The 142,984-nt window shown below is 40.8% G+C and overlaps 7 protein-coding genes, 10 non-coding genes and 5 pseudogenes across 17 annotated transcripts; 6 read left to right on the plus strand and 16 right to left on the minus strand.

The window, feature by feature from the left end:
• The first annotated feature begins 1,844 nt into the window (after positions 1 to 1,844).
• LOC125790237 (uncharacterized) lies at positions 1,845 to 8,023 on the plus strand. The gene is made up of 9 exons (XM_049473232.1): positions 1,845 to 2,107; positions 4,700 to 4,855; positions 5,228 to 5,541; positions 5,686 to 5,884; positions 6,500 to 6,545; positions 6,681 to 6,772; positions 6,885 to 6,995; positions 7,237 to 7,513; positions 7,617 to 8,023. The coding sequence occupies exons 3-9, from the start codon at positions 5,304 to 5,306 to the stop codon at positions 7,818 to 7,820; spliced, it is 1,167 nt and encodes a 388-aa protein (XP_049329189.1). The 5' UTR covers positions 1,845 to 2,107; positions 4,700 to 4,855; positions 5,228 to 5,303; the 3' UTR covers positions 7,821 to 8,023.
• Positions 8,024 to 8,716: 693 nt separating this feature from the next.
• On the minus strand, positions 8,717 to 11,416 carry LOC125790238 (G2/M phase-specific E3 ubiquitin-protein ligase-like). The gene is made up of 6 exons (XM_049473233.1): positions 11,075 to 11,416; positions 10,727 to 10,980; positions 10,156 to 10,284; positions 9,906 to 10,046; positions 9,545 to 9,656; positions 8,717 to 9,340 (listed from the first exon to the last, which is right to left on the minus strand). Exons 1-6 carry the CDS (start codon positions 11,109 to 11,111, stop codon positions 9,123 to 9,125), a joined length of 891 nt encoding a protein of 296 aa, XP_049329190.1. The 5' UTR covers positions 11,112 to 11,416; the 3' UTR covers positions 8,717 to 9,122.
• Positions 11,417 to 23,493: 12,077 nt separating this feature from the next.
• On the minus strand, positions 23,494 to 103,684 carry LOC125790235 (uncharacterized). The gene is made up of 2 exons (XM_049473229.1): positions 98,859 to 103,684; positions 23,494 to 24,246 (listed from the first exon to the last, which is right to left on the minus strand). Exon 1 carries the CDS (start codon positions 102,766 to 102,768, stop codon positions 99,244 to 99,246), a length of 3,525 nt encoding a protein of 1,174 aa, XP_049329186.1. The 5' UTR covers positions 102,769 to 103,684; the 3' UTR covers positions 23,494 to 24,246; positions 98,859 to 99,243.
• On the plus strand, positions 39,620 to 41,685 carry LOC111192581 (uncharacterized). Its single transcript, XM_049473222.1, has 6 exons — positions 39,620 to 39,885; positions 39,988 to 40,211; positions 40,310 to 40,381; positions 40,487 to 40,623; positions 40,744 to 40,995; positions 41,089 to 41,685. The coding sequence occupies exons 1-6, from the start codon at positions 39,716 to 39,718 to the stop codon at positions 41,683 to 41,685; spliced, it is 1,452 nt and encodes a 483-aa protein (XP_049329179.1). The 5' UTR covers positions 39,620 to 39,715.
• LOC125790229 (uncharacterized) lies at positions 51,958 to 54,001 on the plus strand. Its single transcript, XM_049473223.1, has 7 exons — positions 51,958 to 52,462; positions 52,552 to 52,726; positions 52,827 to 53,050; positions 53,153 to 53,224; positions 53,306 to 53,469; positions 53,554 to 53,804; positions 53,911 to 54,001. Exons 1-7 carry the CDS (start codon positions 51,958 to 51,960, stop codon positions 53,999 to 54,001), a joined length of 1,482 nt encoding a protein of 493 aa, XP_049329180.1.
• A 3,896-nt stretch (positions 103,685 to 107,580) lies between the features above and the next one.
• On the plus strand, positions 107,581 to 107,652 carry trnae-uuc (transfer RNA glutamic acid (anticodon UUC)). The gene has a single exon. It is a non-coding gene; the product is annotated as a tRNA-Glu (tRNA).
• A 10,646-nt stretch (positions 107,653 to 118,298) lies between these two features.
• LOC125790230 (uncharacterized) lies at positions 118,299 to 119,181 on the plus strand. The gene is made up of 2 exons (XM_049473224.1): positions 118,299 to 118,690; positions 118,800 to 119,181. The coding sequence occupies exons 1-2, from the start codon at positions 118,347 to 118,349 to the stop codon at positions 119,179 to 119,181; spliced, it is 726 nt and encodes a 241-aa protein (XP_049329181.1). The 5' UTR covers positions 118,299 to 118,346.
• Positions 119,182 to 120,498: 1,317 nt separating this feature from the next.
• On the plus strand, positions 120,499 to 121,680 carry LOC125790240 (N-lysine methyltransferase KMT5A-A-like). The gene is made up of 2 exons (XM_049473235.1): positions 120,499 to 120,695; positions 120,870 to 121,680. Exons 1-2 carry the CDS (start codon positions 120,569 to 120,571, stop codon positions 121,280 to 121,282), a joined length of 540 nt encoding a protein of 179 aa, XP_049329192.1. The 5' UTR covers positions 120,499 to 120,568; the 3' UTR covers positions 121,283 to 121,680.
• A 1,968-nt stretch (positions 121,681 to 123,648) lies between these two features.
• Positions 123,649 to 138,009, minus strand: LOC111188998 (cationic amino acid transporter 2-like; annotated as a pseudogene).
• A 2,105-nt stretch (positions 138,010 to 140,114) lies between these two features.
• LOC125790641 (5S ribosomal RNA) lies at positions 140,115 to 140,234 on the minus strand. The gene has a single exon (XR_007430433.1). It is a non-coding gene; the product is annotated as a 5S ribosomal RNA (ribosomal RNA).
• A 110-nt stretch (positions 140,235 to 140,344) lies between these two features.
• On the minus strand, positions 140,345 to 140,463 carry LOC125790649 (5S ribosomal RNA). The gene has a single exon (XR_007430441.1). It is a non-coding gene; the product is annotated as a 5S ribosomal RNA (ribosomal RNA).
• Positions 140,464 to 140,573: 110 nt separating this feature from the next.
• Positions 140,574 to 140,692, minus strand: LOC125790486 (5S ribosomal RNA). The gene has a single exon (XR_007430278.1). It is a non-coding gene; the product is annotated as a 5S ribosomal RNA (ribosomal RNA).
• A 110-nt stretch (positions 140,693 to 140,802) lies between these two features.
• Positions 140,803 to 140,921, minus strand: LOC125790626 (5S ribosomal RNA). The gene has a single exon (XR_007430418.1). It is a non-coding gene; the product is annotated as a 5S ribosomal RNA (ribosomal RNA).
• A 110-nt stretch (positions 140,922 to 141,031) lies between these two features.
• LOC125790676 (5S ribosomal RNA) lies at positions 141,032 to 141,150 on the minus strand. Its single transcript, XR_007430468.1, has one exon. It is a non-coding gene; the product is annotated as a 5S ribosomal RNA (ribosomal RNA).
• A 110-nt stretch (positions 141,151 to 141,260) lies between these two features.
• Positions 141,261 to 141,379, minus strand: LOC125790724 (5S ribosomal RNA; annotated as a pseudogene).
• A 109-nt stretch (positions 141,380 to 141,488) lies between these two features.
• On the minus strand, positions 141,489 to 141,607 carry LOC125790682 (5S ribosomal RNA). Its single transcript, XR_007430474.1, has one exon. It is a non-coding gene; the product is annotated as a 5S ribosomal RNA (ribosomal RNA).
• Positions 141,608 to 141,717: 110 nt separating this feature from the next.
• Positions 141,718 to 141,836, minus strand: LOC125790663 (5S ribosomal RNA). Its single transcript, XR_007430455.1, has one exon. It is a non-coding gene; the product is annotated as a 5S ribosomal RNA (ribosomal RNA).
• Positions 141,837 to 141,946: 110 nt separating this feature from the next.
• LOC125790270 (5S ribosomal RNA) lies at positions 141,947 to 142,065 on the minus strand (annotated as a pseudogene).
• A 110-nt stretch (positions 142,066 to 142,175) lies between these two features.
• On the minus strand, positions 142,176 to 142,294 carry LOC125790620 (5S ribosomal RNA). The gene has a single exon (XR_007430412.1). It is a non-coding gene; the product is annotated as a 5S ribosomal RNA (ribosomal RNA).
• A 110-nt stretch (positions 142,295 to 142,404) lies between these two features.
• LOC125790716 (5S ribosomal RNA) lies at positions 142,405 to 142,523 on the minus strand (annotated as a pseudogene).
• A 110-nt stretch (positions 142,524 to 142,633) lies between these two features.
• Positions 142,634 to 142,752, minus strand: LOC125790718 (5S ribosomal RNA; annotated as a pseudogene).
• Positions 142,753 to 142,862: 110 nt separating this feature from the next.
• LOC125790597 (5S ribosomal RNA) lies at positions 142,863 to 142,981 on the minus strand. The gene has a single exon (XR_007430389.1). It is a non-coding gene; the product is annotated as a 5S ribosomal RNA (ribosomal RNA).
• Between the last annotated feature and the right edge of the window lie 3 nt (positions 142,982 to 142,984).

Genomic DNA, 142,984 nt, shown 5'->3' on the forward strand with positions numbered 1-142,984 from the left:
TCCTGTGTTGGTCTATGTTCCTGTTCCTGTCTTGTCTGGTTTCTGTGTACCTGTCCCTGTGACCGTGTTCGTGTCTGTACCGGTTAATGTTTTTGTCCCTGTTCCCTTGTCCAGTCCAGTCATCAGTCATGCCCCATGTCCAGTCATCGACCCCTGTCCAGTTCCCTGTCCAGTCTCCTGTCTCGCCCAATGTCCAGTCTCCAGTCACGTCCCCGGTTCAGTCTCCTTTCTATGTCCAGTCTCCTGTGTTGCCTCATGTCAAGTCCCCGGTCTCGTCTTTTGTTTTTCCCGGCCTCTCCCCGCCGCCGGCCCCCCGGGTTCGTTTTTACGCGCCTCAGGAGCTGCGCGTTTAGGGAGGGGCTTCTGTTACGCCCTCGCCAGGTTTCCCTCTGTTTCCCCGGTGTTTCCACTGTTATTTTCCATTACGTGTGTCTAATTTGTAACTCCGCCCCTTTCCAGGTGTTCTGTGTTTCATGTTGCTATAAATAGTCTCCCTTTGTTAATGTTTGCTGTCGGTCTTTGCACCTTCCCGTGTTGTCTGTCTCGCTTAGTTATTGTTATCCCTCGTTTCTTGGTTTTTGCATTTATACGCCCTTGTTTATTTCTTGTTAGTTGTGTTCACGTTTATTTTCTAGTCACGTTTAGTTCCTGTTTGTTTCTTTGTTTATTTTGTATATATTTATGTAGTTACCCCTGTATATATCCCTAGCCGTGTTTTGTTATATTCTGTTTATCGTTATTCCTTGTTTGTTTATGTACATATTTATTTGTCATTCCCCTATTTGTTTATTTGTTTGTTTATTATTTATTAAAGTTATGTCTTACCCGCTTAAACGTCCGCCTCCCTTCTGCTCACTCGTTACACATACAGGTTTTAAAACTTGCTATTTTTTTATTTCATGTAAATATTCAGATAACCACAACAAGTTTAAACAGTTTTGTCTTAAAATGCTTTTTGTAAACATACAAACTGATTAAAAAGGTATGTTGGCATGTAAATTAATAATTACTTATAAAAGCGAGACTGATTCAATACACTCACTCTAAATGGAAAAAGGGAAATGGGCAGGTCCAGAGTTGAGAACTGCAGGTACAAAAGACAATTGTTTTTCAACCAGTTAACACTGAGGTGATTTTATAACAACATTTGTGCAATTCTGGTCCTGAAGAGCTGGAAACCAGTGGTTATTTGTGATTTAATCCAAGAAAGGCATTTATTCCCCTTTAAACTCTATGGAATCCATGGTCAGCCTGAATAGCCTGTACCATGACTGTTTTAAATGTGTCATAGCTGGTCATATGTACAGTAGGAAATGTAATAGTTTTAGCACATGCACTTACAACAGGGAAGCATATTTTGTGTTCTGGCATTCGCTGTGTACATTCATGGTCAAATATAAGTGTTATTTGGAAATCGTGTAGTTCAGAGGCAAGAAGTGGCTTGTGTGCCTGACCAGTAAGCCACTGCATAACAAAGGGCACAGTTACAGGGGAAAGGTCTGCTTCAGGCTGCTCTTCATGGACATCACCTATGGAGTCAAAAAAGGGTCATAAAGATTTTGAGTTTGTAAAACAGAAGTCACAAATGTACTGAAACGTGTAACTGCGTTTAAGAAACTTGTAACTGCATTTAAACAACTACATGCACGTAAATCCAAATCCACAAATTAACTGGAATGTGCAAACTTGAAACAGAAAGTAATATTAATAATAATTCAAATGTACAAATGTGAAAAAATATTTTAAATATATATAAATATATATTTTTTAATTTGTAAATTCAATCTTGTGAATGTGTGAATCACATGGAATTTGTGAGGTTGTAAATGTGACAGTGGGTGTTTTTCACTGTGGAGCTAAAAATCCTCTCATTCACCTTCTCTGCTGCGTGTGCGAAGCTCTAGCTGCAGTTGCGAATTTTGACCCTGTTTTGACGCCTGATTGATGGACCAATAGGAAAGCTTTATCTAGACCAATCAGATTGCGGGGTTTGTTTAACCAATCAGAACACTGATTTGTTGCTGTCGCTCAATTTCGGCGCGCTTTTGGAACACGCCTCCCAAACTCCGTCGTGGCGCTTCCACCCAGAAGTACAATGGAGAGTCAGGTAAGTTAAGGAACAATGCTATCTCACGTTTCTTTTGCAAAAAGTTTTAAAAAGTTTTTAAAAGATAACAGGCAGGCTCTGTGTAGTGGTTTTATTTATATTGTCAGTTAGACTCCTGTGCTAGCTTTGGGTAGCTGTAGCCAATGAATTAGATGTGCAAAATGAGCAGGGCTAGAGCTAACTAAGGTTATCTGGGAGAGATATGAGGTTAGTGGAGAGCTAACTAAGGTTATCTGGGAGAGATATGAGGTTAGTGGAGAGCTAACTAAGGTTATCTGGGAGAGATATGAGGTTAGTGGAGAGCTAACTAAGGTTAGCTGGGAGAGATATGAGGTTAGTGGAGAGCTAACTAAGGTTATCTGGGAGAGATATGAGGTTAGTGGAGAGCTAACTAAGGTTATCAGGGAGAGATATGAGGTTAGTGGAGAGCTAACTAAGGTTATCTGGGAGAGATATGAGGTTAGTGGAGAGCTAACTAAGGTTATCTGGGAGAGATATGAGGTTAGTGGAGAGCTAACTAAGGTTATCTGGGAGAGATATGAGGTTAGTGGAGAGCTAACTAAGGTTATCAGGGAGAGATATGAGGTTAGTGGAGAGCTAACTAAGGTTATCTGGGAGAGATATGAGGTTAGTGGAGAGCTAACTAAGGTTATCAGGGAGAGATATGAGGTTAGTGGAGAGCTAACTAAGGTTATCAGGGAGAGATATGAGGTTAGTGGAGAGCTAACTAAGGTTATCTGGGAGAGATATGAGGTTAGTGGAGAGCTAACTAAGGTTATCTGGGAGAGATATGAGGTTAGTGGAGAGCTAACTAAGGTTATCTGGGAGAGATATGAGGTTAGTGGAGAGCTAACTAAGGTTATCTGGGAGAGATATGAGGTTAGTGGAGAGCTAACTAAGGTTATCTGGGAGAGATATGAGGTTAGTGGAGAGCTAACTAAGGTTATCTGGGAGAGATATGAGGTTAGTGGAGAGCTAACTAAGGTTATCAGGGAGAGATATGAGGTTAGTGGAGAGCTAACTAAGGTTATCAGGGAGAGATATGAGGTTAGTGGAGAGCTAACTAAGGTTATCTGGGAGAGATATGAGGTTAGTGGAGAGCTAACTAAGGTTATCTGGGAGAGATATGAGGTTAGTGGAGAGCTAACTAAGGTTATCTGGGAGAGATATGAGGTTAGTGGAGAGCTAACTAAGGTTATCTGGGAGAGATATGAGGTTAGTGGAGAGCTAACTAAGGTTATCTGGGAGAGATATGAGGTTAGTGGAGAGCTGACTAAGGTTATCTGGGAGAGATATGAGGTTAGTGGAGAGCTAACTAAGGTTATCAGGGAGAGATATGAGGTTAGTGGAGAGCTAACTAAGGTTATCAGGGAGAGATATGAGGTTAGTGGAGAGCTAACTAAGGTTATCTGGGAGAGATATGAGGTTAGTGGAGAGCTAACTAAGGTTATCAGGGAGAGATATGAGGTTAGTGGAGAGCTAACTAAGGTTATCTGGGAGAGATATGAGGTTAGTGGAGAGCTAACTAAGGTTATCAGGGAGAGATATGAGGTTAGTGGAGAGCTAACTAAGGTTATCAGGGAGAGATATGAGGTTAGTGGAGAGCTAACTAAGGTTATCAGGGAGAGATATGAGGTTAGTGGAGAGCTAACTAAGGTTATCTGGGAGAGATATGAGGTTAGTGGAGAGCTAACTAAGGTTATCTGGGAGAGATATGAGGTTAGTGGAGAGCTAACTAAGGTTATCTGGGAGAGATATGAGGTTAGTGGAGAGCTAACTAAGGTTATCTGGGAGAGATATGAGGTTAGTGGAGAGCTAACTAAGGTTATCAGGGAGAGATATGAGGTTAGTGGAGAGCTAACTAAGGTTATCAGGGAGAGATATGAGGTTAGTGGAGAGCTAACTAAGGTTATCAGGGAGAGATATGAGGTTAGTGGAACCAAATTTGCAAACAAATCGGAAATGTAAAGTTTTGATTTCTGAAATTATGGACTTAAGAAGTTATGACTACATTTTTGGGTCTTAAATTATATTTATTGAGGTCTTAAAAAGGTCTTATTTGATTTCTAAAATGGTACAAGAACTCTGGCTAGTATATCAGAACATACAAAAATGTCCAGTACCTCTTGTTTTACTAGTAGTTTTAAGTGTCAGTCTTTTACTAGTAATTAAGTGTCAGTCTTCAGCATTTAAGGCATTGCCCTAATGAGCTGGTATTATATTTTTGTAACACTGTGTACCACGTTTTTTTCCTTGAAACTGTGTTCATATGATTCCATGTGAACCTTTACACATTTATTTTAAAAATCATCAGTATAATTGCAGTACTCAGTATGTTACCACTAGGAATGTTTACCACTGGAAGTGCTCATATTTGCCAGGTAGAGAGATCAGCAGCCTTTTTGGGGCTGATGAAATTGTGCATTCACATTGTGCTGTGTAGCCTATGACTTTGACACCAGTTACCAATGTTATTTACAAATAGTTTTTTTATGTGTCTGAGTTAAGACATAGTACACTACATTGAATTTTGCCATGGATGTTTAGGCTGAAGGATGTTTTAATGGACAACTTTCTTGATCTCGTTCTCAGGTGATGATAGGAAGAGAAGTCTTACAAAGACTACAGTCGAGGTTGGAGCAGGCCCTTCAGAGGCAACCCCTGGATCTTGACTATTTGGAGTTTGTGTGTGTCAGTGAGATGACGCTCATAAGATCACTTGCTCCTTACGTCACATTCCCCCAAGAGGTGCGTAAAATGTAATGAAGTTACACTAGGTTGAGGATCTTTGGACTGTTTGCTTTCTTTTTGTAATCAACCTCATTAAAATGCTGTGGAACTCCGAGCACCAGCTGAGTCTGTGTATCCCTATATCTACAGAACTGCACTGCGGAGGCAGTGTCCAGACTGCAGGGAAATCTAGATTGTTTCTCTAATCAGATTTATTGAGATTACTGTCCACACCATTATTAGCAAGTGATCAGATCAGATTTGATCTTTCCGTCTCTAATAAGAAATACATGCCTTTGTACTTTACATTCTAATTAATGTTGTATTAATGTTTCATGTGTGTTCTACAATAAGTGTGTTCATTACATTTATTGTGAATATTTCCAAAAGGTACTTGAAGGGCTTCACAATCTTGTTACACTCATCAGCACTGAGATAGATCAACGAACCACCACTATCTCAGTGGATGCAATTGGTGGAGCAAGAGGACGTCCAAAGCTCTGTTTCCAAAGACCACCTTGAGCACCTTCTAGAAATGGGTCTGGCTGTCCCAAACATATCTAAATTGCTTGGGGTGTCGCAGAAGACAATTCGTCGTCGGATGACCGAATGGTACCTCTCCGTAAGAGACTCTTACAGCCAAGTGTCTGATGAGGAGCTGGACAGCCTGGTACTAGCTGTAAAAAAAGATTCACCAAGTTTAGGTAAATTTAAACTCCAATCACTTGGTTTTATTAATTATTCAGCTTTATCAGAGTTTTCCAAACTGGCTGCAGTTCAAAATGGTAGTATTACAATATAACACTTTCTCTTACTATACATTTTTGCTGATTGTCACTTTCTTTTAGGTCACAGGATGGTCAAAGGCCGCTTGAAGGCCTTGGGTTATAAAGTCCAGTGGACAAGAGTCTGGGACTCGATGCATCGCGTAGATTCAGCTGGGATACTTGAAAGACTGGCAAGTGTTGGATGCGTTGTAAGAAGGACCTACAGCGTCCCCAGTCCTCTTTGTCTTGTGCATGTGGACACCAATCACAAGTTAATTAGGTAAGGAAATGGCATTATTTCATTTAATGACTCAAAAAGTGGATTCCACTACCCCTTTTCAAAATTCAGCTGTATTTTGTTATTTATGTGTAAGTCATTTATATAGAACCTTAAGAACACCAACTTCTTTACAGTGTTGGTGATTGTAGCCAGTCTCCAACATACACAGCCATTTTTACAGCCCATTTTTTATTTATTTTTTTTGCCCTGAATGGATTTTGAACAGTATGTTTTAGGCCAAAGTTTCTCATAACTATCATAAAATAATGTCTAACATTCAGGCATACACACATGTATTAAAAATAGGGTTATACAATATTTGTGGTATTTCAGTGACTTGGTAAGCTGCACTGAATGTTTAAGATGGTAAAGTAGTCATATGTTTGTATGACATAATTTACCCAAGACTGTACTCTGTTGAGTGTTATGACTCCAAAAAACAGACCATTTCCACCTAAATTACCCAAACAATTCATAAAATTGTACAACCAGTCACTGTGGTTCACATGCGTTCTATAATTGGTCATACATAGTTCATGCTGTACTTCCATATACAAAAGTGTGTTGCTGCTTAACGTGAACATTGTCAGTAACACTGCCATTTTTGTTGTTTAGATATGGCATTGTTTTGTTTGGAGGGATTGACGGGTTTTCAAGAAAGGTAACATACCACATACTTGTTTTAAATATGAATAGAGAATTGTTCAGTGTACTTCAGTAGCACTGTGTACTTCAGACAGTATATTTTGATTACCTTTAGTGCACCTTGGTTTTCAGTGTGTGATTGTGTGTCTAGATTGTCTACTTGCAGGCAGCTAACAACAATAAGGCAACCACAGCCTTCAACTTTTTCCTTGGTTCTGTGAGGGAACATGGTTTGCCATCAAGGTAGTAGCTGTTTTTTATATATGTGTATAATAAATTTGCATGTGTAAAAAAAAAAAATCTGAATCCTTCATTCATAATTTTAGTAATTACTTATGTTTGGTGTCTGAGAAAGGGTGAGAGGAGACCAAGGTTCTGAGAATGTAGATATTGCACGCTACATGTTTGAGACTCGTGGCTGTGGCAGAGGCAGTTTCATTGCTGGAAAAAGCGTTCATAATCAAAGGTATCTTTTACTTTGTTTAATCAGCTGTCACTTTCAGATTCTTCACAATTATGTTCATGAGAATACAGTATGTGTATATATATATATATATATATATATGTATATGTATATATATATATACATATATATATATATGTATATATATATATACATACACATACACATATATATATATATATATATATATATGGCCTTGCGTTAAATACTAACTATAATTTTCCCCTGAACTCCCTCCCTTTAGAATAGAACGGCTGTGGCGGGACGTGTGGAACAGTGTGACCAGTGTCTACTATGATTTACTCCATTTCCTTGAAGAGGAAGGTGTTCTGGACTTGGCCTACAATGTACATCTCTTCTGTGTCCAGTATGTTTTCATACCACGGATTCAGGATGACCTAGATGCATTTACAGCAGGATGGAATGACCGTTCACTACGCACTGAACACAATCTTACCCCAAACCAACTGTGGGAAATTGGTCTAATCCAAAGTCCTGATGACCATCCTGACCCTGTTGAGGTTTGTAGATTTCCTTTATTGGAGATTTTATCATAGTAAAGCTATTTTACGTAACAACTGTTTTTAAATGTGTTTATTGTTAAATCCAAATGTTTCATTTCAGGATTTCAACTACTTGCCACTCGAAGACACAAACATGGATCAAATAGGAATTCAGGTTCCTGAACTGGTGTGTCCTTTGCCAAATGAACACATGGAAATGCTTAGAGAGCTATTTGATACTGTTGCTCATTCAGCATGCTTTGGGGAGGACATTTACAGGGCAGTAGTACAGTACGTAGAAGGTGTGACTGAATCAGGCCGTTAGTCCTTTGCATTAACAAACAGACTTGCATCCGTTTTTATGAATGCTTTGAGTTTATTTTCAACATTGTTGTTTTTACACACTCAATGGCAACTGAAGTACGAAATATAAAGTATCTGTTGTGAACAAGAGAAAATTTAAGAGAAAATAAAATATGCATTTAAAACAAAGCACATTGTCTTTATTTAATCAAAAAAAACATCTTAAAACATCTACAGGGCTATCTCGAAAATTTAGAGTAGCTTTGAAAAGTTACTTTATTTCAGTAATTTAGTTCAAAATGTGAAACTCATTATATAGATGTATTAAACACAGAGTGATCTATTTTAGGCATTTATTTATTTTGTTGATGACTGTGGCTTGCAGCCAATGAAAACCCAAAAATCAGTGTATTAGAAAATTAGAATATTATATTAGACCAATTGGTACTTTCTGCAGTGTGCCAAGTCCTGCTGGAAAATTAAATCTGCATCTCCATAAAAGTTGTCAGTAGAGGGAAGCATGAAGTGCTGTAAGATTTTGTGGGAAAACACTGCACTGATTTTGGACTTGATAAAACAAAGTGGATCAACACCAGCAGATGACATGTCTCTCCAAACCATCACTGATTGGTGGAAACTTCACACTAGACCTCGAGCAGTTTGGACTGTGTGTCTCTCCACTCTTCCTCCAGACTCTGCTCCCTTGATTTATAAATGATATGTAAAATTTACTGATGATCAGTGATGGTTTGGAGAGTCATGTCTGTCATCTGCTGGTGTTGATCCACTGTGATTTATTATCAAGTCTAAAGTCAGTGCAGTTTTGTTTTCCCACAAAATCTTGCAGCACTTCATGCTTCTCTCTGCTGACAACTTTTATGGAGATGCAGATTTCATTTTCCAGCAGGACTTGGCACACTGCAGAAAGTACCAATTGGTCTAATATAATATTCTAATTTTCTAATACACTGGGTTTCATTGGCTGTAAGCCATAATCATCAATAATAAAAAATATACACTTAAAATAGATCACTCTGTGTGTAATACATATATCTGAGTTTCACATTTTGAACCGCATTACTGAAATAAAGTAACTTTTCAAAGCTACTCTAAATTTTTGAAGTTGGCCCTGTATTTATTTGAGTGCAACAATGTTCCTTTGAACAGCTCATTTGAACAACTATTATTAAAAGCAACAGCTAAAACATTGTAGGGCAGGAGAATACACTGCTCTCCTATGTGGAACTAGCTCTGAAAGCAAACAACCAGACAACTAGCAAAATTAACAAGGCCGTACATCAAGTCTTCAAATCTTCAAAATTGGTTAAACCAAGCCAAAGCCTGTATCACAGGTTGCTACACATGCATTTAGATCTTGACTGAAGTCTTTAAAGTTAGTGTAGTGTCCTGGTAGGCGGAGGGACTTGAAACACGTAGACGCCTTGGGGAGACTTCCCTGCACTATCTCCAATTGCATGTCAGAGGATGGGACCTCCCACCCGGTCCAAAACTGGACTAGGCCCCTGAGTGATGATTGAGATGCTGCATAAATAAATAAATAAATAAATTTACAATACTGCTTTCATCCAACATTTTTTTTTTTGAAAACAATGTGATTGACAATAGATGCAGTGCAGTGTTCCATTAATAAAATGTCTAAGCACCAATTTAATATTTGCTTTTGTCATTCGCTTTCAGATTTCAATCTAAAAATTAAGTGACAACATCAAACTTGTGTTTTATTACCTGTTGCAATAAACTCACGAAGATATCCAGCTATGCGGCACCTCGTTTCAACTGGGTAGTCTTCATCCTCATTTGTCGTTTCCAGGGGCCACAATATCTGGTCAAGGACCATCTATTTGAGACACAGCACAAATATTTTAAAGTGGAGTGGGAAGATTTGACATTATATGAATAATAAATAAATATGAAACACTTGACAAACCCTATGATTATAAAATTTATATGCTAACTTAAACTATTTCAATTTATAAAAAACTGATGAATTTAAAAAATCATAGCGTTTGTGTCGTTTATCATTATCATAATGTTGCAATCTAAGGTACTGTTATTTGTTACTTATATAGACAAACATATTTCTCACCTGAGGTTTGATTTCAACATCTCTCTCACGGGGGAACATAAGAGGAATTACATCCTTCCTTTCTGTAAGTAACTGCCAAATGCAGGTCTCCTTCAGGCCTCGTCTGAACTGCTTAATCTGTTTATCGGTTCTTCCCAGGACCTGAAAGAGGGGAGGGGACAAAATTCAGCTTAGCTAGGTTTGGCCAAATGTTGCGGAACTGTCATATGAATATTTAAACATCAGAGAAGTAACTATAAATGATTGTTACCGCATGTTGAAGAAGACGGCTGAAGAGCCATTTGCGGTTGTCAGATGTCACCCCTGGGAGATCCCACATGTCTGCTAATTTCCAGACTGCATCTTTTTCTTCCTCACTTAGGTCTTTGTTACCATCCAACTTTAAAAAGAATACTCAAATTATTTTAACTAAATATAGTGAGACATGCATATCATATAGTCATGTGGCTAAATGGTACCCATAAAAACAGATTTCAACATAGTCAAAACATTAACTTGTCATTCTTTACCTAATTGATTTTTGAATATATACACATACATAGCTTGAGACCAGGCACTAATTATTAGAACACTGTTATAACTTGGAACTGAGGAACTTGGTATCAGATATAATGAATAAATTTAGCCAAGAGAAAGCATTCTCTGTCTTAAAGAAACATATTGGTCTGTATTCATTAAGCATTAAAGTTTCATTGCTTCTTCACATGACTATATAAACCATAGAAAAACACTGTGTTAATATAAAAACTGCATCCACTGTACCATTCATTACATTACTAACAATCAGTCAATTTGATATAAAAGAATAATGTTCAAAATACCAGCTGAATAGTTTGACGACGCTCAAGGTCAGGACAGTCCTCAACTGTGATGGTGGTCATATCTGGAGAGGCCCCAAACAGCACATCAACAACTGCTTCGCTTATTCCAGCGAGGGCAGGGCCACCATGCAGGAATGAGTGCCCCACCATTCGGCCAGCAACAAGGAAAAGATCACTATCTAGAAGAATTTGTGATGTGCAAGGCACAAGGTGATCTGGCTGCCCCTCAAAGAGAAGCATGACATCTGTGTTTCCTGTATGGACCACATCACATCATAATGTTTACATGTAATCCTCACATATTACAGTATGGCCACCTAAATAAGAACGGAGACAAGCATCACATACCATAATTCAATTGAAAGCCATGCTGTAGGGTATTCATGGTCAAGCTTATAAAATGTCGGTTCACACCATCTCCAATGGCAGCGTCCCCTGCAAATCAAATTGTAAGTATATGTTAATGCTTTTACACACATTCCTTACATGGGGGTGCGGGGTGCTACAGAGAACCCTTAAAGGTTCTTACAGCTGCCCTCACTAGAACTTAAACCAGTAGACAGGGCCACACATTTTTTGTAAAAACGCAAGTATTAGACCTGTGTAGGACCTGTTTACACCTGACATGCGCGTTTAGTGATCTGAAAAATCTTCAAGTGATTAGAAATGGATCACATCCATGTTTTAACATATATAAATGAAATGTTTTTTTTGTGTGTGATCTGATTCCATCAAAAAAAAAAAAACAGTAATTTTTACTGTGGCTATTGGCCTGTGTTTACTGGTATGAAAGCAGTACGTTTTGTACTTCTAATAGAAGCACCACAGATACTCTAATCTATCCACATGCTTCCTGATAAGAATTTTTTTTATAATGAACTGTTGTGTACAAGAATGAAAATGGATTGTTTTTGTTTTATGTACACAACTACATATAAGCATAATTCAAATTGTAAAACTTTGTCTGGTTGGCTGACAGAAAAAAACACATTTAATTTATTTTATTAACATTATATTATTGTATTATTTTATTGCTGATTCACCAGCACATTTTAATGAATGGCACTGTAGATGACTGTGGCTTAAAATGAATGTTACCTTGACTTCAATCATATCTTCAGAAAGATAACCAAAATCATTCTAAATGGATACATTGTTGAATATTAAATGACTAAATGCTGCTGGAATCTGTAAAATGTTGACAGACAAAAAAATAACATACCATCTAGCTTTGGAGTATTGAAATATGCACTGTTACAGTTTACAAAACAGAATACACTCACACAAAAAATAATTTAAAACCGTTGAATGCTTGTGTGTGCTGGACAATATGACCACATTTATGATTATCATGATATAGACATCGTTTGAAACAATGTTATTTATGTCATAACAGCAATTACACACAACATAAATAGTTTACCTTTTAATATGCAGTGGAGAGTGCTTGCCCAGTTCACTTTTGGAGCCTTGTAAAATGTCAGAATTGACCTTTCTCTATCCAGCACACTGTCACCAAGATCAAGGATAGCAGTAAGTGGATGGGATCTTTCATACTGTTGGAGAATTTGTCTTCGAAAGAGTAGGGCTGCACCCTGTGGGTCTTCTCCATTTTTCCAGGCTGGTGTAGTGGTAAAAACAGTGAAAGAAAGACAAAAAAAAAAAAAAAACATTGCATAGTAAATATAATTTAAGTAATATTTAAAGTTTATAGCTAATAGTCTAATGTAGCATTACTGCTGGCAAAATGTTTGTTATACTCTAAGCATATCTAATTTGTGAAGCAAAAGAAAAAGTGTAAAAAAAAATGTATAAATAACATTTATGATATGAGCTCTTACCCATATTCTCTGTAGCAAAACCTGTATCTGTGGTGTTACTGCTCGTCTCCGGATTCTGTTGATGGGGTATTGCTGTTGCTCCGATCACATCATTATCAGATGAAGATGGCCTCTCCTCGTCAAAGCTTGAAGGGAAGACATTAGCATTTTGACAAAATAGAGGACATTTTTGACATTACTAACATTTCATAAGAGTATTTACGTTTTAAAGCATATGTAAAACAATTACCTTTCCCCACATGAACTGGCATGAGCAAACAATAAATCCGGTGGAAACCGAACTCCACAAACAGGACAGGTATCCTAAGAAAAACAATTACTTGTTCATACAAAACTTACAGTAAAATGAACTGCCATCTGCAAAATACTTAAATTATAATGTACTTGTATACAAAAGTTTTAAAAAGACTGTACTCAACGTATTGTAACATTATCTACCAACCATGGGTTTACATTCAGTCACGTAAACATCAGGACACGCTGTTGAACAATCAATCGGTTCTTGACACTCCTGGATAGTTTCTTCATGTTCAGACTCAGACTCCTGATTAAATTAAAATAATATAATATTCTAAAATGTTATATGTACTTTCAGTGCTTTTCCTTGACTATAAGATTTTGTTTGTTGTTTTTTAATGTAGCGGGCTCAGTGGTTTAATACCTGGTGCTAATTGAGATGTTGAAATATTTTTAATTGGGCGCCAGTTATTAAATTAATTTAATTAGATTAATTAATAAATTAATTAATCAAATTAATTAATAACACAAGACATCTCAGGGTGTGGTTTCTACAGGTGACAGAAATTTTCATAACCAAGTTATCCAGAAAAACACACTGAAATGACAGGTTTTGTAAAATAAAAGTATTTATTAAATCACACAGATATGAGTAAATAATTCATTAAAAAGTCATAAATGTAGCCATTAGATATCAAATCATAGTGTAGAATGATAAATGAGAAGTAAAACAACAAACACGTTATAATGCTGATATGAAAGGAATGAAGATTAATAGAACTATTAAGTGAATATTTCTAAATAAGGGTCTAAGGCATTTTGAGTCTACGAAACCAATTCTTATTTCCACCCAAGACACTCAAAATGAGTCATCTATACTAAAGACGCTCTATTAAAGACCCGACCCAAACCATGACCAACAGAACACCATCTGCCGAAAGATTAAACCCAGCTCTGCCTTACTCTGAGGTGTTGAAATGGGCCTCGGTGACGTCCGTCTGTGTTGGTCGTCTGCTGCTTCACCCCGAGAAAGGATCACGTGAGCCTGTCTGCAGGGTGGTTTGACTTCCTGTGTCAGCACGGAGCCCCATTATAACCCACAGGGTAAATCCCTTCGCTCTCAGGTGGCTTGCTGGTGGCCTCCGGACCGCAGGTTTCTGGGTTGGATCTGGCGGATCTCCTTTTCAGCTGTACTTTAGCTAACCTTAGATGGAATAATGCTTGGCTTCGTAGATTGTAAAATAACCTTAGATATTTTAACTAGGATAGCTAATAGTATTATACTTGAAGAAGATTAAATGCACTAGTCTAAGAAAACTAACTAAGATGACTACACTAACAGTCTATCCTTTCTCCATCTCTGGGCTCCCTAAACTCTCTTCTCCAACTTCTCACTCCAAGTCCATCTGCCTTCCCATCTCAACTACATCTTCTTCTCCTCTCCTCAACTCCAAACTGAACTGAACTGCTTCTCCTCCAACTGCTCCGAACTGCACTGCAAACTGAACTGGAAACTGCCCAGTTTAACTATTAGTCTCTGTGGCCTGTTTGGCCCTTGAGCTACGATTGGCCCTGTGGCCCAAATGTCTGTGTTTTGATTGGTCTAGGAGCAATTTCAAACTTTGGCAGGGAAGATGATCTTATTCACAAAGGGCCATAAAACCCCCCACATGGTCACAATGCTTCAGCTAGTGGTCTATTTTTCTAATAGACCCAACCAAAAGAAAACTCAACTAAACAGTGGATCAAAATACATTCTTCAGCATACCAGTTTGTGAGGATAAATTCAGGAAACAACAATCTTACAATTGAATCACAATAAATGTAATATATATATATATATATTGCCCACAAACAGTTTTGTAATATTCAAGATAATCTTAGAAATACAACGATGGATGGTACTCTGTCAGAAAGAGATCAAGAGTCATGTTATTATTTAAACCCAATTAAATCACTTAAAAGATAATACATGGTTAAACCACTGATAACCAAATAAAGCTAAATTATCAAATGCTAATTAAACCTTGTTGATTCAGACTTGAATGTGTAGGAGAATTCAATCAGGACACATCCAAACACATATACCATATACCAGACACATATACCATTATTTAGTAAACATTCTATAAAACACCTTTTTTATATAGTCAATATATATGTATTTTAAGCAAAATCTTCTTAGTGAGAAATTTCTCCCCTCTGCTGAGTGCTCAGATAAGGCTTGATCCTTGCCTGTCGGAATTTACGACGGTTGGGGAGGTTGGTGGACAGAGAGAGTCTCACTTACAAACGGTCAATGGAATTTCCAAGCTTAGAACATTTCTCTTAATTTCATTAATCTTATTTCTAAGTGATTGCAGAAATAACTAGGCACAAACCCCTAAATTGGTATAATATTTGGTGAATTAACAATTTCCAAGGCATTAATTAAGTTTTGACACTCTCTTAAGTCCGCCGTCCCGTCCTAGTGATGGTGTTCATTTGGTGTTCCAAATGTTTAACATTAACTCCGAGGTTTACGACTTGGAGGAATGTCAACAGAATTTTACCCTAAACTCGCATTTAGGGCTCTTGAGCGAGGCTGAGTGAAGAAATAGTCAGTAAATGTCATTTTGAAATTTAAGGTTGTTTGAAAAAGATTACTCCAAGGCTTCTAGAGTGTTCTGGGAGTGATTGTGAAGTTAGAACATTCCTTTTAGACCATAAGATGGGGGGTAGTGTGTGTGTGTGTCCAAGCAATGAAGAAATCCTCTGTTTAATCCACTACATTCCCCCCCCCCCCATCGATCGATGGGCCACTGGACGTTGGGTCATCGGTCGATGTCAACGTGGATTTCTGTAGACAGAGCATGTTAGGGTACATCTTTCATGCAATTGGTGTCTTGTTGGTCATGCTTTCTTAAGACAATCTACTACAAGGTCGCTGACAGAGTTTTTGGTCTAATGGATATACAATTTCTCTTTTGAGGTATCTATCAGTTTTTTTTTTTTTGTAGCTATTGGCTTTTGGTTCTGAATAAAATAGTTAATTTAATGTGATAGTGTGGCAACAACATAGGAAAGGGTCACAAATAGTTTGCTAGCTATTTGTTCCTTTATAACTTTATCAAGACAACCTACCCATAAGGTATGCTTCAATAATTAGCCACTACTTAGTCAACAATTGAGAACAATATAGCGGAGCAAACGTAGTCAGAAGGGAAACAAAATATGTTTTGGGCACCTGAAGAGAGGAGAAAGAAAAGCAAAAAAAAATTGGCACCCCCCCTCTCCACGTATTTATTATACTGCTATGCTAATGGTTTGAAATGGTGATTCAAACACTAGGTTTAACAAAATATCCAATTTGTTGTGAGTTATGCTACTTGGATAGGTGAGTTCCAGACAGTGAATGTGTGGTACTTTCTCAATTTAACAATTGCGTCAGGTCAGAATATGGTGGACAATGAACACTCAGTGTGTCTAAGTATTTGGCCCAGTATTATGATTTAACCTAGGGCATTATTGGTCCCGACTTGTCCCATGGGGCTTTTGCATAGTTTGATTGGGTTACAGTGAACTTGTTTGAGAATCGGTTTAATAAAACAGTGACGATGCGGGATCTGGTTCCAGATGCGAGGCAGTTTGTCTGCCTCTGCATGAGGACCAAACCAATGAGACCTGAGCTCGCGAATTGTTTTGCCAGTGCTGTGCTGGGACCTCACCAGTAGCTTGTCAGCAGTGTAGCACAATGGTTGGTATCCAAGCGTGCTTTTTCCCAGTTTTGAATGTTTCCGCAGTTCACCGCTAGAACGGTGAGATATACCAACACCTGAGAAAGTGTGGTTCAGCGAAAAAGTTGTGGCCTGAGCCATTTCAATAGGGTCTGGGGGATGTCCCCCCCATCTGGCAAATGCACCTGCCACAGTGATGAGATGTTTGTTCCTTCGAACAAATTTCATGAGTCTTTCGACCCAATCCATTTGTGGAATTGGCCATATACCACACAGATCTTCTGAAGATTGGGGCTGAAAACACACTAGCCTTTTTCCAACAAGTGGCAGATATGTCAATTGTGGGAATGCTTGGTGTGTTTCCCCCATCATTTTGTGGTCCACCCATGGGTGATCGAGGGCCTGGGCCAGGCTCTCCCCCCCATGGCGCTGAGGCACCACGAATGAAGATGAAGCGTGTGTATCTGGGACATAAACAAACAGGCCCTTGAGCATCCTGAAAGACGCACAGTAAGTGGCAAGTGGATCAAGTTGAAATGCCAGTGTTCTGAAAGAAGTGTTGCCACATGCACCAATTGTCATGTTAACTTTCCATTTGATCTGAGCATTCCGAAAAGCACATCCATCTGTGTAGATGGTGGGAATGTTTTTACATTCATAAGAATCCAAGGGACTGTGTTTGTCTGGAACCACTGGTGCAGGAACAAGAAGAGAACAATCCTTTTGGTGCACGAACAGAGGATCACAGTTAGTCCGTGGCAAGGAACCTGCAGGTGGTCTGTGAACAGCTGACTTGTCAGCCCCTGGAACAAAGATTTCACCGTTGACCGTTGTGTTAAAAGTGAATGACTTTCCAGCTTTTGGGTTGTACTCATCTACAGCCGTAGAGGGAGTCAATGCCCATGAACAGGTGTTTTGTTTTAGAATCATGGTAGGGGATTCTGAGGATGGTGGTTTCAGAACCCTGACAGTGAGCTTCTCATTGATTCCCGTGGAATTTGAAGGTTCAATGAGCTTGTGTGGCTCAATGTTGCTAGCAACATGACAGCATTGAACTCTATCCTGTGCCTTAGGACAGGGCAGGGGTTCGCAAACCTGTGCCCAGATTCTACAATGCTGAAAGTCAATCAATGGTTTGAACCGGTCAAGGAGGTCTTTGCCAAAGAGCAATGGGACGTTCTCCAATGGAGAAATGTGAATTGGATGGGTGAGGCTCATTGGACCGATGGCAACGTGCACCAGGGCTGCAGAATGCAGAGTGATACCAGTGTGCGAATATGGTTGAAGGTGAAGAGCACACTTTTTCAGAGGTATCTCTTTGTTGTTTCGGCGGGCTGTCGCCCTCACCTGGTCAAAAAGTGAATTTGACATTAAAGAAATGTCTGACCCCGTGTCCAAAAGAGCATCATACCCGAACACATCTTCCAGCCAGGTGGCTAGGTAGAATTTTGGTGTTGAACCTTTCTTGGTTAAGAAACCCAAGAATTGTTTAGGTGGTGGATCCTCCAGGCTGAGGGAAGGAGCTTCCTCAGTGTGGTTGTCTTCAGCGTCTGGCTGTACAACCAAGGCTGCATTGGAGTGGATGGATTTCGCACCCCCCCAAGCAGGTTGATCTGGAGCATGGACAATTGGCAAGAATTCAGATTCAGCATTGTCCTGCTTGCGTATTTCGTCACGAAATTGTCTGAGCAGACTGCCGTCTTTAGTGCTCAGGTTAGTTGGATATGTCTCATGCTTGTGCCCTTTAGGTGGACACCAATGTTTGTGGTGCTTTGGGCTCTTTCTCCTGAGCGGAGATTGAAGTTTGCTGGAGCTCTGTGCTCGAGCATGGTGCTGTGTGCCCCTTTTTGCTTGACGTGGGAGGACTGCTCATTAATTATCAGGACGTCATTTGACTCTGATTTTTTATTAATGTTTTGTTGGAACTTAGCAAATCCTCTGAGAGCCAAATCACGCAGCTGCCGGCTTGTTAGCGTACGAGGGCAGGCTGCGACTCCAAAAGAGTGACTGGTGGAGGGATGGAGGTTTCTCACGAACAATGTTTTGAAAACTTCCTCTTCCTCCATTCCAGGCTCATTTCTATAGCCGAAATAAGCGTGCCTGAGGCGGTGATAGTACTGTAAGGGTGTTTCCTGGCGACTCTGCTTTATTGCAAGAGCCGCAGCAAGGCCGGTTTGAACAAGGTGGTTGGAGAACTCATTCTCCAAAGCCTTGCAAAGATCAGGATAGTCTCTCTTAACCTGGGGTGGTTGGCGCTCAATGAAACGTCCAACTTCCCGGCTAGAGGACACCTTAATGAGGTAGATTTTATCATCTACCGTGGCCTTGGGGAAACGGCGTAAGAAGAAGTCAATGTCGCGAAGATACTGGTGGACATCATTAGAACCGTCCGGTTCTGGTTCAAAGCGTGGGATGTTACGCGCAATTTTGTCCAAATCTCTATCAGAGGGTGCTTGAGGTTGCACAGAGGTCCCATGTGGCTGGGAACGCTGAGTGAACCTTGGTTCTACTGGCGCTTCAGCACCTTTAAGGGAGACTAGAGGGATTGTATTTGTGGATGGTTGTTGCTTAGGATCCGGAACCCCAGGGGTTCCTGATTTACCAGCTGGATTGATGGGGGAGTCTCCCTCCATCACCAGCTCAAATGTTAACTCTGTTTGGTCTCGAGTTAATTTGACTGCATTGTTAGCATGTGCTAATTCAGTTTGTAGCTCAACCTGTCTTGCAATAGCATGTTTTAGTTTTTCCTGTGACTGAGCTGCAAGTTGGGTAGCTATGTTGGCTTCCTTTTGAAGCAGCTGCACTTCGGTTTTGAGGTCTCTTTGGTTCATTTCAGACTGTACAGTTTTGTTCTCTAGGTCTGCAACTCTATCATTTAAAGTCACAATCTCTGCTTGGAGATTTTGAATGGTTTTGGAGGAAGCAGCAAGTTGATCCTGTGACCACAGCAGTTGTTTCCACAGTATTAGGGAAATCGGATCCACTTGTTGCTTGCCCTCAAGGATTTTAGATACACACTCATTGAGGCTTTTGGCAATTAGTGCATGGAGACCCCCACTGTCCGTTTGTTGGACTGGGACGGTAAGTCCTGGGGGTAAACCAGCTGTAAGCTCTAAAAGAGCTTTTTCAGTGACACACATTTTGATTTACGTAAAGCACGTGGAATCAAACAATTTTGATGACAAACAAGTTTATTTTATGTTCGAGTCAATTAGCATTGTGCCTTTTATAAGAAGAACATCTGTTAAAAGGGGGCGACCTAAGGTTACAATTAGTAGATTAATTTTAAAAGAATAGTTAGATTTGTTGTCAGTGGTGCTAGTGAACAGTTTAATAACTGTAGGCCACTATATGCAGTAGGTCTAAATATGGGTATAGTTATTAACTATGTACAGGATGGGAGAATTTAACTATGTATTAAGCACAGGTGTGCTGGGTATATGGTTGAGTAACTGATAACTGGATACGTTTTTTTTTTTTTTTTTTTTTTTAATGGTTAATTAATTAATTAATTTCAATTACTTATTAATAATTGATCTTAATCGATCAATAATTAATCTTAATTTATTTGAAGATGGTTGAATTAAATTGAAAATAATTAATTAACAAAAATTTCATTAACTTTACTTAATCAAATTGATTAAAATGACCAGTTAATTATTTTATGTTGTGATTAGTTACTCAATGGAGATAGCTATTTAGCTTGGTTCAATGTAACATAAAGAGTAATGTTTGAGAGAGCAGACCTGAAACTTAAATTTAACTATTTAATATTAACCGATTAAATGAATGCAGTTATTTGTTTACTTATTCACATACCATTTAACCCAACCACAATGCAAATTCCCTTTATTAACTTAAAAAAAAAAATTGTTTGAAGTTGGCACCCTCTGGCGACAGACACTCTAAATGCGCTCTACAAGATTATAGCAATTACACAAGTACAACACCAGGTGGCGACACAGCTATGTGGCTAAGTGGCTCCCTCTGGTGGTCAAACAAATGAAATGCACCTTTCTGCACTGTATGCAGTTACCCAAATCAAACACCAGATGGCGATGTGGCAGTGTACCCCCCCTAGTGGTGAGGGGTAGTAAAACACCCTTTGAGTTTGAGTGTAAATAGTCAGGCTGTCCACCAGATGGTGGCAGAGGCCGACTGGTGGGAGTGGTCACGCCCACTGATGATGCCACGTTAAGGACCGCCCTTTGGGTCTGGGACCTGGTCAGCAGATTTGACTGACTCAGTCGACTGTGAATAGCAGAGGAGGAGGACTCGGCGGTCCAAAAGTTTAACACAGCAGCAACACACTGACTTCACAAGATGAGCAAAGAGGATTTACATCCTGGCGTGGTTAGTTTAATCACGCACACAATAAACTTCCTGCCACTCAGGGTGGTGTTACGTAAAAGTTAGCTACTCTTTTACGCACGTGGAAGTGTCCAGTACTGCGGGATTTTACGGATTTCGCGCAAAAACCGGCAGTTTTAACTGGAGCGCGGAGTCAATGAGCCGGAAATCCGCGACTCAGAGCTGCGCGAAGGCCTTATCAGATCAACACTGGCAAAATATGTCTATTTTACCGGAAACAGTTCGAACTTTATGTAAGTACACACGTATATACACGTATATACACCCGGGTTTAAGGTTACCCACACACGGCGGTGTGTCAACCAAGCTTATTTTACAAATAAGCGTAATGTTTCCAAGAGCGCTCACGTACCACACACACAACTGTACACGTTATACAGACACACAGGGGACCGTGCGCGCGACGCGCACACACAGCGGGGGACTGGCCAGTCCTGAATTGTAAACAAAAAACACGTGTAGAACATGTGCGTGTATTTCTAACACGCTGGGTTTATGCAGTTAACTCCAGCTAGGCCAGCTAGCCAGCAGCTTACGCATTCAGCAATAAAACAAAATACACTTTATTCTGCAACTTACAGCGCTATTTTCTGGAACTGGTTATGAAATGTGTATACTCTGGTCCCGCGGCGGAGAGCCAATAAGAATATAATCCTGCCCCACGTCGGCGCGCCAAATTATGTAGCGGGCTCAGTGGTTTAATACCTGGTGCTAATTGAGATGTTGAAATATTTTTAATTGGGCGCCAGTTATTAAATTAATTTAATTAGATTAATTAATAAATTAATTAATCAAATTAATTAATAACACAAGACATCTCAGGGTGTGGTTTCTACAGGTGACAGAAATTTTCATAACCAAGTTATCCAGAAAAACACACTGAAATGACAGGTTTTGTAAAATAAAAGTATTTATTAAATCACACAGATATGAGTAAATAATTCATTAAAAAGTCATAAATGTAGCCATTAGATATCAAATCATAGTGTAGAATGATAAATGAGAAGTAAAACAACAAACACGTTATAATGCTGATATGAAAGGAATGAAGATTAATAGAACTATTAAGTGAATATTTCTAAATAAGGGTCTAAGGCATTTTGAGTCTACGAAACCAATTCTTATTTCCACCCAAGACACTCAAAATGAGTCATCTATACTAAAGACGCTCTATTAAAGACCCGACCCAAACCATGACCAACAGAACACCATCTGCCGAAAGATTAAACCCAGCTCTGCCTTACTCTGAGGTGTTGAAATGGGCCTCGGTGACGTCCGTCTGTGTTGGTCGTCTGATGCTTCACCCCGAAAAAGGATCACGTGAGCCTGTCTGCAGGGTGTTTGACTTCCTGTGTCAGCACGGAGCCCCATTAGAACCCACAGGGTAAATCCCCACTCTCAGCTGGCTTGCTGGTGGCCTCCGGACCGCAGGTTTCTGGGTTGGATCTGGCGGATCTCCTTTTCAGCTGTACTTTAGCTAAACTTAGATGGAATAATGCTTGGCTTCGTAGATTGTAAAATAACCTTAGATATTTTAACTAGGATAGCTAATATTAATATACTTGAAGATTAAATGCACTAGTCTAAGAAAACTAACTTAAGATGACTAAACTAACAGTCTATCCTTTCTCCATCTCTGGGCTCCCTAACCTCTCTCCTCTAACTGTTTTCCTCAACTCATCTTCTCCAACTCCTTCTCCCACTCCTTCTCTAACTGCTTCTCCTCCAACTGCTCTGACCTGAACTACCAAAACTCAACTGGAAACTCTAAACTGGAAACTGAACTGTGTCTGCCCAGTTTAACTATTAGTCTCTGTGGCCTGTTTGGCCCCTGAGCTATGATTGGCCCTGTGGCCCAAGTGTCGGTGTTTTGATTGGTCTAGGAGCAATTTCAAACTTTGGTGGGGAAGATGATCTTATTCACAAAGGGCCATAAACCCCCCCTCACATGGTCAGCATGCATCAGCTATTGGTCTATTTTTCTAATAGACCCAACCAAAAGAAAACTCAACTAAACAGTGGATCAAAATACATTTTTCAGCATATCAGTTTGTGATGATAAATTCAGGAAACACAATCTTACAATTGAATCACAATAAATGTAATATATATATATTGCCCACAAACAGTTTTGTAATACTCAAGATAATCTTAGAAATACAATGATGGATGGTACTCTGTCAGAAAGAGATCAAGAGTCATGATATTATTTAAACCCAATTAAATCACTTAAAAGAAAATACATGGTTAAACCACTGATAACCAAATAAAGCTAAATTATCAAATGCTAGTTAAACCTTGTTGATTCAGACTTGAATGTGTAGGAAAATTTAAATCAGGACACATCCAGACACATATACCATATACCAGACACATATACCATTATTTAGTAAACATTCTATAAAACACCTTTTTATATAGTCAATTTATATGTATTTTCAGCAAAATCTTCTTAGTGAGAAATTTCTCCCCTCTGCTGAGTGCTCAGATAAGGCTTGATCCTTGCCTGTCGGAATTTACGACGGTGGGGGAAGGAGTTCTTTCTGCACCCCACAGAATTTGAGCCTGCAATGTTGAAAATGGAATCCCAAGCTTAGAACATTTCTCTTAATTTCATTAATCTTATTTCTAAGTGATTGCAGAAATAACTAGGCACAAACCCCTAAATTGGTACAACATTTGGTGAATTAACAATTTCCAAGGCATTAATTAAGTTTTGACACTCTCTTAAGTCCGCAGTCCCGTCCTAGTGATGGTGTTGCAAATGTTCCAAATGTTTACATTAACTCCGAGGTTTATGACTTGGAGGAATGTAAACAGAATTTTACCCTAAACTCGCATTTAGGGCTCTTGAGCGAGGCTGAGTGAAGAAATAGTCAGTAAATGTCATTTTGAAATTTAAGGTTGTTTGAAAAAAAGATTACTCCAAGGTTTTTTTAGAGTGTTCTGGGTTCGAAGTTTCCTTATAGGCCGTAAAGTGGGGGTAGTGTGTGTTTGTGTCCAAGCAATGAAGAAATCCTCTGGTTAATCCACTACATTCCCCCCCCATCGATCGATGGGCCACTGGACGTTGGGTCATCGGTCGATGTCAACGTGGATTTCTGTAGACAGAGCATGTTAGGGTACATCTTTCATGCAATTGGTGTCCTGTTGGTCATGCTTTCTTAAGACAATCTACTACAAGGTCGCTGACAGAGTTTTTGGTCTAAGGGATATACAATTTCTCTGATGATCAGTTTTTTGTTGTAGCTATTGGCTTTTGGTTCTGAATAAAATAGTTAATTTAATGTGATAGTGTGGCAACAAGCATATGAAAGGGTCACAAATAGTTTGCTAGCTATTTGTTCCTTTATAACTTTATCAAGACAACCTACCCATAAGGTATGCTTCAATAATTAGCCACTACTTAGTCAACAATTGAGAACAATATAGCGGAGCAAACGTAGTCAGAAGGGAAACAAAATATGTTTTGGGCACCTGAAGAGAGGAGAAAAAAAAAAAAATTGGCACCCCCCCTTCTCCACGTATTTATTATACTGCTATGCTAATGGTTTGAAATGGTGATTCAAACTCTAGGTTTAACAAAATATCCAATTTGTTGTGGGTTATGCTACTCGGATAGGTGAGTTCCAGACAATGAATGTGTGGTACGTTCTCAATTTAACAATTGCGTCAGGCCAGAAAATGGTGGACAATGAACACTCAGTGTGTCTAAGTATTTGGCCCAGTATTATGATTTAACCTAGGGCATTATTGGTCCCGACTTGTCCCATGAGGCTTTTGCATAGTTTAATTGGGTTACAGTGAACTTGTTTGAGAATCAGTTTAATAAAACACTGACGATGCGGGATTTGGTTCCAGATGCGAGGCAGTTTGTCTGCCTTTGCCTGAGGACCAAACCAATGAGACCTGAGCTCGCGAATTGTTTTGCCAGTGCTGTGCTGGGACCTCACCAGTAGCTTGTCAGCAGTGTAGCACAATGGTTAGTATCCAAGCGTGCTTTTTCCCAGTTTTGGGTGTTTCCGCAGTTCACCGCTAGAACGGTGAGATATACCAACACCTGAGAAAGTGTGGTTCAGCGAAAAAGTTGTGGCCTGAGCCATTTCAATAGGGTCTGGGGGACGTCCCCCCCATCTGGCAAATGCACCTGCCACAGTGATGAGATGTTTGTTCCTTCGGACAAATTTCATGAGTCTTTCGACCCAATCCATTTGTGGAATTGGCCATATACCACACAGATCTTCTGAAGATTGGGGCTGAAAACACACTAGCCTTTTTCCAACAAGTGGCAGATATGTCAATTGTGGGAATGCTTGGTGTGTTTCCCCCATCATTTTGTGGTCCACCCATGGGTGATCGAGGGCCTGGGCTAGGCTCTCCCCCCCATGGCGCTGAGGCACCACGAATGAAGATGAAGCGTGTGTATCTGGGGCATAAACAAACAGGCCCTTGAGCATCCTGAAAGACGCACAGTAAGTGGCAAGTGGATCAAGTTGAAATGCCAGTGTTCTGAAAGAAGTGTTGCCACATGCACCAATTGTCATGTTAACTTTCCATTTGATTTGAGCATTCCGAAAAGCACATCCATCTGTGTAGATGGTGGGAATGTTTTTACATTCATAAGAATCCAAGGGACTGTGTTTGTCTGGAACCACTGGTGCAGGAACAAGAAGAGAACAATCCTTTTGGTGCACGAACAGAGGATCACAGTTAGTCCGTGGCAAGGAACCTGCAGGTGTTCTGTGAACAGCTGACTTGTCAGCCCATGGAACAAAGATTTCACCGTTGACCGTTGTGTTAAGAGTGAATGACTTTCCAGCTTTTGGGTTGTACTCATCTACAGCCGTAGAGGGAGTCAATGCCCATGAACAGGTGTTTTGTTTTAGAATCATGGTAGGGGATTCTGAGGATGGTGGTTTCAGAACCCTGACAGTGAGCTTCTCATTGATTCCCGTGGAATTTGAAGGTTCAATGAGCTTGTGTGGCTCAATGTTGCTAGCAACATGATAGCATTGAACTCTATCCTGTGCCTTAGGACAGGGCAGGGGTTCGCAAACCTGTGCCCAGATTCTACGATGCTGAAAGTCAATCAATGGTTTGAACCGGTCAAGGAGGTCTTTGCCAAAGAGCAATGGGACGTTCTCCAACGGAGAAATGTGAATTGGATGGGTGAGGCTCATTGGACCGATGGTAACGTGCACCAGGGCTACAGAATGCAGAGTGATACCAGTGTGCGAATATGGTTGAAGGTGAAGAGCACACTTTTTCAGAGGTATCTCTTTGTTGTTTCGGCGGGCTGTCGCCCTCACCTGGTCAAAAAGTGAATTTGACATTAAAGAAATGTCTGACCCCGTGTCCAAAAGAGCTTCATACCCGAACACATTTTCCAGCCAGGTGGCTAGGTAGAATTTTGGTGTTGAACCTTTCTCGGTTAAGAAACCCAAGAATTGTTTAGGTATTGGATCCTCCAGGCTGAGGGAAGGAGCTTCCTCAGTGTGGTTGTCTTCAGCGTCTGGCTGTACAACCAAGGCTGCATTGGAGTGGATGGATTTCGCACCCCCCCAAGCAGGTTGATCTGGAGCATGGACAATTGGCAAGAATTCAGATTCAGCATCGTCCTGCTTGCGTATTTCGTTACGAAATTGTCTGAGCAGACTGCCGTCTTTAGTGCTCAGGTTAGTTGGATATGTCTCATCCTTGTGCCCTTTAGGTGGACACCAACGTTTGTGGTGCTTTGGGCTCTTTCTCCTGAGCGGAGATTGAAGTTTGCTGGAGCTCTGTGCTCGAGCATGGTGCTGTGAGTGTTTGCCATTCCAACTGCGTTTTATCCTACCTTTCCTTCGATAGGTGGGCTTTTGGTCACTTTGCTTGGCCCAATGTAGGGACGAGCGACGCCAAGAGTGGAACACTCTTAGGTGGCATTGGAGCCTTGTGTGCCCCTTTTTGCTTGACGTAGGAGGACTGCTCATTAATTATCAGGACGTCATTTGACTCTGATTTTTTATTAATGTTTTGTTGGAACTTAGCAAATCCTCTGAGAGCCAAATCACGCAGCTGCCGGCTTGTTAGCGTACGAGGGCAGGCTGCGACTCCAAAAGAGTGACTGGTGGAGGGATGGAGGTTTCTCACGAACAATGTTTTGAAAACTTCCTCTTCCTCCATTCCAGGCTCATTTCTATAGCCGAAATAAGCGTGCCTGAGGCGGTGATAGTACTGTAGGGGTGTTTCCTGGCGACTCTGCTTTATTGCAAGAGCTGCAGCAAGGCCGGTTTGAGCAAGGTGGTTGGAGAACTCATCCTCCAAAGCCTTACATAGAGCAGGATAGTCTCTCTTAACCTGGGGTGGTTGGCGCTCAATGAGACGTCCAACTTCCCGACTAGAGGACACCTTAATGAGGTAGATTTTATCATCTACCGTGGCCTTGGGGAAACGGCGTAAGAAGAAGTCAATGTCGCGAAGATACTGGTGGACATCATTAGAACCGTCCGGTTCTGGTTCAAAGCGTGGGATGTTACGCGCAATTTTGTCCAAATCTCTATCAGAGGGTGCTTGAGGTTGCACAGAGGTCCCATGTGGCTGAGAACGCTGAGTGAACCTTGGTTCTACTGGCGCTTCAGCACCTTTAAGGGAGACTAGAGGGAATGTATTTGTGGAGGGTTGTTGCTTAAGATCCGGAACCCCAGGGGTTCCTGATTTACCAGCTGGATTGATGGGGGAGTCTCCCTCCATCATCAGCTCAAATGTTAACTCTGTTTGGTCTCGAGTTAATTTGACTGCATTGTTAGCATGTGCTAATTCAGTTTGTAGCTCAACCTGTCTTGCAATAGCATGTTTTAGTTTTTCCTGTGACTGAGCTGCAAGTTGGGTAGCTATGTTGGCTTCCTTTTGAAGCAGCTGCACTTCGGTTTTGAGGTCTCTTTGGTTCATTTCAGACTGTACAGTTTTGTTCTCTAGGTCTGCAACTCTATCATTTAAAGTCACAATCTCTGCTTGGAGATTTTGAATGGTTTTGGAGGAAGCAGCAAGTTGATCCTGTGACAACAGCAGTTGTTTCCACAGTATTAGGGAAATCGGATCCACTTGTTGCTTGCCCTCAAGGATTTTAGATACACACTCATTGAGGCTTTTGGCAATTAGTGCATGGAGACCCCCACTGTCCGTTTGTTGGACTGGGACGGTAAGTCCTGGGGGTAAACCAGCTGTAAGCTCTAAAAGAGCTTTTTCAGTGACACACATTTTGATTTACGTAAAGCACGTGGAATCAAACAATTTTGATGACAAACAAGTTTATTTTATGTTCGAGTTAATTAGCATTGTGCCTTTTATAAGAAGAAAATCTGTTAAAAGGGGGTGACCTAAGGTTACAATTAGTAGATTAATTTTAAAAGAATAGTTAGATTTGTTGTCAGTGGTGCTAGTGAACAGTTTAATAACTGTAGGCCACTATATGCAGCAGGTCTAAATATGGGTATAGTTATTAACTATGTACAGGATGGGAGAATTTAACTATGTATTAAGCACAGGTGTGCTGGGTATATGGTTGAGTAACTGATAACTGGATAAGTTATTTTTTTTTTTTTTTTTTTTAATGGTTAATTAATTAATTAATTTCAATTAGTTATTAATAATTGATCTTAATCAATCAATAATTAATCTTAATTTATTTGAAGATGGTTGAATTAAATTGAAAATAATTAATTAACAAAAATTTAATTAACTTTACTTAATCAAATTGATTAAAATGACCAGTTAATTATTTTATGTTGTGATTAGTTACTCAATGGAGATAGCTATTTAGCTTGGTTCAATGTAACATAAAGAGTAATGTTTGAGAGAGCAGACCTGAAACTTAAATTTAACTATTTAATATAAACCGATTAAATTAATGCAGTTATTTGTTTACTTATTTACAAACCATTTAACCCAACCACAATGCAAATTCCCTTTATTAACTTAACAAAAAGTTTGTTTGAAATTGGCACCCTCTGGCGACAGAAACTCTAAATGCACTCTACAGGATGATAGCAATTACACAAGTACAACACCAGGTGGCGACACAGCTATGTGGCTAAGTGGCTCCCTCTGGTGGTCAAACAAATGAGATGCACCTTCTGCACTGTATGCAGTTACCCAAATCAAACACCAGATGGCGATGTGGCAGTGTACCCCCCCTAGTGGTGAGGGGTAGTAAAACACCCTTTGAGTTTGAGTGTAAATAGTCAGGCTGTCCACCAGATGGTGGCAGAGGCCGACTGGTGGGAGTGGTCACGCCCACTGATGATGCCACGTTAAGGACCGCCCCTTGGGTCTGGGACCTGGTCAGCAGATTTGACTGACTCAGTCGACTGTGAATAGCAGAGGAGAAGGACACGGCTGTCCGACAGTTTAACACAGCAGCAACACACTTCACAAGATGAGCAAAGAGGATTTACATCCTGGCGTGGTTAGTTTAATCACGCACACAATAAACTTCCTGCCACTCAGGGTGGTGTTACGTAAAAGTTAGCTACTCTTTTACGCACGTGGAAGTGTCCAGTACTGCAGGATTTTACGGATTTCGCGCAAAAACCGGCAGTTTTAACTGGAGCGCGGAGTCAATGAGCCGGAGATCCGTGACTCAGACCTGCGCGAAGGCCTTATCAGATCAACACTGGCAAAATATGTCTATTTTACCGGAAACAGTTCGAACTTATGTAAGTACACACGTATATACACGTATATACACCCGGGTTTAAGGTTACCCACACACGGCGGTGTGTCAACCAAGCTTATTTTACAAATAAGCGTAATGTTTTCAAGAGCGCTCGCATACCACACACACAACTGTACACGTTATACAGACACACAGGGGACCGTGCGCGCGACGCGCACACACAGCGGGGGACTGGCAGTCCTGAATTGTAAACAAAAACACGTGTAGAACATGTGCGTGTGTTTCTAACACGCTAGGTTTATGCAGTTAACTCCAGCTAGGCCAGCTAGCCAGCAGCTAACGCATTTAGCAATAAAAACAAAATACACTTTATTCTGCAACTTACAGCGCTATTTTCTGGAACTGGTTATGAAATGTGTATATTCTGGTCTCGCGGCGGAGAGCCAATAATAATCCTGCCCCACGTTGGCGCGCCAAATTATGTAGCGGCTCAGTGGTTTAATACCTGGTGCTAATTGAGATGTTGAAATATTTTTTTATTGGGCGCCAGTTATTAAATTAATTTAATTAGATTAATTAATTAATTAATTAATTAATCAAATTAATTAATAACACAAGACATCTCAGGGTGTGGTTTCTACAGGTGACAGAAATTTTCATAACCAAGTTATCCAGAAAAACACACTGAAATGACAGGTTTTGTAAAATAAAAGTATTTATTAAATCACACAGATAGGAGTAAATAATTCATTAAAAAGTCATAAATGTAGCCATTAGCTATCAAATCATAGTGTAGAATGATAAATGAGAAATAAAAGAACAAACACGTTATAATGCTGATATGAAAGGAATAAAGATTAATGTAACTATTAAGTGAGTATTTCTAAATAAGGGTCTAAGGCATTTTAAGTCTACGAAACCAATTCTTATTTCCAACCAAGCCACTCAAAATGAGTCATCTATACTAAAGACGCTCTATTAAAGACCCGACCCAGACCATGACCAACAGAACACCATCTGCCGAAAGATTAAACCCAGCTCTGCCTTACTCTGAGGTGTTGAAATGGGCCTCGGTGACGTCCGTCTGTGTTGGTCGTCTGATGCTTCACCCCGAAAAAGGATCACGTGAGCCTGTCTGCAGGGTGGGTTGACTTCCTGTGTCAGCACGGAGCCCCATTAGAACCCACAGGGTAAATCCCCACTCTCAGCTGGCTTGCTGGTGGCCTCCGGACCGCAGGTTTCTGGGTTGGATCTGGCGGATCTCCTTTTCAGCTGTACTTTAGCTAAACTTAGATGGAATAATGCTTGGCTTCGTAGATTGTAAAATAACCTTAGATATTTTAACTAGGATAGCTAATATTAATATACTTGAAGATTAAATGCACTAGTCTAAGAAAACTAACTTAAGATGACTAAACTAACAGTCTATCCTTTCTCCATCTCTGGGCTCCCTAACCTCTCTCCTCTAACTGTTTTCCTCAACTCATCTTCTCCAACTCCTTCTCCCACTCCTTCTCTAACTGCTTCTCCTCCAACTGCTCTGACCTGAACTACCAAAACTCAACTGGAAACTCTAAACTGGAAACTGAACTGTGTCTGCCCAGTTTAACTATTAGTCTCTGTGGCCTGTTTGGCCCCTGAGCTATGATTGGCCCTGTGGCCCAAGTGTCGGTGTTTTGATTGGTCTAGGAGCAATTTCAAACTTTGGTGGGGAAGATGATCTTATTCACAAAGGGCCATAAACCCCCCCTCACATGGTCAGCATGCATCAGCTAGTGGTCTATTTTTCTAATAGACCCAACCAAAAGAAAACTCAACTAAACAGTGGATCAAAATACATTTTTCAGCATATCAGTTTGTGATGATAAATTCAGGAAACACAATCTTACAATTGAATCACAATAAATGTAATATATATATATTGCCCACAAACAGTTTTGTAATACTCAAGATAATCTTAGAAATACAATGATGGATGGTACTGTCAGAAAGAGATCAAGAGTCATGATATTATTTAAACCCAATTAAATCACTTAAAAGAAAATACATGGTTAAACCACTGATAACCAAATAAAGCTAAATTATCAAATGCTAGTTAAACCTTGTTGATTCAGACTTGAATGTGTAGGAGAATTCAATCAGGACACATCCAAACACATATACCATATACCAGACACATATACCATTATTTAGTAAACATTCTATAAAACACCTTTTTATATAGTCAATTTATATGTATTTTCAGCAAAATCTTCTTAGTGAGAAATTTCTCCCCCCTCTGCTGTGTTTAGATAAGCGGCTGGTCCTTGCCTGTCTGAATTTACGACGGTGGGGGAAGGAGTTCTTTCTGCACCCCACAGAATTTGAGCCTGCAATGTTGAAAATGGAATCCCAAGCTTAGAACATTTCTCTTAATTTCATTAATCTTATTTCTAAGTGATTGCAGAAATAACTAGGCACAAACCCCTAAATTGGTACAACATTTGGTGAATTAACAATTTCCAAGGCATTAATTAAGTTTTGACACTCTCTTAAGTCCGCAGTCCCGTCCTAGTGATGGTGTTGCAAATGTTCCAAATGTTTACATTAACTCCGAGGTTTATGACTTGGAGGAATGTAAACAGAATTTGACCCTAAACTCGCATTTAGGGCTCTTGAGCGAGGCTGAGTGAAGAAATAGTCAGTAAATGTCATTTTGAAATTTAAGGTTGTTTGAAAAAAAGATTACTCCAAGGTTTTTTTAGAGTGTTCTGGGTTCGAAGTTTCCTTATAGGCCGTAAAGTGGGGGTAGTGTGTGTTTGTGTCCAAGCAATGAAGAAATCCTCTGGTTAATCCACTACAAAACAAACATTTTTAACACCACCAAGTGTGTAGTTTGAACAGTATAGTTGCCTAAAATAACCTACATTAAGAATGGATGTTATTTGACTTGTCATTTCTTCAAAACTGATCAAAATACAGTTAAGTGAACATCCACCCTTTAGTGAACATAGCGCCACGTCATCGCTAACGGGGCACCGCCCCTTTTTTCCGCAATGCGACACCCGAAGAGCGCATGCGTCAGTGGAGTCCTCTTTGTTACAGTGAGTAAGCGTATTCGTCAGTCAGTGGAGTCGTCGGAGTTTGACCAAGTAAGTAGCGTTACATTAGAGCTCTTCAGATTTTAGTGATAAATTAGAATAAAAACGGATTTGTCTTAACCTAAAGTGATTGTTTTGATGTTGCTTATGTTTTGTGGCAGAAATGAGACAACAGTTGTGCCCTTTGTGCCATGTGGTGTATAGCAACTTGCCTAAACACCTCTCAGGCATTCATAACGTTGCAAACAAGGAGGAGAAGCTGCTATTGCTTAGCCTCTCCAGCGGACGGTAAAAACTCATTTATTTACGCATATTAGGCTAGTAATAGTTACACTTGATGCTTAATTAGTTTAAAAAAACGTGTTATCCGAGTACATTTGTATAGGATTGTGAAACGCCAGGTAGTGAGGAGTGACGCGAGCCGAGTTAAAAATACAAACAGGTTTATTAGCAGTAAAGCTAACAGATACTGCTAACAGAATAGCCAGGCAAACAAAGATCTCACCGATGACAGAAGACGTAGTCAAAAATACAGTCCGAGTTCGTAACCGAGAAACAGTCCAACCATACATCAAATCCAGAAAGGGCAAAACAAAAGACATAAACCGATAATCCGAAAACAGGGTCGTAACGAGAAGGCAAAAACAATACACAGGAAAACGCTTAGTATGTAACATGAGTTAACAATACCTCGCGGAGTTTGTTTACAAACGGCCGCCTTAAATACAGGAAGCTAGAGGGGAATGAACCGGAACTAACTCAGAACACAGGTGAGTCTGAGCGTCGGAGCGTAACATGATTGGGTGAAGGTGAGCGTGTGTTGTTGACGTTATTGTTCATGGGATCTTGGGAAATGGAGTCAGGTAGCGTGGAAGGAGAACACGGCCGCGTGACAGTACCCCCCTCCAAAGAGTCCGAATAATCCGAAGGATGAGGACGACACAAGGAGACAGCCCCCCCAACCTCAGCGGAGTCCTGAACAGGTGGCCCAGAAACGGGAACGGAATGGATGGAAGCCCTGGACCTGGGACGACCCCTCCTGGGACTGCGGACCGAACTGAGGGACCGGACAGAGACAGAACCACCGCGTCTACCCCTTCTTGGACCTGGAGACCTTCTCCTAGGGCGACCTCTAGGGCGTGGTGCAGGGCGGTATGGATGAGACCGGTGAAAGTCATCCACCATTAAAGGATCCAGGACATCAGTTGCCGGAACCCAACTTCTCTCCTCAGGTCCGTAGCCCTTCCAGTCCACCAGATACTCCAGGGCTCCCCTTCTCCTCCTGGAGTCCAAAAGTCGTTCTACCGCATAAACCGGGCCACCGTCCATAGCCACCGGAGGAGGAGGAGACGCCCCGAGCGATGTCTCATCCAACGGACCAGGGATAACCGGCTTTAATAAAGACACATGAAAAGAAGGGCATACACGGTAGTGAGAGGGTAGATCGAGACGGTAGGTAACTTCATTAATTCTCTTAATGACTTTGAAAGGACCAATATACTTAACTGAAAGTTTCTTATTAGCATCTGGTTGCCGGAAATCCCTTGTAGATAGCCAAACCCGATCACCAGGAGAGTAAAGGGGGGTCTCACGGCGTAGGCGATCAGCCTGTTGTTTCTGCCGTTGTAAAACAGCCTCAATGCGTCTGTGAGTCTCCTCCCACACTTCCTCGCTCCGACGCATCCAATCGTCTACCGCAGGAATATTAGAGGATATTATTAAATAATATTAATATATTTAATATATAATATTAAAGGAATGAACCTAACTCCGCGAGAGAAACGGTCTATAACTGTCATGATAACTGTTTGACCCATAGATTCAGGAAGATCAGAAACAAAATCGACAGCTAAGTGAGACCAAGGCCGAGCAGGAACAGGCAGAGGTACTAATTTACCGGCAGGTAGAGTACGGGGAGTTTTACTCTGAGCACACACAGTACAGGAGGATACAAAATTATGGATGTCAGATCGCATATTTTCCCACCAGAAACGACTCTCTAATAATTGAAAAGTGCGGGTCTCGCCAGGATGTCCTGAAGTAGGAGAAGTGTGAGCCCAAGTAATGAGTCTATCTCTGCACTGGTCTGGTACATAAGATTTGTCTGGGGGGCACTGCAAAGGAGGAGGGGATGTAGAGTTAATTAGATTGATCTCCTCCGAGATATCCCATCTGATAGGAGCTAGAACTATACCTGGTTTTAGAATTGTAGAGGGTTCTGAGGTTTCTACATTATCTTCCTCATAAATTCGTGAGAGGGCATCTGCCTTGGTGTTTCTGGAGCCAGGTCGATAAGTGATTACAAAATTGAAACGAGCAAAGAAGACAGACCAACTTGCTTGACGTGAATTCATGCTTTTCATAGATCTCAAGAATTCTAAATTTCTGTGATCAGTTATTACCACGAAAGGATGTAGTGCTCCCTCTAACCAGTGTCTCCATTCTTCTAAAGCTAATTTAATGGCCAATAGTTCACGATCACCAATACCATAGTTCCGTTCAGCTGGGGAGAGTTTGTGGGAGAAGCAGGGGCGTAGCAGCAAATTCTGGGCCCTGTACACCCTCTATGTTAATGGGCCCCTATCCATGCCAGTAAACAAAGGAAAGTGAGCGAAAATAAAATCAGGATTTTCATGGGCCCCTCTCCCTACTCGGGCCCTGGGTAGTCAGGTCCACTTTTCCCCCCACTACCACGCCCATGGGGAGAAGTAGGCAACAGGGTGCATCTTACTGGGAGAGCCAATATTTTGGGAGAGGACAGCACCTACTCCAACACTGGATGCATCTACCTCAACAACAAAGGGCTCTTTAGGATCTGGATGTTTTAACAAGGGAGCTGAAGTAAACACCCCTTTGAGAGAAGAGAAAGCGTTTGATGCTTCTTCAGACCAGATCAACTTTCTAGCATTCCGTTTCAATAGATTGGTCAGTGGAGCAGCTACAGAACTATAATTACGAATAAATCTTCTATAAAAGTTTGCGAAACCAAGAAATCTTTGTAGTTCCTTTACTGATGTAGGGGTTGGCCAGTTAACTACAGCCTGAATCTTCCTATCATCCATAGTAATGCCTCTGGCACTAATAACATAACCCAAAAAGGAAATGGTAGACAGATTAAATTCACATTTCTCCGCTTTAACGAAAAGCTGGTTTTGGAGAAGACGGGTCAATACAGCACGAACATGGGAAATGTGTGTAGTCAAGTCAGATGAATAAATTAGAATGTCGTCTATAAAAGCTATGACAAATTTTCCTAGCATGTCACGGAGTACATCGTTTATGAAAGATTGGAATACGGACGGGGCGTTCTTGAGACCAAACGGCATAACTAAGTATTCATAGTGCCCCCTAGTGGTGAAAAAGGCAGTCTTCCACTCATCACCCTCTCTAATTCTCACCAAGTTATAAGCACTGCGGAGATCTAATTTAGTGAAGATGGAAGCTCCGCGTAGTTGTTCAAGCGCTACAGGTACCAAAGGGAGAGGATAGGGATAAGTTTTGGTAACTGCATTTAGTTGTCGATAGTCGATACATGGGCGCAGACCTCCATCTTTTTTTTTGACAAAGAAAAAGGATGCGGCTACCGGAGAAGTGGAATGACGAATGAACCCCTGAGATAGAGCCTCCTGCACATACTCCTCCATAGCACGTTCCTCAGTTTGAGTTAAAGGATATATACGTGACTTGGGAGGTATCTGATTGTCTATAAGCTCTATAGCACAGTCATAGGAGCGATGTGGGGGTAGTTGAGTAGCACGTGACTTGCTAAAAACTTCATTCAGATCAGAGTAATCAGGAGGAATATGTGCAAGTGACTCCAGGCCAGGACTCTCTACAGTAGTAGATTGGATCATTAATTTAGGAACAGTAATGCAGTGATCATGACAGTATGGAGACCAAGAAATAATTTCACAGTTAGACCAATAAATCAGAGGATTATGTTTTTTCAACCATGGAAGTCCTAATATAATTTGATAATTAGTGTCCTTCATCACAAAAAACCTGATCTCTTCTGAGTGCAGAGCGCTGACGTTGAGCTTGACAGGTGTGGTGGTGTGGGAAACAGCTCCTCGGCCAACTGGGGTCCCATCCACCGCAGACAGTCTCATAGGATTTTTCAATTGTTCGAACGGAATCTGGAGTTGTCTGGTCAGCTGCTCGTGTATAAAGTTCCCCTCGGCACCGGAATCAATCAGGGCTGGAAACACAAATGAAGAAGACTGGCAGAACAGAACAACAGAAATAATAAAAGATCTTGAAAACATATCAGGACTAAGTCGGCTTACCCCTTTAGCGTGTGGAATCCTCTCCACACGCTTTCCCGAGTTAGTAGCAGATGGCTCATATGGACGGTCCGGGTTGCCATGATAACCATGGGAGAGCCCACCGTAGGACGAGCCTGAAGTGTCTTGGCGTTGAACTCGGGAGGGGCAAAGCTGACAATCTCGCAACACATGATCTGCTCCGCCACAATAGAAGCATAATCCAGCTTGAAATCGTAGCTTTCTTTCTTCTTTTGACAAACGGGTAGCGTCTACTTGCATGGGTTCCTCATCCCTGCGTGTGGTCCGTGGAGTAAATCCAGATGCGCGTGGCGTAGCAAAACGAGGAGAAGTAGCAGCAGCTCTATGGCCAGGTACTGAGCTCTGTTTGAGCTGATCAAGTCTGATGGCTAAAGATATAAGTTCATCCAAAGGCAGCCCATCATCCTTGCAAGCTAATTCGGCCAAAACATCAGCCCTGAGTCCATTTCGAAACATCACGCGTAGAGCTGGTTCATTCCAACCACTACCAGCAGCCAAAGTACGGAATTCGAGAGCGAAATCAGACACGGGTCGGTTTCCTTGACGTAACTGAACCAATAACTCTCCCTGAGATTGTCCATGATGCGGGTGATCAAAAACCAACTTAAATTCCCTGAGGAAATGCTCGTATGGGCTATTTTCAATACTAGGCCAAATAGCAGTAGCCCAATCCAAAGCCTTGCCGGTGAGACGAGATATAAAAAACGAAATACGCGCAGCGTCGGCACTAACTGCTGAATTAGCAAAAAATAGTGACATCTGCAAGAGAAAGCCTCTGCATAAATCTGGAGAACCATCATATTTATCAGGTTTGCTTACCGGAAAAGCGGCTGCCGAGGGAGCGATAGCAGGAGAGCTAACCGGGGCCTGGTTAGCAGAGGCTAGGCTAGCTGGAGTGGCCACTCTCAGCTGGGCAAGCTGAGTAGCGATATCCTGAAGGCTAGCAGTTATCTGAGCTAGCTGAGAGTGTTGATCTGACTGCTGGGTAGTAAGAGCAGTAACGGTGTTAGCAAGGCTCTCAAAAAGCTGGCTATGCTGTTCGAGAACCCTCCCCTGATTCCCGACTGCCTGCTGGAGATCATTAAACTCGGCCATCACTTCAGGCGAGGTATTCTGAAACGCCAGGTAGTGAGGAGTGACGCGAGCCGAGTTAAAAATACAAACAGGTTTATTAGCAGTAAAGCTAACAGATACTGCTAACAGAATAGCCAGGCAAACAAAGATCTCACCGATGACAGAAGACGTAGTCAAAAATACAGTCCGAGTTCGTAACCGAGAAACAGTCCAACCATACATAAAATCCAGAAAGGGCAAAACAAAAGACATAAACCGATAATCCGAAAACAGGGTCGTAACGAGAAGGCAAAAACAATACACAGGAAAACGCTTAGTATGTAACATGAGTTAACAATACCTCGCGGAGTTTGTTTACAAACGGCCGCCTTAAATACAGGAAGCTAGAGGGGAATGAACCGGAACTAACTCAGAACACAGGTGAGTCTGAGCGTCGGAGCGTAACATGATTGGGTGAAGGTGAGCGTGTGTTGTTGACGTTATTGTTCATGGGATCTTGGGAAATGGAGTCAGGTAGCGTGGAAGGAGAACACGGCCGCGTGACAGATTGAAGTAATATTAATGTTTTTTTTGATGTTTAGTGTCTCTGGGCAGTTCGTCTGCCAGGAGCTAGGATGTGGCAAAACAGTGAAGCGTTTGGATCGCCACTATGTGGACTGCCACGGCGATATTGAGGCATGTAAAACTAATATATATGTTTATATGTGTATATATATTTAGCATTCTGAATTGAATTAGTTGTACATTGGTAGTAACATGCTTAGTGAATACTTTTTTATACGTTTGTTTACTTTATAGCTCCCAAAAGCACAGTGGCAGATCCAAAAATGTAAACAGAACTACGTTCTGCAACAGCTGGCCAAGCTAAGGGCGTCCTCCCCGGCCATACCCATGGTCAGCGTGCTTGATGTGGGGATCGGGCCAGCAAGTGCCGGGCTGGGCACCAGCGGGGGGGCCATCGGCGGGCCGTCCACCAGTCGCGGAGGCGGCGGAGGACGAGGAAGCATAGCGGGAAGCAGCGGCGGCGCGGCAAGCAGCAGCGGCGGCGGGGCAAGCAGCAGCGGCGGCGGGGCAAGCGGCGGCGGCGGGGCAAGCGGCGGCGGGGCAAGCGGCGGCGGGGCAAGCGGCGACGGAGCGGCAAGCGGCGACGACGGAGCGGCAAGCGGCGGCGACGCAGCGGCAAGCGGCGGCGACGCAGCGGCAAGCGGCGGCGACGCAGCGGCAAGCGGCGACGGAGCGACGCAGCGGCAAGCGGCGACGGAGCGGCAAGCGGCAGCGGCGCGGCTAGCGGAGGAGCTGCAAGCAGAGGCGGGGCAAGCGGCGGGGAGGACCCCTTCATCCCATGCACATCCTGCGGGAATGAGGCTTGCAATAGGGAGAAGGAGGACCTCCGCCGCCAAAATATGGAGCTTATGGCACGTTTGGGGCTGAGTCCGGGGGCCTGCCCCAGGCAGGACTGCAAGTCACGAGACGAAGAGCTGGCCCGGCTGGTCCGGCTCTATATGTCAAGCCCCCAGAAGAAGACAAGGAAAAAGTTCACAAGAAAAGACTCCTTTGAAGATGAGCATAACCCCAAATATGGTAAGTGCATATATGTTCATTCTACCTGTTTATACAAAATTGTTTTAGAATTTTAACTGAATGTTTTATTTATTGTAATGACTGTTTAATAACATTTTAACAAAGTTTTATTACCTGTGTGTTACAGAACAAATGCTCAATGACTTTTTTCTATACTGTGTCGGGTCTAACCCGAGCAGTAAAGTAAAAGACAACGGAAACACGTGCCGCAGCCACGTACGGCGTTTCCTGCTTTTTTCAGGAGAGGGGCAGCTGTTGAGAGGGGACTTTGCCTTCCTTAAGGAAGCCAAAGTAGTATCTGAGTAAGTATTTGTTAAATACTTTATTTATTATTATTATTATTTTTTTTTTTTTTTTTACTTTTTATTAACTGTTTGCTTTGTTCTATTATGTATTTATTTTAGCTGGGTGCAGGTCCTAAAGGAGGATGGCATGAAGCCAACTACTATCAGGGTGAACCTAATAAATATTAGGAAATTCGTGCTCTTCCTGAAAGACCAGCCGGTCGGGGTCACAAAGGTCAGTGATAAGGCCTTTGATCGCCTCCTGAGCCAGCTCAAACAGCGGCTGAGGGACCTCCACAGAGATGTGACGATTCACCGGCAGAAGATCCGGAAAGCCGGCCGAAGTAAGTATCTAATTATTTTATTATTATTATTTTTTTTTTTTTGTTTACCTAAACACTGTTGTAATTATTATTTTTTTTATGTGTTCTTTATTCTACAGGAAATATAGTGCCAATTGACTCTTCAAAAGCCTTTAGAAAGAAGGCGCGGAGGATCCTTCCCATGAAACTGAGTAAGTATTATTTTTATGAAAAAAGGCTAAAAAATTGTTCTTTTAATACAAGCATACTTAGTGCCATATCCTTTTCATAGGTGCATTGGAGAAGGATCCTTCCAGAAAGGGACTCTGAAGTGTTCGGTCTGTTGGCGGGGTACTTCATCAGCCTCTCTGGACATCGGACAGGGGTGATGGAAAACATGCTCATGTCCGAGGTCCGAGAGGCCGAACTTGAGGACAACCGCAGCATCATTGAGGTATGTGTTATTTGATCAAAATACAGTTTGGTGAACAGCCACACTTTTGTGAACTTTGTCCCTAAACGGATGTTTACAGCTTTTTTATTTTTATGTTTTTTATTTTCCCCTTTCTCATAGGTTCAAAGCCACAAATCTGCGGGCACCTATGGGCATGCTCAGGTGTCAGTGAACGAAAAGGAATACAGCTGGTTCATGTCCCTGCTTGACATGCGAGACAACTTTGAGGGGTCCGACAGCCCCTACTTCTTCTTTTCTGCTTCTGGAGGAAAATGCAGAAAGCTTGTGTATTACTTCCAGAAGGAGTGGAAGAAGATGGGGCTGAAGGGCTCCTTTACGTTCCGTAACCTCCGAACTTCAGTGGTGCACTACGTAAGTACATGGGCTATTGACATACACTAAATAACCAAGGCTAGACTGAACTCAAGTTTTAATAATTTGCTTATTTGTTTGATTTTTTTTCAGACTAAGGACCTAAGCCCTTCTAAGAAGGCAGCTGTGCACAGGCAGATGTGCCACAGCGAAGCTGTGGCAGCAAAGTTCTACCTGCCACTCAACACTGCCGACGAAGCTGCACAGGTTAGGAAGTTGCAGGAGGGCTCGTCGGAGACCTCATCAGAGACCTCCAAGAAGACCGTGCAGGAGACCTCACAGGATTCCTCACAGGAGATCTCACTGGAGTCCTCACAGGAGACCTCACGGGAGTCCTCACGGGAGTCCTCACAGGAGACCTCACGGGAGTCCTCACAGGAGACCTCACGGGAGTCCTCACAGGAGACCTCAGAGGAGACCTCTCCGCCGAAGACCTCGCCGCCAACTTCGCCGCCGAAGACCACGCCGGCGGAAAGTTCAGCTGTCTGCATGCCGGAGCAGTCATCGGCGCCATCCGGTAGTGGTCAAAAGAGAAAGAGGTCTTCGGAGGAAGAGGGCAAACTCCAGGGGAAAAAGCGCGCTAAGAGGGACATATCTAAGTTTTTTGCAGAAGAGCCCGAGGACGTTGAAGTGTCGTTGGATGAATCTGGCTCTTCAGATCTTGAGAAATTTTTTGTCATGCATCGTTGAATTTTTTTTCCCCCAATTTTTTCATTGTAAATAGTTGTGTTTTTTGCAATTTTTGGCATCCAGACATAAAGAAGATTCACAGAAACCAGTGCAGTCCTCCACCTTAAAACAGTCTCATAAGAAGTCTGTCCAAACTGCTGCTTTAGAAGAAGATGATGACAGCCGATGTGACTACGCTTTTAAAGATCCATTAGCTGTTCTCCTTAAAAATATTAAGGGATGGGAATTTTATTTGGTGGACCTGAGTGGGAACGGAAATGGTTGGGCAGCTAATTTTTTTTTTTTTTTTTTGTAAATAGTTATTGTTGTTTGTTTTTTTTATCTGAAGTTTGGTGTATGTGTGTGCAGTGTTGTTCTTTGTTGTGTTTTGCAGTGTTTTTTATATAATAAATATGTTAATGTTCAAGAAATGTCTCTTTTTTTCTTGGAGTAATACATTAATTACATAGTAACGACAGTATAAAATGATTTTAATTATATTCAAATAAGTAATAGGTTAATGCGGAGAATTGGTAAGTCAAGGTAATGCACTTTATGTGGGTGTATAAGGTTTTAATATTATCAATTAATATCAGAGTCAAACTTAGGAATAGGGAACGGATACATGTTGGTGAACCTGGAGTTCACCAAACGGTACAATACACTTCGGTGAACCTGGCCACACTCATCCACAAACATATTTGGTAAAGTTCGGTTAGGGTTAGGTAACAATGACATGTTGGTGAACTTTCTACGTATTGGTGAACTTGATACAGTTTGGTGAACAAAGTTCCTAACTACTTGAAAAAAAGATTTTACACAGCAAAAAAATATGTCATTAGAACAGTCTCCTCCCCTACAGTAACCTACACTAAAAATATTTGATCTTTGACCTTTCATTTGTCCAAAATTGATAAAAAAAAACAGTTTGGTGAACAGCCTCGCTTTGGTGAACCTGACTCCTAACCTCCTAACTCCTAACTAAAAAACCTTTCAAACCCCCAAAAAGTGCATTATGTTGACATACCTGTTCTCCTCATTGACCTAATACGTATTTGAATGTAATTAAACACATTTAAATGTTATACTGTTATTACTATGCAATTACTATATAACTACAATAAAAGAGTAATTTCTTAACCATTAAAGAATGTATTTAAACTTACCAGTTCTGATCATTGACCTAATACGTATTTGAATATAATTAAACACATTTTATACTATTATTACTATGTAATTACTATATAACTACAATTATTACGCTGTAAAAAAAATGGTTAGGACATATGTTCACCACAGCGTGGGGGTTCACCAAAGTGTTATTTTTCCAATTAACGAAAAAATACCCCGAGTTCTCCAAAACCTAAGTCCGAAATGAATGGGGCTTCTATGGCAGCCACAATTTCCGGTCAACCTAGACAGACCAATGAGGTACCGTTGGATGCGTCTTGGGCAGTGGAGTCCAGTGAGACACAAATTTGTTTCGTAGGATGCCCCCTGGTGGAGAAACAAGCAATTAACTCCCTGCATCTCTCTGTCTGACGTAGTTCCGTAGGCGTGACCTACATGGGACCTACATAATTGTAATCAGCATCCCTTAGAATGGGGGGGTAGCCAAAATCTGGAGTCAATTTGACCTAGGGAACCCCGTGAAAAGTCGAGTGTCATTCTCCTCATAGCTCCCCATTCAAAATGTAACGAAAAAATACCCCGAGTTCTCCAAAACCTAAGTCCGAAATGAATGGGGCTTCTATGGCAGCCACAATTTCCGGTCAACCTAGACAGACCAATGAGGTACCGTTGGATGCGTCTTGGGCAGTGGAGTCCAGTGAGACACAAATTTGTTTCGTAGGATGCCCCCTGGTGGAGAAACAAGCAATTAACTCCCTGCATCTCTCTGTCTGACGTAGTTCCGTAGGCGTGACCTACATGGGACCTACATAATTGTAATCAGCATCCCTTAGAATGGGGGGGGTAGCCAAAATCTGGAGTCAATTTGACCTAGGGAACCCCGTGAAAAGTCGAGTGTCATTCTCCTCATAGCTCCCCATTCAAAATGTAACGAAAAAATACCCCGAGTTCTCCAAAACCAAAGTCCGAAATGAATGGGGCTTCTATGGCAGCCACAATTTCCGGTCAACCTAGACAGACCAATGAGGTACCGTTGGATGCGTCTTGGGCAGTGGAGTCCAGTGAGACACAAATTTGTTTCGTAGGATGCCCCCTGGTGGAGAAACAAGCAATTAACTCCCTGCATCTCTCTGTCTGACGTAGTTCCGTAGGCGTGACCTACATGGGACCTACATAATTGTAATCAGCATCCCTTAGAATGGGGGGGTAGCCAAAATCTGGAGTCAATTTGACCTAGGGAACCCCGTGAAAAGTCGAGTGTCATTCTCCTCATAGCTCCCCATTCAAAATGTAACGAAAAAATACCCCGAGTTCTCCAAAACCTAAGTCCGAAATGAATGGGGCTTCTATGGCAGCCACAATTTCCGGTCAACCTAGACAGACCAATGAGGTACCGTTGGATGCGTCTTGGGCAGTGGAGTCCAGTGAGACACAAATTTGTTTCGTATGATGCCCCCTGGTGGAGAAACAAGCAATTAACTCCCTGCATCTCTCTGTCTGACGTAGTTCTGTAGGCGTGACCTACATGGGACCTACAGTTGTGGTCAAAAGTTTACATACACTTGTAAAAAAACAATGTTATGGCTGTCTTGAGTTTTCAATAAGTTCTACAACTCTTATTTTTCTGTGATAGAGTGATCGCAACACATACATGTTTGTCACAAAAAACAGTCATAAAATTTGGTTCTTTCATAAATTTATTATGGGTCTGCTGAAAATGTCACCAAATCTGCTGGGTCAAAAATATACATACAGCAACAAAATTTGTCAATTTTGGTGATGTAGCGAGTTGTGTCAATCAAATTATCTTCATGTCATGGCCTCTTCACTTCTTGTAAGTGATTCTGATTGACTACAGCTGTTGACTTCTCATGAGCCCATTTAAATAGGGCTCATTTGACCCAGTGATTAGACTCAGCTACAAAAGCTACAATGGGAAAGTCAAAGGAACTCAGTGTGGATCTGAAAAAGCGAATTATTGACTTGAACAAGTCAGGGAAGTCACTTGGAGCCATTTCAAAGCAGCTACAGGTCCCAAGAGCAACTGTGCAGACAATTATACGCAAGTATAAAGTGCATGGAACAGTTGTGTCACTGCCACGATCAGGAAGAAAACGCAAGCTATCACATGCTGCCGAGAGGAGATTGGTCAGGATGGTCAAGAGTCAACCAAGAATCACCAAGAAGCAGGTCTGCAAGGATTTGGAAGCTGATGGAACACAGGTGTCAGTCTCCACAGTCAAGCGTGTTTTACATCGCCATGGACTGAGAGGCTGCCGTGCAAGAAAGAAGCCCTTGCTCCAGAAAAGGCACCTTAAGACTCGGCTGAAGTTTGCTGCTGATCACATGGACAAAGATAAAACCTTCTGGAGGAAAGTTCTCTGGTCAGACGAAACAAAAATTGAGCTGTTTGGCCACAACACCCAGCAATATGTTTGGAGGAGAAAAGGTGAGGCCTTTAATCCCAGGAACACCATGCCTACTGTCAAGCATGGTGGTGGTAGTATTATGCTCTGGGGATGTTTTGCTGCCAGTGGAACTGGTTCTTTGCAGAAAGTAAATGGGATAATGAAGGAGGATTACCTCCAGATTCTGCAGGAAAACTTAAAACCATCAGCCCGAAGGTTGGGTCTTGGGCGCAGTTGGGTGTTCCAACAAGACAATGACCCAAAACACACATCAAAAGTGGTAAAGGAATGGCTAAACCAGGCTAGAATTAAGGTTTTAGAATGGCCTTCCCAAAGTCCTGACTTAAACCCCATTGAGAACATGTGGACAGTGCTAAAGAAACGGGTTCATGCAAGAAAACCATCACATTTAGCTGAACTGCACCAATTCTGTCAAGAAGAGTGGTCAAACATTCGACCTGAAGCTTGCCAGGAGCTTGTGGATGGCTACCAAAAGCGCCTAGTTGCCGTGAAAATGGCCAAGGGACATGTAACCAAATACTAATGTTGCTGTATGTATATTTTTGACCCAGCAGATTTGGTGACATTTTCAGCAGACCCATAATAAATTTATGAAAGAACCAAATTTTATGACTGTTTTTTGTGACAAACATGTATGTGTTCCGATCACTCTATCACAGAAAAATAAGAGTTGTAGAACTTATTGAAAACTCAAGACAGCCATAACATTATGTTTTTTTACAAGTGTATGTAAACTTTTGACCACAACTGTACATAGTTGTAAGAATGTATTTAAACTTACCAGTTCTGATCATTGACCTAGTACGTATTTGAATATAATTAAACACATTTTATACTATTATTACTATGTAATTACTATATAACTACAATTATTACGCTGTAAAAAAAAAACATGGTTAGGACATATGTTCACCAAAGCGTGGGGGTTCACCAAAGTGTTATTTTGCCACTTTAATAAGCCTTTACGTCTGTGACCAGGTGCATGGCCAAAAAAACAGTTTAAAATACCAAAAATTGTAAAATCGGTCTTAGAGTCACCAGTTTCAGTGGGGGGCATCCCTGGGATAGGCCGCACCACATATCCGAAGCCCGGCCCCCTGGGTGGGCGGAGTCTAGAGCGGGTACCCCTACGGACTCGGGCACGGCGGACTCGGGCCGGCGGGTAAGGACGTACTACAATCGGCTGGTGAATTGGATCCAAGTGCCATGGTTTTATGGAGTTAGGAACAAAGTTCACCAATGTGTGACCAATGTTCACCGTCACGTTGGTACCCATAAGTCCTAGACCTTAGGTGGTAGGGACAAGTGCTTCGGATATGTGAAGCACACGACCGCCCCCTTGTGGCCTGCATTGGTCCTGCGGCCCTAGCCCCTCCCCCTCCCTCGCAGGCCCCTCCCACGTCCGAAGCCTGGCCCTCCCACGACCCAAGGTCCGATTCAGCCTCTAAAATTTCGTGCCTGTCGCTCGAACCGTTCCCGAGATACGGCCGTTTGAAGGTTTCGGGCCTAATTTTAGGCATAAATTAAATCGATTAAGGGTTCATATCTCAGGGACGGTTGTACCTAGGGACTCCAAATTTGGCAGGCTGAATCGGACCTTAGGTCCGATTCAGCCTACCGATTTTGGTGACCCTACAACCTTCCTGGCCCTCGCGGGGTCCAAAAAGACACCCGATTTGGCCCCTGGGCCTACCCTTCGAACCTTCTAGGGGCCGTATCTCGGCGACCCTTTGACCTAGGGGCCCCATTTTTGGATATGTTACTCACGGGGAGCCCCTCTAACGCATATCTGGAGTTTTGGCGCGCAGCGCCCCCCGCTGGAAAGAAAGCTTTTATTTCAATCTGAAACCAAACAACGGTCTTGCTGGGTCTATGTCCGAGAGCCTCCTGCGTTTACAAGTGGATCACAGAGGATGAAATTTCCGGTGGTTCTATGGAAATCTCGGTAGCAGTAGGTTATTACATGCGGAAAGAGTGACTGATATCAGCCTTCGAGTTTGGTCTAAGTCTTATGGTTGTTGAGTTAGGAGCATTGTTCACCAATGTGTAGGGGTTCACCAAAGTGTTTCCACGATCGTTTAAAGGCTAATATCTCGAGACCTCGCGGGGCATGAAAAGAGGGAAAAGTGAAATTTTCGGGGGTCCTGTGGACCCCTCGGTTGAAGTAGGTTATTAAGCGTGAGAGATCGGACCGAAATCAGCCCTTGATTTCGGTCCGAGTCCCATGGTTAATGAGTTAGGAGCAACGTTCACCAATGTGTCACGGTTCACAAAAGCGTGGCGCAGGACACGGACAACCTACTTGAAGTCCAACATATGGCTATGTTCTTGGTTTCCCTGTATGAGGCATGGTTCAAAAGTTAGCTTTGGATCACCCTGAAACCCCGTTTGGGGGCGTGGCCACGCCCCCCCAGACCACACTCAGTGATTTTGGGCGTGAAAAAAAATAGTTAGGAACCAAGTTCACCAAACGGTATCAATACACTTTGGTGAACTTGGCCACACCCCCTATGACTCATCCCACCATATTTGGAAAAAAGTTCAGTTAGGGTTAGGAGTAAAGTTCACCCAACTGTAGGGATGCCACTTTGGTGAACATCACCTGACCCCAAGGGTCACGCCCACAAAGTTTGGGAGGAGTCTGACTTGTCAATCTCCTAAGATCCACCTAATACTCATTGGAGAACCTCAAGTCTAAATTGAGTACATACGCCCCCTAAAGTGCAGTACCGACGTATTCGTGAATGACAGGTTCATGGTAAACTCTATGGGAAAATTAGGATCCAAAATACCATTCTGTCATTCAGATTATGATGACAGATTGGCTATACAAACCCATTCATTTTCCACGCTTTGGTGAATAATGCCCTAACCCCGAACCTTATCTAACCATTTTAACTTCAAAATAACTGAAACTGCAAAAAAAAACCCTGTAGAATCGAACCCTAATCTAACACTCTAATCTAATCTAACTCTAATCTAAACTAAATTAAATGACTTTGATTAATTTATAAACTACCAATGAAATCGAAAAATTCTTACTCTCGCACTGTACTTGTTCGCTCTCCTCTCTCTCCCTCGAACAAAATGGCTCTTCGTCCGTTGGACTGTCCGGGGCAGTGTCCGTCGTGTTCACACATGCGCCGTAAACTTTTTTGTACTTTTCCATGACGTCACAAGTTGCGCAACTTGCGCCAAAATAAATAAATAAACTGCATTTTAGCGTCGCGCGAGCGCTAGAATGCTTCAATAGCCACCAAAATCGATATGTAACATCCCACAATTGTTCCGAAATAGCCATTTTGGTGACCCTAGGACTTACTGTGACCGAGATATAGACCTTTATTTGCCTCAATGCCTCTAAGACGGAGAAATAACGGTATTAGCGGAAAAAATGACGCTTCGGTAAACAGAGACACATATGTAAACTTCCTAACTTAAAAAAAAAAAAAAAAAACGTAGACACTCCACAATGGTTCGTTTGATCCGCCTGGGTGCCCCGAACAACCTAACAATAGTGTGGTCTACCTGGAGGAGGAGGAGCAGGAGCAGCAAGGGGCGAGTGTGTGTGTGTGTGTGTGTGTAGTTTAAGTGTTATGTATATATGTATATAGTTGTGTTTGATTTTGTAAAATGAAAATTTTAATGTTTAAGAAATGTCTCTTTTTTCTTGTATTAGTACATTCATAACATATTAACAACATTATAAAATGAGTTTAGATATATTCAAAAATGTATTATGTTAATGCAAATATTTTAATTGCCTCCGCGCTCACTGGGGGTTCTGTATTCTGTATTTTCTATGTTTAATCTTTTGCCTGACTCTTTGTCCTGTAATCATGTTTCTGTAAAGCTGCTTTGTGCCAACACCCGTTGTAAAAAGCGCTATACAAATAAATTTGATTTGATTTGAATATTTATTTATGGTTTATATTATGTTTATTATGGAGACTAGACAGACAGACTGACACATTTTGAGCTCCCTGAGACCCTTGGTTAGTGAGTTAGGACATGTATTAACTAAAGTGTCCCTGTTTAACAAAGCGTATTTTTATTGTTCTTAACTGTAATAAAAAAAAAAAACGTTTACATCCTAATAAAGTCAAATACGTTGATAAATTAGTTTTTACTGTCCGCTGGCGAGGCTCAATAGCAGCAGCTTCTCCTCCTTATTCGCCACGTTGTGCAAGCCCGATATGTGAACCCCGGCCAGGTGTTTAGGCAAGTTACTGTACGTAACATGGTACAAAGGGCACACTAGCTGTCTCATTTCTGTCACAAAAGATAACCAACATCAAAACACGCACTTTAGGTTAAGACAAAACAGTTTTTTCTCTCAATTATCACTAAAATCTGTGTAACTTAGAAGGAGCGCAAAAATAAGATACTTACTCTCTGAACTCCGACGACGCCTCTGGCACATGCGCTCACCACGTCGCACTGCATTGTGGGTGAAAAGGGGCGTGGCCCCGTTAAAGTTAATAAAGTGCATTACCTTGACTTACCAGTTCTTCTCATTAACCTTATACCTATTAGAATATAATTAAACTTATTTTATAATGTTGTTAATATGTTATTAATGTATTACACTACAAGAAAAAAAGAGACATTTCTTAAACATTAACATATTTATTACATGGGACCTACATAGTTGTGATCAGCATCCCTTAGAATGGGGGGGTAGCCAAAATCTGGAAGCAATGTGACATGGGTAACCCCGTCAAAAGTCGAGTGTCATTCTCCTCATAGCTCCCCATTCAAAATATAACGAAAAAATACCCCGACCTCTCCAAAACCAAAGTCCAAAAATGAATGGGGCTTCAATGGCAGCCCCCATTTCCGGTCAACCTAGGCAGACCAGTGGGGTAGCGTTGGATGCGTCTTGGGCAGTGGAGTTTAGTTTTTTTTCGTAAGATGCCCCCTGGTGGAGAAATCAGCAATTTACTCTCAGCATCTCTCTGTCTGACGTAGTTCCGTAGGTGTGACCTACATGGGACCTACATAGTTGTGATCAGCATCCCTTAGAATGGGGGGGTAGCCAAAATCTGGAGGCAATTTGACCTCTGGAACCCCGTGAAAAGTTGAGTGTCATTCTCCTCATAGCTCCCCATTCAAAATATAACGAAAAAATAACCCGAAAACGTAAGTCCAAAAATGAACGGGGCTTCTGGGGCCCCTAGGTCAAAGTATGCCTTTGAGTCTTTTTCACTTACAGAGTGCCAGGCATGTCATGGGTTGGCCATTGTAGGGTTCTGGCAACACTTTGGGACTCCCTCCACACTTTGGTGATCCAGTACCTTACATGTCCCAATGTGTCATGATTTTTCATTTCTAGGGCTCTGGCAACACTTTGGGACTCCCTCCACACTTTGGGGCTCTATCACGTTACATGTCCCAATGTGTCATGATTTTTCATTTCTAGGGCTCTGGCAACACTTTGGGACTCCCTCCACACTTTGGTGATCCATTACCTAACATGTCCCAATGTGTCATGATTTTTCATTTCTAGGGCTCTGGCAACACTTTGGGACATTGTTTACATACTTGTTAATCTTGAATAAATGTTATTAATGGTTAAGAAATGTCTCTTTCTTGAACATACACATCAATATAATAAGTCAATATAATATACACAATGTATAAGTAGTGCAGGGTTCTTTTGCAGGGTCCATGGTGGTAAGTTAAATGTATAACCTGAAGATACACCCCTTTAATTTTTTTTTTGGTTTAGGACTAAGGATCATGAAAGCGTGGCGGATCTCCAAAGTGCTTTTTTGTCATTTTTGGCTAAACCTTAAGTCCTATTTTCACCAAACCTATACCTATGTGTTGGGGACGGCAAGCCGCACCAGATGACACAAAATGTTTGACCAAAAATATTCCACATCCTGTTTTCAGTTAACCAGCAGGAAATTGCTGTTGCTGAGTAGGTGTTTGGAGAGAGAGGTTGGTTAGGAGAAAGCTCCAGAGAAAACAGGGAAAATTTAAGCAAAACTTTCTTTTCTTCAGTGGATTTGAAGGTAAGTGTGTTAAATTAAGTCTTCTGTAGTGTATTTTGTAGTTGTTTTTGGTAGTTTTGGTAGTTTTTAGCATGGATAAAGTGTATTTTGATTGTGTTTTTGGCCAGTTGGCCTGTACTGAAACGTTTTGTGGCCTACACTTTGGGACTCCAATTACATGTAGGTGATCTTTTTACTAACAGTAGCTAATGGGTGAGGTCATTTAGTAATGTTTCCTGATTACGTTTTGGTGATCCCATGACATGTTGGGCCTATTTTATCCTAATACTGTAATTTTTTTTTGTTGTTTTAGAATGTCTTCCAGGAGTCAGTTGTGCCTGTCTAGTGGACGGTAATAACTGTTATTACATTGCTATGACATAGCAATAGTGAAGTAAAATGTATTACTTAAAGATTATACTTACCTGCAATATCATTGTTTTGTGTAGGGTGAAGGGCCAGTTTCGATGCCAGGTGTCCGATTGCAATGTCTCTTTGAAGAGGATTGACCTACATATGGCCAGTAAACACTTCGAACTAACGGTAACTTTGTTTTTTTTTTTTAATTAAATATATATATATATATATATATATATATATATATATATATATATATATATATATAGATTTCATTATATGTGCTTAAAATATATTACATATGTACTGTAACTATTAAAAAATACTTTAATTCATTTCATTTAATTTCATTTTTCAAGACTGATGAACAGGAGGAGATGATTAAGAAGGCCAAACAGGAGTACATAAAAAAGCTGGCAGAGCTGAGGGCCAGCAACCCTAAAATTCCGATGGCCAGCTTTCTGGACCAGATCTCCACCATTAGTCACAACATTGGTGCTCCCCTCTTGACCTCCACCCCTATTGAGCCTGAAGAGCCATCCACCATTCCTGAAACTCAATGTTCAGACGCCCGAGGAGAGGAAGAACAAGATGAGGACCCACACCCCAGCACTTCGCAGTCATCCTCAGCCACAAACATGCCGTCTTCTATATGCACAAACTCATTGTGCATAAAGGAGAAGGCAATCATGCGGGACGAGATCAAGAGGCTTACCGACCAGCTGAAGCGTAGCGGAGGGGAGTGTCGGAACACATCATGCGTTGCCAAAGCTGCCGAGTTGCAGAAGTATGCTGCTATGTTTATTGCCAGCCCTCACCTCAAAGCTTGCAAAAAGTTTTCCCGGAAGGACACTTTTAGTAAGGCACACAATCCTAAGTATGGTAAGTACTGTTTTGTTTGTTTTCTACAGTAATAGTGTATTTCTTAATTGTAACATATTTTTTGAGTTAGGGTTATTGTTGTTTTACAGAAAAAGTCCTACAGCAGTTCCTCAAATTCACTGTGGGATGCAACCCCTCATCCAAGAAGTCTGAGAATGTGAAGACCGCTATATCCCATGTCAGGAGGTTTCTCATTTACTCCGGGGAAGGCAAACTCCTGAGAGGGAATTTTGGCTTTTTGAAGGATTCCTCCAGCATTGCCAAGTAGGAATTAAGTGTATACATATGTTTGTGTATTGTTATACTTACCTGTTATACTTACCTGCATTGTCATTGTGTTTTCTCCTGTTTTCTCATGTTTTAGGTGGGTGGATGTCCTTCGCGAAGATGGCTTCAAACCCACCACAATGCGGATCCAGCTACTGAACATAAAAAAGTTCTTCAAGTATATCCTACACATGTCCCAAAAAGAAACAAGGCTTAGCGGTCTGGACTTCCGGAAGCTGTTTATGGAGCTGGATGCGCGCATCAAGGACCTGTCAAGCTCCGTGATCACACACCGCCAGAAAATCCGGAAGAGCCAATCCCGTAAGTATCTTGTAACAAGAAATGTTAGTAATGAAGTTATTCAATATATATATATGTGTGTGTGTGTGTGTGTGTGTGTAATACTGGGTGTTTTGTGTTTAGATCACATCGTGCCAAAGGAGGACACAAAACGCTTCCGAAAAGGTGTTAGGCGTGTTCTGCCGAAGAAGCTCAGTAAGTACATTTCCTTTAATAATTGTTTTATTTTATTTTTTTCCTGTAAAGACAATATGATTTCATTAAATTTTCTCACAGAAACTTTGGAGAGCAACCCGTCCTGGGAGATTTTGGATCAGGTGTATGGAATGCTGGTGGGTTACTTTGTCAGTGTCAGTGGACATCGGAAAGGCGTCCTGCAAAATTTGAAGGTGTCCGAGGTAATGGACGCAGACGTCGAGGGGGACCACGTCGTTGTGGAAGTGAGTGTTGTGTGATCAGGGTTAAAAAGGATGTTGATTTTTTATTATTTGCAACATGTGTTTTTCTATTTTTTCTATTTACAGGTCAGCAAACACAAATCGGCGAGTACATACGGACATGCCCAGTTGGCCATGAACCATGAGGAGTATTCCTGGTTCACGAAACTGGTGTCTCTCCGTGATTTCTTTGCAGGGGGGGATTCTGAACATTTTTTTTTAACCGTTCCGGAGGGGTTTGCAGCAGGCTGCTGCCACTTTTCCAAATGGAATGGAAGAGGATGGGGTTCGGAGGTCAGTTCACCTTTAAGAACTTCAGAACCTCCATGGTCCATTATGTGAGTATATATTATCTTTTTTTTAACATTTCATTTCAAGATTTCATAAAATTACATTTGTAACTTTTAAACTTTTAACTTGTAAATTTGTTTTGTGTTTTCTCAGAACAAGCACAAGAGCCCCAAGAAGAAGCAGCTCATCCACCGTGCTATGTGCCACTCTGAGGACGTGGCCTCCAGGTTCTACACAACCCTGAACAAGGCCTCAGAGGCGGCCCAAGTGCGGAAGCTCCAGGCGGAAGAGAGTTCTCCCGAAAAGTCTATCACCTCCAGCCCGGAGAAAAAAAAAAGAGGTTCAAGGAGGTGCCTTTTTGTAGAGTCTTCCCAGGAAAGTGAGGAGGAAGAAGAGCAGCAAACACATGTAAGTCATTGTTTACATATGTCTATGTCGTAGCAATTATGTCATTATCATGGTTTTCTAATAATGTTTTTTTGTATAACTTAGGGGTCTCACCAATCCCTATCCAGACCGCCGGCTTCCAAGCGGAAGTTATCTTCTCTTTCTAGTTCTTCGGAGGATGATAGTGGCCCGGAACGTCAGGAGGAAGAACAAGAAGAAGAAGAACAACAACAACAAGGAGAAGGAGAATTATTCATCCTACAAAGCCCAGTGAAGAACCCTCAAACAGATGTAAGTCATTGGTTACATATATCTATATTGTAGTAAATATGTAATAATCTTTTTGTATAATGTAATAATCTTTTTGTATAATGTAGGCCACCATGTGCGAGATAGGGGCAGATCCATCCGCTGGCCACACCTACTTGGGCAGGCCAGTCCTTGTGAGCCAGAAGGACATGAAGCTCCTAGAGGCGAAGGTGTCGCCGAGGGTCAAGATGGTTAAGGCCAAGTGTTCCACTGTCATGCTCAGCAGTTCGGATGAAGACATTGAAGAGTCTGCGGTGTATGAATCCTTCAAATTTGTTTAGTATTCATTGTTGCATTTTGCCCAATTTTTCTTGTTGTTGTTGTTGTTGAATTGTTCTTATTGTTGTTTTACTATGTTTTACGGTAAATTTCATGCAAGTCTGTTGTTGACATTGTTTACATACTTGTTAATCTTGAATACATGTTATTAATGGTTAAGAAATGACTCTTTCTTGAACATACACATCAATATAATAAGTCAATATAATATACACGATGTATAAGTAGTGCAGGGTTCTTTTGCAGGGTCCATGGTGGTAAGTTAAATGTAAAACCTGAAGATACACCCCTTTTAAATTTTTCTTTTTGGTTTAGGACTAAGGATCACTAAAGCGTGGCGGATCTCCAAAGTGCTTTTTTGTCATTTTTGGCTAAACCTTAAGTCCTATTTTCACCAAACCTATACCTATGTGTTGGGGACGGCAAGCCGCACCAGATGACACAAAATTTTTGACCAAAAGTATTTACTGTAAGGAGATAGGGCCCAGTTGTTTTTTTACAGAAAGCGAAGGGTTAATCCACTAATTCATTGGCGTGCCGACCCACCCCAACAAGTTTGGTAGCGGTCAGACTTACAGCTTAGCCAAAAAATGCAAAAAAGCGCTTTGTAGATCCGACACGCTTTGGTGATAAAAGCCCTAACCAGATGATTTTACACTTAAAAAAGCTTTTTAATTGCAAAAAAGTGAAATGTGTGGAAGAAGACCCAAGTACAATGAACATATGCGAGTTTGGTGACCCTAGGGTCAAAGGTCGCTGAGATACGATTTTTTTTTTCTAATTTTTTTGAAGCCTGAGCGTGTACTCACACTAGGCAATCCGAACCGTGCCCGGGCACAGTTACCTCCCAAAGCACGGTTCGTTTGGCTAGTGTGATCGCTCCGAACCGCGACGCTACTGTAAACAAGCATGGCGGCAAAGGGCTCTTTATGGTCTACGGCAGAGGTGCAGTGTTTGCTGGATATTTGGGCGGATGAGAGCATACAGCAACAGCTGGAAACCACGCATAAGAACTCAGATATATTCGGTAAAGTTCGTGAATATCTTTAAGCTCGTGGATATCAAAGATCTGTGGAACAATGTCGTGATAAACTGAAGAAACTGCGCAGTCAGTATCTCAAGGCGCGGGATACGCTCCGTAAGTCTGGCAGCTCATCAGAAGAAAAGGACAAATTCCCATGGTATGATGCTGTGGATAAAATAATCGGGCACAAACCAACTAGCCAGCCTAATATATTGGAGTCTGCTACACCGTCCGACCCATCGGACAGCTTTACGGAGGACACTGGACCGGCAAGCCCACTGAGCAGTGAGTAACGTTTAGCCTGTGATATCTTACAAAATAATATGAAAAACGTGAAAAAATGTCTGTGGGGTTTCTACCCTATACAGTCATATAGACGAGCATGTAACACACAAAGTATGCTCTATGTTTATGACCCTAACCCTACACCTTTTGACATGGTTAACTAGTTAGCTAGCTTACTAGTCCAGTAGCTTTAAATGAGCTATGTTTTTGTTGTTTAACTGGTCTACAAACATGATCAACCTGACCAAGCTTGACAACAAACGGTCGACTAGCATGATCAAGCATAATCATATTCAAATGCAACATACATTATGCTAGTTATGAGTTGGATTTTTTAACCAGTAATTAGTGATAAGCAATATTAGCTAGGTGCTCCAGGGCTTTGTTTCAGTATGGTGTACTTTTGTTTACGTTAAGCAATCATTTAGTGCTAGTCTGATGTTCAGCCTCTGCCTGTATATTCCCTGCTGAAAAAAATCCTGCTCAAAACCAGCTGGTCATCCAGACAAAACATACCCCATGCTGGTGGGCTAGCTCATTAACTTAGCTAGTATAGGGTATGTTTTTTTCCTAAATGACCAGCTGGTTTTGAGCAGATTTTTTTTTCAGCAGGGTTATATTTGTTATTATTACAGTGGGCTAATGTTTACGTTTGTGTTTCCTTTTTTTTTGCTTTTAACAGCCACCTCACTATCTTCAGATCAGTCAATCACTTGTGATGACAGACAAGCTGAGACCTCTAATGGTAGCACACTTCAAAGAACACCCTCAGAACAGAGGAAGAACAGGAAGAGGAAGACGAAGACAGATGTGGGTGATCTCATGGCCTCATTTTTGGACATGCAAAAGAAACAGCATGATGAATTCATGCAAGGGGAGCAGGTGCGTCACCAGCAAGAGAAGGACATGCTCGATAACTGGATGAAAGCACAAATAGAGATGGAGGAGCGTCGGCAACATCTACAGAGGGAAGAGCGCCAAGAGTCAAACAGGATGTTCCACCAAATGATGACCAGACTATTGGAGTCTGCTCCCTGCTCTGCTCTCTACTACTCTGGTCTGCTGCTGTGCTGGTTTGCTGCTGTGCTGCTCTGCTGCTGAAAGCTTGCTTTAATCTTCAGCTTCTACACTTTTCTCTGTTTTCTTCTCTTTTACTCTCTTCACACTTACTAATCCACTTTTAGTCTGCTTCCTCTTTGCTCTACACACCTATTAATCCACTCTCAGTCTACTTTTATAGACTTTTTCCTCAGGTTTGCTGGATTAGCTGTTTGCTGCTGCAGTTTGTTTGTGTAAGTTTCTAATTTCAACTGAAACAAGGTGAGTGCTTTTTTTCTCCATGGCTTCTGCTCAGGTTTACACCTGTTTAGAGTGTGGCATGTATAGCTTAGATCCCTTATCCACCGATACTGGTAACAATAGTGGTATTTGTACTAAGTGTGAGATAGTTAGCTCCTTGGTGGATAAGGTGAATAAGTTAGAGCTGCACGTCCGGGGTTTAATAAGGGATAGACAGCAGGATTCACTGTTAGCAGCCCCGGGTGTCTCAGGGAGAGTTAGTACCCCCTCGACTCCGGCCTTAGAGCCCTCACAGCGGGGCGAATGGGTAACGTCTCGGCGGCATAGTCGAAAGGCTAAGGCTAATGCTACCGCAAAGGCCACAGCCAGCCCACCTGAACACCACGCTCCCCCAGTTCACGTGTCAAACAGGTTTGCCCCGCTCAGTGAAGCACCAACTGAGGAGCCTGTTAAAGGTACTCTGGTGATAGGAGACTCTATCGTCCGGCACGTGAAATTAGCTACTCCTTTAGGGGCACCAGCGGCAACAGTTACTTGTTTACCGGGAGCCAGAGCACCGGACATTAGTGGCAACCTCAGGTTAGGGAATAAGAGATATTCGAGGGTAGTAATTCATGTAGGGGCCAATGATATTCGTCTGCGGCAGTCTGAAGTAACCAAGGCTAATATTAAAGAGGTGATTAAACAGGCCCAGACGCTGTCCGAGGAGGTAATCTGCTCTGGCCCCATCCCAATGAGGCGTGGTGATGAAGCTTACAGCAGGCTTTCTTCGCTGAACCGCTGGATGTCCAAGTGGTGTGCAGAAAATCATGTGGGCTTTATAGATAACTGGCTACACTTTGAGGGCAAGCCTGGTCTTTTAGGTAGGGATGGTGTCCACCCCACGCGGGAGGGTGCTGCCTTACTTTCATGCAGCATAGCTCATAGTCTTTTAGTTAGTCGGCAGAGTAGTATTAGAAGCTGCTGACAATCCAGAGCCGGGACCAGGCCGCAGACAGAGAGGCTTAACCGACCGTCTGCGAGCTGCAAAGAGACGTTACCTAGATACCAATGTATTCAGACTGTGTCTGTCCCCCGAGTCAAACAAAAACATCAAAAAACTAAAACAGTAAATCTAAATAACTTAACTTATATTAAACAATCATATCCAGACTGTAGTACTAACATTTCAAGCCTAAAGATTGGTTTACTTAATATTAGATCTCTAAATTCAAAAGCAGTTCTGGTGAATGAAATGATAACTGATCAGAAATTCGATGTTCTGTGTCTGACAGAAACCTGGATTAGGCCAAATGAATATGTAGCATTAAATGAAGCCGCCCCTGCAGGCTATAATTATATACACAATCCGAGATTGTCCGGTAGAGGAGGTGGGGTCTGCATATTTTTCCAAAGTACCTTAGTTACCAATCAGAAACACTATGAAAATTTTACTTCTTTTGAGCTTCTTTACACCAGTATAATTAATCCAGTTACAAAAAAGAATGCATTTTCTTTAATTAACATCTACAGACCACCAGGGCCCTATTTAGAATTTTTAAAAGAATTTAGTGATTTTGTCACAGATTTAGCAGTAAGTAATGATAAAGTGATTATAGTAGGAGACTTCAACATTCATTTCGAAAAATTGGATGATGCATTAAAAAAGGCATTCACATCGATTTTAGACTCAGTTGGTATTATTCAAAATATAACAGGACCTACTCATTACTGTAATCATACTCTGGATTTAGTTTTGACCCTGGGTGTGAGCATAGATAACCCGAATATTCGTTCTCAAACCTCCGCAATTTCAGATCATTACCTTATTTCATTTAAATTACATCTTAGTCATAATATACGTACATCCCCTAGCTACTCTGTAAAACGTTCAATTACGCCTTTTACAGCCCAACAATTTACAGATAAGCTTCCAGACTTATCAACTCTAATATATTCTCCTGTAGACCCAGTAGAACTAGACAAACTAACTGAAGGTTTAGAAAATACCTTTCGCTCTACCTTAGATGTTGTAGCACCCCTTAAACACAAAATAGAGAGACAGAAAAAGCTCGCACCGTGGTACAATGATCAAACTCGTACCTTAAAGCAGTTAGTACCAAATTTAGAGCGTAAATATCGATCAACTAAACTGGAAGTGTTTCACTCTGCGTGGAAAGACAGTCTTGTTAAATATAGAAAAGAACTAAATAAAGCCCGCTCAGCATATCTGGCCTCACAGATCGAGATAAATAAAAATAATCCTAGAGTTCTCTTTAGTGTTATTTCCAAATTAACTAAAAACCAGGCAGGTACTGAACCTCAGATTCCAGCCATTCACACCAGCAACGATTTTATGGACTTCTTCAATAGTAAAATTGAAAACATTCGGGATAAAATTAAACAGATAAATATTACATCCTCTCTGTCATCTGGTCTGGCTGATCTAGAACAAAACCCTGTTACTGAAGTTAGGTTGGAAGTCTTTAACCCACTTCCACAGCTAGAACTAGAGAAAATTATCTCCTCTTCAAACAGCACAACCTGCACACTTGATGCTGTTCCCACAAAATTATTAAAACAGGTACTGCCAGATATAATTAAACCTCTGTTAATGATAGTAAACTCATCGCTCGCCCTGGGCCATGTACCCAAAGCCTTTAAAACAGCTGTAATTAAACCTCTGATCAAGAAACCAAATCTTGATCCTAGTGTACTGTCTAACTATAGACCTATTTCAAACTTACCGTTTATTTCTAAGATTTTAGAAAAAGCTGTAGCCCAACAACTTTGCTCTTACCTGCAAAGAAACCAGATCTATGAAAAATTTCAATCTGGATTTAGGCCTTATCATAGCACTGAGACAGCTTTAGTTAGAATAACAAACGATCTACTTATAGCCGCCGACCAAGGCTGTGTTTCCCTACTGGTACTTCTGGATCTGAGCGCAGCCTTTGATACAATAGATCATACTATCCTTTTAGAAAGACTAGAGAACATGGTCGGTGTAACCGGAACTGTCTTAGCATGGTTTAAATCGTACTTAACCGATCGCTATCAGTTTGTGAGGATAAATGATATGTCTTCCAGTTATACCAAGGTAAGATATGGAATTCCACAAGGCTCTATATTAGGACCGTTATTATTTACATTATATATGCTCCCACTGGGCAAAGTTATTAGAAAACATGTAAATTTTCACTGTTATGCGGATGACACGCAGCTCTTCATATCAGCCAAACCTGATGACAGAGTGAGATTAAAGAAAATCGAGGATTGTGTAGAAGATGTAAAATCATGGATGTCGCACAACTTCCTCCTATTAAATAGTGATAAAACAGAAGTTCTCCTATTAGGCCCCAAAGCTGCTAGAAATAAATTATCAGACTTAATGCTAAATCTGGCTGACTTCTCAGCCACCCCTGGTTCAGCAGCTAAAAACCTTGGAGTTATCATAGATTCAGATCTAGCCTTCAATAAACACATATCTAATGTTACTAGAACAGCTTTTCTACACCTCCGTAACATCGCCAAGCTAAGAAATGCCCTATCACTGCATGACGCAGAAAAATTAGTACATGCCTTTATTACCTCAAGGCTAGATTATTGTAATGCGCTACTGTCTGGATGTTCCGGCAGTAACTTAAATAAACTTCAGCTAGTTCAAAATGCTGCAGCCAGGGTCCTTACTAAAACGAGAAAATTTGACCATATTAGTCCAGTACTATCAGCACTGCACTGGCTTCCAGTCAAATTCCGCATAGACTATAAAATTCTCCTGTTAACGTATAAAGCCCTACACGGACTCGCTCCTGAGTATTTACAAGACCTCATCTCCTGTTATGAACCACCGCGATTACTCAGATCTCAGGGTGCTGGTTTATTAGTAGTTCCTAAAATTCAGAGGAGCTCTGCAGGAGGAAGAGCTTTCTCTTATAAAGCACCTCAACTCTGGAATAATCTCCCCGAATATGTTCGGGACTCAGACACAGTCTCAATCTTTAAGTCTAGACTGAAAACTTACTTGTTTAGTTTAGCTTTTGGTAATTAATGTTTTTCCCTTTAGATAAGGCTGCAGATTCAGGGGTTCATGGACAGAGAGAATTGTGGGTAAACTGAGATGCTGGTGCTGTTGTTCTCCCACTGCACACGGTCACTCAGGTTTGTGGACGGTGGAGTGGGTGGATGCCAGTGTTTCAGGGAGCCTCCATGTCTATGTTACCTTCTGGCTCTCTGCCTTTAGTTAGGCTGTTTTATTCAGTTCTGCCGGAGTCATTTGCCACACTCTGATAATGTTTTATATTCTCTGTTTTACATAAATCCAGTCAAAACTAATTCCATCTCTCTGCCTTCCTCCGAGTTACTGACTGCCCACCTGTCTGACCCGATACCGCGGGATGTTGGACCCTCAGGCTCTCATGTCCTCTGTCTGGCCAGACTGGAAGTTACTGAAGTCAGCTCTTCTCCATCCACCACCACAGATCAGCTGCTCATCATCCATCTTACTCTATAAACCATTAGTGGAGCTGCTATACACCTGAATATATAAAACCTATGACTTTTTAAAATTAATTTAAAAGCCATTTGACCAGTGGTAGGATGGTCCCCCCTTTAATGTGAGTCTTGGTCCTCCCAAGGTTTCTTCCTCCTCCTGCAGCTCTGAGGGAGTTTTTCACTGGGGGTTCTGTATTCTGTATTTTCTATGTTTAATGTTTTGCCTGATTCTTTGTCCTGTAATCATGTTTCTGTAAAGCTGCTTTGTGCCAACACCAGTTGTAAAAAGCGCTATACAAATAAATTTGATTTGATTTGATTTGATACACTCTTATTTTAGTTATCACAGTCCTGTTCTCACATGTTCATGGTTGCAATTTGCCTGATGACAAAAGCACTGAAATTACAAATTCAGATTTTTTTGGAAAGCTTCTACTGCCATTTATTCAATACATGAATTCTTTTTACAACTAATGTCTGCACCATGTTACTGGGCATGCATTATCGGTGTCAGTGGGGCCCAGTACAGCCTTATTTGCCAGGGAGGCCAGAATGGATCTGTCGTGTGGTAAAAATCCTTACGGAACTGGCAGCACTGAGTATGTATTATCGGTGGCAGCGGGGCTTAGTATGGCCTTAGTCCCCAAGGAGGTCAAAAGGCAATATGGATTTTTTGGAAATTGTTTTCATTGCCACTTCAACTGGAGCAAATCTGGATTCTTTTCATACCTGGACACAATGATGCACTGATGGTTCCAATTATTAGAAAAAAATTGTTTTACACTCCCTTCTGCAATTTAACCAGGACAGAATATGTCTTCAAAAAAAATCCTGTTGTTTCATTTCATACTTTATCAATGCTGAAGGTAAAAAATCAGTTCTGTAAATAGTTCAATGCATTTTTCCAAAATTCATTCAAAAAAAATCTTGCATTTTCCAAGGCCAAATTAAAAAGATATCAGTTCTGTAAATAGTTCTATGCATTTTACATCCCACTCTTGGCCAGTACCTTGACGTGGTGAGTGGGTTTAAATCATGTGTTAATGTCATCACATTAACACATGAAACTGCTAGATAATTTATTTTTCCTCCAGGTGCAAGAGGTAAACTAGAACAGCCAGGTGTTTAATTCAGTATGAGATGTTTTTTTTTTTTAATTCATGGCTGAAGAATTCTAATAGATAATTATTTGAGACAAAAGCTGTAGATGAGTCAAAGACGTGACGCCGACTGAACTTTTTGCCTATTAATAAACATTAAAATGAATAAAATTATAACATGTATGTCTAACACCTTCCTTATATATGCCCACCCTTACTTCTTTAAACGTGTATAAAGGCTATTGGCCATTTTCTGCCATCTGAAGTGTGAAAACATCATCTGACAACTGGTTTTAAATCAAATTAAAATAATTTAAATATAATCCTTACCCTATTTGGCATAATTTTAAACTTGTTTTCCATTTATTGACAAAGTTCTGAAACATTTGTACACACATTTCAATCATAATAAACAAACAAATCTTGTCCGAATATGTTCATTGTCTGAAATATCATCTGGACTTTGATTTTGAAAATCATCTCAAAGAAGACATTGCATCAGCCAGCCTCATGGTGAGGGGCTTGCAGGTGAGTAGTCACTCTCAGTTTTACAAATCAATTCTTTTTAAAACTGCTGCAGTGTATACGTCACATTTTGATATCATGTGGGGCGACCAACCTAAAACTGTAAATATTAAGTTTTATATGCAAATCTTTATTTTTAATGTAAATGTGTCAGTGATATGTGGTGAGAAGTAGCTAGCTTGTGTTCTATAGCTAAGCATTAGCTTGTTATATTTGATTAAACTTAATGATCTGGAGCGATCGAGCATCATGTGGGGCTACCACCACTGATTGCTTAAATAATACAGTATACACCTGTATGCTGTTCAGTTCTCTTGGTGGGTGACAGGTAAACTGTGTGATTTAAATCTTTTAAGTTACTAATTTGTGTTTTTATATTAGTGTTAAGGCATTTTATACGCTGTAATGGCTGTAAAGTCTCTTTTCTCTTTCTTTGTGAAGCAGAATTAGAAACCCCAGCCAACACGTCCCCCGACAGCCAGATATCTGCCAAATTACATTGTTTAAAAACTAATTCAAAGTTTAAACTAAAAATTATATATAATGGTATTTGATGAAAGTATGAATCACTGTTTACAGGTTAAACATTAGAAATGCTTAGCAGCTCAGTACATATTAATACATATTAATTCAGTTATACACAATAGAACTCTCAGGATTTCACACAGTTTATTATTGAAGATTGTCAGCATTGCTTAAAAAAAATATTTTTGTTTATTTAAATACATTTAAAGTAATATATAGGCCTGGCCTACTATAATCAGTTTTGACAGGGATTATTTGTTTTATTCTTTGTTTAAAGATTGTATGGTCGTTAAAATTTGCCGTGAAGTCTTGGAAAAATTTATTGGTGGAAAAGTGTATGAACCCTGTAAATACATTGGGGGACAATGTACAAATTTACATCTTTTCCCAAATTAAGTTAAGATAAGATAAAACACAAAATATATTAGAATCGCACCGTCTGCAGTCTAATAAAAGTCATAGGATTATTATTTTAATGTGTTGGTATTTTACATATTGTCCCAACCGTTACAGAGGGTTGGGAAGATTATAGATCTGAGGTTTTCAAAATAGCAGCTACTAATAGATCATATTTTAAGAGAAAGAAATCTGAGCATAACTGTTCATTAATGTATTACAGAATAAGCAACAGAACTGGGTTTTTTACTTTTACTGTCTACAACAACAGTGCTTCTTTTTATCCTCAAAAACGACTGGAGAAACCTGGAGAAAAGAAGCTTTAAATGCCTTTAATGGACTAATATATTTGCAAAAGGACTTTAAACAGTAAACCCATGCTGCAGTTTTACTTCAGTTTTTCAGTGTTTGGCGTACCTGTTTGTTTGAGCACTGCCCAGTGTTAGTGAAGTTAGAATAGATGATGAAATTTTCAGGGAGATAAAGTCCATCACAGCAATGAAGAGCTAAAAAGAAGAGCAATAAAAGCAGAAGCTCAGAAAGAAAGATAATTATGAATAGATAAGAGAGAGATAATTACTTCTAAGCTACATAGAGCCCTGTACCTGTATTCTTTAAACATGCTTTAAGGAATCAGTGGTGAATCTGGATGCAGAGATCAGGTATCTGGTCCTGCAGTTTATAAAGTCATTTCTTGTGAACATCGGAGGAAACAAAGGAGACGATGAAATGAAGAGCCTGCAACTAATAGCAGAGGGGGAAAAGGCTCTGATGATGAAGATGCTCCTAAAGGTGTTTTTGCATCCGAGAGGGGGAATACTGTGATCTTGATGTCATGCGCTCGTCAAGAACCAAGCATGACGCTGGTACAGGGAATATAACTAAAAAAACTAAAGTAGAGAAGCTCTGTTGTATATTTATGAGCTTTAAAACCACTCCCAGCTGCAACATACGTAACCTGTGAGCACAAAACGGCTTCAGTTCTGTTCATACCGAGTCCATCAGAATGCACCGGTACACCAGTGATGATCATATGTGATGGATCAGTTTTCCTCATGCAATCAATTTCCATTACAATCTGCATAATGAGCTTATTTAATCTACTTTTACATTGTCACAGCAGAGACCAATTTTACCCACATTAACATTTCAATCCTGCATCACTGCCTCAGTCACATAATAAATAATAAGGCCTTATGCAAGAAAGTATTTTTCATTTTTACTCACAAAAAACTTTTAATAAGAAACAAACCCCAAAACAATCCTCTAACTGACTGATTTGATCAGTGGTTCTATAGTGCTCTGAAACAGCTCTACACTACAGCTTAGTGATGCATGTGTTTGGCTCAGTGAGCTACACTGAGAGCTGGGTGAAGTGGTTTTCAGTGCTTCATGCTGTTCTCCAGTACTTACAGCATTTTGATCTAAAATAATACTAACCAGAAGGAAAAATACTAACCTCAACTGTGGAAGAGAAACGCCATATTTCAGAGAATAACACATTATTTCAGGGTCAGTTTACAAAATTAGGTTTTGTAGAAAAGCCGGTCACAACTTTCCTGGTTGAATTTGTTTTTAGAGGCCAGTTATGTAGGAAGTGTCAGAAGTAGCTGAGAGCTGGTCAGTGGTTATGAATGAGAAAGAAAGAAGCACTTTTAGTAATACATGTTTGTACTTAACAACATACCTCTTTGCCATTTTAAAGATTGACATACAAACCATACATTTTATAATATATATTGGTTCAGATTTATGGTATTTCTTAGTTTTATTTTCTATATATATATTTTTTCCAATTCTGTATTTTGCGAGACAATCCCATCTGCACATATACCTATCTTCCAGATCAATTTTAGTACATCTTTTCTGAGGAAATCTCATCGTTTATACATTAGAGATTTTGGACCAATAGAAAAAGCCTGATAATTAATTAACTGATAAATAAATTAGCCTAGCATTTAGCCCAATACTCAAATATTATAATAACTCTGCAGCCCTTTTGGCCACAGTGGCTCTTACTGTTCATAAAGGTCTCAAACTCAGAAATCACACTCAATACTCGAATAATCTGAATCACTTCAATTCACTTTTTAAAAATCTGTATCAAAACTGAAAAATCCAGGTAACTGTCCCTAAACAGACTTTATTACATCACACAGGTTTTAATCTTTTGTGGATTTTGGTGGACGTCTAAGTGCAGCTGATCTGAGATCAGAATGTTGCTGAGGCTTTTTAAGATGTGTAGCAGCTGAGGTTTAACTGAAGCAGATCTGCTGGTTTCCATGCTGCAGCACCGATCGCTGTAGTGTAAGTTAAGTGTTACGTGCTGGCAACCTCGGTGGGCGGGGTTAGTGTTGGGGAAGGAGCAGCAGGAGGAGTCAGAGGACAAAAACACAAAACTCCGGGACTGAGTGACATTTAAAATAGGAACATACTACTGAATCCCTGCTGACAAGAGCTGCCAGTGCTTTCACTCAACATGTTTCCTAAATATCTGATGATACATCCTGATCATTTTCAGATGGCCACAGAGACTTTTTAAAAGAATGGAAAATACAGAACTACAAATCCTTATCCTGTGATCCCTGGATCAGTTCTATCCAGTCTGAATATGTTTTATTAAACGTGACCAAAACCTGTGAGATAATTTTGACCTTTGACCTTTGAAATCTGGATTAAACGTTTTGTAAAACGGTCCCCCCAGTAGATTAGATTACTGATCAGATATCAGATCAGATAACTGCAGCTCATTCAGAACACTGCCACCAGAGTCTGAACCAGAACAAAGAGGCAGGAACACGTAACTCCAGTACTCAGGTCATTACACTGACTCCTGATCAGCTGGAGAATAGAGTTGAAATACGGCTCCTCGTTTATAAAGACTCCTCAGATCATCAGAGATCTGTTAACAGTATATACACTGCTCAAAAAATAAAGGAACATTTAAATAACACATCCTAGATCTGAATTAATTAAATATTCTCATTAAAAACTTTATTTTGTACAAAGTTGAATGTGCTGACAACAAATATCACACAAAAATCATCAATGGAAATCAAATTTATTAACCAATGGAGGCCTGGATTTGGAGTCACACACAAAATTAAAGTGGAAAAACACACAACAGGCTGATCCAACTTGTAATGTCCTTAAAACAAGTTAAAATGAGGCTCAGTAGTGGGTGTGGCTCCACGTGTCTGTATGACCTCCCTACAACTCCTGGTCATGTTCCTGATGAGGCGGCGGATGTTCTCCTCACAGACCTGGATTAAAGCCCACTGAACCAGCGTATGGTCTCACAATGGGTCTGAGGATCTCATCCCGGTACCTAATGGCAGTCAGGGTACCTCTGGCCTCCCCACACCATTACTGACCCACTGCTAAACCGGTCATGCTGGAGGATGTTGTAGCAGCAGAACGTTCTCCATGGCGTCTCCAGAATCTGTCACGTCTGTCACATGAGCACAGTGTTCTCTGGTAAATGCCAATCGGCCTGTGTGGTGTTGGGCTGTAAGCACAAGCCCCATCTGTGGACGTCGGGCCCTCATACCACCTCATACTAATCCTGGATGAGCTGCACTACCTGAGCAGCTTCTGTGGGTTGTAGACTCCGCCTCATGCTTCCTCTACGGTGAGATAACTGACAAAATGCAAAAGTGACCAAAACATCAGCCAGAAAGCATAGGTACTGACAAGTGGTCTTTGTTCCCCACCTGCAGAACCACTCCTTTCTACCTGTGTTCTGTTCCATTTGCACAACAGCAGGTGAAACTGATTCACAATCAGAGTTGCTTCCTAAGTGAACAGCTTAGTTTCACAAAAGTGTGTTTGAGTTATATTGTGTTGTTTAAGTGTTCCCTTTATTTTGGTCACCATACCTTACAACAAAATGTTGGTATTTTACATCAATTTGACAATTTGTCTAATGATGTAAGAGCTTTAAATCAAGCTGATGTTAAGATTCTGACATTTTGACCCAGATGTTGGGTTTTGGTTTTCATACCTTACGTCGATTTGACGTAAGGATGTGATGTTTGGTTGATGGTTTTTGGTTATCTAAAATTATGATGCGAAAAGAACAAAATATCTAAGAACTAAATGTCATATGTCATCACTGTTCAACGTCAATTTGACGTTAGTAATAGACGTAATCTAGATGTTAAATAGTTATCTGACGTCATGATCAACACTCAACCAGAAATTTACATCTATTGACGTTGGTGGCCAGCTGGGAACATATTATGCTAGCACAGAGAATTGGTGGGGCTTTCAAAAATCTCCCAGCATACAGTTGTGGTCAAAAGTTTACATACACTTGTAAAAAAACAATGTTATGGCTGTCTTGAGTTTTCAATAAGTTCTACAACTCTTATTTTTCTGTGATAGAGTGATCGGAACACATACATGTTTGTCACAAAAAACAGTCATAAAATTTGGTTCTTTCATAAATTTATTATGGGTCTGCTGAAAATGTCACCAAATCTGCTGGGTCAAAAATATACATACAGCAACAAAATTTGTCAATTTTGGTGATGTAGCGAGTTGTGTCAATCAAATTATCTTCATGTCATGGCCTCTTCACTTCTTGTAAGTGATTCTGATTGACTACAGCTGTTGACTTCTCATGAGCCCATTTAAATAGGGCTCATTTGACCCAGTGATTAGACTCAGCTACAAAAGCTACAATGGGAAAGTCAAAGGAACTCAGTGTGGATCTGAAAAAGCGAATTATTGACTTGAACAAGTCAGGGAAGTCACTTGGAGCCATTTCAAAGCAGCTACAGGTCCCAAGAGCAACTGTGCAGACAATTATACGCAAGTATAAAGTGCATGGAACAGTTGTGTCACTGCCACGATCAGGAAGAAAACGCAAGCTATCACATGCTGCCGAGAGGAGATTGGTCAGGATGGTCAAGAGTCAACCAAGAATCACCAAGAAGCAGGTCTGCAAGGATTTGGAAGCTGATGGAACACAGGTGTCAGTCTCCACAGTCAAGCGTGTTTTACATCGCCATGGACTGAGAGGCTGCCGTGCAAGAAAGAAGCCCTTGCTCCAGAAAAGGCACCTTAAGACTCGGCTGAAGTTTGCTGCTGATCACATGGACAAAGATAAAACCTTCTGGAGGAAAGTTCTCTGGTCAGACGAAACAAAAATTGAGCTGTTTGGCCACAACACCCAGCAATATGTTTGGAGGAGAAAAGGTGAGGCCTTTAATCCCAGGAACACCATGCCTACTGTCAAGCATGGTGGTGGTAGTATTATGCTCTGGGGATGTTTTGCTGCCAGTGGAACTGGTTCTTTGCAGAAAGTAAATGGGATAATGAAGGAGGATTACCTCCAGATTCTGCAGGAAAACTTAAAACCATCAGCCCGAAGGTTGGGTCTTGGGCGCAGTTGGGTGTTCCAACAAGACAATGACCCAAAACACACATCAAAAGTGGTAAAGGAATGGCTAAACCAGGCTAGAATTAAGGTTTTAGAATGGCCTTCCCAAAGTCCTGACTTAAACCCCATTGAGAACATGTGGACAGTGCTAAAGAAACGGGTTCATGCAAGAAAACCATCACATTTAGCTGAACTGCACCAATTCTGTCAAGAAGAGTGGTCAAACATTCGACCTGAAGCTTGCCAGGAGCTTGTGGATGGCTACCAAAAGCGCCTAGTTGCCGTGAAAATGGCCAAGGGACATGTAACCAAATACTAATGTTGCTGTATGTATATTTTTGACCCAGCAGATTTGGTGACATTTTCAGCAGACCCATAATAAATTTATGAAAGAACCAAATTTTATGACTGTTTTTTGTGACAAACATGTATGTGTTCCGATCACTCTATCACAGAAAAATAAGAGTTGTAGAACTTATTGAAAACTCAAGACAGCCATAACATTATGTTTTTTTACAAGTGTATGTAAACTTTTGACCACAACTGTACCTTATTTCTCTTTGCCTGTGTTATGTGCAGGATTGTGTTTGGGTGTGTTTAGTTTAGTTTATTTAGTGCTTCCAGTGAAGAGTTATTCAGCTTTCTGGTGTTGGTGTGGAGGGTGAATAAGAGTCTCTGTCGCTGTGTTTCCAAATCAACGTTTGAATTCAACAGGATTTCTGTTGTATGAAGCTGATAAATCATCACTGTTATTATAGAGATTTCTCATGAACAGGTGTTTCTCCAGGTACAGAGGAATTAAGATCTGTGCAGGATCCAGACTCTGAGTTAAAGTATCATTTCCCTTTAGACAGAATCCATTATCAGGTGACTAAGCTCTAGTTTCTGCTGATCTAAAGGTGAATGTTCTACCTGAGAACCACGGTTCTCTCTATAGAGGCAGTCTCATATTTAGTACCGGTCTACTGCAGCTCTCCTCTGACTCCTCTTCTTATACGAGTTATCAGACAGACTCACCCTCAGATAATCCCTGTATCTCCTCTACTGATCCTCCTCACTGTCTCCCAGTAGCTGCTCAGATTAAAACCCTGACTCTGTCCTACAGACTCCCTCTGTACTGGATAGCAGTGATCAAACTCTGATCTGTACTGAGATTTAACAGGATCTGATGGAGCTTTAGGTTCTAGTCTCAACTAGTTTTATTAGTAAACAGTGAAATTTGAAATCGTTCTAAATATGAGGGTCTGTTCAATAATTTAATTGTAAATCTACGTTAAAACCATGTAAATCCCTTAGGAAGAGTCGTTGTTGTGTTTGTGTGCATCTTTTCCGTGCTTAAACAGTGCAGATGAGTTTAGAATCTAGATCATGAGGGACTGTTTTGAGGAGAAAAAGCTTCAGAAAGCTAAAATATTTTTATAAAAATCAGATAAACAAACAAAATCCATCAATAACAAAACCCACAAACACCCACATTAACACACATTTCATCAGAAATGGGCGAACAAAGGTCTATATATAGACAACACTCACCTGGGAACACTAACGAGTGGGCGGAGTTACAGATTATCAACAGGTGTAGAGGATAATGAGGGGGCGTGGTTAAGGTGAATATAAGGCAGGACTGGGGCAGATGGACAGAGGGATGTTCACGCTGCATAAAGAAGCTGTGCTAATGACTGTGTTCACACATCAACAGAAACTCTATAAAATCTGATTTACTGCCCAAACTCTTCTTACTGTGATCAGAATCAGACTTTATTTCTCTCAGTATAAACTGAGTAACTCTGTGCTCTTTATCAGCAGAGTCTCTAATGGAGTTCAGTCTATAATCAGATCTTACTGTTTGAGGAAACCAGAATAATTTCTCTTGAGCGTAATTTCTGAATTAAATCCAGTTGAGAATAAAAAATGGAGATTTATTTATCTTTATATCACTCTATCAGGCTGCGTCTCCAGGCATCAATCAGACGGTCATTGGGAGTTCCATGGTGAACAGTGTCCTGGTCACCACATACAGTATATCACTACCTATTAAATCACATGCAGCCTCCTCCCTCTCTTCAGTTTAAGCTCAGCTGAGTGTAATCTCGGGTTTAGAGACAGTCGAGCACAGTCCTGAGTCAGAATCGTGTTCTATGGAGAAGAAACTTTATCCAGTCCGGGTATGAATGAGGGAGAAACACACAGCATATATAAGACTGAACACACTTTACTTTTTTCTGCTTGGCTTTGTGTTTAATTTAATTTAATCTCTGTAATTAATCAAATTCAGCTTGATTTTTCTGATCATTTTTTAAATAAAACCCCTCCATGAGCGTCAATACATCTGATTACCTGACCAGAATTATAACCCGCAAATTAATAATGAGAATTTTATTAATTTCCATTTAAATGTTTTTCCATTTAAAAGTATTTGGAAGACTCCAGATATCACCCGTCTTCAGTACTGCTTTTCTTGCTGTGGAACTGTTTTGGAAGTGTATGTTTTTGTGCACAATGGGCTAAAGGTTGATTTTGTAGTCCATTTTAAAAAGTTCTTAATTCTGTATATCATTAAAACTGCACAGATTCGATTTGAACGAGTTATGGCCAATCAAAGTTGGTGCAGCAGGCCAGCTCACCTCAGCTGCCTGATGTGCAGTCATGCTTTATTTACAGGTCTTTCCTTTTTAATAGTTAGAACAGACTACATTAGACTAGACCTTACTGCTTGCATGTTAAAGAACAAACAAGACCAGACAAATATCAGCAAACCGTTGCTTTATTGAATTATTTTTTGCAGAAGTTGCAGATAATGTGTGTACACACAACTTTGTGAACATATATTACACATTGCAGCAGATGTGTTACTAATCCTAATCTTATCCCTAACCCTAATATTTACAGTATCTACACAGTTACATATATATATTTACATTTATAATGCAATTTAAATTTGTGCTGCTGGGACTACAGCCAAATTAAATCTAAACCCTCCCCAGCAAAGGATTCCTCTTGACACCGTAATCAAACAGAAGCTCCTCGTTCACTTTAATGTTGCATATGGCGATGAAGAGGATTACGTCCTTGGCCTTCTTTGAGGTGTGATCAACTAGCTGGCCTAATTTTTTGCATTCCTGGATGGCACGGACACTCCTCCTCATGAGCATCAATACATCTGGCTTCCTGTCCAGAATTATAATGAAACATGTAGCTACTGTGGGTCGCTAAGCCCTCCTGTTTTGACACCACTTTACCGTGGTATTCAAACAACTTCCCCAAAGGCAAAAGGCCTTGTAACCAACACCCCCCCCTACCCTTCCCCTCTATCTCTGCCACTGAGAGTCCCTTCAATATCTGCGTCCTGCAAAGTTTCTGCAGCACAGCACTGTCTGTCGCTGTGTCGATGCCCCAGATGTCTTCCACTGCTGGACAGTAGGTGCAGCATCAGGAACATTTGCAGACCACCCTTTCTTCTCAATCAAGGTCTTCACTCTGGGTTCAGAGGACAGCCTACAGGAAAGGAAGGCTGTGAGGGAAAAGTTCAGACACAATATGATGTGTGTTCAAGGTAGTAATTAGAGTTGAGACTAAGACAAGGGTAAGAGAAAAATCCCTAAAAACTCACCTAGAACTTGCTGCACCTGATTCTGGAGCTGATCACTACACCAGCGGTCGTAGCGATGGCGCTTATGCACCCCTGCCAGGGACGCCTGCTCCGAATGCTTTGGTGGAACCCCGTCCAACAACACTGGATATGCCTGGAGCAACTTGCTGTATGCAGCTTGGTCCCTCAAGTAGGACGAGGAACCAGTAGCAATGTGGTCGCTCCACTCACCACTTGAAGTAGAGGAAATGAAAGAAATAATGAGTATAGAAAACAGAAAAAAATATCAAACATTAAAATATAACCATGCAAGACTCTCCTAGTGAAAACATGAAGAAATACTTACTCTGAATCACCACAGAGGCTCTTCAGTATCAGGCAAGCATCTACCGTTGAGCTAATCTCCTTCAACCGGTAGTGCTTCTCTGCTGTGGTCGAAGTGCGTGTGAGCTAGCCTGCCACCTTGGACTTTTCGGCATCAGACAGGTTCTTTGTAGCTGTCTCGTATGCCTGCCTGGCCTGTCATCTTCAGTACCTCATAAATATATTCTTTAATACTCCTATTGTTTCCCAAACCTTTAGTGAGGAAAGAAGAGTATTGCAGAGCTGCATTGAAGTCCCAAGTACATCCAAGGAGTACAGTAGGGTCCTTCTACTGACCATTCTGGAAAAAATCTTCCTTCTCGTAGAGGGAAGACCCAGAGTCTTGAGCAGCACCCGTTAGAGAGCGGCCAGAGCCCTCTAGCTCCCACAGGGAACCCGAAGTACTCAACCAAACCCACCCCGAGGGAGTCAACGATCGTTTTTCCAGCCCTTTGAAAAGGACCAGGATCCACCAAAAATTGCATTTAAATCAGTTTTAGATGCTCTAGGCTTTAAACAAAATGTAATTGGGCCCACTCACCGATGTAGTCATACATTAGACTTAGTTTTGACACTGGGTATTGAGGCTGAGAATGCAGTATTAACAGTTAACTTTCACTGCTAAGCTGATGACGCGCAACTTTACATATCTGCTAAACCCAACGAGGAGCTCTGTCTAAATCAAATAACAGACTGTATTAAAGACATTAAAAATTGGATGAGACACAACTTTCTCTTACTTAATTCTGATAAGACTGAGGTCCTTCTATTGGGTCCTAATATTGATAAAAACATAAATGTTAATACTGTAGACATAGACAGTCACTTAATTATACCTGGTAAAACTGTGAGAAACCTTGGGGTCATCTTTGACCCAATTCTTTCGTTTGATGCTCACATATGTAGCATAGTCAAAACTGCATTCTTCCACTTAAGAAATATAGCTAAAATCCGCAGTATACTCTCTCTGGAAGACGCTGAGAAGCTGGTACATGCATTCATAACCTCCAGGCTGGACTACTGCAACGCGTTGTTGGCTGGAAGTCCACATAAATTACTCCATAAACTCCAGCTAGTTCAGAATGCAGCCGCAAGAGTGCTTACCAGAGCTAGAAAGTTCGATCACATTACACCTATTCTTTCATCCCTACACTGGCTACCTGTTAGATTTCGTATAGATTATAAAATACTTCTCCTGACGTATAAATCCCTCAATGGTCTGGCCCCGCATTATCTACAGGAACTCCTTACTCCTTACAATCCGCCGCGTTCACTCCGCTCCCAAGACGCTGGCCTGTTATTAGTCCCGCGTATTAGAAAAAACTATGCAGGAGGAAGAGCGTTCTTTTATAAAGCTCCCCAACTTTGGAATAGCCTCCCTATTAATATACGGGACTCAGACACACTCTCCATCTTTAAATCTAGACTCAAAACATTTCTATTTGCTCAAGCTTTTGAGTAATGTCTCATTACAATTTTCTTCCTCTTACAGCTTATCCAGCAAATATAAACCCTGTCCTAATCATCTGCTTTCTCTTTCTCTCTCCGGTCGGCCTGGATCTGTCTGTTTGTGGTTCCAGCTTTCAGGAATCAGCCCTGTCCTTCTACTCATCAGAATTATTTCACAACCCTTCTAACTTCTGCTTTTTTTTTCTCTTCCTTTCCTTTCTGTTTTCTCTATCTATCTCTTTTACATGTATGGAGATGCCCTGTTCCTGATGTTCCCAGCCTGGCTCTCCACTGCCCGCTGTGTTGTTCTCCGGCTCTGCAGCCCTGCACTGATTACCATTAACACACTCAGTATCTGTTTCTGTATTAGCCATAGCTCTATAGTTTGTGCCCATCACATTCTTATATTCATAAATTAGTACCTGTTATATTAGCCATAATTCACATTAATTCTCTGTACTGTTTTTGTTCTGTTATTTGTTTGTTGTTTGTTTGTACTGAGGGTCAACCCGAGTAGGATGGGTTCCTCGGACTGAGTCTTGGTTTCTTCCTCTTAAAGGGAGTTTTTTCTTGCCACTGTGTCACCATAAAATTGGCATCTCTGTGGTGCTGCTCATAAGAGGCGTGGACCTGTTTTTCCTGTAAAGCGGCTTTGTGACAACCTTTGTTGTAAAAAGCGCTATAGAACCCCGTCCCCAGTCTTGGGTTTCAATACCGTGCAACACTGCTTAAAGCACACCAGCACAACTCCGGTGAACATCCACACAAACATACATGTGATCATCTCACACCCAGTCAAGCAAGAACTGTGTTAAATTTTTATTTATTATTTTTTTTTTATACCGTCTGGGTTCGTTCGACATGGCTTGATGGTTTTCCAATACCTCTTTTTCCGTGAGAGCTGACTCAAATGGATAGTTATCAGCATCTCTCTCTGTCAGGAACCTTTCCAGCCTGCCAAAGAATCCTGTGACTTCCCATTTCTCCTTATAAGCTCCCTCAACAACTGTGAGGGGAATGGGGCAAACGGTAGATGTACTTCCGTCTAGGATTTCTTTAGCGAGACGGGCCGGATCGCTTCTGAAAAGCCTCTGGCACCTAATGAAGGTGGCTGTTCTTACTTTCTCCCTCCTGAACCTACTGCTGCTGGTCACTCGCCGTTTAAGTGACGAGAGGTGAGACGTCACACAGACCTTCTCAGCTTCCGAGTGCCTGAAGTACGGATTTGAGGACTGAGATATGTTGGTCCTTGGAGGTCCCGGCCGCACCGATCATGTCAGCAGCCAGCCCCCCTGTATTTCTGCAGGAGACCAGCCACCAGGACTCCGGCTCCTGACCCTCAGTCCTCATGTCCTTACTACTCTCCTTGCTCTTAAATCTCTTCTGTCCACAGAGTCGGGAAATGGAGCCAGGGTCCCGATAGCACTTGTGCTTTTTGACAACCATACGTCATTTGACTGCTTCCCGCTCCGCTGGGGTCCACGCCTCAGCCAGCCTACTAAGGTCCTCCCGTGGACTATGCGCTGCTGAGTACTCGGACCTCTCCTTGTTGAGAAGCGAGCTTCACAACTATAGCAGGAGTGACTGCGATCCACCGTATGCAGAGTCTAGTAGTGGAGGCTCGGATGCTACTGTATCTTCTGCCGGACGGCATCAGAGCGAAGAGCAAAAGTTTTTCGCTGCTGAACCAGGGGTGACTGAGAAGTCGACCAGATTTAGCATTAAGTCTGATAATTTATTTCTAGCAGCTTTGGGGCCTAATAGGAGAACTTCTGTTTTATCACTATTTAATAGGAGGATGCGACATCCATGATTTTACATCTTCTACACAATCCTCGATTTTCTTTAATCTCACTCTGTCATCAGGTTTGGCTGATATGAAGAGCTGCGTGTCATCCGCATAACAATGAAAATTCACATTGTGTTTTCTAATAACTTTGCCCAGTGGGAGCATATATAATGTAAATAATAACGGTCCTAATATAGAGCCTTGTGGAATTCCATATCTTACCTTGGTATAACTGGAAGACATATCATTTATCCTCACAAACTGATAGCGATCGGTTAAGTACGATTTAAACCATGCTAAGGCAGTTCCGGTTACACCGACCATGTTCTCTAGTCTTTCTAAAAGGATAGTATGATCTATTGTATCAAAGGCTGCGCTCAGATCGAGAAGTACGAGTAGGGAAACACAGCCTTGGTCGGCGGCTATAAGTAGATCGTTTGTTATTCTAACTAAAGCTGTCTCAGTGCTATGATAAGGCCTAAATCCAGATTGAAATTTTTCATAGATCTGGTTTCTTTGCAGGTAAGAGCAAAGTTGTTGGGCTACAGCTTTTTTCTAAAATCTTAGAAATAAAGGGTAAGTTTGAAATAGGTCTATAGTTAGACAGTACACTAGGATCAAGATTTGGTTTCTTGATCAGAGGTTTAATTACAGCTGTTTTAAAGGCTTTGGGTACATGGCCCAGGGTGAGCGATGAGTTTACTATCATTAACAGAGGTTTAATTATATCTGGCAGTACCTGCTTTAATAATTTTGTGGGAACAGCATCAAGTGTGTAGGTTGTGCTGTTTGAAGAGGAGATCATTTTCTCTAGTTCTAGCTGTGGAAGTGGGTTAAAGACTTCCAACCTAACTTCTGTAACAGAGTTTTGTTCTAGATCAGCCAGACCAGATGACAGAGAGGATGTAATATTTATCTGTTTAATTTTATCCCGAATGTTTTCAATTTTACTATTGAAGAAGTCCATAAAATCGTTGCTGGTGTAAATGGCTGGAATCTGAGGTTCAGTACCTGCCTGGTTTTTAGTTAATTTGGAAATAACACTAAAGAGAACTCTAGGATTATTTTTATTTATCTCGATCTGTGAGGCCAGATACGCTGAGCGAGCTTTATTAAGTTCTTTTCTATATTTAACAAGACTGTCTTTCCACGCAGAGTGAAACACTTCCAGTTTAGTTGATCGATATTTACGCTCTAAATTTGGTACTAACTGCTTTAAGGTACGAGTTTGATCATTGTACCACGGTGCGAGCTTTTTCTGTCTCTCTATTTTGTGTTTAAGGGGAGCTACAACATCTAAGGTAGAGCGAAAGGTATTTTCTAAACCTTCGGTTAGTTTGTCTAGTTCTACTGGGTCTACAGGAGAATATATTAGAGTTGATAAGTCTGGAAGCTTATCTGTAAATTGTTGGGCTGTAAAAGGCGTAATTGAACGTTTTACAGAGTAGCTAGGGGATGTACATATATTATGACTGAGATGTAATTTAAATGAAATAAGGTAATGATCTGAAATTGCGGAGGTTTGAGAACGAATATTCGGGTTATCTACGCTCACACCCAGGGTCAAAACTAAATCCAGAGTATGATTACAGTAATGAGTAGGTCCTGTTATATTTTGAATAATACCAACTGAGTCTAAAATCGATGTGAATGCCTTTTTTAATGGATCATCCAATTTTTCGAAATGAATGTTGAAGTCTCCAACTATAATCACTTTTATCATTACTTACTGCTAAATCTGTGACAAAATCACTAAATTCTTTTAAAAATTCTAAATAGGGCCCTGGTGGTCTGTAGATATTAAGGAAAATGCATTCTTTTTTGTAACTGGATTAATTATACTGGTGTAAAGAAGCTCAAAAGAAGTAAAATTATCAGTTTCTGATTGCTAACTAAGGTACTTTGGAAAAGTATGCAGACCCCACCTCCTCTACCGGACAATCTCGGATTGTGTATATAATTATAGCCTGCAGGGGTGGCTTCATTTAATGCTACATATTCATTTGGCCTAATCCAGGTTTCTGTCAGACACAGAACATCGAATTTCTGATCAGTTATCATTTCATTCACCAGAACTGCTTTTGAATTTAGAGATCTAATATTAAGTAAACCAATCTTTAGGCTTGAAATGTTAGTACTACAGTCTGGATATGATTGTTTAATATAAGTTAAGTTATTTAGATTTACTGTTTTAGTTTTTTGATGTTTTTGTTTGACTCGGGGACACAGTCTCGGGGACACAGTCTGAATACATTGGTATCTAGGTAACGTCTCTTTGCAGCTCGCAGACGGTCGGTTAAGCCTCTCTGTCTGCGGCCTGGTCCCGGCTCTGGATTGTCAGCAGCTTCTAATACTACTCTGCCAACTAACTAAAAGACTATGAGCTATGCTGCATGAAAGTAAGGCAGCACCCTCCCTACCCAAGACCAGACACAACAAGGCACAAGAAATCAGTGATTTTGACAAGTGACCTTTGACCCTGTAATGACATGATCAATCTAAAACATGTCAGATGTCATGGCTACCGGCCTGTCCCACTGTTGTTATTTATGTTGAAACAATGTCCCCATTGACAATCCCTAACTGATCCAATCCCCCATTGTAATGGATCCTTTAATAGTATTGAAACAGATGTTAACAGAGAGAATATAAGGGGCACTGTCATTCAAACTTTTTGCCAGGTGCCCTTTGACCCCTCCCCCACACCACGTGCCTCCTTTTCTGGAATGTGACCTTTGACCCCTCAGATCACCCTATGATGCTGTCTGTTAGTAATTATGTTTTCAATCATTTGTAATTACCTTTGACCCCTCAGATCCCCTGACCCTTGAACTCTCTTAATTACTTTTCTGATATCAATGACCACAAGTCTCCAGTAATTATTAACTGGTGGCGTGTAATTACCCCTGCCTTTCGTCATTCATGTTTTGGATATGAGGTAAATTAAACCATGGTGACACACCGCCCCGCCCATCCCTCCGCCCCTTCCTGCCCCATCCCCACCTCTTCCCGTCCCGCCCCAGCCCCCGCCCCATCATTATTCAGATTGTCCTGATTGGTCAAAAAAATTATTGACCAATAAGGTTGTTATTCCTATGGAGCAATCACAGCAAGCCTACGAGTGAAATGTGTATTTAAGAGTTAGGAGTTAGCGAGATGTGTGAAGGAACGAGAGAACGGAGCAATGGAGTGTCTTTCTAATGCACCGAAAAAGCCATTTCCTGCAATGTCCAGAACTACGATAAAGTTGAGCGAGTTGGACAAGACTCAAGTCTGGCGTCTAGTAGACAGGACCTACTTTGGTTTTGTTTTTGATGAGTACTCTCCATACGTCACTCTTTTTAACAGCGAGACAGGAAAAGTTGTGGATGCGTCAGATCGAGTCGCAGTGCATTATAAGAGCTGGACCATATTTTCAGGACACTGTAAAAGCATGACCCATCATGTGAAAATGTTCTGCTTGGATGAAAATCCTAGCTTCTCTGCAGTGATGGAGCCATGGAGACCCTCAATAAGAGAGGAAGATCCACACTTCCTAAAAGTATATGCCAGCAGGGGTGAAGATGGAGAGTTTGTGATATGCCTGTCTAAGCTATGCTGTCGCAAGCGGACATCAGATGGCAAGCGGGTTTATAAAGATGCCCACGTCAAAGTAAGGTGGCGTGACTGGAAAGAATTGTATGACGATTGGGTAAGAAACATTGATCGGTTGATTGATGAGATGGAAAAAATTAAGGGTCTGGAAAGATTGAAAATGAGGTTGAACGACTATTTTGAATGCAACATTAGCCACCCATTTACCGACAAGGTTGTGGTCGTGGACATTGACCTTGTGTATGTGAAAGAAGTCAAGGGAGGAGTCAGTTTTGACCCGCCCACAAATGACGCAGCATATAAACCCTATGGTTATCGAGTCACAGGCTTCTTCGTCTCCTGGGGCAGCATCAACAACCTCTGAAAAATGACTCAAGAACTCTTAAACCTGTACTCCTGTGTTCCTAACATGGACTATTACATCAGGATCAACTCAGCCGGAAACATCGGATGAAATTGACGGATGTATAAGCGCGGCTGTGCTTTCCATCATCCGGGGTGTGACCGGTGATCTGCTGGATCAAATTATTGTAAAGGATATGAATCAACACTGCAACGGTTGTGCAATTGAGCACCCCAGTCAAACACAACACAGTTGTCTCTTTGACCCTGAAGACTACTATCTACACTTCAACGCTAAAAGACTTTTGACAAAACTGTTTAAGCATTGGTTGAAATACACCTTAGCCAGAGCGCTAAAGCTGTGCGGAATTTCGTCCATACCGTGTTTGGAAAAAATCCAAGCCGTCGCTGAAGCGGCCGTGTGTGAATTGCGAGACGAACCTGACTTCAAGGCGGCTCTGAGAAACATCAAAGATAAAACTTTACCAGTTTACAACGAACAAGTGAGCGAAGATATTATTGATTACTGGAATTTCCACAGCTCTCTGGAATCAACCGATCCGCCGCTTGCATGGGTAACTTAATCTCATCCCTCAAAGCCTTCTCCAATAAACGACTGAAAGACCGGGCTGCATCTCTACTCTGCAAAGTGATTCAACTCAGAGTTAATAATGAGACATTTAATACAAGTCGCTTGATTATAGATCAACACACAGTTTCAGAAGTAGAAAAGAAAATGGATGTTGTATGGATGCGTGTGTTTTAAAAATGTCAAACAAGGAAAATGTCGATGTTGGAAAAACTATAGACTGTATGTTATCTTTTTAATGGAAAAAAATGTAAATATTTTTCACATAACTAGACTTTTGAGTTTGTAAGAATAAAAGATGATTACACACTCATTTCATGTCCATTATTGCGGAGACACGGTAAAATGACTGAGCGGCTGTTGAAAAATATATACTATAAGCCCTCAAACCCGGGGTCTTACGGAGGGGTTGAGAGTTTACAAAGAGCTATAGTTGAAAAAATAGGTGCGAGAGCAAACGATGGCGATGTGAAAAACTGGTTGGCGGCCCAGGATGCGTATACTCTTCATAGGTCTGTTTCTGTGAAATTTAAAAGAAACAGAGTTTTTGTCAAAAACATGGATGAACAATGGCAAGCTGACTTGGTGGATATGACTAACGTGTCAGAAAAGAATGACGATATGAAATTCATGTTGACGTGTATAGATATTTTATCTACATATGCTTGGGTACGTGTAATGCGAAACAAGAGCGGCGCTGAGGTGACCAAAGCGTTTGATTCCATTCTAAAGGAAGGGAGAGTTCCTAAAAAACTGCAAACGGATCAAGGAAAATAATTTTTCAACAAAAACTTTCAAGGTTTAATGAAAAAACACATTGTTCACTTTGCTACCGGTACTGGTCAGAAAGCATCCATCTGTTTTAGGTTTAACAGGACGCTCAGGAATAAAATGTGGAGATATTTCACAGCCGTTAATACTAGAAAATATATAGATGTAGTTCAGGATTTGGTTCACGCGTACAATCACAACTACCATAGCAGCATCAAAATGAAACCTGTCGAGATAAACAAAACAAATTCCTTCCAAGTTTTTAAAAACTTGTACGGTTTGATACCTGCAAGAGCAAAGAAACTACGCTTCAAGTTTAAGATGGGTGACACCGTCAGGATTTCTCGAATAAAAAGACAATTTGAAAAAGGATACGAGCAAAATTACACGGATGAATATTTTACAATTTCCGAACAGATACCGAGAGAACCACCGGTATATAAACTGCAAGACGCAGATGGTGAAAAAATAGAAGGTACGTTTTATGAACCGGAACTGCAAAAAATTATAGTGGGAAAAGACAAATCCTATAAAATAGAAAAGATATTGGAGGAAAAGATTCGAAATCGGAAAAAGATGTGTTTAGTGAAATGGGTGGGATGGCCTGATAAATTTAACTCTTGGGTCCCAGCCAAGGATGTTGTGGATATTGTCAAAGAATAAATTGTTTCATTGGTAACAAATTGTTCATCATAAACTACGCACCATGGAAGAGAGCGGTTTCTTTGTGACTCTCCCCAGCAACTCTTCCAACGAAATTTATCCAAATAATAAGATTTCTTGTTATACGACTAAATTTGCAAAACCCATCGAACTGACCGGTGACTGGGAGGTAGCGCTCACAGAGGTGCAATATCCACATACCTGGTACTCGTTGAAGGATTGGGAAAGCCTGTTTTTCATTCGCTTAAAGGATGGAACAAACAAAGAATTTTATACATGTCAAATGTATCATGGGTATTACGGCAACATAGAACATGTGGTTTATGAGATGAATAGAGTTTTAAAAGGTTTAGCTATTGACTTAAAAATTATTTACAATGCGCTGACCAACAAAATTTGCATGCAAACCGATAAGCCTTATACACTGGAGACTACTCCAGGAAATTTATCCCGCATCCTCGGCATGGATCAAAACAAACCACTCACGCTTGATGACCCTGAAGCTCCTTATCCGGCCGACATTCATGGAGGATTTTACACCATGTACGTGTATACAGACATCATACATTATCAAAGGGTTGGGGATAGTTTTGTACCGTTGTTGAGGTGTGTACATATAAGAGGGAAAAACAACGAAATCGTCACAATAACTTATGATAAGCCACACTACGTACCTGTGAGTAAGAGTCTTATAAGCGATGTTGTTATCGAGGTAAAAAGCGACCAGGATAACCATATTTCTTTTCTCTACAGAAAATTCGTTGCCAAGCTTCACTTTAGACCGGCAAAACATTCTTTTCGGGTTTGAAATGATTGGCGGAAGCTACATAGACCCTCAGACCTATGTGGACTATTACAAACATCAGGCAGGCAATGGACTTCCCGGGTTCCATGGAACCCCGACCGTGTATGGATCGGGGTTCGGTGGAATCTTTAAAGCACTTTTTAGAATGGCTGTACCGCTTATTAAAAGAGGAATAACGACCGTGAAACCTCATTTAAAAACCGCAGCAAAGGGTATCGTAACTGACGTTGTGAGCAACATCGTATCAAACAGAGCTTCGCAAAAGCAGGAGGGGTCAGGACTAGCTGCAATTACACGCAAGAACACTAGGAGACCTCCAGGGAGGCGGATTGTAATAGTGAATAAAAAACGCAAGACCTCTGGGAAAAAGGTCAGACTGACAAAGACGGCCAAAAGGAAGAACAGGAAGCGCTCTCCTTCCTTCTCCTTCAAACGAAGAAATCTGAACATATTCTAAAAGCAATGGCTTTCCTGCATAATCTTTCTTCAGAATGCACCAAGTCGGAATTGGATATTTTTACGCTGCCGTACACTCAAACTAGCATTGAAAAGTACACTTATGTCGAAATACCGCCTCTTTCAGCTGTGACGGACAACGGACCTTTGGAGTTTTACGTGGCTGGTAACGGTGAAGACTACCTAGACTTGAACAATACGTTTTTACATCTGAGGTGTAAAATCACAAATGCTGACGGTACAGATTTAGCTAACGATGCAAAGGTCGGAGTTGTAAACTATCCTATAGCGTCTCTTTTTTCACAAGTAGATGTTATGCTGGGTGATCGACTCATTAGTCAGTCAAGCAATACCTACCCTTACAGAGCTATAATGGAATTACTCTTAAATTACGGTAAAGATGCCTTGGAAACGCTATATACAGCAGGTCTGTTTTACAAAGACACAGCGGGTCATATGGAATCAACAGATCCTCAGGGTCAGAACAGTGGACTCAATAACAGGGCCCTTTTTAGCTCTGAAAGCAAAACCTTTGACTTGATCGGCCATATCCACTCCGATATATTTTTTCAGGATAAACTTTTACTGAATGGAGTTGACTTGAAAATTAAAATGGTGCGAAGTAAAGATGAATTTTGTCTAATGAAAGAAGGAGCCAGGGATTACACTCTTAAACTACTATCGGCGTCTCTCTATGTGAAAAAAGTTTCAGTTTCTCTGGCCGTCAAATTGGGTCATGCGCAGGCATTACTTAACGCGACTGCTAAATACCCCATCAAAAGAGTGTGCATGAAGAAGTTCAGTCTACCGGCAGGGAGCCGTATATGTACACAAGAGAATTTGTTTCTGGGACCTCTCCCTAAACGTCTTATATTTTCGATCGTGGACAATCAAGCGTACTCGGGTGATTTTCGTTATAACCCTTTCAATTTTAAACATTATGATACAGAGTTTATAGCTCTTTATGTTGACGGAACACAATACCCTGCAAAACCATTTCAACCTAATTTTGAATCCGGTAACGTCGTCCGTGAATTTCAGTCTTTGGTTTTGGCATCCGGAAAACATCTTTAAAGATCAGGGTCTTTCAATAAATCGTCAAGAATACACGCAAGGATACACGCTGGTTGCTTTCAACCTAAGTCCTGACGATGATTGCGGGCAGCATCTATCGCTCATAAAGTCGGGAAATATGAGGTTGGAGCTAAGATTTCGAAACCCTCTTCCGAGGACCGTAAATCTAATTGTACACGCCAGTTTTGATTCAATTCTGGAAATCAACAATCGACGAAACGTGCTCATCGATTATCAGTAAATCATGGACACCAGAGAACTTTTAGAGTTGATGAAAAGCTGTCCTTTTGTAAAAAAGACATTTTGCGGTGTTTTACCCTGTGACGAGTTACCTGAAGGTGTGATGATGCAGTTTCCTGCACTTTTCATCGTGAACACTCACCCCAGTCACATGCCTGGAGAACACTGGTTGGCAATATGTCTCAACGACGGTACTTCGGGAGAATTTTTTGATTCGTACGGAAACTCCCCAATTTATGAACTCTTTCCTGATTCTATTTATTCTTTTTTAATAAAAGAACTGCGTTGAAATAAAACACAACTCGAAGCAAGTGCAAAGCTTTGACTCAGTTTGCTGCGGACAACACTGCATATTCTTTTTATGTCGCAGAGCTAAAGGATATTCTTTTAATCAAATTATGCCTTTGTACACCAATGATTTGAAAAGAAACGATGACATGGTTGTATCTTTTGTGAAAAAAATGTATCCTAGAGTAAATAAACACTGTCATGAAATGTGTTCAAAGAGTCGGGTATACCTTGAACAAAGCGAATGTTTACAACGTTCATCAACTCATCATAGAGAGGTTGCCAGCAGGAATAACACCATACAATTTGATCTGGAATTTTTGACATTGAAACCGCACAATTTTCTAGTAACGTTTTGATAAAAAACGATTTCCCGCTATTGCTGGGTCCACAAACGATACATGAAAAAGGAAGCTGAAGTCTAGCGTCAAACGAGTTGGGTATCACCATTTTATAAGGTAATTTTCTGTTAATAACCGTAAGGTAAAGTTGTCAAATCTGGCAGCAGAATACGCTTGTCATACACAACTCTGAACCGTTTCTTTTGTGGTTTGTTTTTCAAATGAAAGCCTCTTTTATCTTTTACAATTTGGTTATAAGACGTCATAATTTCAGCGTCACAGTCTGGGTTTTTAAAGGTTTTGTCAACCAGTTCTGTCAACGATTTCAAATTTACATATTGAGCATTGGTATAGTTTAACGTTATACCTTTGACCTTCATCACACTCTTTCCTTTGAGAGTGCGATACCCGTAGGTTTTTGGTCCCCCGCTAACAAATTCTACAATTTGATCACCGGCATCCAATTCACTCGTCAGACCCCCCAAGTAATCGCCTAGAGGCGGCATCCAGTCACCCTGTTGACTTTTGAAAATCACAGAGTCTGTGTCCGTATAGAGACACCTCTGTTGGAGTCGATCCATCAGGTTGTACAGTTCAAGTCTAGCGTACGCTGTGGTAAAAATTCCTATAAAAACATTAGCATTACCCGGTTTCAGAAACCTCTCATCACTGTATCGCCACTGAACCATCGCCACATCCTTGTTCAAAAATGAGAAATGACTTACATCATACACGTCAGAAAACATGTATTGTAAAAACTCGCTAGGGTCTTGGATTAGAGTTGTGTTTGACCTGTCGGATCTCTGACACATCTTTCCCCACAAGGAATTCAAAGTTTTGCTACAGATCTCTTGGCAGGATTTACAACTATGTGTGAAGGATCAAGTTCTATGCCTTCATTCTCGCGGTACTTTTCAACGTATTCTTTTTTGCCAACCTCCTCAACTACCCAAGAGGGGTACCCTGAGCTTTCCTGTTTTGTTTTTAGAAACATTTTAATGTAATCTGCAAACAACTCATCCGTCTGGTTAGGAAAGTGCCAGATTTCGAAAACCTTCATCACTCGGAAACCTTTCTCAAGAGCCTTCAAAACCTCTATGCTAGCCCAAGTTCCAGTCAGAGCCCTCTCCTCGTCCGTGTGGTTACAAATTTGCTGTTGTAGTTCAGCACACATTCTACACAAAGGAAACAGGAGCTTGCTTTTCACTCTAAAAGGAAGAACAGGAGCCCATAGTCCTTTGGGAGGTAAGAGTTTTAGTCTCATGAGACCGAAATAATCTTCCAACGGCTTAAAGTTGCGAAAGATGATAGTGGGGTGACCTACGGGGTACCTCTTTGTCTTGTTTACGTATGGATAGAGAGATGTGAAATCATAGTAATCTATTCTCTCACAGGGTAGAGCCACAGTGTAAATGCAACGCATGTGTACGACCGCCAAACAGAGCGTCTCGCGGCTTCATTCGCTCAGGAAAGTCAAAGTGATCGAGAAATTTTTTAACATCATGATTTGACCTTTTCATCTCATTCCATGTATGTTCCCACATTACTGTGACGTGCAAGTTGTGAGTGTTTTGTAAAATCTGAATCTTTTCCAAAGACTGCTGCAAAATTTCACCAAAGGTTTGGTAAGTCTTACTTAGAGGATGAGTCAGGTTTGAAGGGAAGCATTTGTCACATCCGTGATAAAAACATCCGAGAAACTCAAAAGCTTTTCGGACATGTAGAAAAAGCTGTCTTAGCTTTTTGTGTTGCATGTTCGTTGATCCAAGGATTCAGACGACACGGAGATTGAGAGTGAACAAGTATGATTTATTTCAGATCTGGGAAGAACATTTCAGATCTGGGAAGAACATTACAGGCATGCATCCTAGTTCTTCTGAACCTCGGCCTTTCTGACTCAATCCTTTATACCCTTTTGTGACGTATACCCTTTTGTGACGTACCTAGTTGCTAGGTGGCTTCTCATTTTTATGCTTATCTTTCCAAATATGGTATACTTCAGTTTTCCAGACTTTCTTTAGGAACCCGAAAGCTGTCTTGACCTTTGCTTCTGAGAAATCGTAGGTGGTCAACTTCCCTTGCCAAGGTGACAAGGGAGAATCATTTCCCGTTTATGGCATGTCTTGAGTTCAACAAGACACACTTCCTCTCAGATCATATTTTCCTGCAATTACAGCAGTTCAGTTCGTACTCTCTTATTGATAATAGTTCTGCTACATCTACAGTAAGATTAGTTAGTTATAATACCTGTAATAAAGCTTGAAGCTGTATGCATAATTTTGTAGACTCAATCTTCTAATGCAAGGTTACACAATGTACTTCATTCACTGGTTTCTATACGGCTCTCCCCTGGTTGACCTGTCCCTAGAGTGTAGGAGTAAAAGAGGAACTCTTTTAGTCTGCTAGCCTCTGTAACCTCAAGATGTTTACCAGTACAACGAGGAAGCGTGCTTTCTCGGTTGGGCCATTCAAATGTCATTGCTGATTTTATGAATCAAATAATAACTGTGTGTACGTGTGGTTTTAGTGACTAACTCTTGATTCAGTGATTAATGATTAGTAGAATATAGATTTATAGCTTTCATAGATCTATTTGTGTAATATGTTGTAGCGGGCTCAGGGGTTTAATACCTGGTGCTAATTGAGATGTTGAAATATTTTTAATTGGGCGCCAGTTATTAAATTAATTTAATTAGATTAATTAATAAATTAATTAATCAAATTAATTAATAACACAAGACATCTCAGGGTGTGGTTTCTACAGGTGACAGAAATTTTCATAACCAAGTTATCCAGAAAAACACACTGAAATGACAGGTTTTGTAAAATAAAAGTATTTATTAAATCACACAGATATGAGTAAATAATTCATTAAAAAGTCATAATGTAGCCATTAGATATCAAATCATAGTGTAGAATGATAAATGAGAAGTAAAACAACAAACACGTTATAATGCTGATATGAAAGGAATGAAGATTAATAGAACTATTAAGTGAATATTTCTAAATAAGGGTCTAAGGCATTTTGAGTCTACGAAACCAATTCTTATTTCCACCCAAGACACTCAAAATGAGTCATCTATACTAAAGACGCTCTATTAAAGACCCGACCAAACCATGACCAACAGACACCATCTGCCGAAAGATTAAAACCCAGCTCTGCCTTACTCTGAGGTGTTGAAATGGGCCTCGGTGACGTCCGTCTGTGTTGGTCGTCTGCTGCTTCACCCCGAAAAAGGATCACGTGAGCCTGTCTGCAGGGTGGTTTGACTTCCTGTGTCAGCACGGAGCCCCATTAGAACCCACAGGGTAAATCCCTTCGCTCTCAGGTGGCTTGCTGGTGGCCTCCGGACCGCAGGTTTCTGGGTTGGATCTGGCGGATCTCCTTTTCAGCTGTACTTTAGCTAAACTTAGATGGAATAATGCTTGGCTTCGTAGATTGTAAAATAACCTTAGATATTTTAACTAGGATAGCTAATATTAATATACTTGAAGATTAAATGCACTAGTCTAAGAAAACTAACTTAAGATGACTAAACTAACAGTCTATCCTTTCTCCATCTCTGGGCTCCCTAACCTCTCTCCTCTAACTGTTTTCCTCAACTCATCTTCTCCAACTCCTTCTCTAACTGCTTCTCCTCCAACTGCTCTGACCTGAACTCCCAAAACTCAACTGGAAACTCTAAACTGGAAACTCAAACTGTGTCTGCCCAGTTTAACTATTAGACTCTGTGGCCTGTTTGGCCTTCGAGCTATGATTGGCCCTGTGGCCCAAATGTCTGTGTTTTGATTGGTCTAGGAGCAATTTCAAACTTTGGCAGGGAAGATCTTATTCACAAAGGGCCATAAAACCCCCCCTCGCTCACATGGTCAGCATGCTTCAGCATTTTTCTAATAGATCAAACCAAAAGAAAACTCAATTAAACAGTGGATCAAAATACATTTTTCAGCATATCAGTTTGTGAGGATAAATTCAGGAAACAACAATCTTACAATTGAATCACAATAAATGTAATATATATATATTTTGCCCACAAACAGTTTTGTAATACTCAAGATAATCTTAGGAATACAATGATGGATGGTACTCTGTCAGAAAGAGATCAAGAGTCATGTTATTATTTAAACCCAATTAAATCACTTAAAAGATAATACATGGTTAAACCACTGATAACCAAATAAAGCTAAATTATCAAATGCTAGTTAAACCTTGTTGATTCAGACTTGAATGTGTAGGAGAATTTAATCAGGACACATCCAAACACATATACCATATACCAGACACATATACCATTATCTAGTAAACATTCTATAAAACACCTTTTTTATATAGTCAATATATATGTATTTTAAGCAAAATCTTCTCAGTGAGAAATTCCTCTTCCCTCTGCTGTGTTTAGATAAGCGGCTGGCATCGGAATTTACGATGGTGGGGGAAGGAGTTCTTTCTGCACCCCACAGAATTTGAGCCTGCAATGTTGAAAATGGAATCCCAAGCTTAGAACATTTCTCTTAATTTCATTAATCTTATTTCTAAGTGATTGCAGAAATAACTAGGCACAAACCCCTAAATTGGTACAACATTTGGTGAATTAACAATTTCCAAGGCATTAATTAAGTTTTGACTCTCTCTTAAGTCCGCAGTCCTGTCCTAGTGATGGTGTTGCAAATGTTCCAAATGTTTACATTAACTCCGAGGTTTATGACTTGGAGGAATGTAAACAGAATTTTACCCTAAACTCGCATTTAGGGCTCTTGAGCGAGGCTGAGTGAAGAAATAGTCAGGAAATGTCATTTTGAAATTTAAGGTTGTTTGAAAAAAAAAATTACTCCAAGGTTTTTTTAGAGTGTTCTGGGTTCGAAGTTTCCTTATAGGCCGTAAAGTGGGGGTAGTGTGTGTTTGTGTCCAAGCAATGAAGAAATCCTCTGGTTAATCCACTACAATGTGTTTTAATCATAGTTAAGGCAAATATGTGTTTTAATCATAGTTTAAGAAATCATAGGTTAAGATTTTGGCTATCATGATTATTGTAAGCTAATCTTGTTATTTTATAATCTTCCACAGACACCACCATCTTCAAAGTAACCGTCTACAAAGTAGTTGCCAATCTTTACCTCGCCTTCATTAAGGGCATGCTGAATGGGTATATTGTCTCTGCCAGAGATGTATTCAAGCCATTGTATTGCGGGTGTGGAGAATGATTTCTGCCTATTGATGTAATTGTCCAGAGGCGGAATGGTTAACATGTTCTCAGGCAGGAAGTTGGTTCTAAAGATTTTCAAACATACGCTAGCTATGGTGATGCACTTGAACGGATCTACACCCGTGCTACTCAGTATCTCATTCCTGAAAGCCATGCACCCCATTCTGAGTATGCGAACATCATTTTGACAATAAGCAACCCACTCTTGCTTAAAGTCAAAGACCTTTCCGTCGAGTGTTTTGTACCACTCAAAAAATTCGTCTCTCTCTTTTGACCTCATGCTATCTACACCGTAAAACTCGGGATGCGGATATGGACCTACATAGTTTTGATTTTTTTGGGTATTCCAGAAATGCGGAAAATACCCCTTTTTTTCAGCCGTGAATCCCATAGCCTTGGGAATTGCGCTAAGTTTCATGGGCAGAAACGAGAGACTGTCGATGTATCTCTGATCAAACTTTTTATCTTCAAAGCACAAGATTTTACCGCCTTGTGTTATGAGGCAAGGCGTAACACCTTCTACGACTAAACGGTTCAACAGTATGTAGGAATCGTACCCTCTAGCGTTGTGGGCTATAAAAGTATAACCTTTGTATTTGTTCCTCCGAAACTTTTTGAAAAATGCGGAAACACAATCGGTACCTTCAGCAGACCAAACATTACCTTTAAAATCAATGCAACATATATAGTTTGCTACGTGGTACCTCGTCTCCTGATTAGATTCAAAATCATAAAAGATGTACTTTTCATCCGACTGTTCTCGTTTTAAAGGTTCCATAAAACATTGATGATCAAAGTTAGACTCAATTTTAGCGCTGCAGTGTCTACACAGGGTTTTACGACACGTGTTTTTTTGAACCACGATCCTGCAATGTGTTGCACCCGGTACAGTAGAACCTAGTTTTACACAAAGATTCATCCGTACCATTCTGAGATTTATGCTTTTGAAAACAATACTGGGATCTACAGATCCTCAGACAGTCTTTGCACTGTACAGTTTGCTTAGCACGTTTGGGACATTCGCTGTCGAGACACACGTTGCAGTGGTAATCACATTTATGATGTTTCTTATCGTTAAATCCTGCATAACAGTAAGAACATACGTACGTTGTACCTAGTACAGCTTTGAGGTTTTTCACTCCATAATAATGATTCTCGTGCAAAAACAGAAACAAGGTTTTGCTGTGGGGTGTTTTTGTAGTCTGAAAAAAAGAATACCCTTTTTGACCTTGGTGGTTCGGAACAACACTACAATTTTGCAATTCAACTTTTGCTCAAATCGTGTAATGTCTGCAAAGCTAACCGTATCATTTACAGATAATCCTACATCAGATTGTAATTGTCTCGCGTTTTGTTCTATTTGATAATCACTTTGTTCCGGATTCAGCAATTTGGAAACGCATAAAGCAAAACAAAGGTTGTCACGGTTATCAAAAACGTAAAGATGTCTAATTTTTTGTTGTACAACGTCAGAATTGAACATCTTGGACATACTATTGCGTGCACCACCATGTGGTGCATGTACAATTCGAATCACCAGTTCTATAATTTCGTCAGAAAGTATTTCAAACCTACTCTGTATCGATTTTTCTATCATGGTCAGAATCGAATCGAGTTCTATGTTACCGTTGATTACCTCAACACGCGATGAAACATTGAGAGATTCGCCTTGTATTTCAACATGAACTACGTCACGTGGGCCTACTTTATCGTTCCCAACTTCAAGCATGCGGTTTAAAACCTCCAACACATAGTTGTAAAAATCCCCAAATGAATCAACGTTTCCTAATGAGGAAAAGTTTATCCTCTGTCTAATTTCTGTTGTATTGAAGTTGTCTATACGATTTATAACTATGTTTGGATCTAAAACATGTCCGGGTTGATCATCTCTCCCAAATCCCATTTGCTCTCCCTCACTCACACTAGGCATCTGATGTATTTCCGGCTGTTGCTCATTACAGCTGTTGGGTGTATGGATATACTCCATTTCATCAGTAGATGGAGAAGGGCTATTTGAAACATTCTCGTTAACAGGACTACTTGGTAAAATGTGTGAATCCTGACCCATGTTTGCAAGAATTTCATTTAATCTCAAGAGACTCTGGTTTAGTTGTTGTAATAATTCCTGAGATGTTTCAAACGAATCATTTATAGGGGATGGTACAGTGGCGACACAAGGTTGTGGTTCTGTCATGCTTTCATTCATCTCATTTATCATTTCCATTAGAAAAGGGTTCAGAGCTGTGCATGTGTTGTGCTGCGTTAGAGCGGTTTGAATGATGGATAGATTTTCTGACATATTTTCAAGATTAGAAGCTAATTCATGATCCCTGTGTTCATCAATAGACCCCAATCTTTCGTTAACCTCATTAATCTCATCTACCATTTCTAACAGAAAAGGGTTCAGAGTTGGGTTGTGTTCTATTAATGCATTTTGTATGTTGGTTAAGCATTCGCTTAATCCCGAAAACAAATTGTATGGTGTTTCTGATGTATTTTCTAGATTAGATACAATTTCAGAGCTGTGTTCATTATTAGAAGTCAACCTTTCATTACTACCATTAATCTCATTAACCATTTCTAACAGAAAAGGGTTCAGAGCTGTGTTGTGTTCTACATGATTTGTTTGTAGGTTTGAGGTACTTGGTTCACTGATTAATGAATGTGGGTTATTGTTTGTTTCATTTGAATAAGGCGAGTTGTTGGATTTTTTATTCTTCTTTAACAAAATCACAACCGGGACGTTTCTGTGACATTATTATCTATATCATCAACACAATGTCTAACCAAGAGCAATACACGTTCTGTAAACAAAGGTATAGCCGACCTATAATCCTCCCGTGATCTGCTTGCAGCTGCACGTTCCAGCCTCCGTAGCGAAATTTCCACGGCCCTTTTCAGATATCGAAAGTCGTACAGGTCGTCCAGTTCACATTCTTCTTGTTGTTGGAGATCTGTAATTATTAATTAGAATTATTATTGCTGTGTGTGTGTGTGTGTGTGTGTGTGTGTGTGTGTGTGTGTGTGTGTGTGTGGGACTATTGAAGAACAGGAGCCATGGGCCCCCAGGGGTGGGGGCTATGGGTGGAGTGTGTGTGTGTGTGTGTGTGTGTGTTTCTCACCGGAGAAATTTGGGTGATCAGACAATGCCGGACTGTTTCCTATCGAAAAAAAGATTTCAATTAGCGCATGTTATTTAACAAAGGATAATTATTACATAATTTCAAAATTTGACTCACTAGGTGTAGTTGGTCGGTAATCATTTGATTGTTGACTCGTCACTGTGGAAGGAAAAGAGAAAACATGTTGTACTTTTTCTCCATTCCCTGTAAGAGTAAACCTGTGTGTATAAGTTTCTTACCAGAATTAACATCATCAAATTGTAGATTGTCAGACGCTGATGGGCTGTAACTGTTTTCTAATGAACAGAAATCACATGAGTTAGAATATTTTAAATTAAATATTTACATATATTACATATTTCATTAAGTTTCACTCACTGTGAATGGTTAATCCGTAGTTACTAGGTTCCGGATGAAAAGCTATAGAAAATATAAATAAACATTTGAGTTTCATATTGAAGGAATCAAATAATCACGTTTGAAATTAAATAATTATTTTTAATCAAAAATTAATAAAAACTTACTTTGAAATGGATGATATAGTGTCACAGCATCACAGTCTGTCACAGTTTCAACAATGAAACATTCTGATCCTAAAATAAAAGATGAATGTATATACTACATATTTCATATATTACGTAGAAAAGTAGTCTTAAATATCACTTACATTTGGTTTTGCATAGGATACATAGAACAATGTTAACTACTCACATTAATTAAGCTGAAAGATGAGTGATTCCTATTAAATTCCTATTAAACCATAAGAAACAGTCATTTAACTACTTAAAGGTAATTTTAATAAAGGTAATATATTGTGATAATTTCATATTAAAAGTTTTTCTCTCACCAAAGTCCATATTGCGGTTGAAATCGAGGAACGTCAAAGCGTTTGAGGTCTTCAAGCGTCGGGGCTGTCTCCAGAATGTTGTATATTGTGGATTACCAACGGGTTTTTTATACAGTGATTTTGATTGAAGACCTCAGGTTATGACATCACAGAAAAGAGCGGGAGGTGTGTGGTGTGTGTGAGTGTGTGTGTGTGTGTGTGTTTCATTCATATCAAGCATCCGCTTCAAGGTATGAAGTTATCGCTATTTCAATTAGAAATTCAGCTCAAGTTATTGACGGTCGAGTTATAGTATTCATTATCAGTTTTTTAACAAAGGAATCAAACCATCAAAAAGACACTGCTCTGTTTTAAATTTTAGTGATCTGATCAGAACATTCATGAATAGACATTGGTTTACTGAGGAAACTGCATTTACCCCAGGGCTATTGAATCATCAATAGTCTATACTCTGTTGGGAGTCTGGAATCCCTTATAACCAGTTGCACATGAAGCAACATGTGAGAATCAAACAATGGGCTAGTTCACTAGTTCCTTTACCCATCAATACACTGATTGATCTAACTAATTCATATCTTACTCTCAGGAAACGGCTTCCTACCACCACCCCCCCACCCCTTAACTCCACCAGCAACCACTTACCTCTCTTTAGCCTCAAGGAGTGGGGTAACCATCTCAACTCACATGAAAGAGAGGTAATTTAGCTAAAGTATAGAAAAGTATAGGCTAAAAAAGTATTAAAATGTATAAAAGTTTAATGTTTAAGAATATAATGTTGGTTTTGTATGTTTGACAATAATCAGAAAATCTATTTGTTCATATAGAACAAACTGTCAATTATTGCGAATGTAGCGGCTCAGTGGTTTAATACCTGGTGCTAATTGAGATGTTGAAATATTTTTTAATTGGGCGCCAGTTATTAAATTAATTTAATTAGATTAATTAATTAATTAATTAATTAATCAAATTAATTAATAACACAAGACATCTCAGGGTGTGGTTTCTACAGGTGACAGAAATTTTCATAACCAAGTTATCCAGAAAAACACACTGAAATGACAGGTTTTGTAAAATAAAAGTATTTATTAAATCACACAGATATGAGTAAATAATTCATTAAAAAGTCATAAATGTAGCCATTAGATATCAAATCATAGTGTAGAATAATAAATGAGAAATAAAAGAACAAACATGTTATAATACTGGTATGAAAGGAATAAAGATTAATAGAACTATTAAGTGAATATTTCTAAATAAGGGTCTAAATGTAATGAGGTCAAACTAATCAAATGAGAACACTAAAATAAGTAGATAAGTAAGATATTTTACGGCCTACAAAGATCATCCCTTTCGCCAAATAACTAAAAATTAATCTATACTAAGAAGAGAGTTAAGAACAATAACCAAACTAGACTTGACCAACCAAAACACCAATTGCTGAGAGAAATACCCAAACTGCCTTACTCTGAGACGTCTACAAAGGGGGGTCCCCATCGGTTCGGTCCGCTGTTTAAACCTCTTGTTCGGCTGACATCCTGCACCCCTAGAAGGTCCGGTGTGGACCCATCCGCAGGGTAAAGATGGTGCTCTGTGGGCCAGCGGCGCACCTGGTCGACACCCACTTCTAGTCTCTGCACAGGGAAAGCCTTCCCTGGAGCTGGCTCGGCTGGCGTACCCTCTCGGTGATCCGTCGGTTGGTCTAGTTGGTTTACTGAACTATATTAACTATCTTGGCAAGCAGGAGAACTCCGTAGATCATAAAATGGCTTAGTTATTTAAACTAGGATAACTAATACCATTATGCTTGAAGAAGATTAAATGCACTAGTCTAAGAAAACTAACCTAAGATGACTAACTAACAGTTTATCCTTTCTTCATCTCTAGGCCCTCTCTAACCTCTCTCCTCTAACTTCTCTCTTCTAACTGCTTCCTTCAACCCATCTTCTTCCACTCTCCTCAACTCCAAACTGAACTGAGCTGCTTCTCCTCCAACTCTAAACTGGAAACTCTAAAACTGGCAACTGAACTGTGTCTGCCCAGTTTTACTATTAGTCTCTGTGGCCTGTTTGGCCCCTGAGCTATGATTGGCCCTGTGGCCCAAATGTCTGTGTTTTGATTGGTCTAGGAGCAATTTCAAACTTTGGTGGGGATTCACAAAGGGCCATAAACCCCCCCTCGCTCACATGGTCAGCATGCTTCAGAATTTTTCTAATAGATCAAACCAAAAGAAAACTCAATTAAACAGTGGATCAAAATACATTTTTCAGCATATCAGTTTGTGAGGATAAATTCAGGAAACAAACAATCTTACAATTGAATCACAATAAATGTAATATATATATATATATATATATTGCCCACAAACATGTAATATTCAAGATAATCTTAGAAATACAACGATGGATGGTACTCTGTCAGAAAGAGATCAAGAGTCATGTTATTATTTAAACCCAATTAAATCACTTAAAAGATAATACATGGTTAAACCACTGATAACCAAATAAAGCTAAATTATCAAATGCTAATTAAACCTTGTTGATTCAGACTTGAATGTGTAGGAGAATTCAATCAGGACACATCCAAACACATATACCATATACCAGACACATATACCATTATCTAGTAAACATTCTATAAAACACCTTTTTTATATAGTCAATATATATGTATTTTAAGCTAAATCTTCTGAGTGAGAAATTCCTCCCCTTTGCTGAGTTTAGATAAGCGGTTGGCATCGGAATTTACGATGGTGGGGGAAGGAGCTCTTTCTGCACCCCACAGAATTTGAGCCTGCAATGTTGAAAATGGAATCCCAAGCTTAGAACATTTCTCTTAATTTCATTAATCTTATTTCTAAGTGATTGCAGAAATAACTAGGCACAAACCCCTAAATTGGTACAACATTTGGTGAATTAACAATTTCCAAGGCATTAATTAAGTTTTGACACTCTCTTAAGTCCGCAGTCCCGTCCTAGTGATGGTGTTGCAAATGTTCCAAATGTTTACATTAACTCCGAGGTTTATGACTTGGAGGAATGTAAACAGAATTTTACCCTAAACTCGCATTTAGGGCTCTTGAGCGAGGCTGAGTGAAGAAATAGTCAGTAAATGTCATTTTGAAATTTAAGGTTGTTTGAAAAAAAGATTACTCCAAGGTTTTTTTTAGAGTGTTCTGGGTTCGAAGTTTCCTTATAGGCCGTAAAGTGGGGGTAGTGTGTGTTTGTGTCCAAGCAATGAAGAAATCCTCTGGTTAATCCACTACATTCCCCCCCCATCGATCGATGGGCCACTGGACGTTGGGTCATCGGTCGATGTCAACGTGGATTTCTGTAGACAGAGCACGTTAGGGTACATCTTTCATGCAATTGGTGTCTTGTTGGTCATGCTTTCTTAAGACAATCTACTACAAGGTCGCTGACAGAGTTTTTGGTCTAATGGATATACAATTTCTCTGATGATCAGTTTTTTTTTTTGTTGTAGCTATTGGCTTTTGGTTCTGAATAAAATAGTTAATTTAATGTGATAGGGTGGCAACAAGCATATGAAAGGGTCACAAATAGTTTGCTAGCTATTTGTTCCTTTATAACTTTATCAAGACAACCTACCCATAAGGTATGCTTCAATAATTAGCCACTACTTAGTCAACAATTGAGAACAATATAGCGGAACAAACGTAGTCAGAAGGGAAACAAAATATGTTTTGGGCACCTGAAGAGAGGAGAAGAAAGAAAAAAAAAATTGGCACCCCCCTTTCTCCACGTATTTATTATACTGCTATGCTAATGGTTTGAAATGGTGATTCAAACTCTAGGTTTAACAAAATATCCAATTTGTTGTGGGTTATGCTACTCGGATAGGTGAGTTCCAGACAATGAATGTGTGGTACGTTCTCAATTTAACAATTGCGTCAGGCCAGAAAATGGTGGACAATGAACACTCAGTGTGTCTAAGTATTTGGCCCAGTATTATGATTTAACCTAGGGCATTATTGGTCCCGACTTGTCCCATGGGGCTTTTACATAGTTTGATTGGGTTACAGTGAACTTGTTTGAGAATCGGTTTAATGAAACCCTGACGATGCGGGATCTGGTTCCAGATGCGAGGCAGTTTGTCTGCCTTTGCCTGAGGACCAAACCAATGAGACCTGAGCTCGCAAATTGTTTTGCCAGTGCTGTGCTGGGACCTCACCAGTAGCTTGTCAGCAGTGTAGCACAATGGTTGGTATCCAAGCGTGCTTTTTCCCAGTTTTGGGTGTTTCCGCAGTTCACCGCTAGAACGGTGAGATATACCAACACCTGAGAAAGTGTGGTTCAGCAAAAAAGTTGTGGCCTGAGCCATTTCAATAGGGTCTGGGGGACGTCCCCCCCATCTGGCAAATGCACCTGCCACCGTGATGAGATGTTTGTTCCTTCGAACAAATTTCATGAGTCTTTCGACCCAATCCATTTGTGGAATTGGCCATACACCACACAGATCTTCTGAAGATTGGGGCTGAAAACACACTAGCCTTTTTCCAACAAGTGGCAGATATGTCAATTGTGGGAATGCTTGGTGTGTTTCCCCCATCATTTTGTGGTCCACCCATGGGTGATCGAGGGCCTGGGCCAGGCTCTCCCCCCCATGGCGCTGAGGCACCACGAATGAAGATGAAGCGTGTGTATCTGGGGCATAAACAAACAGGCCCTTGAGCATCCTGAAAGACGCACAGTAAGTGGCAAGTGGATCAAGTTGAAATGCCAGTGTTCTGAAAGAAGTGTTGCCACATGCACCAATTGTCATGTTAACTTTCCATTTGATTTGAGCATTCCGAAAAGCACATCCATCTGTGTAGATGGTGGGAATGTTTTTACCTTCATAAGAATCCAAGGGACTGTGTTTGTCTGGAACCACTGGTGCAGGAACAAGAAGAGAACAATCCTTTTGGTGCACGAACAGAGGATCACAGTTAGTCCGTGGCAAGGAACCTGCAGGTGTTCTGTGAACAGCTGACTTGTCAGCCCATGGAACAAAGATTTCACCGTTGACCGTTGTGTTAAGAGTGAATGACTTTCCAGCTTTTGGGTTGTACTCATCTACAGCCGTAGAGGGAGTCAATGCCCATGAACAGGTGTTTTGTTTTAGAATCATGGTAGGGGATTCTGAGGATGGTGGTTTCAGAACCCTGACAGTGAGCTTCTCATTGATTCCCGTGGAATTTGAAGGTTCAATGAGCTTGTGTGGCTCAATGTTGCTAGCAACATGATAGCATTGAACTCTATCCTGTGCCTTAGGACAGGGCAGGGGTTCGCAAACCTGTGCCCAGATTCTACGATGCTGAAAGTCAATCAATGGTTTGAACCGGTCAAGGAGGTCTTTGCCAAAGAGCAATGGGACGTTCTCCAACGGAGAAATGTGAATTGGATGGGTGAGGCTCATTGGACCGATGGCAACGTGCACCAGGGCTGCTGAATGCAGAGTGATACCAGTGTGCGAATATGGTTGAAGGTGAAGAGCACACTTTTTCAGAGGTATCTCTTTGTTGTTTCGGCGGGCTGTCGCCCTCACCTGGTCAAAAAGTGAATTTGACATTAAAGAAATGTCTGACCCCGTGTCCAAAAGAGCTTCATACCCGAACACATTTTCCAGCCAGGTGGCTAGGTAGAATTTTGGTGTTGAACCTTTCTCGGTTAAGAAACCCAAGAATTGTTTAGGTGGTGGATCCTCCAGGCTGAGGGAAGAAGCTTCCTCAGTGTGGTTGTTTTCAGCGTCTGGCTGTACAACCAAGGCTGCATTGGGGTGGATGGATTTCGCACCCCCCCAAGCAGGTTGATCTGGAGCTTGGACAATTGGCAAGAATTCAGATTCAGCATTGTCCTGCTTGCGTATTTCGTCACGAAATTGTCTGAGCAGACTGCCGTCTTTAGTGCTCAGGTTAGTTGGATATGTCTCATGCTTGTGCCCTTTAGGTGGACACCAACGTTTGTGGTGCTTTGGGCTCTTTCTCCTGAGCGGAGATTGAAGTTTGCTGGAGCTCTGTGCTCGAGCATGGTGCTGTGAGTGTTTGCCATTCCAACTGCGTTTTATCCTACCTTCCCTTCGATAGGAGGGCTTTTGGTCACTTTGCTGGGCCCAATGTAGGGACGAGCGACGCCAAGAGTGGAACACTCTCTGGTTTTTGTGGTTTAACTGGGTCTTAGGTGGCATTGGAGCCTTGTGTGCCCCTTTTTGCTTGACGTGGGAGGACTGCTCATTAATTATCAGGATGTCATTTGACTCTGATTTTTTATTAATGTTTTGTTGGAACTTAGCAAATCCTCTGAGAGCCAAATCACGCAGCTGCCGGCTTGTTAGCGTACGAGGGCAGGCTGCGACTCCAAAAGAGCGACTGGTGGAGGGATGGAGGTTTCTCACGAACAATGTTTTGAAAACTTCCTCTTCCTCCATTCCAGGCTCATTTCTATAGCCGAAATAAGCTAGCCTGAGGCGGTGATAGTACTGTAGGGGTGTTTCCTGGCGTCTCTGCTTAATTGCAAGAGCTGCAGCAAGGCCGGTTTGAACAAGGTGGTTGGAGAACTCATTCTCCAAAGCCTTGCAAAGAGCAGGATAATCTCTCTTAACCTGGGGTGGTTGGCGCTCAATGAAACGTCCAACTTCCCGACTAGAGGACACCTTAATGAGGTAGATTTTATCATTTACCGTGGCCTTGGGGAAACGGCGTAAGAAGAAGTCAATGTCGCGAAGATACTGGTGGACATCATTAGAACCGTCCGGTTCTGGTTCAAAGCGTGGGATGTTACGCGCAATTTTGTCCAAATCTCTATCAGAGGGTGCTTGAGGTTGCACAGAGGTCCCATGTGGCTGGGAACGCTGAGTGAACCTTGGTTCTACTGGCGCTTCAGCACCTTTAAGGGAGACTAGAGGGATTGTATTTGTGGATGGTTGTTGCTTAGGATCCGGAACCCCAGGGGTTCCTGATTTACCAGCTGTATTGATGGGGGAGTCTCCCTCCATCATCAGCTCAAATGTTAACTCTGTTTGGTCTCGAGTTAATTTGACTGCATTGTTAGCATGTGCTAATTCAGTTTGTAGCTCAACCTGTCTTGCAATAGCATGTTTTAGTTTTTCCTGTGACTGAGCTGCCAGTTGGGTAGCTATGTTGGCTTCCTTTTGAAGCAGCTGCACTTCGGTTTTGAGGTCTCTTTGGTTCATTTCAGACTGTACAGTTTTGTTCTCTAGGTCTGCAACTCTATCATTTAAAGTCACAATCTCTGCTTGGAGATTTTGAATGGTTTTGGAGGAAGCAGCAAGTTGATCCTGTGACAACAGCAGTTGTTTCCACAGTATTAGGGAAATCGGATCCACTTGTTGCTTGCCCTCAAGGATTTTAGATACACACTCATTGAGGCTTTTGGCAATTAGTGCATGGAGACCCCCACTGTCCATTTGTTGGACTGGGACGGTAAGTCCTGGGGGTAAACCAGCTGTAAGCTCTAAAAGAGCTTTTTCAGTGACACACATTTTGATTTACGTAAAGCACGTGGAATCAAACAATTTTGATGACAAACAAGTTTATTTTATGTACGAGTTAATTAGCATTGTGCCTTTTATAAGAAGAACATCTGTTAAAAGGGGGCGACCTAAGGTTACAATTAGTAGATTAATTTTAAAAGAATAGTTAGATTTGTTGTCAGTGATGCTAGTGAACAGTTTAATAACTGTAGGGCACTATACACAATGTCTAAATCTAAATATGGGTATAGTTATTAACTATGTACAGGATGGGAGAATTTAACTATGTATTAAGCACAGGTGTGCTGGGTATATGGTTGAGTAACTGATAACTGGATAGGTTTTTTTTTTTTTTTTTTTTTTTTAATGGTTAATTAATTAATTAATTTCAATCAGTTATTAATAATTGATCTTAATCGATCAATAATTAAGCTTAATTTATTTGAAGATGGTTGAATTAAATTGAAAATAATTAATTAACAAAAATTTAATTAACTTTACTTAATCAAATTGATTAAAATGACCAGTTAATTATTTTATGTTGTGATTAGTTACTCAATGGAGATAGCTATTTAGCTTGGTTCAATGTAACATAAAGAGTGATGTTTGAGAGAGCAGACCTGAAACTTAAATTTAACTATTTAATATTAACCGATTAAATGAATGCAGTTATTTGTTTACTTATTTAGAAACCATTTAACCAAACCACAATGCAAATTCCCTTTATTAACTTAACGAAAAGTTTGTTTGAAATTGGCACCCTCTGGCGACAGAAACTCTAAATGCACTCTACAGGATGATGGCAATTACACAAGTACAACACCAGGTGGCGACACAGCTATGTGGCTAAGTGGCTCCCTCTGGTGGTCAAACAAATGAAACGCACCTTTCTGCACTGTATGCAGTTACCCAAATCAAACACCAGATGGCGATGTGGCAGTGTACCCCCCCGTAGTGGTGAAGGGTAGTAAAACACCCTTTGAGTTTGAGTGTAAATAGTCAAGCTGTCCACCAGATGGTGGCAGAGGCCGACTGGTGGGAGTGGTCACGCCCACTGATGATGCCACGTTAAGGACCGCCCCTTGGGTCTGGGACCTGGTCAGCAGATTTGACTGACTCAGTCGACTGTGAATAGCAGAGGAGAAGGACTCGGCTGTCCGAAAGTTTAACACAGCAGCAACACACTTCACAAGATGAGCAAAGAGGATTTACATCCTGGCGTGGTTAGTTTAATCACGCACACAATAAACTTCCTGCCACTCAGGGTGGTGTTACGTAAAAGTTAGCTACTCTTTTACGCACGTGGAAGTGTCCAGTACTGCAGGATTTTACGGATTTCGCGCAAAAACCGGCAGTTTTAACTGGAGCGCGGAGTCAATGAGCCGGAGATCCGCGACTCAGACCTGCGCGAAGGCCTTATCAGATCAACACTGGCAAAATATGTCTATTTTACCGGAAACAGTTCGAACTTTATGTAAGTACACACGTATATACACGTATATACACCCGGGTTTAAGGTTACCCACACACGGCGGTGTGTCAACCAAGCTTATTTTACAAATAAGCGTAATGTTTCCAAGAGCGCTCACGTACCACACACACAACTGTACACGTTATACAGACACACAGGGGACCGTGCGCGCGACGCGCACACACAGCGGGGGACTGGCCAGTCCTGAATTGTAAACAAAAAACACGTGTAGAACATGTGCGTGTGTTTCTAACACGCTAGGTTTATGCAGTTAACTCCAGCTAGGCCAGCTAGCCAGCAGCTAACGCATTTAGCAATAAAAACAAAATACACTTTATTCTGCAACTTACAGCGCTATTTTCTGGAACTGGTTATGAAATGTGTATATTCTGGTCTCGCGGCGGAGAGCCAATAATAATCCTGCCCCACGTTGGCCGCCAATTTATGTAGCGGCTCAGTGGTTTAATACCTGGTGCTAATTGAGATGTTGAAATATTTTTTAATTGGGCGCCAGTTATTAAATTAATTTAATTAGATTAATTAATTAATTAATTAATTAATCAAATTAATTAATAACACAAGACATCTCAGGGTGTGGTTTCTACAGGTGACAGAAATTTTCATAACCAAGTTATCCAGAAAAACACACTGAAATGACAGGTTTTGTAAAATAAAAGTATTTATTAAATCACACAGATATGAGTAAATAATTCATTAAAAAGTCATAAATGTAGCCATTAGATATCAAATCATAGTGTAGAATAATAAATGAGAAATAAAAGAACAAACATGTTATAATACTGGTATGAAAGGAATAAAGATTAATAGAACTATTAAGTGAATATTTCTAAATAAGGGTCTAAATGTAATGAGGTCAAACTAATCAAATGAGAACACTAAAATAAGTAGATAAGTAAGATATTTTACGGCCTACAAAGATCATCCCTTTCGCCAAATAACTAAAAATTAATCTATACTAAGAAGAGAGTTAAGAACAATAACCAAACTAGACTTGACCAACCAAAACACCAATTACTGAGAGAAATACCCAAACTGCCTTACTCTGAGACGTCTACAAAGGGGGGTCCCCATCGGTTCGGTCCGCTGTTTAAACCTCTTGTTCGGCTGACATCCTGCACCCCTAGAAGGTCCGGTGTGGACCCATCCGCAGGGTAAAGATGGTGCTCTGTGGGCCAGCGGCGCACCTGGTCGACACCCACTTCTAGTCTCTGCACAGGGAAAGCCTTCCCTGGAGCTGGCTCGGCTGGCGTACCCTCTCGGTGATCCGTCGGTTGGTCTAGTTGGTTTACTGAACTATATTAACTATCTTGGCAAGCAGGAGAACTCCGTAGATCATAAAATGGCTTAGTTATTTAAACTAGGATAACTAATACCATTATGCTTGAAGAAGATTAAATGCACTAGTCTAAGAAAACTAACCTAAGATGACTAACTAACAGTTTATCCTTTCTTCATCTCTAGGCCCTCTCTAACCTCTCTCCTCTAACTTCTCTCTTCTAACTGCTTCCTTCAACCCATCTTCTTCCACTCTCCTCAACTCCAAACTGAACTGAGCTGCTTCTCCTCCAACTCTAAACTGGAAACTCTAAAACTGGCAACTGAACTGTGTCTGCCCAGTTTTACTATTAGTCTCTGTGGCCTGTTTGGCCCCTGAGCTATGATTGGCCCTGTGGCCCAAATGTCTGTGTTTTGATTGGTCTAGGAGCAATTTCAAACTTTGGTGGGGATTCACAAAGGGCCATAAACCCCCCCTCGCTCACATGGTCAGCATGCTTCAGCATTTTTCTAATAGATCAAACCAAAAGAAAACTCAATTAAACAGTGGATCAAAATACATTTTTCAGCATATCAGTTTGTGAGGATAAATTCAGGAAACACAATCTTACAATTGAATCACAATAAATGTAATATATATATATATTGCCCACAAACATGTAATATTCAAGATAATCTTAGAAATACAACGATGGATGGTACTCTGTCAGAAAGAGATCAAGAGTCATGTTATTATTTAAACCCAATTAAATCACTTAAAAGATAATACATGGTTAAACCACTGATAACCAAATAAAGCTAAATTATCAAATGCTAATTAAACCTTGTTGATTCAGACTTGAATGTGTAGGAGAATTCAATCAGGACACATCCAAACACATATACCATATACCAGACACATATACCATTATTTAGTAAACATTCTATAAAACACCTTTTTTATATAGTCAATATATATGTATTTTAAGCAAAATCTTCTGAGTGAGAAATTCCTCCCCTCTGCTGAGTTTAGATAAGCGGTTGGCATCGGAATTTACGATGGTGGGGGAAGGAGCTCTTTCTGCACCCCACAGAATTTGAGCCTGCAATGTTGAAAATGGAATCCCAAGCTTAGAACATTTCTCTTAATTTCATTAATCTTATTTCTAAGTGATTGCAGAAATAACTAGGCACAAACCCCTAAATTGGTACAACATTTGGTGAATTAACAATTTCCAAGGCATTAATTAAGTTTTGACACTCTCTTAAGTCCGCAGTCCCGTCCTAGTGATGGTGTTGCAAATGTTCCAAATGTTTACATTAACTCCGAGGTTTATGACTTGGAGGAATGTAAACAGAATTTTACCCTAAACTCGCATTTAGGGCTCTTGAGCGAGGCTGAGTGAAGAAATAGTCAGTAAATGTCATTTTGAAATTTAAGGTTGTTTGAAAAAAAGATTACTCCAAGGTTTTTTTTAGAGTGTTCTGGGTTCGAAGTTTCCTTATAGGCCGTAAAGTGGGGGTAGTGTGTGTTTGTGTCCAAGCAATGAAGAAATCCTCTGGTTAATCCACTACACGAAGTAGACACGATTCATTCTTTTGAAGTCTTCTGAATTAAAAACAACCTGGAAATCACGCGAGTGCAGGTCATTTTCAATTGCATAGCATTTTAAATCTTGAATGACACTGAGGCTTACATTACATCCGAGGCTTGTCATAACCGGCGCGAGATTAAAACGCCTAGACTTTCCTGTATTCAGAGGTTTCCAAATTAAATTCATGTTCTCCTGAAAAATGGGCTGCATTCTGTATTTCTGTAATTGACGTAGGCATTAAAAACAGAGCAGTGTCTTCTGAAGCTAAACCATGGTCTATATGGTTCAAAGTAAAACGAGCATCATCGCATCTAACCGTTTTTCCGACGTACATAGCAACGCTATATATATCCTTAAGAAAAACATATCCGAAGTAAGTTCCATCTGACAAACGCCAGACTTGATCCTTGAGCAACTGGTTCAGGAATGCTCTCATTGTTCGGTACCTTTTTAGATTCTCGTCTCTTCTTCTACAGATCCTCCCATATGGTCTAACGCGTAGGATTTCTGGCTTTCATCCAGACGGTCCGGGTTCGAATCCCGGTATGGGAAGCTTTGGTTTTCAGCAACCTCAGAAACACAAGCCATTGCTCCGTTCTCTCGTTCCTTCACACATCTCGCTAACTCTTAAATACACATTTCACTCGTAGGCTTGCTGTGATTGCTCCATAGGAATAACAACCTTATTGGTCAATACTTTTGGCGGGAATTTTTTTTTGACCAATCAGGACAATCTGAATAATGATGGGGCGGGGCTGGGGCGGGATGGGAAGAGGTGGGGATGGGGCAGGAAGGGGCGGAGGGATGGGCGGGGCGGTGTGTCACCATGGTTTAAATTACCTCATATCCAAAACATGAATGACGAATGGCAGGGGTAATTACAGATGATTGAAAACATAATTACTAACAGACAGCATCATAGGGTGATCTGAGGGGTCAAAGGTCACATTCCAGAAAAGGAGGCACGTGGTGTGGGGGAGGGGTCAAAAAGGGCACCTGTCAAAAAGTTTGATTGAAAGTGCCCCCTATACTCTCTCTTTCAGCTTTAACTTTAACCCTATTCCAACTGTAGGCTTAACCCTAGCTGTTTTGGTTATCATAACCCTAACCCTACTACGTGTTATAAAACTGACTAATAAGCATTGTTACGGTGTACATGTTAAGGTGTATATATATATATATAGGTGTACATGACAAAGTTGATTTAAAATGATTACTTCTAACAATGATTGAGTTTAATGCATTTATTTGATAGTTAATTTAATATAAAATAAATGAACCAACTAATGTAAAAATGAGCTTTGTAATATGAAAGGACTATATCTCTACTTGACAAAGTTGATTTGAAATTATTACTTCTAACAATGAGTTGAATGATTTTTGTCACGCAGCCTTGTTCTCCTTCCACACTACCGGACTCCATTTCTCAGAATTCCCCTGGTTATGACATCAATAATAACCTTTCACCTTCACCCAATCGCGTTACGCTCCGACGCTCTGATTCACCTGTATTCTGAATTACTTCCGGTTCATTCTTGTCTAGCTCCTGTATTTAAGGCATCCGTTTGTAAACAAACACCGCGAGGTATTGTCGACTTATGTTGCGTACTAAGCGTTTTCCTATGTTCTGTTTTTGCTTTCTAGTTACGACCCTGTTTTCGGATTATCGGTTTATGTCTTTTGTTTTGCCCTTATTGGATTTGTTGTACGGTTGGACTGTTTCAAACTCGGACTGTATTTTGTCTTCTGGTATCGGTGAGACTGCTGTTTGCCTGGCTTTCCTGTTAGCAGTATCTGTTAGCTTGCCTGCTAATAAACCTGTTTGTACTTTTAACTCTGCTTGCGTCACTCCTCTCTACCTGGCGTCACAATTTTATTTGATCATTAATTTAACATAAAATAAGTAAACCAACGTTTTATAGTTAAATAAATGCATTAAACTACTAAATTATCATTTGATGTCATATTTTGAAACCATGTATTCCGTTTATTTATTTAACAATACATTTTATAGTCAAATAAATAACTCAGTTAAAAAAAAAAATCTGTGTTTTCTATTTATTGCGTTTTAGTCATTTATTCATTTGGAGAGAGTACTTAGTGTGAAACTCGCTTGACCATCTAAGAATCATCTTGGTGGCAAGAATTTATTAGGAAATCCACTCCTGGTTAATATTTTAATGTAATCTTATCAGCACCTTTTAATTTTCAATGTACCCTTTATTTTTTATATTGTAAACTGTATGTTATACTAAAAATCCAAAAAGATTTTTGTTATTGTTGCCAACATTTTTTTTGCGTTACATTTTGAATGGGGAGCTATGAGGAGAATGACACTCGACTTTTCACAGGGTTCCCTAGGTCAAATTGACTCCAGATTTTGGCTACCCCCCCATTCTAAGGGATGCCGATCACAACTACGTAGGTCCCATGTAGGTCACACCTACAGAACTACGTCAGACAGAGAGATGCAGGGAGTTAATTGCTTGTTTCTCCACCAGGGGACATCCTACGAAACAAATTTGTGTCTCACTGGACTCCACTGCCCAAGACGCATCCAACGGTGCCTCAATGGTCTGTCTAGGTTGACCGGAAATTGTGGCTGCCATAGAAGCCCCATTCATTTTGGACTTAGGTTTTCGAGAACTCGGGGTATTTTTTCGTTACATTTTGAATGGGGAGCTATGAGGAGAATGACACTCGACTTTTCACGGGGTTCCCTAGGTCAAATTGACTCCAGATTTTGGCTACCCCCCCCATTCTAAGGGATGCTGATCACAATTATGTAGGTCCCATGTAGGTCACACCTACAGAAATACGTCAGACAGAGAGATGCAGGGAGTAAATTGCTTGTTGCCATAAGCCTAGGTGCTGACCTGGTGGATTTTCACAAAGTGCGGGTACCCCTACGGACTCGGGCACGGTAGGGACAAGTGCTTCGGATATGTGAAGCACACGACCACCCCTTGTGGCCTGCAGTGGTCCTGCGGCCCTAGCCCCACCCCCTCCCTCGCAGGCCCCTCCCACGTCTGAAGCCTTCGGTCCAATTCAGCCTGTAAAATTTCTTGCCTGTAGCACAAACCGTTCCCGAGATATGACCGTTTGAATGTTTCGGGCCTAATTTTACGCATAAATTAAATCGATTAAAGGTTCATATCTTGAGAACGGTTGCACCTAGGGACACCAAATTCGGCATGCTGAATCGGACCTTGGGTGACCCTACGACCTTTCTGGCCCTCGCGGGGCCCAAAAAGACACCCGATTTGGCCCCTAGGCCTACCCTTCGACCTTCTAGGGGCCATATCTCAGCGACCCTTTGACCGAGGGGCCCCATTTTCAGATATGTTACTCAAGGGGAGCCCCTCTAACGCATATCTGGAGTTTGGGCGCGCAGCGCCCCCCGCTGGAAAGAAAGCTTTATTTCAATATGAAACCAAACAACGGTCTTGCTGGGTCTAAGTCTGAGAGCCTCCTGCATTTACAAGTGGATTACAGAGGATGAAATTTCCGGGGGTTCTATGGAAATCTCGGTAGTACTAGTTGGCTAAAAATGGCAAAAAACCACTTTGGCGATCCCACACACTTTGGTGATACTTAGTCCTAAACATAAAAAAAAACTTTAGAAACACGTTTTAAGGACCTAAAATGCAAACCCATGACATGTCTGGTACTCTGTAGGTGTGGGGGTCCCAAAGTGTATTCGCAGTCCCAAACTGTATTTTTGCAGTCCCAAAGTGTCAAAAACAGGAAAAAGCTTCAAAAACTGCTCAGCAGGCATCAGGGGTGCACCCTCTATCATAATCAACATTTTTCTCTATTCTACCAGCTTCAGAAGAGAAGCCCTAATCGTTAGGGTATGTATCGCCAAAGTGTCTTGGATCGCCAAAGTGTTTTTTTTTTACTTTTGGCAAAACCAAAAGTCTCACCGGCACCAAACTTGTCCTGGTGGGTCAGCGTGCCGAGCCGCACCAAATGACCGACTGATTTGGAAATTAAAACACACCTTGCCCTATCTTCTTACAGCAATATTTTGGGTCAAAACTTTTGGTGTCATATGGTGCGGCTCATCACCCTGAACACACAGGTATGTATTTGGTGAAGATTGGGCTGATAGTTTGGCTAAAAATAGCAAAAAAACACTTTGGCGATCCCAGACACTTTAGTGATATAAGGCCCTAATTTTAAGAAAAAAATTAAACAGGGGTTATACCTTAAGATTTCATTGAACTTACCTTATGTCTTTTATATGTGGTCCTATAGATATTCAAAAAAGAGTCATTTCTTAACCAATCAAAGGATTTATTTCTCAAGAAACAACAATAAAAGCATTAACATAGATAATTTGCATATTGGAAAAATTGAAAACACGATAAGTATAACGTCAATCAAAACAGTAGTAAAACATAACAATAACATAGTAATAACATAACAATAACATAGTAATAACAATAGAATTAAAACACTATGTTTCCACTCATTTGTAAAACTATTTACAGTAAAAAACACACAAATAAACAACTATATATACAAAAAAAGTGTTATTTTGCCACTTTAAGCCAGAAAAACCTAAGTCTTTTCGCAGACCCCATTTCCGGTGAACCTAGGCAGACCAATGGGGTACCGTTGGATGCGTCTCGGCCAGTGGAGTCCAGTGCCACACGATTTTTTTTCGTAGGATGCCCCCTGGTGGAGAAATAAGCCATTTACTCCCAGCATCTCCCTTTCTGACGTCATTCCGTGGGTGAGACGTACATGGGACCTACATAGTTGTCTTCAGCATCCCTTAGATTGGGGGGTAGCTAAAATCTGGAGTCAATTTGACCTAGGGAACCCCGTGAAAACTTGAGTGTCATTCTCAATTTAGAAACATTTTTTTAACACAAATATATGTACATAAAACATTTGAATAACAAAAAAAAAGTATTTACCAGCAAATAAGGGTGGTGCTGGCCATAATGACGCTGAAGGCTGTCAACAATGGCCCCACACCCACCCTCTGGGCAGAGGAACTGGCACTCCAAGCTAATTAAAACAAATAAAAAGTAACAACAAATAAACTCAATTATTACTGAATATTAGAATAATTATTACATTATTACACAATCAGCTGGTGAATTGGATCCAAGTGCACTGGTTTATGGAGTTAGGAACAAAGTTCACCAATGTGTCACTGATGTTCACCGTCACGTTGGTACCCATAAGTCACCCGACACCCGATTTTGCCCCTGGGCCTACCTTCGGACCTTCTAGGGGCCGTATCTCGGCGACCCTTTGACCTAGGGGCCCCAGAAGCCCCATTCATTTCGGACTTAGGTTCTACAGAGTTCGGGGTATTTTTTCGTTACATTTTGAATGGGGAGCTATGAGGAGAATGACACTCGACTTTTCACGGGGTTCCCTAGGTCAAATTGACTCCAGATTTTGGCTACCCCCCCATTCTAAGGGATGCCGATCACAACTATGTAGGTCCCATGTAGGTCACACCTACAGAACTACGTCAGACAGAGAGATGCAGGGAGTTAATTGCTTGTTTCTCCACAAGGGGGCATCCTACGAAACAAATTTGTGTCTCACTGGATTCCACTGCCCGAGACGCATCCAACGATACCTCATTGGTCTGTCTAAGGGGAGCCCCTCTAACGCATATCTGGAGTTTGGGCGCGCAGCGCCCCCCGCTGGAAAGAAAGCTTTATTTCAATATGAAACCAAACAACGGTCTTGCTGGGTCTAAGTCTGAGAGCCTCCTGCATTTACAAGTGGATTACAGAGGATGAAATTTCCGGGGGTTCTATGGAAATCTCGGTAGTAGTAGTTGGCTAAAAATGGCAAAAAACCACTTTGGCGATCCCACACACTTTGGTGATACTTAGTCCTAAACATAAAAAAAACTTTAGAAACACGTTTTAAGGACCTAAAATGCAAACCCATGACATGTCTGGTACTCTGTAGGTGTGGGGGTCCCAAAGTGTATTCGCAGTCCCAAACTGTATTTTTGCAGTCCCAAAGTGTCAAAAACAGGAAAAAGCTTCAAAAACTGCTCAGCAGACATCAGAGGTGCACCCTCTATCATAATCAAAATTTTTCTCTATTCTACCAGCTTCAGAAGAGAAGCCCTAATCGTTAGGGTATGTATCGCCAAAGTGTCTTGGATCGCCAACGTGTTTTTTTTTTACTTTTGGCGAAACCAAAAGTCTCACCGGCACCAAACTTGTCCTGGTGGGTCAGCGTGCCGAGCTGCACCAAATGACAGACTGATTTGGTTATTAACCCTTTGCTTCTGGAGGAAAAAAACACCTTGCCCTATCTTCTTACAGCAATATTTTGGGTCAAAACTTTTGGTGTCATTTGGTGCGGCTCATCACCCTGAACACATAGGTATGTATTTGGTGAAGAATGGGCTTATAGTTTGGCTAAAAATGGCAAAAAAACACTTTGGCGATCCCAGACACCATGTCTATTAAATGTTAGTTGAATGTCAGTTGAGCATCAACAGGGCCATAAAGTGGACCATCCAAGTAAAGTGTTACCCAGGTAAGTATAACAGGTGAGTAGAACAGGTGAGAATAACAGTGCTACTTTGTCCGAACAAACAACAGGAGGTAATTCTTACCTGCTGATGCATGTAGAATCCCTCAGGAAGATGAAGTCACCCTTCAACAGCCTTCCCTCTCCGGCATGGATAAGAAATCTCCGTACGTGGGAGACACAGGTGTTGACATTATCCTTCTTTTTCATCGAAGGGTTGCACCCACTGCAAAAGTCTGCAAACCTCTGCAACAACTTTTCTGCAAACAATAATTTTAAGAACTCAAAATATAGTTTAAAATAAAAAAAAACTGTTAGTATGGATGAAAAACAGAACTGTACTTACCATATTTTGGATTTTCACCGCGTCTGAAAGAGTCCCGTCGGGAAATTTTTTTCCGGAGTTTTATGGTGGGGCTCATCACAAACTTCTGAACATATCTGGATAGCTCTGCAGACTTCAATTGGCACACTGGATTCTTGCAGTCATCAGTTCCAAAGCGAAGCTGCGACTGCAGTTCTAAAATCTTCTTCTCCATCTCTTTTTTTTCCATAATGCAGGTTGGGTCACTGCAGGATGGCTGCATGGATTCTTCTGACACAACCAATTCTGTGGTACATGTGCCTGGAGTAAATTGTGTCTCAGGCACAAATACCACAGAATCGGACTGTGTAGATGTTCCAGGAACAGAGGGCGAAGGCACAGGAACGGCAAAAGAGGTAGAAGGGACTGGATCAGCTGGAGTGCTGGTGGCCAAAGGTGAACCTACATCCAAAAATGTGGCGAGGGGTATAGTGGGTTTGGATGCCCTCAGTGAGGAAAGCTCATTCATAATGTGCTTCGTCTTAGCCTCACTCACATATGCCTGGAGTATATGGGCCTTCAAAAACAGAAAACAAAACAATATTTTTTTTACATATATTTTAATCACCTATTATACGTATGAACTACTGATTTTACTAAACAAGTGAGGTTACCTCCATGTCCATATGCACCTCTGCATTGTGTCGATCAAGCCTTTTAACCCGGGCCGTGCAGTGAGGCACTGCACATTTAAAAGTGGCTTTAATCCTTAACAATACAAAACAAAACAAACAAGAACAAAATATGAAATTTTATATTAAATACATGTAATAACATTTTATAACTTGTTTATTACACTATTACAATGTAATTAATTATTTATTACCTGCCACTGGACAACTGCAAAAGCAGTTTTTTTTCATCAGGGTTAGCCACCCCATGAAACTTGACTAGGTGCTGTGGCAGGTGGGCATAAGTTGCCCTGCACACAGGGCACGTCTGACTGCGCTGAGACATTCTAACCGAAAAAAAAAAAGAGTAACACTTTACTTGGATGGTCTACTTGATGGCCTTGTTGGCACTCAACTAACATTCAACTACATGTCTATTAACCTGTTAAGCTCCAAGCCTATTTTTAGCATTTTCCGACTGAAATTACATACTCACATTTGAAGGCTTATCACTCTAATATTAATATGTGATCTGGTCTGACCGTGCAGGTAAACACAAGCAGCTTTTATCTCTGAAGACGCGCGGCTACACGCTCTTTTGGCTGTAATTCAGGAACCGCAAACCCTACAGTGAAAAGGAGCACAGTTTCAGTCATATTTCGTGCTACATGTTTATTTTCTGAAATGAGATACATATAAATAGACTAGATAACCGAAAAGCAGAGACTCTCAGCTTTAAAATGGTATATTGGGTGTCTATATTGAACCTATGACTATTCATAAACATATCCAGATATGAAATATGATATTTTTCTGGCCCGCCGGCGGGCCAGGGCGTGTTAAGAGGTTAAATGTCTTCGGGGATAACAAGGAAACGCTCGTTCCGAAACCGGGGGTCCGGAGCTTTTTGAAGCCGGGTGCTGAAGCTCGGGGGACCGAGGCATCAGTCCGACGGCTCCGGGCCGACCGGTTATCGTGTAAGGGCAGATTGAGATATAGACGGGCCGTCTACGACTCCCTTGGATAGGTTCGGAAAGGTCCTCCCCCTGACGGAGGACCCCCCTGGAGGCTAACCCGCTGGGTCGGGTAGGAACGCACCGCGCACGGTGGCCACGGAGGGCCGCGCGGTTGCCTACCCAGGCGGGCTTGGTAGTCCATTCGATCGGGTCAAAATAATAAAAGAGATACCCCCCCTGGAACCGTCTCTGGAAGTTTGGTTTTTCCTCCGTACCGCCTGGGGGGCGGGGGGCGGGACGGAGGCCGACCTGCGGAGCTTCATGGTCGGGTAGGATCGGGTCCGTGTTATAGTGTCCAAAAATCCCCTTTGGAACTATTAATGGGGCTTTATTTAAGCTCTGCCATGCTTAGAAATGAATGGAGAATCATCTCCAGTGCTTGGACCCCTAGTCATTGCCACTCTCCTCAACAGTCCGACGGCACCCCTTTGAAAAACCCCCCGACGAAAAATCCTCCAGAGCGCGGGCGAACTCGCTCCGAGGCCGACCGAGGTGCACCTTCGTCGGGTAAGAGAGTCGGCCGAAGGGGGTCCGAAATCCTGGAGCTCGCCACCCTCACTAGAAATCCCGTGAAATGGTAGACCAAAAGTGGGGACTTAGAAATTTTAAGCACTTTTTCGGGCTTACCACTATAGTAAAATGAACAAAAGTTATGATAAGATGTGAAACATTTTTTATTTTATTTTACATTTTAGAGCCATAACGGTAATGAGAACACAATAAAACGGTAAAACATGGAACCAGAAAAACAAGCAAATTTCAGTGACTAGGGTTTTTTTTCTGACTAAACTAATGTCCAGCGCGCAGTGGATAAAACTGTGGATTATAGGAGACTGGACTGATGGATTCTCTAACGTGTGGACTCGTTTTGAAGGTAAGAGAGCGGGGGAGCCGCTGGTGGAGGTGGGGGGGTGGGGGGAGTGATCTGGTCTGACCGTGCAGGTAAACACAAGCAGCTTTTATCTCTGAAGACGCGCGGCCACGCGCTCTTTTGGCTCTAATTCAGGAACCCTACAGTGAAAAGGAGCACAGTTTCGGAATCCGGAGAGGCAGATGGTTCGAATGGTGTATAACATGTCCGCATTCCATCAAATATGAACGTATGAAAAACGGAAATATGAAAATTATGATTTCATATTTTCAAAACCAAGTCATATTTCGCTCTAAATGTTTATTTTCTGAAATGAGATACATATAAATAGGCTAGATAACCGAAAAGCAGAGACTCTCAGCTTTAAAATGGTATATTGGGTGTCTATATTGAACCTATGACTATTGATAAACATATCCAGATATGAAATATGATATTTTTCTGGCCCGCCGGCGGGCCAGGGCGTGTTAAGAGGTTAAAACGTCAAAATGCAAGTTACCTTATTAGTTACCTCTTAATTTCAACAGTTGCATTCATTTGTATGTTTATAGATGTATAACAACCTGCTGTAGAATTATTTGTATATTATATAAGTAGTAGTCATTAACGTAAACTTGGAATTTTAAAGAAATTTTGTCTTTTAAAAATCTTAAAACCCAGTCTTACAAATTTTAGAGTACCTCCCTCCTCCATCAGCAGCCTCTTAAGAACACTTAATGACCCATCAGCCCTCCTCCATCAGCAGCCTCGTTAGGACACTTTAGGGACCCATCAGCTATTCACATGTTAAGCGCGCGAGTTAGCGAACACGCCCCCCGTAACACAGGTATAAGTGGAAGCACACTTCTTCACTAGTTCACTTCTTTCCCTACAGACTGCTGATCCAGGAACACACCGCTGAAGCTCTACACTGCCGACTGCTTGTTCTCCGTTGCTGATCAAGGATCAAGAAACTCCGGTGAGTAAAGTTTACCTATAGCACTAATATAGATTATGATGCTATCCTTAAACTGGTGTCTAGCTAAACAGAAAGTTAACTAGGGTTAACTAATATGTATTTCTCGGTATAAGTAGGTTATAAGGGCGACTAGACGGGCAGGTGGACACATTTTGCGTTTTCTAATAAATTTGTTTTACTGAGTTAGGGGATTTGTTTACCAAAGCGTCTATGTTTACCAAATTGTATATTTTAAGTTTTTGAATAAGGGTAAATAATAGGTATTTCTCTGTATACGTAAGTTTATAAGGGCTACTAGACGGTCAGATGGACACATTTTGCGCTTTGTAAGACCTTTGGTTAGGGAGTTAGGAGGTGTGTTAACCAAGAAGCTCTGGTGTAAGTAGAAGCACACTTCTTAACTAGTTCACTTCTTTCCCTACAGACTGCTGAATCTCCGCTGCTGATCCAGGAACACACCGCTGAAGCTCTACACTGCCGACTGCTTGTTCCCCGTTGCCGATCAAGGATCAAGAATCTCCGGTGAGTAAAGTTTACCTATAGCACTAATATAGATTATGATGCTACCTAAACAGAAAATGCAGAATAAATGAAGCTGAATTGAGCAGGCAAGTTGAAACGTCAAAATGCAAGTTACCTTGTGTAACTATGATTAAAGCTAGTTAAAACAAGCAAGTTTTTTTAAGTGTACACCATAGAAAGCAGGTTGACTCAAGGTATGGATTGACATTAAGTAACCTAATGTGTGTTTCAAAAGATGTTGTTGTCATGAGTTTCGCTTAACTTATATATTTATTTTTTGATTGGTACGTGCGTAAAATACACTTACTCCACCTACTCCAAAGCGCTGGATAGCACAATTTATTTGTCCTATGTTTAAAAATGTGCTCATTTATTTCAGATGGCTCCCTGTCCAGTTTGCCAGAAGGTGCTGTCCTCCATCTCTGCGCACCTTTCCACAGTACATCATGTGGAAAACGTAGAGGAGAAGAAGATCCTGATTCAGCTGGCGAATCAGAAAGTGTCGATCCTGACATCTCCGTGTCCTGTTCCGGGATGTGGGTATCAGAAGTCTCGTCTTGACCGCCATCTGACCAGCTGCCACCGGGACCTGTCCGACCAGGCCAGGGATAGATACATACAGACGGCACAGAGGATCAAAGCCATTACTCTCCTGAGAGAGTTGAGGGCCAGCAGTCCGAACGTGCCCATGGCCACTCGCTTGGACTTGGCTGCTGCTGACGAGTGAGTGGCACTTTCTAAATAGCACTGTTAGTTAAAAGTTCATATTTATTTTCATGTCTCTATTCTAATGTGTTTTTTTTCCTGTCTTTCATGTTTATCTCTCTGATAGATCTTCAACGCACGACTACGACCGAGTACTCGAGTCAGCGAAACCTGGCGTCCTCGATATCAGTCGTAGACTGAGAATGGGACAACAGGTGGAAGAGAGTCTGCAGACACTGTTCCGGTACATCTGTGAGGCGATACTGCTGAAGGAGCATCAACTGGCAGAGAGTGCTGTGCTGAACTTCAAGGTAGCTTTTCTTGCTGTCCTTAATGCCTTGCATTTCTCTCAAATGTTTTATAAATACAAACTGGCTAATGAAGATATATTTTTTTCACCCATACAGGTAGAGCATTGGGTAGCTCGAACCCCGTCAGCCAGTGGCATTGTCCTTGACCACTTTGACATCAGTCTGACTACCCAACAGGAAGAGGTACAAGATGTATAATATAGATGTATAATTTAAAATTCAGTTTTGAATGTAGTTTGTCAAATACACTAAATGAATAATGTTCCTTTTTTATTTTTTGTTTCAATACAGTGGCTGGAGATGTACTTCGCTCACATCAGGTCATGGAGCGTGAAAAAGTCCAGCCCCGATGTTCACGATGGAGGCAGCTTCTTTCTCAGCCAGAAAGGAGCTCCTGTGGTTAATCTGCAGCTTGATATGAAGCGGCTATGGGAACTGTAAGTCCATCAGATTAAAGGCTCATTCAAAAGCACTGCTCCACATATAGCTTTATAATAACATTGTGTGTGTCTTTTTTTTTTTAACACAGGTATCCACAGGCTTCAGGGACCGACCTGCCAGCAGTTGCCCCCAGTAGCCAGCCGAGGTAATTTTAAGCAAGGCATCTTATATAACAAACGCTGTTGTTTTTTCACTGTTGTTGTTTTTACACATGGATTGATCTTTATAACACTCGCCCCATCTTTTAGCTCTGCTGCAGGTTCTGAAGAGGGGGACGATGAGCAGCCTTCCTGCTCACATGCTGTGGGACAGGCAACTGGACAGCCACAGGCTCAGAAGAGGGACCACTCCCCTTCATCCTCTTCATCGGATGGAGACACTGAAGAGCCTAGTGGTAGTCGGTAAGCTTTGTGTCATTTCATAAATGAATAAAAGGCATCTTTATATGAGCATGATTGAAAGCTTGTTGTTTCAGACAGTGCTGTCAATATGTGTTCTTATAATGTGTGAATGTCTATTTCAGCTCTGCGATTGCAAGGAAGCGGAGGGCTAAGTCCACCTGGCTTAGTTTTCTTGCCCTGTTTCCGGTGACTGTTCATGCCACGACACCCACATCTGAGGAAATTGTCGGCGGTGGGTTTGATCGGGAATCCCTCCGTTACTTTCGCAACAAATGGAGGACAGTCCAGCGGGAACAGCGCATCCAATATATCTTGGGTAATGACTTCCTCTCTCTTTTATCAACACACAGTCTCTGGGCAACAAGTCTTATCTATGAAGAAGAAAAAAATAGTATAAATTTAGAACCATTTGTTTTACATAAATATATGTACATAAAACATTTAAATAAAAAAAAAATATATTTACCCGCAAATAAGGGTGGTGCTGGCCATAATGACGCTGAAGGCTGTCAACAATGGCCACACACCCACCCTCTGGGCAAATAAACTCAATTATTACTACTCTGTTACACAAGTAATAAAATAACCCATACGTGTATTTCTGTCACATGCTCACGTTCTAACCAACTAAAATATCCTCTCCATTTTTCACAGACAAGTTCAAGTTCAGGAACCACCCCGCAGAGGCCAGGGTATACCATCTGCTCCGTGCTGAGAACTGGTCGGCCAACTGTCCAAGCGCCATGGATGTGGTCACGTCTTGGGTCCCCGTAAAGGACCACATCAAGAGTCCGGACATCATCCGGTGCATTCAGGCACAGTCTTGGAAAGGACTTTGCCTGAAAGACTTTGGGCCACCAAAGAACAAAGGTAAGGCCATTTGATGTTATGCCAGGATTCTATTAAAAGTGTCATATTTAAATTTTTTTTTTTGCAATTTTTATATTACCACCCTAACCATTAACATTTTTAATATTACCACCCTTACCATGAATTCTTTTTAATAGTACCACCCTAACCACTATGTCTTATTCTCTTTTGAAGGGGTGATTGCGACGATGCCCTTTTCCAAGGGAGAGGTGGTGTGCGACTACCATGGAGAGTACGTCACCCAGGAAGAAGGGAAGCGGCGAATGGAACAGCTGTTCGACGAAGCCTGTTACGTCTTCTTCTTTGCGGGATGTGGGGAAAAGGTCTGCATAGACGCCCAACATTCTCCATGCCAGTGTCACCCACACCAGGACACGTTTGGTCGTCGGATGAACCATTCAAGGAGAAGTCCAAATGTGAAGCCACACGTTTTCAAACTTCCACTCCCAGAGGGAACAAGATGGCATCCCATTTTCCTCGCGCTTAAGGACATCCAAGTCAACGAGGAACTTCTTTGGGACTACGGTGTCCTCTGCGACGAGGGATTTGGAGGCGAAGCTGCTGCACTGGACTGGTTGGCTAGTTGAAGTCCTGGACAACAACCTACCCCTCTGCCATCTCATACGAACTCACTGCACGCGGCACTTTACTTCACCCTGCACCACAACTCATTCTGTACCTGTACTGTCGCCTACTATACTTCACACACACACACACTGGGCTTTGGGCTTTATTTAATTTGGTCAAATCTCTTAAAATGACAAGCAGACATTCAAGTGGGCTGATGTGGGTGAAATCTGTGGACTGACCATTGGGGGCGCTATTAATGATATACCTGTTTGTTAAATTAAAAAAAAAAAAACGAATAAAAAAAAAAATAACAGAATAAAGAAGCTAGCAGTTATCTAACAGCCCGTGGCTTTATCAAAAAATCTTTAATAAATTTTTCTGTTTTGGAAAATTAAGTTTCTAAATAAAGAGCATTTTTGAGACGGACAGTCCGATTTTGTTTTACATTATAGTTCAACCTCACGGGCCAGATGTTTCTTGCTTGCAGGCCGCCTATTGCCGACCTATGACCTAATACCTATTAGAATATAATTAAACTTATTTTACACTGTATTATTATATAATTACTGTATTTCAACAAGAAAAAAGAGACATTTCTTGAACATTAACAGATTTATTATATAAAAAACACAGAAAAACACAAAAAAGAACAACACTGCACACACACACACACACCAAACTTCAGATAAAAAAACAAACAATAACTATTTACAAAAAAAAAAAGCTGCCCAACCGCACACACATTTTTTGTAAATAGTTATTGTTTGTTTTTTTATCTGAAGTTTGGTGTGTGTGTGTGTGTGTGTGTGTGTGTGTGTGTGTGTGTGTGTGTGTGTGACTCCGTTTAGAGCTTGGTTTGAGGCAGAGTCGTTACAGAGCCGTTTCTATCAGTCGGGGAGGAGCTTCTTCACGCTTCTTCTGGACGCTGTGCCAAACTCCATACCCGAAATAGATCAGCAGACCTGAGGTCAGAATGAGAAGAAACAGCTCAGTTTTTGCAGATTTTACCATATCTAGTGGAGTCCCACAGGGTTATATTGTAGGGCCTATGCAACTAATGGTAATTCTGACAATAATGTAGCTATGAAAGCAAAAGTAAGTCTATTTTACGTAAAATTGAATATTTCCAATCATTACTCAGATACTTAGAGTTAAATCAACTTATAATAACTTGAGTTTTGTCTGTTTTCTATTGGTTTTGGCACAATTTATTTGCATACTGGGTATTTCCACCAGTTGCTGACCCTCACCATCAGTGTGTAGTCACCCCCCAGGCTACCTTAGGTAAACTTGGTTTGATGTACCGTATTTTTCACACTACAAGGTGCACCGGATTATAAGGCTCATTATGCGACTCTAGTAAGGAACAGGGGTGTCCCCATGTTTTCCTTCTAATTCAGCTGGTCTATAAAGCTAAGCTAAGTTAAGTAAACAAAACTGTAATTCTTAAAAAACATTTTCTTTTAAAGTTAAACGAGCGCTGGATGTTAATCTACACAGATTTATCTCCTTAAAACGGGTTATCTGGGTGAATAAAGCACTTCTGTTTATTTACAGTTAGATACGCTTAGATTTCCAGAGTTCCACTAAGACTAGCTGCGGTTAGCGGCTAATGCTGCCCGACAGTGCTACACTGAAGAACCCTGAGTGTTCTGGTAATCCAGGGCAACATTAGCTAGTGGTTCGTCCTACCAATAATACTAGCCTCTGAACGTTGAAAGAGATAGCGTTTGGCATTGTTAGCAGCTAATGCTAATGTTCCAACAGTGCTAGCCAGGGATAGCAGCAGGCTACAGGCTGATTATTCTCACCTCTGAACGGCGAAAGAGGTAGAGCTTAGAGCGGCTAGTGGCTAATGCTAATGCTGCTCCAGCAGTGCTAACTGGGGTTTACAGCAGGCTACAGGCTGATCCTTCTCACCTCTGAACGGCAAAAAAGCTAGCACTTAGCACAGTAAGCAGCTAATGCTAATGCTGCTGCAGCAATGCTAGCTGAGGTTAGCAGCATACTACAGGCCGATAATACACACAATCTGACTGATAAAATTCATAATTTTTTTTTCTGGAAATTTAAGGATTTTAAGTGTGCCTTACAGTGCGAAACATACAGTAGGTTGTAGGTCATAAAACCAAGCTTAGCTGCTAATTCATATTTTAGTTAAATAAAATCAAAAGGAAGACTAAATACAAATCTATTTTTTCATCTGAACATAAAATTTGACATTTTTTAATGGTGTTTATGCTGAGTGTAACTGAGGTGCTGGTGGATGTCGGTGATTCAGGGTCGCCCTCATGTCTATGTTACCTCCTGTCTCTCTCTCTCTATCTCTACCATTAATAAAGCTGTTACAGTCAGACCTGCTTTAGCCATTAGCCGCTAAAACTGAAACTGACGTACTGTAGTTTCAGCCCTCAGATGAGAACATTAGTCGTATTTGTTGGATTTGATTTGGTTTAATTTGTTAAAAAAACTTTCCAACACAACAGTGGAAACCACAGCTTGAGATGTTCATCTTACCTATTGCCATCCAGACGGCGTAGCGGATCCACGTATCTGCTCCCAGCTGAACCATCAGATAAACATTCACAAAGGTGCTAACCACAGGAAGCACCGGCAGCAGAGGAACCTGCAGAGTTTAGCATGAACAAAATAGTAAATAGAATAATATAGTATATTAATATAGCTATTTATAGGTTTATGTTTGAGTAAAATGAACATTGTTGTTTTATTCTATAAACTACAGACAACATTTCTCCCAAATTACAAATAAAAATTCAGAGCATTTATTTACAGAAAATGAGAAATGTCTGAAATAACAAAAAAGATGCAGAACTTTCAGACCTCAAATAATGCAAAGAAAACAAGTTCATATTCATAAAGTTTTAAGAGTTCAGAAATAATCAATATTTGGTGGAATAATCCTGGTTGGTTTTTAATCACAGTTTTTTTTCATGCATCTTGGCATCATGTTCTCCTCCACCAGTCTTACACACTGCTTTTGGATAACTTTATGCTGCTTTACTCCTGGTGTAAAAAATTAAGCAGTTCAGTTTGGTGGTTTGTTGGTTTGTGATCATCCATCTTCCTCTTGATTATATTCCAGAGGTTTTCAATTTGCTAAAAACAAAGAAACTCATAATTATTATACCCCCATCTGAAGAAACTCAACAATAGATGAGAAAACATGGAATGCTGGTGAACCTTCCCAGGAGTGACCGGCCGACCGAACAAAATTACTCCAAAAGGGCATGAAGAACTCATCCAGGAGATCCCAAAAGAACCCAGAACAACATTTAAAGAACTGCAGGATCTCACTCACCTCAGTTAAGATCAGTGTTAATGATTCAATAATAAGAATAAAGAGACAAACGGGTAAAAATGATCTCCATGGGAGAATTGCAAGATAAAAAACACTGCTTTTTACATACTGAACGTAAAATGTAAAACATGGTGGTGGTAGTGTGTGTGTGTGTGTGTGTGTGTGATGATGGTCTGGAGCTGCTGGACTTTAACTTGCTGTAATGGATGGAAGTAGGAATTCTACTGTTCTCTAACATAAAATCCTGAAGGAGAATCAGAATCCGTCCATCTGTTCCTTACTGACCTCAAGCTCAGGAGTACTTTACTTGGGTTCTGTAGCAGGACAATGACCTAAAGAACACAAACCTCTAAAGTTCACTGTCTCTGAATGGATTAAAAACTAAAAACTAAATGAAGGTTTTGGGGTTAAAGGTCTAGTTAAAGTCTGGATGATTGAGATGCTGTAGATGATCTTAAACAGGACTTTTATTCTGGAAAATGCTCCAATGTGTCTGAATTAAAACTGTAATTCTATAAAGAAGAGTGGAACTAAATTCCTCCACAGAGATGAGAAAGGGCTAGATTGGTTTGGATAATCTTAAAAATATCAGTATTACAAAAAATCCCAGCTGGGTGACTCTCACCATGAAGGCAGCTTTGACGCCGCTCTGTGGTTGCCTCCAGATGATGATAACGGTGATGAGTAGACACAGCAGAGCTACGGTGATGATCAGGATCATCCACCACTCGCCCACCGACTGTATTCCCTTAGTCAGGATCACACTCAGAGCCACTGCAAGAGCAACTGCACAAAAAAAACAGACAAAAATAGGGTTTTTCAGTGAGACTGAGGTGGAACTGTATGTAGATAAAGGCATGATGTTGTACAATCAAACTACTGAAAACCAAAAAAAAAAAAAAACGTTTTATTGCTTTAGTTTAAGTGATATTAGAATGTTTTTTACATAAGTAGTAGTTCCCAGCTAGACATTATTGAAACATTATGAGAATGTTAGAAGTGACGTTCCCAAAACTTTTTGCAACAGTGATGTTGCAGCAACGCTTGAAAGGGTTTAAACATTCTGAAAATTTCTGATATAATAATTGGTTAATTGTAAACCAGCTAGACATTCTGGATACATTATACTGTACGTGTACACTTAGTTCTGACCCTGCAATGTGATTGGCTGAAAGGCGTTCTATGAGTGCCGTTTTCAGCCTGTAATGCACTGTAACCAAAGCTCTCCATGTGTTACTCCACGTACAGGTAACCCAGCAACGATGCAGCGCTTACAAACCAAACACAAACCAAATACGATGTGATTATACACCACTGGGGGGCGCTGGTCTCCATAGAGGCAGTGCAGAAAAAACATGTCTCTAATAGGTGGCGTAGACAAAGACGTGGCCTTACGATTTAAAAATATGCATTAATACACACATTTTCAGCCACTAATATCAGGTTAAGAGTTGTTATTATTAAAATAAAAGCTTAAGTGTATATATTTTTATATTTTCTAGTTGATATTGGGTGTTTTAAGCTGAATGTAATTTAAAGCTTGTAATTTCACAGTTCCTGCTGCTGGGGGGGCGAGGTAAACAAAACTTTCTTAAAAAAAAATAATAATAAATAAAAATCAGTCAAACGAGCGCAGGACTTTAATCTACACAGATTTCTCTCCTGAAAACTGTTTATTTGGGTGAGTAAAGCGCTTCTGTTTATTTACAGTAAGATTAGATTTCCACAATTTTGACTGAAATGGTTGATAATGCCATGACAAGCAGAGCAGCAATTAAACTATTTTAACTGGCGGAGTTTTATAACAGATCCTATTTTCTCCTCCTCTTTAACTCAAAATCTTTTAATAAACAGTGATAATGCAAAACAAAGCAGTTACAGCACGAACTTCAAGTGTATTATTGCATTTATTATACCACAATTCCATTATCACTGTTTATTGAAAGATTCTGAGTAAAAGAGGAGGAGAAAATAGGATCTGTTTGGTTATAAAAACTCCAGCAGTTAAAATAGTTCCATTGCTGCTCTGTTTGTAGCTGCGTTTGTGCAGTTTGGCTTGTAAGCGCTGCATCGTTGCTAGGTTACCCTGTACAGTATGTGGCGGAGTAATACTGTACATGGAGAGCTTCGGTTACAGTGCATTACCGGCTGATAACGTTACTCATAGAGTGCCTCTCAGCCAATCACATTGCAGGGTCAGAACTAACTGTGGTATAATAAAGATTCTAAAAAATCGATGATAATCGATTAATCGTTGATTAAATGCAATAAAGAGCAATAAGTTTACAGGACTTACTGGTGCAGATGGTCAGGTACGACACGACGCTTGAACTTGTTGAGGTTGGTGAAGACGGCGGCCGTAGAAGATTCCACTTCTGCTTGTAGTTCATCTCATTTGGATCTGCTTGGTATCTGCAGTCATACAACGTTTGTTTTTTAGATTGCAGAATGTCCATGTTGGTTTTTCCAATATACTCAACTGGCCCAAAGAAACAGTCGCTAAAAAACGAGAACGTTAGCAGTGAAGTCTTTGTTCAGAAGAGTGGAACGTACCTGAGGATGAGGATACAGATGGCCACCAGGGTGTAGGCAAACAGTGTCCCAATGGACATCATGTCCACCAGAGCCTTCAGATCAAACACCAGAGCCATGATAGCTGTAAAACAGGTACACTGATTCCTCACATTCTGTTCAACTTTAAAATTACTGCTATCTGTAAGATTAAGTCCTATTCTATTGGCAATACTTTCCTACTATAGGAATTAGACAGGCTGTGTGTGTGTCAGCAATGGATGCAACTAAGTAGTTGAATGCAGCGATTTTCTCTTTCTCAACTGCAACCGTCTGGTAACCACTTAGCAACCACCACCAATATTATAGCAACACCTTAACTACCACCTAGCAACCACTTAACAATGACATATCAACCTTCATGTATACCATTGCAACACCTTAGCAACCACCTAGCGGCCACCACAGATACCCTCGCAACACTTTAGCAACCAGTTGGCAACACCATGGCAATCACCCAGAAACCACTGAGCAACACTATAGTAATCACCACAGATACCATTGCAACGCCTTAGTAACCACCTAGCTACCACGTAGCAATGACATAGCAACCAATACAGATACCATACCAACCCCTTAGCAATCAGTTAGCAACACCATAGCAACCACCACGGTTACATTGCAACACCTTAGCAACCACCTAGCGGCCACCACAGATACCAATGCAACACCTTAGCAACCACCTAGCCACAACTTAGCAATGCAACAGCAACCACCACAGATACCATACCAACCCCTTGGCAACTACCTACCAACCACCACGAACACCTTGAAACACCGTAGCAATAGCAGATACCATAGCAACACCATGGTTACCAACCAGCAACCACCTAGCAACACCATAGCAACCACCACAGATACACTGCATCACCTTAGAAATCACATAGCCACAATTTAGCAATGACATAGCAACCACCACGGTTACATTGCAACACTTTAGCAACCACCTGGCAAACACTACAGATACCCTTGCAACATCTTAGCAACCAGTAAGCAACACCATAGCAATCACCCAGCAACCACTGAGCAACACTATAATAACTACCACAGATACAGTACCATAGCGACACCATGGTTACCACTCAGCAACCACCGAGCAACACCTTAGCAACCACCTACCAACCACCACAGACACATTGCAACACCTTAGCAACCACCTAGCAGCACCATAGCAACAAATGCATAGCAACACCCTAGCAATAGCAGATACCATAGCAACACCTTAGCAACGACCTAACGACCACCACAAACCACCTAGAATCACCATACCTAGCAGCACCATAGCAACAAGTGCATAGCAACACCCTAGCAATAGCAGATACCATAGCAACACCTTAGCAACTCCTTAGCAACCACCACACACACACTGCAACACCTTAGCAACACCTTAGCAGCACCATAGCAACCACATGGGATAGCATAGCCACCACCTAGCAACACCTTAAAAACAACCACATTGCAACCACTTAGTAACACTATAATATGACATGAGATGACCCTACTAATCAGTGTGAGCCACATTAGCTGTGCAATGATCCTCTGTTTCCCTCAGAAAATTCACTTTTTTTTGTTTTTTATTAAATTAAAACTACAAGTAACAGAGCTGGTGAATTCTCAGGTGTGTTACCTGCCACGACTCCTGAGGTGAGGGTGGCGATGACGGGACTCTGGCGGGAGCTGATGTTACTCAGAGGTTTGAAGAGCAGTCCGTCTCTAGCCATGGCGAACAGGACCCGGGGCATCGGGAACATCATCCCCAGCAGACTGCAACAAAACAATTTGTGCACAGCATAATCTTAACCGGAAACAACTGCGTACATTTAATAGGCTATATGTCATACTGGGGATTAGTGAAGAACTCAAAAAAACATTTTGTGATTTTGTGAAAACTTTGATTTTCATTGGTGCACTTCTTTTCTTGATATTTATCAATAGCAATTACAGATTCCTAAGGTGTTTTCAAGCTTAGCAGCAAGTCTACGTATCTTATTCCCACACTATTGAAGCAATTATCGCTTGTAAATTATCGTAAACATCTGGGAAACCCTGTCATGAGTAGCTGTGTTAAAAAGAGTTTTGATTTTAAGATGTTGAAAACAATTGATGCAAATTCTCTAAAAACGAAGGATTGAAATGTGTGTTTTATCACAGCTGATTTATTCTAGTCTCAAACATTATGAAGGCAGTGTATTATACGTATTACTAGGAGCACTAAACTGAGCAATAAACGTCTATTTTCTGGTGTATTTTCATCCGTAAGGCGCACCGGACTATTAGGCTCATTAAGCGACACTTAGCAACACTATAGCAACCACCATGGATACCATAGCAACACCATGGTTACCACCAAGAAATCACTGGGCAACACTATAGCAACCACCATAGATACCATAGCAACACCTTAGCAAGCACCTAGCAACCACTGAGCAATGACATAGCAACCTCAATGGATACCATAGCAACAGCTTAGCAACCACCTAGCAACCCCTTAGCAATGACATAGCAACCTCAATGGATACCATAGCAAAAGCCTAGCAACCATTTAGCAACATAGCAACCACCACAGATACTATCGCAATGCCTTAGCAAACAGTCAGGAACACCATACCAACCATGCAGCAACACTATAGCAACCAACACCGATATTATCGCAACCCCTTAGCAATCAGTTAGCAACACCATAGCAACCACCACGGTTACATTGCAACACCTTAGCAACCACCTAGCGATCACCACAGATACCCTCGCAACACCTTAGCAACCAGTTAGCAACACCAAAGCAAACCCCCAGCATCCACTGAGCAAAATTATAATAACCACCACAGATAGAGAACCACAGCAACACCATGGTTACCACCCAGCAACCACCTAGCAACACCATATCAACAACCACAGATAGCACAGCAACATCTTAGCAGCCACCTAGCCACAACTTTGCAATGCCACTGCAACCACCACAGATACAATACCAACCCCTTGGCAACCACCTACCTACCACCAGGGACACAAATCGAAATGTGAGCATGGGTGTCGCCATGTTTCACTTCTAATGGGGAAGCTGGGGAAGCGCCTAATTAAACAAAACTGTAATTCTTAAAAAATAAATTTTCTTTCAAAGTTAAACGAGTGCTGGATGCTAATAGCAGATTTCTCTGCTGAATTTTTTTTATTTGGGTGAGTAAATAGCTTCCATTTATTTACAGTAAGCTTAGATTTACAATATTTTGTCTAAGGGTGAGTTTTCAGTGAAGTTTCTCCAGCACTAAGGCTGGGTTCAGCAGCATTAGCATTAGCATTAGCCGCTAACTACAGTGGATAGCGCTAGACTAAGGAACCAACTAGCGGCTCATCCCATGTAGCTTATTACAACATGGCGAACACGCAGACAGCTCAATATACTCACCTCTGAATGGTGAAAGAGCTAGCACTTACTGTGGTTAGCAGCTAATGCTAATGCTGCTGCACCCAGCCTTAGTGCTGGAGAAACTTCACTGAAAAATCACCATTACAAAGTGCTGTACTTCAATGTTAAAGTGGCTTTACTTCTCCTTAATACCTGACTGGTAGAATTCATACATAAGGAGCACCGGATTATAAGGTGCACTGACTATTTTTAGACAAATTAAAGCATTTTATAGTCAACACAGTTTATTTTACAGCTGTATTTGCCTTTTTAACAGCACAATCGGTCTCAACCTGTTCCAGACCCATTTTAACTGGACTGAACTGCATTAGCTGTTACTGGAATCTCTTAAAGACCAGCATTATCTGTCCTGTAAATCCTGACGAGTAAATGTTTAACTTTTCTCAGCATCGCAGAGCTCGGCATTATCCATCACACACTCATTACCAAGCGAATCAGGAACCATTTGGAGTCACGAGTTTCCGCTTGCTCGTCTTGTAAGAAAAGACAGTGGCGCCTCATGTTGCATCGAAAACGAGCCCTAGAATATCTAGGTTTAGTAGAATAAAGAGAGTTCAAAAGAAAATCTAGCAGAACCAAAAAAATACAGGTTTAAACATGCCAATTTCACATCCCCAAAACTGTTACATCACAGTTTTGACTGATAAAATTTGCATTCCCAATATTCACATAAACCCAGTGCACTAGTGTAAGCCATTAGCTGTGTCTAGGCTGCATTTCTCAGCTACTTCTACATCATAGAAGATTAGGAGGACGCAGCTGATGTATCCTTCACATTCTTCAGTTACCCACACATAACTGTGCACATGCATTTTTTAAATATAGGTATTTTTGTTCGAAATATATTTAATTTCCCTGACGAAATGATGTGGGACCTTTTTGATGGGCGTGGTGTTCTGGAAATATCTATCTTGGCAACAGAAAACACAGGATGTCATACCTGACTGGGATCAGGCAGAGAGAGAGAGAAAAGGGAGACACTGCTGGGATGGAATACGAAGCAGTTGTGCTTATTAAGAAACACGGGAATAATATAAAACTCAAAAATGGAAAACAAATGAAAACACAATGAACATGCAACAATAACTAACTGGGGAAAACTAGAAACAAACTTAGAAACTGACAAATAAAGTGGGACTGGGCAAAGTAAAGAAAAAGCTGAAAAACGGGAGAAACGGAAAACGGCCAAAACAATAAAACCAGGAAGTGGCCAAAACAATAAGACCAGCGCGTAGCGCAGTACAAAGGGGAAAACAGGACAACTAGGCTACAAACTAGAACGAAAAACTACTAAGCAGAGCTTAGGGAAAATGGCTAGACTAAAAAACTCAAACTGGGCAAAGAAACAAAATAAGAAAATATAACAGAAAATACTTAGGCAAAGGGGACTCCGGGAAAACGGGAAGACAGGATCGTCTGAGAGAACGCTTTGTAAGACAGCTAACAGGCTGGAACCGCAGGGAAACACAGACCATGATAGTGACCATTACTCGGCGAAGAGTGGAGGAGAGCAGCGTGCTTTTAAGCTGCTCTCCGCAGCTGAAGCCAGTCTGTGATCAGGGCTGAGCAGCCGTGTGTGTGTGTGCTCTGAAGGAGCGGATGTCCTTATACGGGCATAGTGCTCTCTCAGAGTGCGCCGGAGGGGGGGGCGCGGTTGCTCAGGCCTGACACAGGAGCTCCACTGACTGAATAAAACCTAGACAGACGCCAACAGTCAGACGTTCATCGCTATCTTGACAACTTTTACATCAACAATAAACAGAATAGTAAATAAAATAACATTGCTGTTCCCGTAAATGAGCTGCTGGAGCTCCTTCACAGCGTCAACCAGCAGCTCAGTTTCCTCTGCTGAGAAGAGTCTGTTGAACACGTCCAGGTAGCTGCACCGTTAAAATAGCAATCCACCAAAGTCAGAGCTCACCTGACTCTTAAAGGGAATGATGAGCAAGAGACACTCTGATTGGTTTTTTTATTTCACATTACGCCCAAAATGAACCACACCCATGATTAATTAAGAGAATTAGTACGTCTTTTACGCAATTTGAGCTAAGCAAAGTGTACTTTTCTCATCATTACGATAGCAAAGACACACTGACACATTCTAAATCAAGTTGCACAGTGCAAGTTTCATCCCTTTAAATCGCAAAAAGTAGGGTCCAATGACTGATAACTTAATATATTAAATGTAAGACAATGTTTTTTTTACTTTAGCATGTAAAACATGAACATTATATTGAGTATCTTCACATTTTTATGCCCAAATTTGAGAGATTTTAAGCAAAACTGTAGATTTTTAAGATTGAAACACATTTAATATAGGAAATTAAACAACAATAGCCCACAATACTTACAGTATATCCCCTTTTCTACAGGTTTGTTGGTTTATTTCACGTTATGCCCAAAACAACCATGATTAATTAAGAGAAATAGTGCATGTCCAATGGGTGTACTTTTCCCGTCGTTATGATAGCAAAGACAGTTTAATTAGAACCCCAGTCTATAATAAAGGTGGCCACATGAATTTTTAATAATTTGATCACAATTTTGCCTTTTTGAGTTATTTTCAGAGGAAAGTAAATACACACTAGAATAGAATATATTTTTTGCAGAGACGTAAGTAGTGTACTCACTTTTGGAGGATATTGTATTGATTTTCTTTTTGTACTTGAATTTGTTTATTTGGATGATGCATTCTTAATTTATTTTAAGTTTTTTTTTATTTAATTGTGCATTTTATTTCATTTATTTTATTATAATGTTGTGCAAATGTAGTGTCTGTACCTTCAACTGTCCTTATTTTGACCATAAAAAAAAAAAAAAATTATATATATATATATATATTCTTTCTTTTCTTACTTCTGTCTTTTATTAAAAATAATGCAACTTTATGTTTTATAGAGATTTTTGGCTAAAATTTCTTTATCTAAATGTTACATACTGAAAAGATACTTATTTTACCTTGGGTGAATTGACAAATATCTTACAATTATGATTACTTATCTTAGTATCTATAATTACATAATCATTGTGTGAAACCTTGTATTTTATACGCATTAACCAATCCTCACATTATATTTGATCATTTTTATTACTCACGGTGTATTTTACACGCATTTATATAGAAGATTAACCAATAATCAAAATATATTCTTTACATATATAGTAAAACACTGTTTGATCAGGCATGTGACTAACACAGACTCTATTATGACAAATTAACCCACATGATACATAAGGCATTTACTAACACATAGGATCTATTGTATGGCGGACTAACCACGCGCTACTAACACATTAACATATAACATATGAAATTCATTGTGCGACTTGTGTAGCTCATGCTTGAAGTATTTCGTTCACTGCATGTCTCAGACTAACGGCCATCAATCATCAACTGGTGCACTCTGTACGAACTGAATTGATACAAAGGAGACTTCGGGACGAACAGTGTGGCCTTTCTCTCTCTGTGTGTAAAATCCTTCACCTATCAAAGCGGGAGGAGGACGCACGCACATAGTGAGGGCGGCACTGTCTAATTACTGAAACAATATCACACTGTCCGGCTGGACACAGTCAAGGCCAAACACTAGTGGTCCGGTCAGACATGTGAATCTTGAGTACTAACACGTGAAATTATGCATATTAACATGAGCTAATCGTTAGCAACGCCTCATCAGCAGGTTTCACGTCATTTGGGGTATAAACATGGAGTCGGATCAGAGGGGTTCAGAACTTTTACTGGGACGGCTGTTAGACGGTCTTTCATGTGTGGGTTCTCCTGAATATTCAGTACTTTGTAATAAATACTTGGTTTGCTTTCAACTCCGCTCCACCTGTCTGCGACTCTCTATCAAAACGAACACGTAGGGGAGTTGTACCCTGGATGAGGGGTGGGTGTGGACCCATCTTACATTTTCTTTTCTACAACAATACCCAAACCTTCCCAGTCTTTTAGCAGAACACTATATTACCCAGAAGGCGTTTTTATTGCAGTATATTGTGATGTATTGTTATTGTTGCGTTTCATTGTTCTCATCACTGACCTTGTGTGTAAAGCCAGTGAATTCAGAACCCCTGCCAGGAAAAGCACCCTCTCTCGGGAGCGTACCCACGTCTATTAAGCTTTAATTGCACTTAGAAAATGGAAATACCCAAGATACTGTTCTAAGCTACGCTGAAATAAGGAAAAAAGAACCTGCAGCTTCTCCCGAGAGAGGGTGCTTTTCATGGCAGGGGTGCAGAATTTGAAAGTAAAAAGATAATTTTAAAACAATGACTTGACTTTGCTATGTCAGTGTATGTAATATTTAAGAGCAGTATTACCTGGTGGAAAGCGCACACTGTGATCCCACAGCTACAACGTACTTGGCCGGATCCCAGCCCACGTGGGTGAAGGCTACGGGCAGCGGGCTCTGAACGCTCAGCTGGTAGTACGGCATCATCAGCGTGAGAGCGGCAGACACGCCAAAATACGCCACAAAGCAGATGAGCAGAGAAGCTACGATACCGATCGGGATGGACCTCTGGGGGTTCTGGACCTCCTCACCTGAAGAAGAGAGAGAAATCCAGGAAAGAATGCTAATAATCGTATTTTACGGACTATAACATGCAATTAAACATACTTTAATATCCCTAAAAATCATCAGTATTAGCATTAGCCGCTAACCACAGCGCTAAGCTCTAGGTCTTTCCCTGTTCAGAGATGAGTATTATTATTATCAGCCTGTATCCTGCTGTTAACCCTGGCTAGCACTGCTGGAGCAGCATTAGCATTAGCCGCTAACCACAGTGCTAAGCACTAGCTCTTTCCCTGTTGAGAGAGTTGAGTATTATTATTATCAGCATGTACCCTGCTGTTAACCCAGGCTAGCACTGCTGGAGCAGCATTAGCATTACCCGCTGACTTTTACACTAATTAATTACACTTTTTGTTGTTGTTGTTTTGGTCGTGTTTAATTTTTAGTTAACTTTTAAAACCTATGATTTTATGATTCCTACTAAATTCTTTTTTTTTATCTTATTTGTTTTATATCTTATTATATCTTTTTATTTATTTATTATTTTTCTTTGACAATCTGATTTACTATGAATTATTCAGAATCCCTTAATAATTATTCAGTATCTACTATGAATTATTCAGTATCTCAATTCCTACTATTTTTATTGAATTTGTTTTATATCTTATTTTAAATGATCTTATATAACTTTATTAAAATGCTGGGTCTTTTTATTGGCTCAGCTACACTGTAATGTAACTGTAACTCAGTTTAAATGTAACTGTAACTGAGTTTAAATAAAGGTTGATTGATTGATTGATTAATTGGTTGATAGATTGATTGATTGATTGATAATATATATAGGAATAAAGGAGGGTAGACTCACCTGTAGTGGCGATACAGTCAAATCCCACGAAGGCATAGAAGCAGGTAGCGGCTCCCGCTAACGTTCCCTCAAACCCGAATGGGAAGAATCCTCCCACTCCGTCATTCACCGGAACAGTGGAGTTTATACTTGAGTTTCTATAGAGAGCAGAATACACAATACAATACATAATCAATACATTATCAATACATTACAGAAGAACATTAAAATTATACATTTCTAAAGATCTAATATAAAACAGAAACTCTTACACTGAGACTGTGGCGTTGATGATGTCCTCCTCAGTTAGCTGCCAGTTCGCAATATCACCTGAATTAATCACATATCTCATTAATTATTCAGTACACACTGTGAATTATTCAGTATCTAATATGATTTACACAGTAAATACTATACAATAATCAGTATGCACGTTCAACTATATATTATGTATTATGAATTGCTCAGTGTATGTTATAAATTATTCAGAATCCACTCTAAATTATTTAGTGTCCACTATGAATTATTCAGTATCTACTATAAATTACTGAGTACTTCTTATTATTTAGTATTCACAGTTAATAAATTCAGTATCTACTACAATTTTTTCAGTATCCACTCTGAAGCATTCAATATCCACAATGAGTTATTCTGTTTCTACTATGAATTATGTAGTATCTCCTATAAATTATTCAGTATCTACTATGAATTATTCAGTTTCTCCTATGAATTATTCAGTATACACTATGAATTATTCAGTATACACTATGAATTATTCAGTATCTCCTATGAATTAATCAGTATCTACTATGAATTATTCAATATCCACTATGAATTATTCAGCATCCACTAGAAATTGTTCAGTATCTACTAAGAATTGTTTAGTATCTCCTATAGATGATTCAGTATCTATTATGAATTATTCAGCATCTACTATAAATTATTCAGCATCCGCTAAAAATTGTTCAGTATCTACTATGAATTATTCAGTATCTATTATTAATTATTTAGTATCCACTTTAAATGATTGATTATCTGCTATAAATTTTTCATTATCTCCTATTAATTATTCAGTATCTACTATTAATTCTTCTGTATCTGCCATGAACTTTTCAGTATTCACTATGAATTATTCAGTATCTTTTATGAACTATTTAGTGTCCACAATGAATTATTTAGTATCTACTATTAATTATTCAGGATCCAATATAAATGATTTAGTATCTACTATTTATTATTCATTATCTCTTATTTATTATTTAGTATCCACTCTGCAATACTCCGAATCCACTATGAATTATTCAGTATCTACTCTGCAATACTCAGAATCCACTATGAATTATTCAGTATCTACTCTGCAATACTCCGAATCCACTATGAATTATTCAGTATCTACTCTGCAATACTCAGAATCCACTATGAATTATTCAGTATCTACTCTGCAATACTCAGAATCCACTATGAATTATTCAGTATCTACTCTGAAATATTTAGTATCTACTATGAATTAATTAGTATCTACTATTAATTATTCAGTATCTCTTATTAATTATTCAGTATCCACTCAGAAATATTTAGTATCTACTACAAATTATTTAGTATCTACTATTCATTAAATTATTACGTTTTTATATAAATTACTTAGTATCCGCGATGTATTATTCAGTGTGTACATATCCAGTATCACCTTTGATGAATCCAGAGATAATGACGAATAGCAGCACGACCACGATCACCGCCGTGAAAATCTTGTTCACTATCGCAGACTCTTTCACTCCGAACGCGAGGATACCTGATGAATCACAATAATTAATTTAATTTAAAATATTTAATAACATTCAATAAGTAATTAGTAATTAATTGTATATGAGGTATATAGGTATATACTTGCCTGCTAACAGCATGATGAGTGCAGCAGCGAAGAAGTCTGGGTAGGGGGCGAGGCCGGGGAGGTTCATGGCGGCGTGCTGACTCAGATAATTAGCGATAACGTTTCCGATCAGGTCGTCAATGGTGCCGCTCCAGGCCCGGGCAACACTGGAGGTTCCTGCAGGATTACAGCCCGTCATAAAATCAACCAATCAGATCACTGATAATCACTGACACAACTTTATCACCTGTTAATCATTCAGCTCCAGCACTCAACAACAACTCCAACCTCAATCACTGCACTCATTCATTTATATTATATTCATATTAGATACAGGGGTTGGAGAATGAAACTGAAACACCTGGTTTTAGAGCACAATAATTGATTGTGGTGACGGACAGTTCTGGTGGAAACAGGAGAGTTGAGGTGCACATTGAATTCTGCGTGATTTGATCAGCCGTGGTTTTATGTTTTTTGGATACAATCCGGGTTAGCACCCGAACATCCCTTTCAGACAGCTTCCTCTTACAGCGTCCACAGTTAATCCTGTTGGATGTGGTTGGTCCTTCTTGGTGGTATGCTGACATTACCCTGGATACCGTGGCTCTTGATGCATCACAAAGACTTGCTGTCTTGGTCACAGATGCTCCAGCAAGACGTGCACCAACAATTTGTCCTCTTTTGAACTCTGGTATGTTACCCATAATGTTGTGTGCATTGCAATATTTAGAGCAGAACTGTGCTCTTACCCTGCTAATTGAACCTTCACACTCTTTACTTTTGCTCTTATTGGTGCATTGTGCAATTAATGAAGATTGGCCACAAGACTGCTCCAATTTAGCCATGAATCCTCCCACACTAAAATGACAGGTGTTTCATTGTCCCTATAACTGACTAAATAAAAAATAAATAACGTAAAATAAAAAAAGCTTTAATTCCTTCTCCTTCTGCTATTACCAAACACAATTCTGGTTGTGATAACGTGACATAATACCATTTTTTGCAGTGTGACATAAAGCAAATCAATAATTTGGAGTATATGCATGTATAAATGTATAAATGTATAAATAACCTTTCTAGATCGCACCTTATGACGTGTCCCGTCTTTAACGCCCGGGAGATGAAACATACAACATATATTAGACAAACATTAACATATAATTATTTTATTATAATTTACTTGAATTTAGGCGTCTAGACGCTAAAATGCCCATCAGGCACTTTATTAAATTTGGTTAATTGCTTTCAAGTTTATAATGTTATACACATATTTCTAAATATGTATATATCTTTCTTTAAATCACAGCGCTCGTCTGCTTGTTATACAGTTGGTTGTTATATTATCTTTTCCTATTTAAGTTGTAAATTTCTTGTAACTTCTAAGGCAATGACATCTTTGTGACCAAGAAAACAAAATATTTCCTTTTCAGTAGTTAAATTGAAAAAGGTTTTTATGCTCACCTTTCCTTCAGCATTGAAGTGGATTGTCTGTTCTTTGCCACAGGATGTCACAGCTGTTTGTCTCTAATCGTCACTGATGTATCTCAGCTAATGGGCTCTTTAACGTTGGGCGCCAGAATGTCGTGCGTTATTTCACGACTCTTCTAGGCCTCCCAGAAAGGGAAGCCTGGGCTAGCTAAAATGAGCTCTTAAAAATTATCTAGTCATGCATCGATATAAAAGTTTTAAGTTCAAAAGAAAGAAGATAAAAACAGATGAGTGCCTCAAGTTTAAAGAAAGGAGAAGACGAGTCTTTCCGAAGTTCTAAGTTGATCTTTTATTGTTCTTGAAGTCAGCCAGGAAGCTTCAGTCTTCTGACCACACAAAGGAATACATGCTCTTTTATACAGTATCTGGGTGAACAACGGTGGGGGCTTTTGGCACACCTGTTTTTCACTTGGGCACTCTTCTCGTGAGAGAAAGCTGAGTCAGCAACGTCTGGGCTTTTTTCCAGCACCTCACGCCTTGGTACAGACTGTACAGGCCTCAGAGATAGGGTCAGACACCTGTTTTAACAGAACTTAGTGAACTCTAGACTTTTTATCCAAATATACTATTATAAAGGTAATATAGCATATATTGATCACCAATTTAGGGCCCACATCTTCCATCCAACTACTAAACCAGGGCAAACCCTGCTTAGTTTCCGAGATCAGACGAGATCGGGCGTTCTCAGGGTAGTGTGACCGTAAGCGATTGCAAAACTCTCATCAAGACAACTTATGCGACTTCATCTATGTTGGGTTTTAGATTGCACACTGGTAATGTATATCAAGACCATGGTCATAGAAGCAAGAGGGGAAAAGCTTACAGCACCTGGTATTCCCAGGTGGTCTCCCATCCAAGTACTAACCAGGCCAAACCCTGCTTAGCTTCCGGAGATCAGACGAGATCGGGCGTTCTCAGGGTAGTGTGACCGTAAGCCATTGCAGAGCTCTCATCCAGACAACTTATGCAACTTCATCTATGTTGGGTTTCAAATAACAAACTAGTAATGTATAACAAGACCATGGTAATAGAAGCAAGAGGGGAAAAGCTTAAAGCACCTGGTATTCCCAGGTGGTCTCCCATCCAAGTACTAACGAGGCCAAACCCTGCTTAGCTTCCGAGATCAGACGAGATCGGGCGTTCTCAGGGTTGTGTGACCGTAAGCCATTGCAGAGCTCTCATCAAGACTACTTATGCAACTTCATCTATGTTGGGTTTTAGATTACACACTAGTAATGTATAACAAGACCATGGTCATAGAAGTAAGAGGGGAAAAGCTTACAGCACCTGGTATTCCCAGGTGGTCTCCCATCCAAGTACTAACCAGGCCAAACCCTGCTTAGCTTCCGAGATCAGACGAGATCAGGCGTTCTCAGGGTAGTGTGACCGTAAGCCATTGCAGAGCTCTCATCAAGACTACTTATGCAACTTCATCTATGTTGGGTTTCCGATAAGAAACTAGTAATGTATAACAAGACCATGGTAATAGAAGCAAGAGGGGAAAAGCTTAAAGCACCTGGTATTCCCAGGTGGTCTCCCATCCAAGTACTAACCTGGCCAACCCCTGCTTAGCTTCCGAGATCAGACGAGATCGGGCGTTCTCAGGGTAGTGTGACCGTAAGCCATTGCAGAGCTCTCATCCAGACAACTTATGCAACTTCATCTATGTTGGGTTTCAGATAACAAACTAGTAATGTACAACAAGACCATGGTAATAGAAGCAAGAGGGGAAAAGCTTAAAGCATCTGGTATTCCCAGGTGGTCTTCCATCCAAGTACTAACCAGGCCAAACCCTGCTTAGCTTCCGAGATCAGACGAGATCGAGCGTTTTCAGGGTAGTATGACCGTAAGCGATTGCAGAACTCTCATCAAGACTACTTATGCGACTTCATCTATGTTGGGTTTTAGATTACACACTAGTAATGTATAACAAGACCATGGTCATAGAAGCAAGCGAGGAAAAGCTTACAGCACCTGGTATTACCAGGTGGTCTCCCATCCGAGTACTAACCAGGCCAAACCCTGCCTAGCTTCCGAGATCAGACGAGATCGGGCGTTCTCAGGGTAGTGTGACTGTATGCGATTGCAACACTCTCATCAAGACTATTTATGCGACTTCATCTATGTTGGGTTTCAGATAACACTCTAGTAATGTATAACAAGACCATGGTCATAAATCAAGAGGGGAAAAGCTTACAGCACCTGGTATTCCCAGTTGGTCTCCCATCCAAGTACTAACCAGGCCAAACCCTGCTTAGCTTCCGAGATTAGACGAGATCGGGCGTTCTCAGGGTAGTGTGACTGTAGGCGATTGCAGAACTATCATCAAGACTACTTATGCGACTTCATCTATGTTGGGTTTCAGATGACACACTAGTAATGTATAACAAGACCATGGTCATAGAAGCAAAAAGTGAAAAGCTTACAGCACCTGGTATTCCCAGGTGGTCTCCCATCCAAGTACTAACGAGGCCAAACCCTGCGTAGCTTCCGAGATCAGACGAGATCGGGTGTTCTCAGGGTTATGTGACCGTAAGCGATTGCAGAACTATCATCAAGACTACTTATGAGACTTCATCTATGTTCGGTTTCAAATAACACACTAGTAATGTATAACAAGACCATGGTAATAGAAGCAAGAGGGGAAAAGCTTACCGCGCCTGGTATTCCCAGGTGGTCTCCCATCCAAGAACTAACCAGGCCAAATCCTGCTTAGCTTCCGAGATTAGACGAGATCGGGCGTTCTCAGGGTTGTGTGACCTTAAGGGATTGCAGAACTCTCATCAAGACTACTTATGCGACTTCATCTACGTTGGGTTTCAAACAACACACTAGTAATGTATAACGAGACCAGGGTCAAAGAAGCAAGAGGGGAAAAGCTTACAGCACCTGGTATTCCCAGGTGGTCTCCCATCCAAGTACTAACTTGGCCAAACCCTGCTTAGCTTCCGAAATCAGACGAGATCGGGCGTTCTCAGGGCAGTGTGACCGTAAGCCGTTGCAGAGCTCTCATCAAGACTACTTATGCAACTTCATCTATGTTGGGTTTCAGATAACAAACTAGTAATGTATAACAAGACCATGGTCATAGAAGCAAGAGGGGAAAAGCTTACAGCACCTGGTATTCCAAGGTGGCCTCCCATCCAAGTACTAACCAGGCCAAACCCTGCTTAGCTTCCGAGATCAGACGAGATCGGGCGTTCTCAGCGTATTGTGACCGTAAGCCATTGCAGAGCTCTCATCAAGACTACTTATGCAACTTCATCTATGTTGGGTTTCAGATCACAAACTAGTAATGTATAACAAGACCATGGTAATAGAAGCAAGAGGGGAAAAGCTTAAAGCACCTGGTATTTCCAGTTGGTCTTCCATCCAAGTACTAACCAGGCCAAACCCTGCTTAGCTTCCGAGATCAGACGAGATCGGGCGTTCTCAGGGTAGTGTGACCGTAAGCCATTGCAGAGCTCTCATCCAGACAACTTATGCAACTTCATCTATGTTGGGTTTCAGATAACAAACTAGTAATGTATAACAAGACCATGGTAATAGAAGCAAGAGGGGAAAAGCTTAAAGCACCTGGTATTCCCAGGTGGTCTTCCATCCAAGTACTAACCAGGCCAAACCCTGCTTAGCTTCCGAGATCAGACGAGATCGAGCGTTTTCAGGGTAGTATGACCGTAAGCGAT

This window comes from Astyanax mexicanus, unplaced genomic scaffold (assembly GCF_023375975.1).
Source record: "Astyanax mexicanus isolate ESR-SI-001 unplaced genomic scaffold, AstMex3_surface scaffold_35, whole genome shotgun sequence".
In the NCBI taxonomy this organism is placed as follows: domain Eukaryota; kingdom Metazoa; phylum Chordata; class Actinopteri; order Characiformes; family Acestrorhamphidae; genus Astyanax; species Astyanax mexicanus.

Coding starts and splice junctions, on each gene's coding strand:
- LOC125790229 (XM_049473223.1), top strand. CDS start 51,958: ATGATTAAGAAGGCCAAACAGGAGTACATAAAAAAGCTGGCAGAGCTG. Junction 52,727..52,826: donor GATTCCTCCAGCATTGCCAA/GTAGGAATTAAG, acceptor CTCATGTTTTAG/GTGGGTGGATGTCCTTCGCG. Junction 53,051..53,152: donor AATCCGGAAGAGCCAATCCC/GTAAGTATCTTG, acceptor TTTTGTGTTTAG/ATCACATCGTGCCAAAGGAG.
- LOC125790237 (XM_049473232.1), top strand. CDS start 5,304: ATGCAATTGGTGGAGCAAGAGGACGTCCAAAGCTCTGTTTCCAAAGAC. Junction 5,885..6,499: donor ACCAATCACAAGTTAATTAG/GTAAGGAAATGG, acceptor TTTGTTGTTTAG/ATATGGCATTGTTTTGTTTG. Junction 6,546..6,680: donor TTGACGGGTTTTCAAGAAAG/GTAACATACCAC, acceptor TTGTGTGTCTAG/ATTGTCTACTTGCAGGCAGC.
- LOC125790235 (XM_049473229.1), bottom strand. CDS start 102,768: ATGTGTGTCACTGAAAAAGCTCTTTTAGAGCTTACAGCTGGTTTACCC.
- LOC125790240 (XM_049473235.1), top strand. CDS start 120,569: ATGGATGTGGTCACGTCTTGGGTCCCCGTAAAGGACCACATCAAGAGT. Junction 120,696..120,869: donor TGGGCCACCAAAGAACAAAG/GTAAGGCCATTT, acceptor TCTCTTTTGAAG/GGGTGATTGCGACGATGCCC.
- LOC125790238 (XM_049473233.1), bottom strand. CDS start 11,111: ATGAATACCCTACAGCATGGCTTTCAATTGAATTATG. Junction 10,285..10,726: donor GTCGTCAAACTATTCAGCTG/GTATTTTGAACA, acceptor TTCTTTTTAAAG/TTGGATGGTAACAAAGACCT. Junction 9,657..9,905: donor ATGTTGAAATCAAACCTCAG/GTGAGAAATATG, acceptor TGTCTCAAATAG/ATGGTCCTTGACCAGATATT.
- LOC125790230 (XM_049473224.1), top strand. CDS start 118,347: ATGGCTCCCTGTCCAGTTTGCCAGAAGGTGCTGTCCTCCATCTCTGCG. Junction 118,691..118,799: donor GACTTGGCTGCTGCTGACGA/GTGAGTGGCACT, acceptor TCTCTCTGATAG/ATCTTCAACGCACGACTACG.
- LOC111192581 (XM_049473222.1), top strand. CDS start 39,716: ATGCTCAATGACTTTTTTCTATACTGTGTCGGGTCTAACCCGAGCAGT. Junction 39,886..39,987: donor GAAGCCAAAGTAGTATCTGA/GTAAGTATTTGT, acceptor TATTTATTTTAG/CTGGGTGCAGGTCCTAAAGG. Junction 40,382..40,486: donor GATCCTTCCCATGAAACTGA/GTAAGTATTATT, acceptor GGATCCTTCCAG/AAAGGGACTCTGAAGTGTTC.